The following is a 144,179-nucleotide window of genomic DNA, read 5'->3' as shown; positions in this document are numbered from 1 at the left end:
TGTAAGAGCCGTTTTAGCTGCAGAAATGTACTCAGTTGACAACTGAGTACGTTTCTGCAAAAACCACAATGGAGCCATGTCAGCTCCAAATAAAGGGTGCATATGTGTCAGGCAGCATGCCAATGGCCAAATATGTGGCCATTGGCAAGGTAACCTGATGCAAAAGTAATAAAAAAATATATATATTTTTTTGGCGATTGCCGATGTTTAAACCCAGCGCAGCCCCGCGCAAATGGGCTGCGCTGTATAAAACATAAAAATGAAGGTTTTAAACCCACAAATGTGGGTTTTATGCAATACATGGATTTACAATGCAGGGATCAGCAGACCAAAAACAACATGGCCACCGTGTAGTGGTTGCTAAGGGGGGAAGCTGAGTCTAAGAGATGTAACTAAACATTAGTAGGCAATCTGATGCAAATGAGTGTTAGGATACTGAATTCCACTGTCACATAGCAAATGAGCACATTCTGAGTAGTGTAAGAGTTACAGAAGGGGGAGGAAAAGAGTAGGAGATAGGTGACATCACGGGGGGGAATGGCAGAAAGAAATGCAGTTCATTGGAGGTCAGAGTTACATGACAGATGTCAGACACATATCATGGAAAGAGGAATGCCACAACATAAGCATGGGAAAGTCAAGAAATGGAAGGTGTACACTGTTGCCTACACCAAAGTTTCTTGCTGGGCGTGCATGCGCATGTGTGCGCGCCATGAAGCGCGAGTAGGACAGTGTGTGCGTGTCTAAGGCAGACTGAGCATGTGGGAGCGTGTTGGGAGATGTTTAACACTGTTTGCGTGGGTGTGCACGTGTTTTAACCCGAATAAGCAGATTCTGAACCGTGTAAGCATGTGTGTGTGCGTGTAGGCCACTGTGAGCGTGTTTCTGCTAGTATGCACGCTGCTCCCCCCTGAGGAAACAGAAAGGAAAAAGGAAGCAACAGAATTAGTAGGAAGCTAGCAGGGAATACTGCTGGAGCTAGCAGGTGAAAACAATTAGAAGCAGGCAATTACACAGGCAGAATAGTAGCTCAGCCCAACACTTAAAAATCTGCAAACAGCAGTGCAAGATGTTTCTCTCAAGAGACACTGCAAGACAGGAGTAAGCTATTAGAAGTGAAAACCGAAAAAGCTGAACTCAGAGCAGAAATGTTAGGGGCTGCCATAGCTGTCATAATGAGACATAGGCGACTTGCTGAGGGTGGTGACAATGCAGATGGTGCCAGACAACCCACAGTGAGGAGACGGAGAAGAGTGTACAGGCCCAGGGTCACCTACCATGGGTTACATGAGCTGGAGATAGTAGAGCACTATAGAGTGGACAGAGACCTCCTGCAGCAAATAGTGGAGCTGTGCAGGCCACGCCTCACACACAGAACCAACAGAGGGAAACCTATCCCAGTGGAAACCAAGGTATGTGTTGGCCTAAGAATACTAGCAACAGGTACCTTCCAGAGACCAACTGGTGATATGATGGGGATATCACAGGCATCAGCCTCCAGGGTACTGCACCAGTTCCTGGATGCCATGTCAGCACATGTCGGTGATCATGTATATTTCCCCAATGCCCGTGAGGTATTGGCCAGCAATATGCATCTCTTCCAGCAAATAGCGGAATACCCTGAGGTAGTGGGTGCAATAGACTGCACGCACATACGCATCAAAGCACCAGCCGGTGAGCGGGGTTGGGCCTACATTAACCGCAAGGGCTTCCCCTCCATCAACTGCCAGGTCATGTGTGATGCCCAGGGCATAATAATGAATGTGTGTGCTGGCTGCCCTGGGAGCTACCATGATTCCCACATCTGGCATTTGATGCAGCTGTACCAGACATTTGCCAATGGGGACATCCCACACGGACACCTAGTGGGGGATGCAGGTTATGCACTGGAGCTGTGGCTGATGGCACCCATCAGAAACGCACACACACCTGAACAGGAACGCCATAATGAGGCACACTCACAAACACGTAATGTAATAGAGTGTGTATTTGGGCTGCTCCAGTCACGGTTCCGGTGTCTGGACACATCTGGTGGAGCCTTGCAGTACACACCAACTACATGTACCCAAATTGTCATGGTATGTGCAATGCTACATAATATGGTCTTGCGAAAACAGCTGCAGCAGGACCAGCATAGGGCCGGGCCAAACAGCCCCCCACCATTGCCAAGGCCATCACAGGCAGAGCGTGACTCAGAGGAGGAACAACCTGAGCCTGCCCCAGTAGGCAGAAGGAGGTGTGCCCAGTATGCCCTGGCCTTGGCAAAGAGGCAACGCATAGCACATACACTGGCTCAGTAGGAACCCTGGGAATGATACCCCCTCTGACTCACTCAGATAATAACAGGGATGCCTAAAATGACATGACCTGCTCACAAACATGTACAGGGAGTGTAATATGTGCATCCGACAGAGGCAGCCCTGCAGCACCACCTGAGGCATGAATGCCATGTGTTAAGTAATGTAACACCATGTACGATATGCACACCTGAGGACCCTGACTAACATCCTACCCTCACCAAGCATCATGCCACAATATGACAATGAGATGATCAAGTGCAATAATTGACTGAAGTATCGCAGTTAGTCAAAGGGGATCCAATGTGTGCCAGCCTGGGATGACATGCTGAGCATGACATGATGCTCCACCTGCTAGGACTGGCGTGCACCTATCAGTGCAGGCCATATGGATACTGGCAAAGGTTGTTGTTACCCACAGTGTGCCCTGAATAGGTAAGGCTCAAAACACAAACCTACCTCCATAGGTATCAGAAGGGATAAGAATAAGTTAAGGGATAAGTCGAAACAGCAAGATGCATGCAGTCTAAACTCACCCAGTATGGTGAATGTTGATATCTGTGCTGTAACAGATAACTGGGTCAAGGCTCACAACAGCACCCTAACACTACTAGGTTACACCTCATACTGTGCTGTACAGCCTCAAAACATGGAACAAGCTACAAAAGGAGGATGACTAGCAATAATTGTCAAGGATAACCACACCCCCATGTTGGTACCACAACAAGAAGCAGCATGGACTAGCCATGGTCAAGTAACAGTGGCTAAAACTGCCCCTAGTTTATAGCCTGCTACAGACTACTGTCCCAGCATCAGGAACTGCACCTGGCCTATGCTGGAATACATGAATATATCAAGTCCTCCAAACCACATTATATTGGGTGACTGAAAATACCCAGACATAGACTGGGAGCATTATACTAGCTCCAACACTGTAGGACAAAAGTTCATAGAATCCATAAACCAAAATGCCCAGGAACAACATACCACTCCCACAAGAGGGGTAAGCATACTGGATGTGATAATCAGCAACATGGGTACTGGATGGCAAGATGAGAAGTGTATTGCTCACTGGTAAAACCAGACCATAGAGTAATCACACTGGATATACAAATCCTGACCACAGTCCCTGGCCAGAAAACCACAGTGGAAAACATGTGTAAAGCAATATTTGCACTCCTCCAAACTGATGTGGAATCCATTAAAAGTTTTGTGCAGGTGCAAAATATGGGCCACACCTCAGAACCTGTAATGCAGCCATTCCATGAACAATACCAGGAATGCTTGCATTATGCAATCCTAAATTAAAACAAGACACAATGCCATACACGCAGGCATCTGGCATGGTGGACACCAGCCATAATCAAACCATGCAAGAGAATGAGGAAGCTACTACATGATAGAGCAAACATAAACAATGAAGTAATCACTGATCAGTAGTATGGCAATAAAATATGTCCACACATACAATCCACTAAGGCCAGCCACAAAAAGTTGAATCTGTGAATCTTGAGGCAATGTTACACCTGCCCCAAGTACACAGACAACCCCCAACTCCCCCCAAGAAATAGAAATATATGTGAGAGATGCAACCATCTATCCAAACTGGAGGCTGAGCTCCCTCAACTCAGTACTCCCAAAACTAGTCAGGAGGAGAAGGTAACCACACACACCACAAACACAGTCCCACATAGACCTATCACAACTGCAAACCAAAGACATAAACACAGAAAAACATTCCCGGAGGCACAAATTACAAACACAGCACACCAACAGAGGCCTCTAAAGCAGACACCCAATCAAACAACTTCCAAACACAGCACATGCAACACATAGTACACAAAGCTGGTGTGCCAAACAGTCAGGAGAAACAACATGCCTGATACAGTTGTAATAGGTGACTCCATAGCGAGACACACTGCTGTCCCACACACCAAACTGAACAAGGGAAAGGGTGCAGTAAGCTGCCTGTAGGCTGCCACAATACGCCACATAACACAAGTATGCAGGTCACCCCAAAGCAAGTAGAAATATGATGCAGTCATAGTCCATGCTGGTGTGAATGACCTGAGATGTACCTCCCTAGACTACATGAAAAGAGACATAGATGAGCTCTCTGATTACATAGTCCAGGCCGGTATGACACTCACCGTTTGCAGCATCCTACCCTTACCAAGAATGATGCCACAGTACAAACATGGAATGATCAGTTATAACATGTGGCACACTTACTGGTGTCATTCCAAGGGGATCTAATGTCTGTCTGCTTGGGATGTCATACTTGACAAGCTACGCAGCTGTTCCAGGATGGCTTGCACCTGTTACCCCTGGGCGTCTGGATATCGGATAAGGCTTTTGCCACCTCCATAGAGCCTTTCATAGGCAAGGCTGAAAAGACTAAACCACCACCCTAGAAAACATAAGTGGAAAGAAACATAAGGGTAATGCTGACCAATTCCAGATGTGTAAACCCCAATATGCATGCTCCCGAGGCCATCCCCAGTATGGAGAACATCGATGTCTGTGCAATGTTAGAAACCTGCTGCAAGCCTCCTGACAGCACACCAGTACTACCAGGTTATACCACATATCATGCATCATGGCCCCAAAACCTGGAACAAAACATAAAAGGAGGGTGAGTATCCATATTCAGCACAGACACCCATACGTCCAGGTAACTGACAATGCACAAGGCATTGGAGTCCACCCATGTGTAACTAACTGTAGGCAAGACTGCTGTACAGTCTGTAGCATGCTACAGACCACACTCTCACACACAGGAACCCCACCCAGCCATCCTGAAGACACTGGACAGTATGAATGTCCCACCAAATACCAAACAAGGTACCACAAATTACCACATAGGTGGTAAACCATTATGTATGGAAGGAGTAATCAGAGACCTAGGGACACAAGTGGACAGTAACCTGTTATGTGACACTCACATTGCCAATGTGGCTAGGAAGACTGTCTACATTGGACACTGTATCATGAAAGGATTCACATCTATGTCAACAGAGGTCATTGTGCCCCTATACTGTTCTCTTATCACACCCATAATCTAGTACAATGCCTCATATGGGATGTACCTTACCTGACACCTGCAGCAGTTAGAAAGACCTCAAAGGTACCTCACCAAGAGGATAAAGGGTCTTAAATATATGTCATATGCTGCCTGGATGTAGACACCCCAGATGAATGCAGTCACATACTGCCTACACAGAGGCATTGCATGCCTGTTGTACAAGGCCATGCCCAACACAGGAGTAATGGACATGCTCCACCCCAGAAAACTCAAAGCCATCAGAGCTGTGAGAGTGAGAGATGTCAACCTCAACACATAATGAAATAGGATGTGCTGGAGGGACAGATACATAATCTAGAGGCTCCCCACACCCTGGACCAGAATCCCACTCCATGTTAGGCAGAGCCCCTCACTGACACTCTTCAACAGGAATCTTGCCAAGTGGATGGATGATCGTAGAGTTACACTGGGGGTCTTCACTGTGTCATGTCCAGACAGAGGCACAGCAAAGCAAATCATAAATGGCCATAATATTCACATAGCAAGGGGTGGCGAAAGCCACACACACTCTGGCTAGGCTAACAAATGCCCTAGGGTGGGTAGCCTAGTCTGATCCTATGAACCTATGAAGATACAAATTGTACAGGACACTAAGGATAATCCCAAGGCTTTCACAACTGATGGTAGGAACCGTGTTGGGAATTCACAGATATGCTCTGAATCACACAAATATCACAAACAACATACCAAACACACACACATATTGCCAACATACATCCTGACAGGTGCAGTGCAAATCCCCCCCCCCCAGAATGCAAAATATCTATCCCAGCAGACTGCTGGCCCCCTGACATTGCAGATGCTGAGGTAACAGCCAGCATCGACAAAGCAAAACACACAGCAGCAATGGTATGAGATGGTGTCCTGGGCTAAGTCCAACATGGACCCCAAGACGAATGGAATGCCAAATCACATTACTGCTCAATGTCAGCCTTACCACAGGATATGTACCCAAAGAGCAGTGTACAACAACAGTGGTCCTTCTCAACAAAGGTGTTGCCTGAATGGATACTGAAAACTACCACCCCAGAATCCTGAGAAGCTCGGTCTGCACAGCTATGGAAAGGATCAGCATGTACCGCAGACATAAAGATATTGGGGACCTACTGACACCGGACCCTACCCAGTGTGGCTTTCTTAAGTGCAGATCCTGCCCCTAAACATGTTTGACTCAATTGAAACAGTCATTAAGGTCATTGGTGAGGGCAATGTGGTCCACACAGCGTAGCTGGACCTTGCAAAGGCTTCTATACAATACCCTACGTGTTCATTATAGATATGCTCACCAGCTTAAATATAAACCCCTATGTCAGTAGAGGGGTTGCAAACCAGACCAAGGACAGAACAGACATGGTCAGACATGCTGCAGCCATGTCAGACTACAAACTAGATATAACTAGCATCCCACAAGGCTTGGTCCTGGGATCTCCCTCGTCTGGTATATATGTCCCATAGGTACAGGCCAACATGGAAGGACTGTGTCTGAACATGTTTGCAGAGGACTACAAACTGCTCACCATATATGATCCACCAGCTGACACAAGCAACCCACAAAAGGGCCACATAGAAACAGACAACTGGTGCCATAGCCATGTCAGCAAGCTAATTGCAGAAGAGTGTATAGTCAACCCCCGTGGATATACAGTAAGTGCCCACCAATTACCTCATAGGTGTTAACCCATTACGTACTTAACATGTAATGAGAGACCTGGGAACACAAGGTGATAGATATCCTGCATTGGACAAACATGTGCTGTAGTGTTTACAGAAACATACCATATACCCACCTAATCATGAAGGTTGTCAGATCTAGATAAGGGGAGGTCATTGTGACTCTGCAGTCATCCTTCATCAGCGTTACAATTGACTACAATAGCCCCTGTGGGATGTACCTCAGCAGACACCTCCATCAACTGTAAAGTCTCCAACAGTACCTCACCAGGAGTATCAAAGAGCTTGCACAGATGCCATGTGTTGCCTGATTAAACAAACTGCAGCTACACACACTGCCATACTGCCCACCCAGAGGCAAGCTGTGCCTGATGAATAAAGCCATGTCCAAGCTGGTATCAATAAACATGCTGCACCTTGTACAATCTGAATGGCAGTGAGCTATGCACATGAGAGACCTGAACCCCAGCACTGACTTACATAGGACAAGCTGCACTGCATGATCCATAACACAGAAGCCACCCCCACCCATGAGTAAATTCCCAGTACAGGCTACCCATAGAGTCGCTTATCGATTCTCCTCAAGAGGAATCTTGATGAGTGGATGGGAGATGGTAGCTTTATCCTGGGTATCACTGTCATGTCACATGTAGACAGAGGCACAGTATACTAACCATGACATATGTCATGGCAAACTCCACTTACAATGTATGTCGAAGGACAAACACACTCTCCGACTAGCATTAGAAATGGCCTAGGGCACATCGCTAGTGTTTGCAAATGTACACCTATGTTGTGGAATACACTACCAATGTTGGACAAGCCTGGTTTAAGTAGTTCATATCTGAACATAATGCAACATTGTCAGATGTGCACAACTGGCCCCTAACCAGGCTGTTGTGCTCACTATGGAAATGTAAAGCAGTGATAGGACTAAAGCCCAGGATACTGTCCACCACAGTCAAAGTACTGAACCAGTACACTATACAGTACTACAGTGTTAGGTCAGTGTGAAAGGATGTTGACAACTGCATGCAAAGTATCCCATGCAAACCCTGCAGGCACAGTATAATCCTGTTGTGTTCACACACAAAGCAGTTGTGCAGTAACTACACAACATGACACACAACACACAACCATAAACGGGAGATATTTGTTGAAGTTCACACTCATCCACAAATGCAGTGGGCTGCAGAGTTCGACATATGGAATGCTCACACTGGGCATGCTCACACACTTTGATAAATGAGACATATGTCAGACAACATGCCATGGGAAGGCTGAACTGGGCATGCTCACACACCTAGGCCAAATCTCAGTTTAGCAGTTGGCCACACATATCTGGTATTTTTACGTGTTATTCCAGGAACCAACCACATTACAGCAATCTGCCCAGTGCACACAGTTAAATGACTACAGAGACATATGTGATATAGTGGATCCCTCCCATATGCAAACATCTTCCACAGATACACAAGCTGTTCATACAAACAGGGAATGCTATGGCAATAAAGACGTGCAAACAGTCTATCAGCAACAAATAATGTGCATTTGACAATTAAACATATGGGTGTAGAGGTCAACACTAGGCTGTTTGCCCTAGGGAATGACAGCTTAGCCAGAGTGTGCTTGGCGTCTGCCTCCCCACAGGATGCACATTCGCCTTTCTAAACACCGATGATGTCAGCACCCTATAAGTACAGCAGGAGAAGAGAAACATCTCAGTGATGCAAATAGCGTGCTCAGCTAATGCGTTCATCTCAAGTGTCATAACATAGCAAGGTAGGTGTTTGAATCCTGCAAATGCTCAGTGTGTGTGAGTGGGGTTGGTGTGTGTGCAAGTCTGTGGGAGGGAAATGTACCTTTTGGCAACTAGGAGAACAAACTATAGGATGCACATTCCCCTTTCTAAACACTGATGATGTCAGCACCCTATAAGTACAGCAGGAGAAGGGAAACCTCCCAGTAATGCAAATAGTGTGCTCTGCTATTGCGTTTGTCTCGAGTGTCATAATATAGTTTGGTAGGGGTTTGAATCCTGCAAGTGTGTGTGTTTGGCTGAGGGGGTTAGTGTGTGTGTGAGGAAGATGTCCCTTTTGGCAACTAGGAGAACAGACTACAGGATGCACATTCCCCTTTCTAAACACTGATGATGTCAGCACCCTATAAGTACAGCAGGAGAAGGGAAACCTCCCTGTAGTGCAAATAGCGCGCTACCTGCTAATGCATCTGTCTCGTGTGTCATAACATAGTTTGGTAGGGGTTGGAATCCTCCCAATGGCAAGTGTGTGTGTTTGGCTGAGGGGGGTTAGTGTGTGTGAGGGAAATGTCCCTTTTGGCAACTAGGAGAACAGACTACAGGATGCACATTCCCCTTTCTAAACACTGATGATGTCATCACCCTATAAGTACAGCAGGAGAAGGAAAGACTCCCAGTAATGTGAATAGCACGCTCTGCTAATGCAGCCATCTCGAGTGTCATGACGTAGTAAGGTAGGGGTTTGAATCCTGCAAGTGTGTGTGTTTAGCGGAGGAGGGTTAGTGTGTCTGCAATTGTGGGTAAGGGAAATGTCTCTTTTGGCAACTAGAAGAACAGACTACAGGATACACATTCCCCTTTCTAAACACTGATGATGTCAGCACCCTACAAGTACAGCAGGAGAAGGTATGTGGCATGGACAATGACTGAGTCATATGTGTCCATGCCTCTGACTGACCTGTAAGTTTGTGTTATGTGGTGGACCATAGTGCCCCACAGGCATATCACTGTGACCTTCACCTTGTCCAGCCTGGTGAGCATGACCACACTGTACCGGACAATAAAGGTAGCTAACACAACTGTGGCAGGTGTGTTGTCTGGCCGTACAGGCTGTGACTGGCACACAGGATTTGTGTGCTATGTGTTATGTGTGATGTGTTCAGGCATAACGTATGCCTGTTTGCCAGCTGCAGAGGTGTGTGCCACTCAGGCAGGATGCTATTCTAAGGCTCCACGAATGGCCCAGTGTGTTCACGTGCTTGTATTGCTGTCAGTGTAGGTCTACATCAGACTGGTATTGTAGTCACTGTAGTATTGCATGCCACCTGACAGGTTATGCCAATACTGGGTTCAGAGTGCTTAGTCCCCAGTTTGGCTATGTGGTTCCATCTCATACATGTGTTGTACGTCCATGTGTAGGGGAGAGGGTTGACTGTGTACATGTGGCAGCTGGGACATTGCCACATGACCCACATATTCCACAACTGTAGCATACAGGTGACTGACAACTGACCTTTGAACATGCTACCATAGTATTGTGATTGCCAAGGTGATTAACAGCACATAGGGCCAATGGGGAACAAGGTACATAGGTTCATAGGTTCATAGCATCATACTAGGCAATCTGCCCTAGGGCATTTAAGAACCTAGCCAGAATGTGTTTGGCTGTCGCCATCCATTGTAAATATATCTTGCCATGCCCTTTTCCGAGGTTAGTATACTGTGCCTCTGTCTAACAGTGACACAGAAGTGATACCGGGGTAAACCTACAATGTCCTATCCACTCATCAAGATTCCTCTTGAAGAGAGTCAATGAGGGACTCTGCCTAACCTGGACTGGGATTTTATTCCAGAGTGAAGTGAGCCTCTGGGTTATGAATCTGTCCCTCCAGCATGTCCTATTTATTTCAGTGCTGAGGCTCAGGTCTCTCAAGCGTGTATCCCGATGGGATTTGGATATTCTCAGGTGCAGCATGCCCATTAATTCCGGGTTCGACATGGTGTTATACATTAGGCACAGATCGCTTCTGAACAGGCGGTATGCCACTGAGTAGAGCTGGGGTTTATTCAACCGGTCAGCATATGGCATCTGTTTGAGCCCTTTGATCCTCTTGGTGAGGTACTTGTGGGGTCTTTCCAGTTGCTGCAGCCGTCTGGTAAGGTACATCCCAACAGGAAGATTGTACTCAATTATGGGCCTGATGAGGGATGAGTAAAGAGGCACGATGTCCTCCCCTGATGTAGATGTGAATCCCTTCATGATGGGGTGGGCTATATACAATCTTTCTAACCACTTTGGCCACGTGGTTGTCAAATGAGAGATTGCTATCAACTTGGGTCCCCAGGTCCCTAATTACTTCTTCTGTACGTAATGGAGTACCACCTATGTGGTACTTTGTGGGCACTTTGTTTTTGCCAAAGGGGATGACTATACACACTTTTGCATTCAGCTGGAGGCCATGGCTCTGGCACAAGTTGTCTATGATGCCCCTTTGGAAGATGCTTGTGTCAGCTGGAGAGTCGATTATGGCGGCCAGTTTGCAGTCATCTGCATATTTGGTCAGCCACAGTCCTTCCGTGTTGGCCTGTACCTCCGATAAATATATACCAAACAAGAGAGGTCCCAGGACTGAGCCTTGTGGGACACCACTCATAACTGGTTTGGAGTCTGGAATGGCTCCAGCAATTCTAACCATGTGGGTTCTGTCCTTGAGCCAGTGTGCAATCCATCTAGTGACATAGGGGCTTATATTTAAGCTGGTGAGCTTCTCTAGAATGCACGAGTGGGGTATTGTTTTGAAGGCTTTTGCAAGGTCCAGGTAGGCTGTGTGAACCACCTTCCCCTCGTCAATGGCCTTGGTGACTCTTTCAATGAAATCAACCAGGTTTGAGAGGCAGGATCTGCCCTTAACAAAGCCAAACTGGGTATGAACCAGTGTCTGTAGGTCCGCAATATCTATATTTATGTGGTCCATGATGATCCTTTCCATAGCTCTGCAGACCAAGCTAGTGTGGCTTATGGGGTGATAGTGTCCTGGATCTGTTGAGGCACCACCTTTCTGTAGAGGGACCACTGTTGCCGTACGCCACACTTTGGACACATATCCTGTAGTAAGGCTGGGATTGAACAGTAGGTTTATGTTTGGTTGTAGCACGTCTTGGAGGTCATGTAGGACACAGCCTGGGACACTGTCTCGTCCCATTGATGCAGTGTGTATTGCTTTGGAGAGGGCGGCTCTTACCTGAGCATCTGAGATGTCAGGGGGGCAGCACTCTGCTGGGATACATATTTGCCCTTTCAGTGTGGAGGGGGGTGAGAAGTTTGCACTGAACCTGTCAGCTAGAATGTTGGCAATGTCTGTGGGTTTGGTGTTTCTATTGACATTTTGGACTACCTCTGAGCATATCTGGGAATTACCACCCAGGTTCCTAACATAACTAAAGAAAGCCTTGTGATTATCCTTAGTGTCCTGTGCAATTTCTCTCAAAGCTGGCCTTAGACAATCTTATGAGTGCCTGTAGTTATTTGCTAATACTGATCAGTGATGCCTTCCCTATTTTGGAATTTGCTGGATCATTTAGTAGCTTCCCCCTTCTATTGTGCAGTTTGTTTATGGCTGGGGTCCACCAGACAGGACGTCTGCCTTTGGAGGATTGGGTCTTGGTTTTATTCGGGATCACATGATCCATGCATTCCTGAAGGTGTCCATAGAATGCGTTTATAGAGGAATCTGCGGTCTGGTCTGTAGTTTCCACAGGCCTGGGGGCTTTGAAGGTTTCCACCTCAGTTTTGAGGAGTGTGAATTTGCTTCAGAGAAGTTGTTCACTTCGGTGTTCTGGGCAGAGGGTGGGGTCGGGATGTGAATATCCAGTGAGATTAGTTTATGGTCCGATCTTACCAGTGAGGGATACACTTCTGGTCTGGAGCATAGAGTCCCCATGTTGGTGATGATCAGGTCCAGTATGTTTCCCCTTCTTGTGGGAGTGGTAACAAGTTGTTCCATAGCATTTGAGCTCATATATTCTAGGAATCTTTGGCCTAGGGTGTTGGAGCTAGAGTCATGCTCCCAGTTCATGTTTGGGTAGTTGACGTCACCCAATATAATGGTGTTTGGAGAGACCTTCATATTTCCACTGTTCACAGGACGGCCGAGTGCAGTTCTTGGGTTTGGGAGGGTGGTCTGTAGCAAGCTATAACCTGGAAGGCAGTTTCACCCATTGTTAGTTGCACATGGATAGTCTCTGATGCTTGGTGCTTTGCCACCAACCTGGAGGTGTGGGTATCTTTGATGAATATCAATATTCCCCCTCCATTTGTGGTTCGTTCCAAGTTTTGAGGCTGAAAAGCATGGTATGAGGTTAAACCTGGTAGTGCTGGTGTGCTCTCAGTAGCCCTGAACCAGGCATCTGTTACTGCACAGATATCGATGTTCTCCATGCCAAGGAGAGTTTCAGGTGCATGCATCTTGAGGTTTAGACTTCTGGCGTTGGATAGCATTACTCTTAGTTTCTTATCCCTTGTGATACCTATGAAGGTGGGTTTGTCATTTGAGCCTTGCCTAACATAGGCACTATGGGGGTAGCAAGAGCCTTTGCCAATATCTGAAAGCCCAGGGGTGACAGGTGCAGGCCGTCCCTAGCAAAGCAGGTGGTTCAACAGAAGATGAATATGTGAGGGTGTAGTGCCTGTGATTAGTTAGCAGTAGCATATATGACTGCTCACATGGACACATGCCAGGTAAGTCATATGCAATGTGTCACAGGCAACGTACATGTGAACAGGGCAAACAGTGACATTCTGTCAAGTGAGACATGGACATACATATAGTAAGCTATGCAGATGGCACTAGGAGTCCACAGAAGCTCTATATCTATGCATTGCAGGTGGGATCAGTATTCCAGGGTAATTGCAAGCAAACATGCATGCAAACAAAGCTACAGTAAACAGGGCTGCATGTAGTCCATTGTACAACAAATAAGCTGTACCACTTCCAGTAGGTAACACTGCAAATATGCAGGCACTATGCACATGTACATGGAAATACACGGGTCAGATGGCTAGGGTCCAGTCTCAGCGTACACAAGTGTACAGACCATGTACTGTCAGGATGTACAATAACTGGATGGAAACCGATGTGCTCATACCTGCAGTAATACACATGTCAAATAACAGACACTGAGCCTTCACTCAGTGGTTCCATACTTAGTAGGATGTATGCTACCTGGCCTGCCACCACAGTATCCCTGACATATATGGGGACTCTCCCTCCTGTGACAGTTAGTTTTGTGTGTTGGAGCTGTCTAGCATGGTATGAGGTGTGAGCTTGCAGTGCTAGGGTGCTCCTGTGTGTCCTGTACCAGTCGTGCAGTACTGCACACATATCAACATCCTCAAACATCCGCATTGCAGAGTCCAGTGTGGGCAACATGCCATTTGCAGCTTACATGTCCATCATTGCGTATTACTACATTCATTACCTTATCCCCTGTGCTACCTATGTATGTAGCCTTCTGTTGACATCCTTACCACCAGTATGCCAACATGTGCAGATGATACACTATGGTACTTACCATGGGTGTAGACAACAGTACATGACAATCACACCCTTACTGCATCAGGCATGCTGTGATATACCCACAATTAATTCAGCACACTGTACTGTTAACAACATGATACTATTACTACACGTCTATGTGGTCACCCTGTGCATTAGCAACATGTTAACCTGTACCTGCACAGTTGTTACAGATTGCAGGAGGTGGCACAGTTTCATCATATGCACAGGGTGTGAACTTGGTATGCCTGAGTCAGCCACCGATATCACCGATTGACATGTATGTGTATGTGTGTTGGTGAGGGACAGCAGTAGAATGTGGGGCAATGTCGATGCAGTGTGTGCATGTATGCGGTAGCCCTAGGTGTTGTCAATTCGCATGTGTGTATGGATGCACACAGTTCCACCTCATGGCTGCCATATACTGGTGTTTGTGGACAGCCACAGACTGTACCTGCCAGGTCATACAGATCAGTGTCTCTGGCCACGGACACGGTACCTGTGCCTTGCAGGGGTGCTACGGACCGTATCCTTTACCAACCCAGACTGGGTACTGTCATCAGAAGCAGGTGTTCGTTGACTGGACACAGATCCCTGTCGGGCCTGGCCAGAGCCACATGCACGTGGTCTCCTGGGGCGGTCTGATGACAGCACAGACCCAGCATTGCTGGGGCTGCTGCTGGCACTATGGGGGCGGCTGCGGCCCTGTTGTCATCCGCGATGACTGCCAGCTGCTGCTGTTGCTGGCATACGCCCACGTTGATGCCTCAACCATCCACCATCGCCCTGGCTCATGGACATGTAGTTGTGGAACCGGTCTAATATGTCCCCACAACGTCTGTCTATGACATCGGTGAAATTACAGATGGCAGCCGCAATGTTACGCATACTGTCAGTCATGGCTGTGCGACATGCTGTCAGCTCCCTCAGACCCTGACTGGTGTACCATTCCATACGTGACTGTGCCTGCATGACAGCCCGAAACATAGCTGAAGTTGTAAGACCTCTGTGGGCACATCTGGCAGGGGCAGTACGCCCACGGATGCTCCCACGAGAACCCCTGGACATCTGTCTGTGTGGTACCATCGCTGGGCCATGCCCAGGGCTGCTGTGTGGGGAGGCATGTGCCACAGATACCACATTACCCTGGTCAATGCCCACTGTATGCTGTCCATCACCTAGGGACATTGGTGACAAAGGGTGTATTGGCAGGATAACTGTGCGCATTGATGGGGTCGACAGCTGTGTACTGTCAATCGGCTGACCAATGGTGGACCCTGGCATACCTTCCTGTGCCATTACACAGATGTCATCATTATCAGTACCCATGGCACCTGATTCAGGTTCCCTGCTACATGACACCAGAGCAGCACCAGAACCTGTGGGAGGGAAACAGGAAACACAGTTTACAATGTCTACACATTACCAGTGATGCACACATCCACACATGCACAGGTCCAGACATGCACACATGCACACATGCAGACATGCACAGGTGCACACATGCACACATGCACACATGTACAGGTGCACACATGCACAGGTGCACACATGCACACATGCACAGGTGCACACATGCACACATGCGCACATGCACAGGTGCACACACACACACATGCACACATGCACAGGTGCACAGGTGCACACATGCACACGTGCACATGCACATGTGCACACATGCACATATGCACACATGCACATATGCACACGTGCACAGGTGCACACATGCACACATGCACATATGCACACATGCACAGGTGCACACATGCACACGTACACATGCACACAGTTTCACACAATTGTACAGTACTCAGTATGCATGATATTAACACACAGACACACCTACATGCATACAAAGAGCACTACTAAGTGAGCCTAATATTACTATTACTATCAAGACTATTACAGGTATAGTTAATACACACTCACCAGCATGGATAGGCTGCATTGCTGTTACACCAGAGGGACCTGCAGACGTGAAGAAACTAATGTCAGTGGGCACAACTGTGCCATTGTTACTGAGTATGATACAGGTCAGTAGTACAACAGTCACCTTTCACAGGTCAGCTGCTAATATTGAGGATATCACACTTGCACATTAAATACTATGGTGACAGCTACAAACCAAGGACACACCTCACACATGCATTAACTACCAGTGTACACAACAGTCAACTATACATATGGCATATTACCTGCATGCTCACTGTCTTGCTGCTGCGTGGCTCCAGCCTCCATCATAATGCATGTCTGCTGCTGTTGTTGTTGCTGGCGGACTGGAGCCACTACACTCATGAGTAGTCCCTCCAGTCTGGTAAGTGGGGGATGTGTAGCCACCCCGCCACCTGTGGCGACCTGTTGCCTGTGGATATCCGACGCACGCTGACGGACATTTCTGATTAAATCACTGCAGTGATGTCGTACCTGCTCATATGTCCTATTATGCGTGCCTATGTCATTTACCTGACGGACCAGGTCTTGCCACAGTGCAGCCCTCTCCTGCTGATTCTGGCTGGTGCAGGAAAAGAGTATTGCATAATCCCGCACCAGGCTCTGGTGTATCTCCTCATCCTCAGCTGTGGAGTAAGCGGGATTCCGCGGGTGAGCCATGTACCTGAAAAAGAAAATAACCTGATATCAGTAATATATGTCAGCAGAATTTGGCACACATACTACACATGCTACTCGACTGTTATGATACAACATATGTCACATATATAGCATCTGTCTGTCTGTTGGTGGATACACATGTAAATGGCCAGGTATCAGTGCTCAGCCAGCAACTGTGCAACAGTACCTGGCACACTCCATACGACATACTACCAAACCCCAGCAGTCAGAACACTGATTCAGGTCAAGAGCACCTCCTCACTCTGGGGGTTTGTATCTAGGTACTGTATGGCCTACATCATCAACTACTGTGAGCTGACCACACACTAATTGCCCTGGATATACATATCCCACCTCCACCACCAGCACAAACGACTATAGTGAATAACATTGCAGATGCAAACTTTACACTTTGTAACAGTGACATGGTATCCTTTCAGCCCACTGGGCCAGTGGCAGATACAACCCACAATGCTGACCCCTACACAAATGCTTTCTACAGACATCTCCGAGAATGCATGGATCATGCAATCCCATATATGACCAAGACACTCTCCACAAAGGGACAGCATCCTGTCTGGTGGACCCCAGCCATAGACAGATTGTATTACAAAAGATGGAAGCTACTGCAAGACAGAGCATAATTCCATAAAGGGAAGGCATGTCTGAGCAGCACTAGTAAGGATCTATTTTCCATCATACAAACATCCATGGGCAACTTTGAGAGGGCAATCAAGAGGGACACTACGGATAACCAGAAGGCCTTCTTCAGTTATGTTAGCAACCTGGTCAGAATCCATCCTCTATGCCCATAGTTGGTACACAACAACAAATATTTCACTGAAACCACAGATATTGACAACATTGTGGCAGACAGGTTCAGTGCAGGTGTCACCCTGCCCTCTCCCCCAAAATAAGACATAGTTATCCCAGCTGATTGTAACCTCCCTGTCATCACAGATGTCCAGGTGAGAGTCGCCCTCATGAAAGCAGAATACACAACATGACTGGGACCTGATGGTATCCACAGTTGCATGCTACATAAACTCTGACAGGAGCTAAACACACATATAGAAGTGCTATGTAACACTAGCCTGACTACAGGATATGTACCTGTACACTGGCGCACAGCAGCAGTGGTTCCACTCCACGAAGGAGGCACCTCAACATACCAATACAATACAACACAATACATTACATTACAATACAATACTATACAATATGCTATTGCCCCTGGGACTACAGCAGCATACTGTTCTGCTACCCTGACCATTGTGACACATGTGCTGTGATGGTACCTACTGCTGTCACACAGTTACACAGGGTGACTCATATGGCATATTACCTATCTGACTAATATTCAGCAGGGGTATGTGTGACATGTACTCATGGGGAGTCTTGCTTCTTAACACTGTGTGGTTTATTGCAGGGTATGTCTTATCTGTGGGTAGGAACTTTTACCTACACATGTGCTCTCTATTGCAGTGGCATGGACGACACACAGCTACTATGGTTGTTGGACATCTGTCATGGGTGTGACTTACGTATGTAAATCCGGGAGTGGCAACCTCTATGTGGGTAGTATGTGTGTACTCTGTGGTGTTGTCAGTCACTGTGCATTGGTAATGTGTTTGAGTGCATTGTCACAGTGTTGTACATGTCACTGTGTCCTTCTCCATATCTGTAGCTGTCATGTGAGGTCCATACCATGGCATCCATTATGTGGTGTGGAGGGGTACACCGACCTACATGTCCATAGTTGACACACCATGTCTGCTGACACATACCATGTGCAGGTATTCCAGAAATAGTGTGCCACTGTGAATATCATTGGGGGCACTATTGTACACATTTATGACCCTGTTCACCCCTGACACATGCGTGGTGGGCAGCCAATCACATATCTGGTGGTTACTGGTGTAGGTGATTTGAAATGGGGTATGGTACTCCGGTTTTGACACTGGTGTTCACTCCATGCCTTTGTCACCAGGCACCTGTTGCAATACATCTGTACACATGTGCCTCACTCAGAATATATATACATATCTCTCTCTCTCTCTCTCTCTATATATATATATATATATATATATATATGTATGTATATAGATATATCTATATGTATATATATATATATATATATATATATATATATATATATATATATATATCTATGTCTGTATACATATACACATATATATATTGATGTACATATATTGCTATAGATGTGGAGGGGGGGACACAGAGGGGGTGAGAGTGACAGAGGGGGTGGGACAGGGGGTGTTGAGGTCATCATATACAGTCATACCTGTAGATAGTCAGATCAGTCTGTCTATGTATATGTATCTACATATATCTGTATCTGTATGTGTGCATTACATATATATGTTTGTACATATTATATCTATCTACATCTGTCTATGTATTCCTATATCTCTGTCTATGTATGTATACATATATGCATATTATATATATATATATATATATATATATATATATATATATATATATATATATATATATACATACATACATATTTTGACATACATACGTATCCATATGATAGACAGGTATATCAACATGTTTGTCTACCATACTGTATACACACACTAACATACTGCTAAACATACATAACTGTGAAACCTACTTTGTACATTGCACTACAACCTACAGTCAACCTACATTGATATGTGCACATAGATGCTCTCACATACAAATGTATGTACAGCCTTCACTGATAGTTGCTGTATGTCCCCTGCCCTTTACACATCTTCATATACATATGGATACAGACCAATGACACATATGGAGGGTTCACAGTATGTAGACCTTTATAGTATTACTTTACATTACCTGTGTTTGTCACAGCTGCTTGTGTTGCCATCTGGTTTTCTGTCCTGCTGCTCCACTTCCCAGTTGTCAGCTTTCAGGTGGCTGTTGCTGAACAGTTTTGTTTGTGTCTGCTTAATTTCAGTTTTCTCTGTCTCTGTCTGTCTGTCTGTCTGTCTGTCTGTCTCTCTCTCTCTGTCTGTCTGTCTGTCTGTCTCTCACGTCCTCCTCAGGGTGCAATGAAAGTATTGCATGTGTGGACTGGGAATACAGCATACTTTTGTAGGTATCTGCATATGCCCATGTGATGGCCTCTGCACCAATTGTTAGCCAGAATTTGCTAATTGCATGCAGCCAGTTGTGTACTGATTGCAGTTCTCACTGTGATTTCAGAACAGTGCTATAAAAAGGTATGTGAGATAGGCGTAGCCCTTTCAGATTTTAAGGGCAGGGACCATGTTGGTATGCTGTGGACAATGTTCTATGAGTGTAAAGGTTGGTATCTCTCTCATATTTCCAGCTGTGTTGTAGATTAACATTCCTCCATTCATTTCTCCAGTTTCCTGTACTAACTGTGTATGTACACTGACACCTACAACTACTACTACTGTTAATGTGTGTGTGTGTGTGCTTTCCTTTCACTTTTGCTTGCACTTTGTTGCTAAGGCTTCAATATTTGCCCTTTACAGTCACTACTTGTATGCCTGCTAGGTGTCCTGACTGTAGTGTGCTGCTGTAGCTTTCCTATTTTCCATGTACACTCACACCTTGGAATGCTTGCTATATCTGCTAGGGTGTTACAGCATGCAGTGTGGTCTGGCCATGGTGTGGGCCTTAACATCTATTAGGGTATTTGAGTATGCTGCTGAGCAGGCCCCAGAGACCCTCAGGTTCATCTGTTATCTGCCTCATGGAATGGTACATATCAGTGGGGTACACCCATTAAATTGTCTGGTATGCTGCACTTGTGACTGTCGGTTACCATGAGCATATGTATTACTACAGTTATTCTGCCATGCAAGTGGTGAATACTTTCAGGACTCCATAGTTAGCATTGCATGTGTTGTTACACCTTTCTGCCTACTGTTTGTACATTTCACATGGAGTCTGTGGGGCATCCCTGTAAGTCATTCACTGTTGCTATGTCTAGGCTCTTAACTATTCAAATATGGTGGTGTCAGACCTCTCATGTGTACAAATATTTGCAGGTTGTCCACATTTCTGCCTCATATTTTGGTCAATATCTCATGCACAGCTTTTTCTGGCAAATCACTCTGGGCTCAAGTCAGAATATAGTGACAAACATTCAAGTTTCAGACTTCATACCCTTCCAAACATCCCACAAAATGCAGACCCTGTTACTCTCTGAACTGTCTGAGTTTGTTGTAACATTATTTGTAATGTGTCCCTGGTTTTGGGCCTTTGCTCCACATATTTTATTTTTGGTCCGGATGTGTTCCTGTAAGAGGTTGTGGGGTATGGGCAGTGATTATCCTGCTGTGAGTATGTATGTGGCTTGCAAGGTGCTACAGTGACATTATTACCTACTAGCTACCAACTAGCATGGCTGTTTCTGTTCACACACTACTATTATGGAAATCCACTAGTTTTGACAGTAATTCTAAATGACATGCTTTGTGTACTACACATCCTATAGTCCCTTTACATTCATTCCTACTATTACATGATATATTTATTTTAGCACAATGTTCTTGTATAACAGTCATGGCTTAGTGGTACGTCATGCAGACTACTGTTTCCAAGGTCCTGCATTCGGGACTGCCAGTGGGATTTTATTTTGCTTCTGAACTGACTACAGGACCTGTCAATCAAAGTGACTAAGGCACTTTTAAGCAGTTGTAACTGGGTTAGCGCTGGTTTGCGCAGAGCTCACGCATGCGCACTAGCGTTTAGCTCCGCGCACACCCGCTTAAACGTGCTTACTCTTGTGCACACCCGCGCTATTTTCTTTGAAAGAAATGAAAATGGGGAGACAGGAAAGTGGTGAAAAAGGGGTCACAAAGAGGGTAAGACAGTAGGGAAACAAGCTTGGGTTTTGCAGGAGGGATGTAGGTAAGGCCCATAGCTGCCCATTCCTTCATCAGCAACAGATGTGCATATGTTTGTAATTTGGTGTGACATTTGATACCTTCCACCCCTGAGAGAGGTGTAAGGACAACAATAATACTTGTTGTACAGCCAATTGTAATTGATAGTTTCCATGTCTGGTAGACATATGTGCGGAATGGGCAGCTATGTATGGGGCGTAATTTTTTTGTGGGTACAGAGTGCCCATTTTTTTTTTTTTCAGGTGAGAGTGGTATGTCAGGTGAAGGAAGTCGGTATAGCTGGGGAGGTAGGTTGGGTAGGTCAACAGACAAGACAAACAAGATGCATACAGGGGCGGTGTATGACACCTGTGGGGGGTTACACAATTGACGGGGATGGAGGTTTGGATATCAAGAGCCCATGAGCCCACAGATGGCAACAGTGGAACTGATATCCCCACCCATGGGCAGTTGCCACTGTTCCTTCACTGCCCAGGACGGGGCTGTGCTGGGAGCTGTGTAGGCCGGGCAACAGGCATGCCTGTAAGTTGCGCCACCTGTGCCTCAAGCTGGCGTAGGGGCTCAAGAACAGAGTCCCGGATCTCCCTACGCATCACAGTCTGGATGCTATGGAGGGTGAGTGGTGGTTCTCCTCCAGCCACGCTTGCAGAGGGGGGACGGGCCCCATCCCCTGCAGCGCTTCCACCCGCAGGTGGCACAGGGCCACCGGAGGAGGGTCCAGACTGGGCACTAGTGCCAGGTGCACTCGCCAGCTGAGGTGGGAGAGGTGGATCCGCTGGAACCCGCCTTCCCTGTCGTTCTATGTTTTGCATTATGTCATGACAATTTGGGTTAGTAACATACAATACCATTCGCAATTAGTTGTAACAGCATGCATTAGTATTCCCATTAACCAAACACCCAGATATTCACACCATTGAACAGCAAGCATAACACATGCATAATTTGAACAGCAATACACAGTCCAACAACATGCAGGGTTGATTGATGGCAACAGGCCATCAGGTTTGGATGTATGAACAGGGCAGATGCATCAACGGACATGCAAATATTTAGGACCCATCAGGACAAATGTCCAGGGGTGTTAATTGTGATTGCACATACCATTTTCACGTGGAATGGATTATATGTGGTTATAGGGTGGGGTGAAGAAAATATTATTAACACCTTTGAATACCAATACATATGCTGTACATATCTAATAGCTGCAGATATATACACACTACTGTTGTAACTACAGTTTCCTATATGATAACTACTTCACTTTGGTGATAGGACTGTTACTGCTACATCAATATACATTTTATTGTTATTCATACACGTTCATATCTGGCTTTGTTCAGCTACATCATCCTGCAACATTTGCTTTATATAGCTATAGACAACTGTGGATGTTTGATATTTCAGACAATCATACTATCTGCATATTGCAGACTGAGAGCAACATATCCAGATTTTGGGATACACATTCCAGCTGCAGCAACACTTTGGACACATTTCACAGTTTGGCTCTACTTGTCACATTCATTTAATTCTGTACTGACTGCAGTATACTTTATACAGGGGTTATTACTACTTTATTGGTGGATTCATAACTCTTTCTCACACCCTCTCACTTGTTTTCATTTTACTATTCAGGATGGTACTTACTTCTAGGCTTTATTGACATGTTTTACCTGTAGTTATTACAATCCTTTCCAGCAGTCTCACTTCTGTCATGTTTCAGTATTTCAACAGGGATACATTTCACACATGTGAGTTGCTCATCTTTTGCAGCTGTACTTTTCAGCCTGCTGCAGGTTGTGCACTATGATATTATAGGTGGGGCATCTTTATTTCAGAATTTATTTCAGACATTTTCATTTTTCTGTTTGGATTTCAGACTGCAACACACTTTTGTAATCAAGCAATACTTGCAAACACTTTTACACTGTTACTTGCACATTTTGACTACACTGCACTCTTTTGCTAACTGTCATAATTTTATATTTCTTTACAGTTACTGGGAGTGGATTACTGACCTGCCTGGTGGCGCAACCACACCAGCCTATCACCATAGGCTCTGCCGTTTGCAGAACGGACACCTGCAGCTGTAATATAAATGAAATAATATTGGAATACACATCTCCATAATATCAGCTAATTAAATTTCTTACATACATAATTAAATGTAACTTACTCAGTAGTGGGGCGTTGGGCATTTGCCGGGCCTCCTGGATCCAAAGGTTCAATTGGTCCTGCTTGCGTCTCTTCAGGTCTGCATGGTGGTGAAGGACCTGCTCACCAGTCCTTGAAATCCCTGTGGCACTGGTAAGATCATGAGCCAACCGGTCCCACGCCTCAGCCCTATATGCTCCCCACAGGACCTGGCCCTGCATGAGTTGGGCCTCATGATTATGGACTAGGAGCCAGACCATATATCTGGACTCCTCAATGCCCCACCTCTGTGCTTGAAAGCAACTATCCTCACCTGCACCTGACATTCTGGCTGCAAGTCAGTTCTACAATTGTTTATGCTGTGTATTCCCGCCTATGGGGCTTATATATGCCGTTTTTCCCGCACTTATCTGTGATTAGCCATTTTGGAATCGTATACACTTCACAAAACCTGCTTTGTCATGCTCCACTTTCTATTCATTCCTATATATTTGTTATTACTGCATTTCTGAGTACAGCTGTCGTAGCTTAGTGGTTCAGTACCTTGACTATGGTACATGGTATCCTGGGTTCGAACCTGGCCACTGCTTTTTATATTTTATGACTGTCTAGACAGGCTAGGGGGTGTGCCTGTGTAAAGGCAGTTTTGTTACAGCTTGCTCAACGTTGCCCACCGGTTAGCTTGTTAGCGCGGTGCGCAGCTCCGCGCAAATGGGGTGCGCTGGCTTACGCCTCATTTGGCTGTCAGCATGCATAGTATGCTCAGCTCAGCTAGGGGCACACATTTTGAGCATGTGAAACCACTGCTCAGCTACGGGCACTCATTTTGTACCTGTTAAACCACTGCTCACCTATGGGCAGATGCTCTCACCTTGTTAAACTGTAGCTCAGCTATAGGCACGTCTGGCATTTTTTATTGTTTTGTTACCTCACATTTCTTCAAAATAAATGGACTATTTCATTACATTTTACATAAAATGTTATTTTATATGTGTACATGTTTGTCAGGGACTTGTTTCGTGCTTATTTTGCTAAAAATAAAACTTGGTGTTGTGGGAGCTCGAACCATGAATGCCTGCTCTTCAGCTGATGTCTCTACCCCTACGCTATTGCTTCTTGGCTTACTTTGCATATTTAGTTCTTATATGCTTTCCCACTGACTGCTAACTGTAGCTGCGCTACGGGCACACCCGCGCAAACGAGCGCACTCACGGGAAAACATCTTTACAATTTAAAAAAAATATATAACATGTTCATTTATATATTTTCTGTTCATAGTCTGTGGGGGCATGTGTTGTGTTGTGTTTATTCACATTTCCGTGGACTTTGTCGTGGGTGTTTACTTTGGGCACTTTTACTCTTCTGGGGGTGTGTCCGCGTGCAGGGCTCGGCCTACGGACACGCCCCCTACTGTCTTACACGGACCGTGTTAGACTTAGGTGTGATTCAGCATGCTCTCATAAATATGCAGAGCATGCTGACATCACTCCTTTTAACTGCAGCCTCCGTGTAAGAGTTATAACTCTTACACGGTGGCTTCGTGAATCCTGCCCACTCTGTTCATTGGCACATCAAATAGTATCTCATGCCATAAGGTCAAAAAATAACTTTATGCAATACAGTTGGGCGGAGTAGAATAATCTCCTTTATTTCAGGAGCACACATACATGGGAGACTAAGCAATCAAGGTCTTGTTTCGCCGAACACAAGAAACTTCATTCTTTTATATTGTAAATGCTTCTAGGCAGAATGTTTCATATCTGTTAGCCACTGACTAGTTAAAAATGAACACCTTTGCATTATTCTGCTTACTAAAAATCTGCAACCCCTTATCTGTGCCTTTCCATATTAGGCACACGTTCCAGTCTTCCACATTGGACCTTTCTGCATTGATAATATTCATGTTGGCAATATCCATGTTGGCAGTAGAAAGAAAACAAAAGATAAGCCCAGCCTGTCAGGATCCACCTTGAAGCAAGATGGATTCCAAAAAGAGAAGATATGTATGCAGTAAACATTTTTACCATCTTACACTTCTCCCTTCACAGTTACTACATTCCAAAATAGATAAAGACAAAGGGATGGTCATGTTAATCAAGTCAAGGGCTATACCAAAAACAGTATCACCATTTAGACAGCCTACTCAAGAGGAGAATCTCAAAGTGCAATGTATCACCTTTGAACAGTAGACCCACCAGGAAGGATGGGATAGAGCTGACTGGGCCAGGATCTTATCAGCTCAGTTAACTGGCATATCAGTGAGAACTTTGACATAGAGGGGACTGATTACAATGATAATGATAAAGATAAGAAAGGCTTTACTAGTCAGAGCTGTCATAGCCACCTTTAGGTACCCACAAACCCTGCTGCTGCTGGGGGCTCCATGGTCCTTGGGGGGGGGGGGGGCAACCACAGCAACTTATCTTGTTTTGATATTTTGTTACATGTTTGTCAAACCAACATAAGCTAGTACAGCAATTGTGTGGACTTAATGAAATGAATTGAATAACAATAACTCAGGATGAAGAATACTAAGAAATGGCACAATTTCTTCTCCTTGGAAATGTATTTATTTATTTACATTTGTTTGCTTGGATAGTCTGGCTGGGTTAGCAAAAGCAAACCTATTTTCATCTAAGGCCAATGGAAAACAGCTCTATATTTAAATGTAAGACAGACAAAGTACACAAAATAGAAAAAAGTTATAATAATGTTCCTAGCTGGATAATATAAAACAGAGTAAGCTTGTCAAAAATACCAACAGCAGGAGATAAATCAGTCCATATATGCCTCTGGTTATAGTGACAGTGTTTTGTCAAATAGTATGCTTCATGATTTCATTAAATGTTTTACCACTGACATAGTGTCTTTGGCTTAGTTAAAGCCTGCTGGTGGAATTCTCTCCACTAAAACTAACATCATAGCAATCTTTAGTCAACAGTGACACTCATGGCTGTGGGGAGCCCTCTTATCATCCTTGACTGTGTGGACCCAGCAAAAGTTGCTTTTTGATTGGGGAAAATGAGGAGAAAAAAGGATTATCCATTCTCCAGTTATGCACTTTATTCTAAACAGGGTTATAATATCTTCCTGTTAGGATAAAGCCGGTAATCAATAAATAAACATGAGTGAGTCAAGAGCTAGAGAGTGGCAGCCAAGAAGAAGCTGGCTCAGTGCTTACCTGGGATTTTAAGAAGAGCAAACACTCTCTATATTCCCTTTCAGAGAGTTTTGTAAATACTGTCAGGACACCAGATATTATAACTCTCAACTTCTTTACTCACAGATTTTGGCAATGCCAAAAATAAAATGGAGCAAATGCTCAAAATCAGAAACATTTTTTAAATATAACTCTGATTTACTTGAGAAGGTAATAGAATAACACATTTTACACCAACACATATTTTCTAAACAATAAAAGTATAAAACTCTAATCTGTGGCATTATTGATTATCTGTATGCTGAATAATTTACCAGCATATCAAAAGTTTTATGTGGAACAGGGCAAACATTGATACAAAATTATGTTTGAGTTTACCTGAGAGATCTGGTTTCCTTCAGCACCCTAAAGATATGCTGTAGGTGATCATGTACGTAAGTGTCTGTGAACCTTGTGACAGACTTGGCTTGTCAGAGACAGTGTTAGAATGTGTATATCTGTGTGTGTATGTGTGTCTGCACATGTGTGAGTGTGTGTGTGTGTGTGTGTGTGTGTGTGTGTGTGTGTGTGTGTGTGTGTGTGTGTGCGTGTGTGTGTGTGTGCGTGTGTGTGTGTGTGTGTGCAAAAATATATCACTGATTTTTATCAGTGGACACAGTGATGTTGAGCACATACATAACTCTTCTGGGTAGCAGTAAAAATGCAGTTAACAGGTAAATAGCTTTCAAAACTAACATTCAGACCATTAACAGTTTCTAGGCTTCTGCTAGTCTACACAGCCCATACTGTATAAACGGATTTTGACATAGACTCAGTGGTGGCCTCTGCCCTCAACCACATCCATTCCAAAACCAGTCTTGCTCAGAGATGTTTACATAAGGTTGCTGTAGCTTGTGTGGGGACTTGGGATTGTGTGGTCATTATTTCTTTAACTTTCCTCACAAACGTCAGAGGTCTGCTCAGGGGGTCATTATAGCTTGTGTTGCTGCTGGGGACAGTTTGATTGTTATTTATTTTACTTTTCTCAAAGGCATCAGAGATGTGCAAACAAGTCATTATAGCTTGACTACGGGTAGTATGCTGTCTAGGAGCAACAAGATGGAATACACTAATGCAATCTTTATATATATTTTTTTACTTTCCAGGCAATCACAAGTCAGGAATGTATGCAGGCGGCTGCTTTTTTGGGTAAGGGGCTTGGAGGCATGCTCATGCCATTTGAGCCTTTGCTTTCATCCCACTCTTAACATGAGACAGATGCACAGATAGTGACTTTCTTTTTGGGGTGAATGGAGGCAGATAATATTCCCAGATAGAATGTATGTGAACTCTCAGACATTGTCTTGTTAGTTTGTAAGCTACTATTTTATCAACTTTGAACATTAAGTGCTGGGCAAAAGAACTTCCATGAAAGAACAAAATAAGACTGAATTTCTTTTCTAACTCATGCTTTTTGTTCGTGTCATCACTAGATCAAAAGGCGTGGAAAATGCTCTTAAAATGCATCTCAGAACATCTATAACCCTATGAATTCCTACTTCTACACAGTTATTGCTCTGCTGTGCTGTGCTGTGCTGTTAAGGTCTGTTAAGTATACAAGGAAAAGGAAAGTTGAACAGAAATGCCAAATCTCTTTATTTCTTTCCTAGTCATAATTTTTGATCAGGTCATCATTGGATGAAACAATTGTTGAAAAAGGAAAAAAGTTCTACAATGTACTTCAGAGCATCCGGAAAAAGCTGGAGAGTATGGTAAAATGTGAAAAAAAAAAGAAAAAAATGTAATGTGCATTATGTGGGGACATCAGGATGTGGTAGAAAACTGGGTTAGAGGGGTGGGAGGCACTGAAGGATGTATGTGTAGGGGGGCAAGAATGAAACCGTAGGCAATGGGGAGCCATGGAGGTCTTCACCAATGCCACCATTTCACCTCAGATCCAGTCCTGTATATGAGGTTGTTGAAATGTAACATCATTGCAGCTAAGTGCCTGTTACTGTGAATGTTCCTCTGTGAGATGTGCCAACATTCTGTGGTGTACAGTCCTGTCATAATGTAAGAGCATTGTAGCTACAGTTCAGTTTATGCATACTATTCCTAAAACTTTGCAGCATGAACTATAAAAGGTTGTTTAGGAGAGGTGGCTATAACAGGGTGATGTTTAGAATGAAAGTGTCCCAGGGGCCCTAAGTTAACATTTGTTGGGCCCCCAAAATGCTAACATTGGCCCTGACAGCTGGTATTGCTTCATGGACATATGAACAAATATTTCATAACTGGACATTTTCTTATAAAAGGTAAGGTCAAAATTATCTGACATAAAGCATATAATTACTTTGTGATTACATCATGAAGGTCAACATGATAAAACTGAAATCAGAAATTATGTCAAATGACAAATTTGAAAGATGTTTAAAACTGAGCACATTAAACTGACCCTAATGACTCTGAAAGTTTTCTTGTGCTAGCAGAAAGACTGTTATGACATAAAACCATACAAATCTGAGCAGTGCAGACTTGTAGCAAAACACAACAGCTATAGCCATACGTTTAAATGCAGAAAAAAGGGGCTCACATAGCTAGCGTCTGTACTAGTAACACTGTTAAACCATAAATCTCAACTGTCTGATAGTTGATGAAAAATATTGAATTTAAACTTAAAATAACTGGGAGCCATGAAATTCTGAGTGGTTCCTTCAGATTATGAGATTAAGCACCGACAGCCACTGAGACAACTCACCGCACAACAGATGTCGTGATATAATGTGACAGTGTCACTGCAGCAGTGATTGCAATCACATAAATGACTAGGGGTCCAAGCAGGAATCTTGAGATAGTGATCATGAAGATTCAAGAAGAACTGCGACAAGTCTTGATGGATGCATGCCGTATAGTGCAGTAGCTGCATTCATCAGTCCAAATATATGCAATAAAGAGGACAATCATACTATGTAAGCATATAAGGGTACGGATGGAGATGACATGTTCTTTCTTAATACATCAAATAGTGGATACGACTTAAATGATAGATTATATCTTTTTTAAATGTATATTTTATACTATGTCATGACATATTTATGAACTTTTTTTGTTTTTTTTTTTGTTTTGTTTTTTTTGAGTATCATAATACCTACCAGGCATTTTTATTTTCTCAGTATTAGCACACTCATGTTTTAGAAAACATTGTTTCAATGCAGCTCAAATGTTTAGAAACATATCATTTTAGAAGTGTAATGGAAATCCTGCTAAAATCTCTCAAAAATTAACATGTTGTGAAGTTTCAGTAATGCCACCTGCATGTATCACATTTAAAAGTGCCTTTTTCTTCTTCTAACTTAAACTTATCAGCATATTATTTACTGTATTCTTTACATAACAGCAAACATGAGGCAATCATGTCCTCATAGCCACTCATGTCATGCCCACATATTTAACAAAATGTCTGTCATACAAAGAGTGGCACATTCTGTGATTTTCTCAAGACTTAGTAATTGAGTCCTTTGCCATCCACTCCTGTTATTGCTTTTTTTCTATTATAAACTTCCTTTTTATTAACAAAACTTCCACATACAACTTTAGCCTTTAAAGAATTTGTATGCATGAGAATAATTTTCAGAGACAGTTGCCTGATGTTCATGTGAATAATTATTTAGTTATGATATGTAGTCTAGAAGTAAAAAAAAAAAAAAAACAGTCAGACTGTTTATTAACTACTTTGCTAATACTAATATGATATAAATATATTTAAATAAGTTTCACCAAAATTTAATGTTTCAAATAATACTAACTCAGACTCAGCCAAATGAAATCTTCTGTTAGATGTTCCATGCAAGTTTACACAGTATGAATTCATATGAAACAAACGTAAGGGAAAAATAGCATGTGTGTGTGTGTGTGTGTGTGTGTGTGTGTGTGTGTGTGTGTGTGTGTGTGTGTGTGTGTGTGTGTGTGTGTGTGTATGTGTGTGTATGTATATATATATATATATATATATATATATATATATATATATATATACTATACATATATATGTGTGTGTATATATGTGTGTGTGTGTGCGTGTGCATGTGCGTGTGTGTGTGTGTGTGTATATATATATATATATATATATATATATATATATAGATATATATAGATATATATATATATATATATATATATATATAGATAGATAGATAGATATAGATATGTATGTTGATATAGATAAATAGTGAGAGATGTGGGGAAGGTGTTACATAAAACAGATCTACAACAGAATATCAACGTAAGATCCACAGGAAAAAAAGAAGTTTTGTCCGAACGATCTTTGCTGACTCATTCAATAATAAAAAGTGTGTTGGGCAATCTAATGTCCCCAAGTATTGGAAACAGTAAATCTCTTAATAACCCTCAAATAAATGTATACCTACCCCAAAGTCATGGCATCCGAGGGTTGATTATTCTGGATTTCTGGATACCACTGTTACTAGTAAAATGGATTCAGGGGATCCTGCTTCATGTCTTTGCTGTTAGTCATCCTCATACACCCTTGGACACACATGCAGGATGGCATTAGGTTTACACAGAATGTTACTTTGGCATAAGGTAGTAATGTTTCACATGTGACTGCAGAGAGGTAGAGGATGTTCATTAATTTTGCTAGAACTTTCTTTAAAGTATATTGATCACTTTCTAAGGCAAGTAATGGTAATGGAACTCGAAAATGGGTATAACCTCCTTATGATATGCAGTATGAAAATATACAGTTTTTAATGCAAGAAGCATGCTCATTTTGTATTTCATTTTCTTCATAAGGATGACCAATTAAAAATGTCTGCTGTGGCATCATAAAAGACTGATTCCACAATGCCTCACCACCTAAATTAATGTTTGGATTAATGCATTTCCATGTCTGATTGAAGACTGCTGGAACAGGGCTCAGTTTTGAGTTTTTTTCTGGTTAATTGGGTAAGTTGTTTAAATCAGTTTGTTCGTTTTCTATTGTTTTATATATATAAAAAAATGCACTTTATCCATCTGCTTTTACTGTATTTGTGTTTCTTCCTACTTTATTACTAGGGGCATTGACTACAACTCTGATCTGAGATATATAACAATAAGTATCCTTTTCTGTGCATTTAAAGTGTTTTTTTATTGTATCTGTTTTATTTTCTGAAAAAAAAAAAACAAACAAAAATATACTTGTTTCCCACCTTTCTAAGCTAGTTTAGTCCAGTTTTCAGGTTAGTGCTGAATTCAGGGCTATGTTACAAATCTGTGTGTTTGCCCATACCTTACTTGGATAGAGGGAAGTTTCTCTGTTCCCTGTGAGAGAGGGGAGCTTTGAGCAGCCTATCTGTCCCTGGAGGAGTGGTTTCAGCCCAGAAATTAGTAGTTTATTGGCCATTTTTGAGCTAATTTCTATCTCTTTCATTTCCCTGCTATAAAAACCGAATTTGCCCAGATTTGCGCACCGGGCATCGCCGGTTAGCTAGGTTATAACTATTCCCGGCTCCACAAAGTGTCCTCTTCAATTTTTCCCTTGGAACTAGACAAACGTTTAACTTAAGCACTCAAGCCATTCATTTCTCAGCTCGGCACTTGCTCAAAACTCATCGCAAGCACTTATAAACCCTAGCACTAGACCCCCCTATACTGTACAGAAGGACAAGGCTCTCAATTCAACCTTACCAGCCAATCAGTAAAACAGTTCACTGTACCTATCCAGGCATGTCCAAAGGGCAGTTTCAGGTGTACTCTCTAGTCCAACTGGTGAATCTGGGCATTTTGAGGCAATGTTACAACTGCCTCATGTACACAGACAACCCTCTCCTTCTACCACCAAACACTAATACATGTAAGAGATGCAATTATACAGCCAAACTGGAGGCTAAGCTCTCTCAACCCAAGAATGGATCAGACAGTCAAGAAAAGAAGGGGAAATACTTGCATCACACCACCAGTGTCACACAGACCCATTAAATGAGCACCGGCAAAAAACACACACAAATAAACAAAAACATACTCGGAGGCTCTAAATAAAAATCTGCAAAAGCAACAGAGACCTCCAAAGCAAATATCCAAGCAACCTCCACCCCCCCAACACAAACCATGAAACACATACTTCACAAAATCAGTGTGCCACGCAATCACAGCCATTAAGGCAAAATAACATACCCAACACACTAGTAATAGGTGACTATATAGTCAGGCACACTAATGTCCCACTAACTAAGCTGAATAAGGAGAAGGTTACTGTTAGCTGCCTGTCGGGTGCCTGGATCCGCCACATAACATAAGCACTCAGGTCACTCCAGAACAAGTACAAATATTACTCTGTCATTGTCCATGTTGGTGTGAATAACCTGAGCCGTACGTCCCTGGACTACATGAAAAGAGACATGGAAGAGCTCTCTGATCACATAGCCCAGGCTGGTATGACCCTAACCCTGAGTAGTATCCTGCCCTCACCAAGAATGATACCATGGTATAAAGAACAAAAATACCAATTTCAACAATTGACTAAGTTTCTGGTGTCATTCAAAGGGGATCCAGTGTCTGTCTGCCTGGGATGACATGCTCGACAAGCCACGCTGCTTCACTAGAGACGGCTTGCACCTGTCACTCTTAGGCTTTCGAATACTGGCCAAGGCTCTTGCCACCCCCATAGTGCCTTTTTTAGGCAAGGCTCAAAAGACAAACCCACCATAGTAAATAGTACAAGTAACAAAAAACTGAGGGTAATGCTACTCAATGCCAGAAGTCTAAACCTCAAAAAGCATGCACTCGAGGCACTCCTCAGTATGGAGAAAATCGATATTTGTGCAGTAACAGAAACCTGGTTTAAGGCTCCAGACAGCACCCCAGCACTACCAGGCTACAACTCATACCAAACATTTTGGCCACAGAAACTGGACTGAAATACAAAAGGCGGGGGCGTATCCATATTCATCAAGGATACCCACACCTCCAGGTTAGTGGCACAGCACGATGCTTCAGAGAACATCCACGTGCAACTAACAATGGGCAAAACTGCAATTCAGATTGTAGCTTACTACAGATCACCCACCATGTTCCAGGCAGGATCCCCATTCCACAATTCTGGAAACACTGGGAAACATAAAAGTCCTACCAAACACCCTAATATTGGGTGATTTCAATTACCCAAACATTAACTGGGAGAACTACTCAAGTACTAACTCCCTTGCCCAACATTTCCTAGAATTTATAAACACAAATGCCCTGGATCAACTGGTCAACACTCCCACCAGAGGTGACAACATATTGGACCTGATCATCACCAAAATGGGCAACCGGTGTTCCACACTGGAGGTCAACCCCCTGCTGGTTAGATCTGACCATAAACAAATCACTCCAGATATCCACATTCCGCCCCCACCCCCGGACAAGGTAACCACCGTGAAAAACTTTTCAAAAGCAAACCTTACGTTACTTAAGACTGAGGTGGAAAGTTTCAAATCCCCCAATCTAAAGGATAACGCTGCCCAAGCTGCACAATCCTTTACTGATGCACTCTACGGGCACCTACAAGAATGCATGGATCGTGCTATCCCAAGCAAAACAAAGACTCACTCGTCCAAGAAAAGGAAACCAGTCTGGTGGACCCCTGCCATAAACAAGCTATACAATAAAAGGAGGAAACTAGTACAGAAAAGAGCAAAATCCCAAGAAGGGAAGACATCCCTGATCAGTATCAGCAAGAAACTATGATCCCTCATAAAATCATCCAAGGCGAGCTTCGAAAGAAAAATTGCCAAGGACTCCAAAGATAACCACAAGGTATTCTTTAGCTATGTCAAGAATCTAAGTGGCAATGCTCAGATCTGCTCGGAGTTGGTGCAGAATGGCACAAAATACACTGAACTGACCAATATTGCCAACATCCTGGCAGACAGGTTCAGTGCAAACTTCATCTCCCTCTCACCCCCAAAAGGGCCTATAACCATACCAGAAGAATATAGAGCCCCAGAAATCACAGACACTCAGGTTAAAACAGTCCTCTCCAAAGCCAAAAACACAGCATCAATGGGACTGGATGGTGTCCCAGGCTGTGTCCTACATGAGCTCAAAGATGAACTAACCCCTCACATAAACACACTGTTCAAATTTAGCCTCTCCACAGGCTACGTACCCATAGAGTGGCACACAGCAATGGTTATTCCGCTCCACAAAGGTGGAACCACAACAGACCCCAGGAACTATCGCCCTATAAGCCTGACTAACTTGGTCTGCAAGGCTATGGAGTGCATCATCATGGAACTCATTAACAGAGACACTGGGAACCTCCAAACACTGGACCCTACCCAGTTTGGCTTTGTTAAGGGCATATCATGCCTCCTAAACCTGGTGAGCTTCTTTGAGACAGTTACCAAGGCTATAGATGAGGGAAAGGTGGTACACACAGCCTATTTAGACCTTGCAATAGCCTTTGACACCATTCCCTATTCTGGTATTATATACAAGCTTACCAGCCTGAACATAAACCCCTACATCATAAGATGGGTTGCCAACTGGCTCACAGACAGAACCCACATGGTGAGAGTTGCAGGAGCTAGGTCCAACTCTAAACCAGTTACAAGTGGTGTTCCCCAGGGCTCAGTCCTAGGACCCCTCCTGTTCGGCATATACTTCTCAGAGGTACAGGCAAGCACAGGAGGACTATGGCTGAACAAGTTTGCAGATGACTGCAAACTAGGGTCTATAACTGACTCTCCAGTTGACACAGGCATCCTCCAAAAGGGTCTCACTGAGATGGATACCTGGTGTCAAAATCATGTCCTCAAGCTAAATGCCAAAAAGTGCATAGTCATTCCCTTTAGAAAAAAACAAAGTACCCACAGACTACCACATAGGTGGTAGTCCCCCAAATATGGAAGATATAATAGGGGATCTGGGGACCCAAGTAGATAGTAATATCTCCTTTGATAATCACATTGCCAAAGTGGTTAGAAAATCCTTCTATGTGGCCCACCTAATCACAAAAGGGCTCGCATCCAGATCATAAATGGTCACTGTGCCCTTCTACTCATCACTCATCAGACCTGTCATAGAGTACAATGCTTTATTTGGGATGTACCTTACAAGACACATGCAACAGCTGGAAAGACCACAGAAGTACCTCACCAAGAGAATCACTGGCCTCAAACATATGCTCTATGCAGCTCGACTGAAGAAACTTCAGCTGTACTCGGCTGCATACCGCCTACTCAGAGATGATCTCTGCCTGACATACAAGGCCATGTCCAACACAGAACTGATGGACATGCTCCACCTAAAGACAACCATATCATCTCGAGCCACATGCTCTAGGGATCTAAACCTCATAACAACAAGAAATAGGACGCGCTGGAGGGAGAGATTCCTGTCCCAGAGACTTCCCATGCTTTGGAACAAGATTCCAATCTACATTAGGCAGAGCTCCTCGCTAACACTCTTCAAGAGAAACCTTGATGAGTGGATGGGAAACAGAAAGTTTACCCTGGCGATCACTTCAGTGGCTCTGCTGGACAGAGGCACAGGGAACTAATCTAAGGGGGCGGCGAAAGCCAACACATTCTGGCTAGGCTTATAAATGCCTTCAGGCAGATAGCCTAGTGCCCACCTATGGATCTATGAACCTATGCTAAATATATGGATAGGAGTTTCTTTTTTCCTTGACAAACAAGTTATCAAGTAGAAAGGCCTTTCAGGCAGAACATCTTACACAGAAAATTAACATATGATTATGTAGCAGTGAAACTATAATGTAAGTAAGAAGCTGCCCTTCTAAAGAAGTGAATAATTTTTGGTTAATCAGAATGTTTTGCAGATATATGTAAATAATTTCTCAATGTCTATCAATATCTATCAATATCTATCCTGGTTATGGAGAAAAACTGGGTACAGTGTCACTAAAACTCAAACCATATACTATGAGCTTAATGTTTTGCAAAACAACTTGCAGTTTTAACATAAGGAGCATAACTGAAAATAGGTTCATAGGTGCATACTAGGCTAATGACCATTAGGGCCCTTATAAGCCTAGCCGTGCAACCCATATGTGACCCACAAATTTGATTCATATAGGTTGTGATCTACTGACTGCCTCTGTCCATCAAATACATAGGAGTCAGACTGGGGGTGAATGTTTACCCATACATTGGTCCAAGTTGCACTTAAACAGGGATAGGGAGGAACTCTGCTTCACATGGATGGGGAGCCTGTTCCAGAGAATAGGAATTCTCTGAGAAACATATCTGTCTCTCCAACATGTCCTGTTTATGTCGCAAGCAAAATTTAGGTCTTTTAATCAAGTAGTTCTGATGCTGTCTGTTTTGTGAATGTGCAAAAGGTTTATCAAAACAGGGTCCAGGGATGCCTTGTATACCAGGAAAAGATCACCTTTCTGAAGTCTGTGTGATACCGAGCAGAGAGACAGGTCTTTGAGGCAATCAGTGTAGGGCATTGTCTTTACTCCGTGTATTCTTTTTATAAGGAACCTTTGTGGGCGTTCCATTTACTGCATGTGTCTGGTCAGGTACATACCAAAAGGAGGCATTATAATCTAAGATGGGTCAGATGAGGTCCAAGTACAGTGGCATGATGACCTCTCTGTACCCAGATGCTATGCCCTTACTTATATGTTGAGCAATATAGAAGCATTTTCTTACAACCTTGGACACATGTTGGTCGAAGGTTAGGTTACTATCTACACGACTTCCCAGATCCCTGACTAGTGAATCAACTTTTAAGGGTGTTTTATTGATGACATAGTTACCCTGATGGTAGACTTCCCTAAAGGTACTATAATGCATTTCTTGGTACTGAGTTTTAAATGGTGGCTTTGGCACCAAGCATTTGTCTGTGGTATACCCTCCTGAAGGGTGTTCTCATCTTGGGGGGATTTAATGACTGATCCCAGTTTGCAAAAATCTGCAAACTTGGTTAGCCATAGGCCTTTGACATTGGCTTTGACATCCAAGAAGTAAATGCCAAAGAGGAGTGGGCCCAGCAGACAGCCCTAGAGGTCTCTACTGGCGATTAGCCTCCTTGTGGAAGTGGCTTCACTGATTCTAACATCCTGCATCTTATTAGGGAGATAGCTTGCTATCCAGTGTGTTATAAAGGGGTTTATATCTAGTTCCATAAATTTGTTAGTAATGCCGGAGTCAGGTATTCTATTATATGTTTTAGCCAGAACTAGGGAGGCAGTATGCACCATTTTCCCCTCATCCATGGGCTTAGTGACCTTTTCAAAGAAGTCTGCCAAATTCAGTAAGCATGGCCTTGCTTTTACAAAGCCAGACTGGGATGGATCTATTGCCTGACGGTCTCCTATGTCCTTGTTGATAATCTCCATGATAATTCTTTCCATGGCTTTGCAAATAAGACTTGTCAGAGTAATGAGTCTGTAGTTTCCAGGATCTGTTGAAGGTCCTCCCTTATGAAGGGGCATGACTGTTGTATCCTTCCATTCATGTGACAGAAAACCTGTTTTAAGACTATAATTAAATAATGACTTCAGAGGTCCTAATAAGTCATATTACTCAGTAGGTATCCTGAGGTGCTATCAAGGCACATTGAGGCCATGTTCTTGGCTTTAGTGAGTGCAGCCAGTGCATGCTTCCTAGTTACAGTTGGAGGGGTTATGTTTGGGGATATTTTTGAGGGAGGTAGTTGCGAGTGAAAGGGACTAAAGCCTGAAATGAATTTGTCTGCTAACAGGTTTGCTATACTGTCAGGCTCAGTTGATAAAATTTATGTTATTTCTTTTACACCTAGAGGTTTGTATTGTTGTTATACTGAAGGTATTATTTATGCCTTAATGTGTCCCTGTAAAATGTTTTATATAGGTGAAAGCAAGAGGGCTTTCAAATTGAGATTGCAAGAACACATTAGGGACATTAAGAATATAAGATGGAAAGCCCTCTTGTTATGCATTTTAAATTGTATCATAGTAGTAATCCAATAGGACTTAAGGGCACTGTTCTAGAACAAATTGATATGCAAGGTGGATGTTTGGATATAAAGAAAACAATTGTTACATAAGGAGCTTATATTTATTCTAAAGTATACAAGCCCGACCCTTGCTGGTTTGAATGTGAGATGTAACTGGAAGACTGATTTATTTGTATAAGTGAATGACGGATAATTGTGAGCTGGATAATTGCTGGTACTAAGTGTTTGGTCTTAATGGTGTTTTTATGCCTTGAAGGCTTTTTTTAGCCGAGGTGCTAGAGTTTACATATTTATAATAAATTTGGCTCACTGGCCTTTGTTGTTTTTCATCTATTTTCCAATGTATTGTAGTTTTATAATAATACAAAGCTGGACTGAAGTCAGTCTTTCTGATTTATTATGTGGCAGAAATCTTCTGGGGTTATAACATATTGCCAGCCAAACTTGGAATAAACAGAAAACCCCATTTAGAAGTGTCTTAGGTTAATGCAAAGCAGGCTGAATGTGGTAATGCTCATAGTAGGGGAACACGTGGGACGAGCGCAAGCTACCACAGCATACGTAACAGCATTCTAAGAACAAAGGAAGTTAAAGCAAGAAACCGGGTTTTGTTTTGGTTACCTCAGTAGAAAATAAAGTGTTGATAAAACGACATGGTACATTTGAGAAAAATAAATGAGATAAACTAGTCATTCAGAGGGGTAGGAGAATATCAGAAAAGAATATCACATCACCATTCTGAAACCATGGAAGTAAGTACAAACATCTGTAGTTATCTTAGTATCTTAGCAACCAAAATCAGTGAATCCAATGAAGTAAAAAAAAAAACAATCTCTGTTAACTTGCTTACTGTTGACCAAAATTACAGCCTGGTTAAGCCACAGAACGAAACGCTAACTAAGTTGTTTCTGTTGTTGTTGTTGTTAGGGAAAAGTAGGTGCTTTCAGAACTGCTTGACAGAAAAAAATCTGATTCAAAATTTTTGGTAAAACTATTCCAGATGGAAAAAGGTAAGCTCACAATGCCACAAAATATCTGAACCCTGAAGAAAAAACACTCAAGAAGCAGTAAGGAAATGGCTAAAAGCAAACAAAATACAGGAGTCACAGGATAAATGCAACAATACCATAGTGTCATTTCCAGGGCCTGAGGGAATGAGTGGGAGCTGTGATTACAGCAGTTAATGGGAGCTGTGATTACAGCAGTTAATGGGAGCTGTGATTACAGCAGTTAATGGGAGCTGTGATTACAGCAGTTAATGGGACCTGTGATTACAGCAGTTAATGGGAGCTGTGATTACAGCAGTTAATGGGAGCTGTGATTATAGCAGTAAGTACAACAGCAAAATAAAAGGTGACAGTAGTCCAGTACATGGACTGGAAAAATTATGCACTAAATGGCTTATAAACATTCAAAGTTAATCTACTGTATTGGCCTGAACTGACCCACTACAAAGAGGATGGTCTGTTTCAGACATGCAGACTATGCATTTGTTATGATGTGGATGGTTTCAGGCTTGGAAGTTCAGCTGTAGCATAGGGTGATACTCTCACCAAATAAAAGGGTACAACTGATGCAAATATGTGTAAATAATGATGCAAGCAAGGTCTATAGGTGTAAGTACTGATGTAAATGTTTATAACAGTGATGTACAGAATTCATAGTAAATAGAGCAATATTTCTTTAATTGCAGTTAGTGATTAAGTTAGATGTGTTGTTTTAAGACCAGGTATTTACTTGGCTGTATTAGAAAGGGTCTATATTACAACATCGAACTCACAGGAGTCCGAATGTTGTAATATCGAACCCAAATGTCCGTAATACGAAAATAGCAGAGCCACGGCACACTGATTTTTTTTCCCAGGGAAAAAAAATCGGTGGGCCGTTTTCACAGCTTTGCTATTTCCTCCACTGTGGTGCAATCTCGGAGTTGGTATATTTAAGTAGGGGGGTGTGGGGGCGAAGCCCCCCACATTAGTTTAAGTTTGAAGTGTACGTGTTTTTTTTTGTACCGGAACAACAATTTTTTTTTCCCAGGGAAAAAAATCGCTGTTCTGTGTTTTTGTAATTCTTGGGTTTCGAACTTCATGGTTCAATATTATATCGTTCGAACTCCTGTGAGTCTGATGATGTGATATAGACCCTATTAGAAAGAGCAGATCTTTTTAATAATTTATTGAATACAGTATATAAAGAGGGTTGAGAAAAGCCCCGGCAGAGAGCATTTATCCTTTGTGGAAAGTGACTGGAGTCAAGAGCAGCAGTTCAGGAAGACAGAATCACTTAAAGTGTAGAAAGGTCTTGGGTACAAAACTGGATATCACCTGCCAGAGAAATCCAGAGAGAGAGAGTGAGAGAGAGAGGGAGAGAGAGATGTCAACAGTAATTAATCCCAATCCCAACAGCATAAGACTGAGCTATATGTATTTGCTGAATATTTGATTAAGCCACACAACTTTGTTTTGTTAGGAATAGCCTGCCTTATTCGCACTTGTATATAGTAAACTGCATTGTTTTATGAATATTGGTAAGTCCTAGACTTAATCAAGACATTAATAAGCAAATGGAATAATTTGTTTATAACATCTGATGATAGGTTACAACTGATAAAAAATGTTTTGTTACCTAAAATATTACATATAGCACAGGCCCTTATACTTCCACCAGAAAGAAAATCCTTAAAGAAATCACTTCAACTCTGATGAAATTCATATGGTACCCCAAAAGAAATAAAGTGGCATATTCTCATCATATCAGAAAATGGGAACAAGAGAGAGTTAAAATTCCCAGAGATTGAAACTTATATAAAGGCATCTATAATTAAAATAGTGATGAAATGGATAAATCCTAGATACTCTTCCATTTGGAAACAGTTACACTCCATTATACTAATGAATGAAAAATGATTTATCAAAGAATGCTTTGGTAACTGACAAAGATAACAAGATATGGCACTATTTAAGTTTAAATTTTCAGTATAGTACAACAAAATCAACTAAACTAACACTAATAAACAATATTTTTGATGTGTTTAGAAAATTCATTAACACAAATTTAGATATAAAATTGTGGCATAGATTTTTAATACCATTTACTATTACAACGGATTTCCCTGATAAAACACATAGAGAGATTTTTGGTTTATGTGGAAATAATAACCTATTTTGTTGGTTGCAATGTATTGAAAACCAACAAGCTTTGAACACACAAAGTATATTGTCAACCTATGGCCTATCCCCTAATTACTGGTTGGTTCTTTAGAGTGTCACAGCATACACTAAGGATCTGTGTAGAATAATACATAACTCATCTTTCAAAACCGCATCAAAAATTATAAACTGGATTTCTGGAATTCTATATAATAATATCAATGTTAAGAATGAATTATCATATATATATAAATAACACTTTAATTGTCTATAAGATAGCTCCTAAAGATTCTTATTGGCAATACCTAACTAAAAGGTTTCAAGCATCATTATCAATGGAAGATAAAACAAACATTTTATTTTCAGTTTAACTTCTTACTCCAGTTCTGGAGGATTTTTCATTGGAAATTTCTACACAGATATTTTTGACACCTGAGAAACTCTCAGAAATGAACCCTTCAAACAGCTAGTTATGTTGAAGATGTCATCTGTCCACTAATGCTGACTGGTCTCATATTTTTATGACTGTACCAACATTAAACCATATTGGAATGAGATTAACAAATTTCGTCAAGCTATCTATACTGATATATTTGTTTTGATAAAGTCTTTAATTTTATTGAATGTTGTTAATAGTAATAATATGAAGAAAGATGACCTGTATTTGTTGTGGACAATGTTAGCAATAGCCAAAAAATGTATAACTAGAAGATGGAACTCTAATGTAGCACCCACAATGGAGGAATTCCTATCATCACTGAAGAAATGCATACTAATGGAGAAAATAACTAAAGAGTTAAGAACTTTTCCTAAGCCATTGTTTAATAGTCCGTGGAGGAAAGTTTTGAATTTGATTGATACCCTACAGATGGAACTAAACTCTTCCTAACTATCATAGATTATATATTAACTTATTATTTAACTACAAATATTTTATCTGAATCATTTTTGTCAGGCTGAATGTAAATACTGTAAATAATTATTGAATGTTATGAATGTATTAAATTATTGTGTTATTTCATCAAAATAAAAACCATTTGAGTGAAAAAAAATAAATATTGGTGGTCTCAAGCTGCACTAATATTCCAAAATATTATTATTTGTTGTATAGGATTTGGTAGAAGTGCTCAGCATGACTGTCTAGATTTTGCAGTTATCATACAGTAAATGTTTTTATCAAACTCAAACCATTTAAAAGAAAATATTTTTGATGTGCTAAAACAAAGAAGTAATTACCTCCCGAATAATAAAACAGACTATGGTCCTCTCTTATTTTGTGATTAACTGCTGTTAACAGCACTAATGTGAACATCCACAGTAAATGTATAAAGACACTTACACTGCATTTATATAACTAGAAACAGAGCCTACTAGGACGTATGACATGACCTAGGATTTAAAAAAAGGCTTACAGCTCATGGTAACTGCCCATTGCTTGTTGTTCAGGTACCATAACCATGAGAAAATGAGATTTAGAGATAGCTATGGCTAGAGCGAGAAAGTCCTCATTACTTGCTTATTAGTATGTGTCTGAGTTACACACTAGCCTTCACTAGCACTGTCAGACCTGATCATACTTGTGTTCTCTCTAGTGAACCATACATCACGTTGGCCAATGCACCACACTACACGCACACACACACACACACACACACACACACACACACACACACACACACACACACACACACACACACACACACACACACACAGACTCAAGACCTTACCTAATCCTCTTTATGCAACCATTTAGGCAGATGCTCATTCACACAAGCATAATAACACACAGACACACACACACACACACACACACACACACACACACACACACACACACACACACACACACACACATACACACACACACACACAGCTTTATTTATGTCTATACAGACAGGAAGACAAATATACAGGTGCGCACACATAAACATAAACATCCCCTACTCCCACATCTTCATTGATCTTATCTGTACCTTGAGTACTCCCAAAATTGTGTTTTTACAGTGGTCACTTTTTTCCTCCAACAGTGAATTTTTACATGGCCAAGCTAATTGCTTGGATAAGCAAACTGGTAGCCATTGACACTTGTGGAGGAAAGCACATGGCTTGTTAGCTTTAGCTGCTCTCCTAGACTAATATATTATCATGCAACTCTGCTTGTGAGACCACCCTCTCCACTGAGTTTCCAGCAAGGGGAAATCCTCATCTGTGAGGTAGTCTAAGAATTAGAAAGACTTAACACAATGGAGAAAACTGCTGAGCTAAGGTATTTAAAAAAAGCTTTTCTGACCCCAGCCATTGTCCATGAAATCAATGAGCAATGCTTGCCCATTATTTAAACTGCCTTGTGCTAAATAAGTACACTTATGCTCCAATTTTCAAGCTGAAGATGTCAACAGAAATTTCTTTCAGAATTGTGACTTTATAAAATAAGTTAAGTTTTGTTTCAGTTTTTGGTGCTATGATGTCAAGATTAGGTGTAGTTATTACTTTAATATTCAAGTCTCTGTTGAATACACATTGACAGCTATCCTTCCTGTCACTGGGAGTGGCTTACATATAACATATAAGCTTCAGTAATATATTAAAGAGTGCTAAGTTCCGCTGTGGTGACCCCTAACTGGGAAAAGCCGAAAGACAAACAACAACAACAACATTAAAGAGTGCTAAGTTGTTACTATATCTAAATACTTACACATTGTGTTATAATGTTATACAGTAGAAGCTGGTGGGGGAAGAATAGAACTGAAAAGGAACATAAACTGGGAAAAGAATAAAGGTGAAATATGAATGTGTATATCAGCGTTGATGATTTAATAACTATATAGTTAGATTGCTGTGACATTCTTAAAGTGCAGTTGGCTGCTATGCGGAAATCATGGAAAGAAGGAACAACACAACAAGAGAAGTAGGAGAATGATATATAGCTTGGACTGAGGAGATGTTTGTCAAGTTTGCCAAGTTTATATATACATATATTTATCTGTATATATATATATATATATATATATATATATATATATATATATATATATATAGGGAGAGAGAGAGATCCATGTAAACTTGCTACCAAGCAAGTTATTGAAAGTTATAATGCTGAAAGTGCTGTGGTGAAATGTTAAAATGTTTAAATCAAAGTACCTACTCCCCTGTATGTGTAGGAGATAGATTTGTGTTGCCTCCCTCACCCCCACCCCGCAGGACCCAAGTTAGCACTTGTTTCCAAGTTTCACTAACAGGCGAATGATACTGTTTGTTGACTGGCTGTGTTCACGCATGGTGTGTGTATATATATATATTTATATATATATATATATATATATATATATATATATATATATATATATATATATGTTGTTAGTAGGTGTGTTTGGGCTATTTTGAATTCAGCATTGTAAAGTTTCATCATTACAACATTTCAGGATTTTGCATTCAAGATGTGTGTGTGTGTTTGTGTGTATGTGTGTGTGTGTGTGTGTGTGTGTGTGTGTGTGTGTGTGTGTGTGTGTGTGTGTGTGTGTGTGTTTGCCTGTGTATGCAGTTATTTGTAAAAGTCAACAATATATACCACCGACACCTTGTTGCTATTAAACTTGCTGAAAGGAAAAAAGAAAGTCAAAACACCAGAGTTGAATACAGGAAAAGTTGACTTAACTATAGAATAGAAAAAAAGCTTTTTTTCAAGGGGCAACCCCCCTGCAACCCAACGTACTCATATTCCCAGTAACCATTTGAAATGTCAGGACACTCTAGAGCAAGTCCTGAAATATGGAGACTGAATGGCCTAAAATCTGATTTACATATACTAAGTCCAAGATGACATTTCTTGGAATATTCCATTTTCTCCAAGGTATGGCATTCTTGAAGTTGGTATATATCTATCTATCTATCTATCTATCTATCTATCTATCTATCTATCTATCTCTATCTATCTATGTGTGTGTGTTTATATGGATCCCCTTCAGTTTACCGAAACGCCACAACGCCAAAACACAAATCACCGACACCAAAAGACCGACAACACAAAATACCGACAATACACACAACCATACATGCACTAACCGTAACCCAAACCCTAACCCTAAGGTCCGACACAACCGCACACTTACCCTACCCGCACCCTAACCCTAACTCACTTAACCCACCCCTAAACCCACAGTCCGTCACTATCGCACACACACCTTACCTGCACCCTAACCCTAACTCACTTAACCCACCCTTAAACATATATTCCGTCACTATCGCACACTTACCCTACCCGCACCCTAACCCTAACTCACTTAACCCGCCCCTAACACTACAGTCCCTCACTATCGCACACTTACCTGTCAGCTCCCTAACACTAAATCCCTCACTCTATCGCACACTTACCGAGTCCATCGGGTTCTCACCTTGTCGGTCATCTGCGTTGTCGGTCCTTTGTTGTCGGTGATTTGTGTTTCGGCGTTGTGGCATTTCGGTAAACTGAAGGGGATCCGTTTATATATATATATATATATATATATATATATATATATATATATATATATATATATATATATATATATATATATATATATACACACACACACACACACACACACACACACACACACACATATATATATATATATATATATATATATGTGTGTGTGTGTGTGTGTGTGTGTGTGTGTGTGTGTGTGTGTGTATTTTAGGGGTGGGGGTGCAGGGGGGGTCATAAAACAAAGTTTAAAGGAAAAGAGCAATTTTCAAAATTCATGGGAACTGGGTTTTTCCCAAAGTGGATGTGGACACATTTTTGGCATTGAGCTTAAGGCCATGGTTCTGACACCAGTCGTTGGTCTCAGTGAGGCCTTTCTATAGGATGTCAACATCACTTGGGGAGTTAATAGCAGCTTCCAACTTGCAATCGTCTGAAAACTTTGTCAGAGTTCCTTTGTGGTGGCCTGGACTTCACAGAAGTATTTACCAAACAGGAGAGGACCCAGGACCGAACCCTGTGGGACTCCACTCATGACTGGTCGGCAGTCTGACTTGGAGTCATCTACTTTTACATTGTTGGTTCTACCTGTGAGCCAGTTTGCAACCCACCTAGTGATATAGGGGTTGCTGCCTAGCTTAGTGAGTTTTTCTATGATTCCTGAGTGGGGAATTGTATCAAAGACCTTGGCCAGATCAGGGTAGGCTGTATTAACTACCTTGCCTTTTTTGGGGAGGTGGGGAGTGGGGTTTGTTGACACTCAACATTTTGAGTGTCAACATTTCAATAGGCCCACATTCCCTGCTACTTAAATATACCAACCTTAGACTGTGCAATAGTAGAGAAAAGGGAAAACTCATTGAATCCCACTATGCCATGATCTCATAGTAAATCCAGTCCCACAACATTAGTTATTCAGTGAATTGTGAAATAACTAGATCAGCTAGCCAGTTCATAATTTGTCCAAAAAGGATGCTTAACAACTAGCAGGAAATGATATATATACATACATATAGTGGAAAATTAAAGCAGTTGACAGCAGTTTTCGTTCACTAACTTAAAGGCTGGTTCTGCTAAAATAAAGCAATGTTGGTAGTCTAAACAGAATACAGTATACAGACCCTTGAAACAGCCTGGGTGCTGAATACAAACAAACTATACAGCATCTGGTTCTGGTTCACTTCCATGTAGCAAGGCACAAGGTATGTCTTCTGACAAATAGAGCAAAAAAAATCTCAGCTACAGGGCCAGATCTCTGGGCCTCCTATTCTTTGTCAACAAATCTGGATTCCTTTGGTCTCCATTTACTTCTATTTAGGGCTGTCCTTTCCCTGCTTCTTACCTTATATTAACACCTTCAATTATTTGCCAATGATACCCTGAATTCCTTTTAAAAGGACATCTGTCACAAAGATTAGGAATGCAGAGAATACCAATGCAACTCACACGTATAGCCCTTCATCCACTTTATGGACGAGAAGCAATACACATTATTACAATCTATTTACTTAACATAATTTTTGTTAAATATTCAAACATGACTACCTCTGTAGATGATGTTGAGGGCATTAGTGTTATTATAGCAAAGTTAGAAATGTGATAAATAAACAGGTATTCTTTATAAAAGGAAATTAATTTGACAACACATATGAATAATAAGTTGGCCCTTGTGTTAGTCCTCAAAATTATCAAATGTCTGCATTTGGGAAATGATAACAAATGAAGTTTAGAGAATGTTTATTTTGGTAAATATTTATTGCTCCGTATTTCACAGTCAAAATCTAGTAGTGTGATAAATGAAACATACTGTGAAAGACAATTGTATTCTCCAGACCTAAGTTTGTTCACACAGACATTTACAGATGTCAGATGTTGTTAAAACATGCGTAAGTTATAAAAATAAATTGCATGCTTTACTCTCTTCTCTTTCTCCCCCTCTCTCTCTCTCTTCTCTTTTTTTTTCTCTCTCTCTCTCTCTTCCTTAATGTTTGAAGTTTTGGGGGTTAAATGTCAACATTGCAGTATTTACTAAATGAAACTGATCATTTATTTTAAAAATATGATTTAATTTTAAGATGTGCAGAGAAAATTGCCCCTTTATAGTCCATTGCTCAATACTCTTTCACATTTCTTTACAGCTGTACCTGAAACCTATTTATCTTAAATGCTGTCAATTAGTCTTGAGCTGGGCTGGTTAGTGGTAGCTTGACTAGGATTTCCTAGCTGGACTTTGAACTTATATTTTCTCTGCTGGGGTTAGAGAATTGTTACCTAAATACTGTTTTTTTTTACTCATTATTTTTTGGTTCCTCTTCTACATCATCCTTCCAGAACTGCTATCCACTGCCCCACCTTCATACTGGGTCTCCCAGCAACTGCAAACTCCCCGCACTTACTTCATATCATGATAGGGCTAGATGTGGAGCCTAAGGACATCCTGTGGCTCTCAGCAATCCATATTTCATTTAGAAGGGATTTTTATCATTATGCTCTACCCACTTTTTCCTACTCCCCCCTTATTTGCTGACCTCACCCGAGGATTACTCCCCTCAAAGGTCCGTGCCTCACCTTAGAGAGTGTTATCAATGAACACCATCCCTCCTGCCCATCCTTTCCTGACAGACACAAGAAATGCTAATTGAACAAAGGTTACCTTGGCCTTGGTTAAGGCTGTATCACTTTATATTACAGTGCTGCCCTATTACCTAAATACTTTTAAACATTTTCCATATGCTGCTTTATTATCTGCCTTTTGTAAACCATACAAATGTACTGAAATTTCTTCTACCAAAAAATAATTCAAAGAAACCCATTTCATTAAATAACTATATTGTTTTTCACAGAGTATTTCAAGAAATATAATAATGTACTGTGATGGAAAGTGAAAAAAAAAAAAAAAAAATATATATATATATATATATATATATATATATATATATATATATATATATATGCATACTACTTCTGCAAAGCTAGAATAATAGCTTAGCCTGAACAAATGACAACAGTATCTACCACTTTCATCCACAGAAAATCCTGGTACAGAGGTAACCAGCCAAATGGGTAAATGAAAAACTGAAAAACAAAAAGCTGCATGGTGACTTAACAGTGCAGCTCCCTGGATTTAATACAAAGTAATAGGAAGAGAGTTTAACTCTTTCATTCCCCCTATTCGAGACTTCCTTACATCTAATCACACATAGCTTTAAGAATATTAAAAAAAAAAACATTTGTCTAAGTCACCTAATCCTTACAGCCAAAACATGTCTAAGTCACCTGATCCTTACAACCAATCAACTGACTAAGAACTAAAAACATTCATTCATCTAACCAGCAAACAAATTAAGTATGTTAAAAACCATGAAATAATATAAAATTACATACTTGTATTACCTATTAAATAAGTAAATAAAAATATATAAACCTTATTTAAGACACTCCACCCATAGATATTCATAAAATGCATCAGTGACAGATAGTTTCAAGACAGCTGCACACTGATTAACAGCTTATTTTCAGTGTTCCCAGTGTGAAAAAAACTGATAGATAAGGGTCAGTAATTCTGCCTGTGTTAGTAAGATAAGGGGCAACAATTCTGCCTGTTTTAGTAAAATTCAGTTACTGGCTAGTAAGTACAATACCTGGATGCCAACAAAGAGGAAACTTAATCAGCCTGAAAGGAAATCAACCAGAAAATCTGAAGAGGAAACACTGGAAAGAATCCTGCAACTATTCAGCAAAAAGTAGTTCAAGCTCCAGCTTTGGTATGAAAGATGACTTCCAGTAATTTAGAGGGAAAATAAGTCAAATGTGCTGATTAAAATAAATGAAACATTGAATGAGTATATCAACTCAAATAAAAAAGGCTGGAAAATTTGAATAATTTTTAAATAGTAATTCAGATGAACTGATAAAACTGCAAAAATCAGAGGTCAAAATGAAGAAAAGGCTAGCTGAGTATGAGACTGCTCAAGAACAGTTGTTTCAAAAAAGGGTAATAGAGAAAAGAGCACACAGAGAAAACCTGAGATTTTCTGGTCTACCAGAGAAAGTGGAAGGAACAGACTGCAATAATTTTATGAAATCATAAATAAATAACTTGACTGGTATTCTACAGCACCATTTGTTAATTGAAAATGCTCATCATGTATATTCTTGAAACCTGGCCACGAGAAAGCAGCCAAGACCTGTATTAGTAAAGATGACATCATACCACCAGAAAAAGTTGATCTTGAAAAAACTATGGCAGAAAGGCAAAATATTAAAAACTGGAGACATCAGAATGTTTGTGGAAAATTATTATTTACTGTTCACCAGGCAGAAGACAATAAAATTTAACCAAGCAATGAGGGGATGTCAACAGGCATATGTGAGATTCAAGTTGCTATATCCAACTGTCTTCATAATATTTTTTCTGGAGGATCAAAGTCATTTTTTTATGTAGAACATGCTAAGGAGAGAATACAAACATTTGCCCAACAAAAAGTGAGCCATTAAACAAAAGGGGACTCTGCTTTTCATTCTCCAGATAATAAGTCTCATAGAAAAACTTGCCAGTGAATCATTTTCCAATGTTCCAAAGAAAAATGCTTCAGAGACAGAAAAAAGAACAGGAGTTGACAAGAAGAATCAGAAGTACCTTGGACTTGAACCAGAGTCTGGGGATGGGAGATGGAGATGAAGGAAGATGACCAACAACACTGAAATTAATGAATGAATGTGAGACCAGAAGCTATCAGTCACATTTGTGAAATATGGTTTTAAAAGAAAAACAGGCTGAGAAAGGCTTACTTTTTGTTGACTTTGTTAAACCTGTGAGGGGACTGACATACCTATACCCCACTTTATGCCATTAATGTTTGGGAGGACACTAAAAAAGGGAAAGTGACTACGTAAAACGTTTTTGTTCTTAACAGTTTTTGCAGAAAATATTTCATGATATAAATTGCATGTTATATAGTAAAGCATTTCAGTTATCTTTGTATGTGATAAAAACACTACTGTAAACAAGTCATTTTTTTCTTTTTTTAAGAAATGTAGACATTACAATGTAAAAAATTGAAGGAAGACTGGGCAAACAAACATTTAACTTAATAGGCTATAATCTTAGGCTTTTGGGGTGGGGGATGAGATGTAAAAGTACACTGATCATTTTTATATATATATATATATATATATATATATATATATATATATATATATATAGTTTAAGCAAGGTACAGGGGCAAGCAGCTTAGTAAAAATAAAGTTTGAAATTACTGGAAGTTAATAAGAAATAGCAGTTTTTTTGGTAACTAAATACTTTAATGCATTTACTAGAGCAGCATATACTTTAGTTTTATTTAAAAATAGCCAGTGCATGTTTTCTTAAGGCTAAAAGTTAATGTTTTGTTAAAGCATGTAAGCTGTCTTTCTCATCTGGGAGGGGAATAAAAATAAGACAAGAGCAGACAGAAATTGTTATAACTAGGAGCACAGGCTGTGACATGTGCTTTAGCACGGATAACCTTAATTTTAGTTTAGCTAATGCCTGTGGGTGGAGCTGTCAATTTGAAAAAAAAAAATGTTCCTATCTGGAGAGTTAAACTTCATTATTTGAAGATGTATGTAGTTTTGTATGGTTGATTTAAATTAATAGGTTCTGTGTATTTTTTTGAATGTGTTCATTAGAACAAAAAGTCTTGCAAAATGTGACATAGATTCAAATGGAGATGACAAGAAACAACTGTATAAAAGATCAACCTGCCAAGTGTTAGTAGGTGCATGATCTACAAAAGCTGGAAATAACATTTTTTAAAAAAGTTGTGCTATATAATAGGTGGGAATGTTAACTTCTTATCATTATGACTGCATTAAACATATTATTTTGGAATATAAATGGCCTCACAGGAATAGACAAAAAGGTAAGAAAAATACTGAATTAAGGAAAGATGTGTGCAGGTGAACTTGATAAATACCAGAAACCAGGATAGATATTCAGCAGCATATCAGGGACAAAAGAAAAGGGTAATACTTATACTAATTGCTAGAGGAGATCTAATAGTGATAGAAGAAGAAAAAGAAATAGTAATTGTAGATTTGTTGTAATAAGGGGCTATTGGCAAGGGAGCAGGATTGCATTGGCATGTATTTATATTCTACCTAAAACTGCTATTACGGAGCCTAAGAAAATTTTGGGACAACTACAGTAATGCACTTCCAGCAGGGAATATTAGTTATGGGTGATGAGTGGAACTTGATTTGCAACATTGAGGATGTATCTGGGCAGCCTAGAAGGGAAAATATAAGGAAATAGAGTAAATTTCTGAAGAGATTTATGAAAATATTTGGTATGAAAGATTTCAGTAGTAGGAATGTCAGCAGAATTTACATATTATTCCCCAAGGTATGATAAGTGGGCTACACTACATAGAAATTATATTTCTTAGGAACATCTGCATTTAATTGAAATCTTTAACACACATCCAATAAGTATTTCATATCATGTGCCAGTAACAACTAAGATATAAATGCAGGGTAATGAAATACAAATTAGACACTGGCACTTCTCCACCTACCTGTTAAAAAGAGGAATTTAAGGAATGTGTAGTGGAAATTATTTAGGAGTTATTAGGGATTATAGAAATTTCTTCAGAAATATAGCAGTGAGTGGAATACAATAAATGTGGAGTTTAAAAATAGAGTAGAAATAAAAGAAAAAGAAATGTGGTTAAGAGGCACAAATGCAGAGTACTAAAGAGAAAATCAGGGAGTGTCTTGATAATATGTATGAGTTTAGAAAGATTGCTGTTAACCAACTGTTCTTGTTTGATTATTCCTGAGCACAAACACTTTTAGCACGATGACTTGTGCAACAGAAATTAGAAAGAGTTGTTGTCAAAATCAGGGAGGCAATAAAAATAATCAAAGATCCTGTAGTGGTATTAGAGATATTTCAAAAAGCACGATGACTTGTGCAACAGAAAGTAGAAAGGGTTGTTGCCAAAATCAGGGAGGCAATAAAAATAATCAGAGATCCTGTAGTGGTATCAGAGATATTTCAAAATTTTATGAAAATTTGTATAAAGCACAGTGTGACATCCTTCCCTCTGGGCCAGTAATCAAGGAGCCTGAATCCTCACCTCTGACTCTGGTGAGGGACATTATCTTGGAACAAAGATAGGTACGCACAGTATTTTCCAGATGCAGCTGTCTGCACCAAGAACAATTTCCCTTAAGAGCACACAGGGAACACACTCAATCTGGAGTCTGGGTTTTTCTCTCTCTCTCTCTCTCTCTCTCTCTTTCTCTCTTTCTCTCCAGGCTCTCCACTGGCACAGCCATAGAGTTGAGTCATCAGTTGAGTGTCCCAGGCCAAGTCCTCCACCAATCTCTCTGTGAAACCAGTGCTCTGTGTCCCTGCTTCAAGTAGCTCACACACACACATACACACACACACACACACACACACACACACACACACACACACACACACACACACACACACACACACACACACACACACACACACACACACACACACACACACGCACACACACTTTGCAATTTGATTTACACACACACACACACACACACACACACACACACACACACACACACACACACACACACACACACGCACACACACGCACACACACGCACACACAGGCACACACAGGCACACACACACACACACACACACACACACACACACACACACACACACACACATCTGGTAAAGGCTGGCAATTTACTATCTATGACCTCTTCTGCCCAGACTATAAGGTAGTTACTATCACCAGACACTCCAAAGCCAGCTACTGAAGGCTGTTACAAGGTATCAAATTACACTGAGTGAAATTAATATTAATACAAATGGCAATGTTGCCCAAACAGTCAGGCTTTCAGGAGTAGCCACACTGTCACCAAATAAATATAAGTACTCTTAAAATATTTTGTAAAGGACCAGCCACAATGAAAAGTTTAAATATATTTAATAATAAATAGCAAAAGAACATAAAAATGCTAAACATCTATTTACAATAAACACCAGAGTTTCAATTACAAGAAATATTAAAATAATACAGATGAATATTTTCACACAAATACAGGAAAAACAGTGCTTAACTAATCTCACTATATTCCCTGATTAATCTAAAGAATTACTGTTTCCTGGTTACTTACTAGACCAAGGCAAGTTGAAGTGGGTGAGTGATCCTTCGATGTCCAGTTTCAAAAATAGACTGCAATGAGACTTCAGTCTCATCTAGTAATAACACATCATTACAGTCCTGGATTACAGAATGATATCACACACATCTGGTCATCTGATGTTTGGTTCACATTCTACCCCCTTTACTAGAAATTGAACCAGAATCTTGTACATATGTGTTACCATACACACATACAGAGCTTTGCTAAGATGTGTTATAGCATCTGGAAGCCATAAAACCATTTCAACACTTCCATCCTTCCAGGGTAGCAATTAGTTCACTGCTATGGACAACATAGCAATGACTCCTAGTCCTTGTTTTCATAGAAAGTTAATCTCTGGCAGCAATCAGAACTGTAAAATGCAATCTTTATGGCCTACCAGGTAATTTAATTTCAAACTATTTTTTAAAGTTAGCTGGATTGAGATTAACCTCCTCTCTTCCAGTATCCCCTGTTATAATATTAATTTCAACAGTTACCATACAGTCTGACATACAGGTGTAATTTTATTTCTGTCCAGCAGGGCCCACTATTGATGCATCTTTAAGACAAGCAGCTTTACAAATACATCATTAACACAGCACCTGTACAAATCAGTTTGATATACAAATGACATATAATTCTTTACAAAATTCCAGCTAACTATGCTGGCATATGTTACACATCCACTGCCCTACTTCTCCTGGCATACCTGGCAATACTCCACATCATCACAGCCTCATGTATACTGACAACCCACTTATTCTTAACAAAACAGATAAGGTTTGTGAGAGGTGTAACTACAGTTTAACATTGGAGACAAAACTCTCGTACAACCACAACTAATTCTATAGTGGGTGTCAGTGACACTTGCATTTCGACTGCTGCACAAGTCAAAGACCCTACCCTTAAAACTACTTATGCTGAGTCACTTACAGGTAGCCTTTCTAAAATGCTAAGACCTCTTGCACAGCGCTATACATAGCAACACTTATCCAATGTCTCTACTGATAAGCCCTTAAGGCAAAGCAGTGCACAGCCAAATTTTTTGGCCATTGTTGATTCTATAATGAGGAACACCAATGTCCCACTCCCCAGACTGAGTAAGGAGAGAGTCATGTTTAGCTGCCTTTGTGGGGCTAGGAACCATCAACTCACATAGGCAGTCAGGTCATGGAACCACAGGTATCAGTATGACTCTGTCAAAGTCCACATGAGTGATAATTACCTGACATGTACCTCCCTTGACTATATGAAGTGAGACATGACAAAGCTTACTGATTATGTGTCTTAGGCAGGTATGAGCCTACCACTGAGCAGCATACTACCTTCTCCAAGGATGATACCACATTATCAATAGAAAATGACTGATTTTAACAATTAGCTTAGCTTCTGGTGTCATTCCAAGGAAGGTTCAATATTTGATAGTCTGGGAGGGCATAGTTGACAGACTACTCTGCTTTGCCAGGGATGGTCTGCACTAATCACCCTAGGCTTTCAGATGTTGGCAAAGACATTTTCCACCCCATATTGCTATTTTAGGCAAAGCCAAGCTGATAAACTTTCTGTTTTAACTGAACTTACTAAGGAATATCTAAAAGTGGTACTGCTCAATGCTAAGAGTCTTAACAAGAAAATCCACTCCCTGCAAACCTTTCTGTCCTGAAAAATGTAGACATCTGTGTAGTTTTGGAGACATGGTGTAAAGTTGTGGAGAGTACTCTGGCAATGTAAGGTTACAATGCCTTTCACACTGTTAGACCAGCTACTTCATAGGAGGGAACTAAAGGTGGAGGCGTCTCAGTCTATATTAAAAATAACCTCACATCCAGACTAGTTAAAGTGTATGACCCACTGGAACTCATACATGTGCAAGTCACCATAAACAGAGTCTTGTACCTTATACTTGCAACTTATAGGACCCTTTATATAAGTCCTAGGAAACCCATGCTACCTATCTCAATTGTACTAGAGTCACTCGCTGTTCAACCCAATATGATATTAATGGGGTATCTCAACTACCTCACTATAGATTTAGAATCCTACACCACTTATAATGCACAAGCCTAGCAATTCCAAAACTTTGTTAATACCAATATCTAGGAACAGTTGGTCTATTCTCCTACCAGGGTCCAAACATCCTTGACCTTGTACTCATGAACAATCGCCCAGTGTAATTTCTTTGCACATCAGATCTTCACCATAAGGCCATGTTGCTTGAAATAAAAATTAAATCCAGGGCTCCATTGAAATCAAAACTTTACAAACTATTGCAAGGCTAACCTCACTCTACTAACCAACACCTTGACTAAATTCCAACCACCCCTAACCCAGTAAACACCATAGCATATGCCGATTCATTTACAAAATCTCTGTACAGCCATATTGATAGCTGTATAGAGTGAGCTAAGACCACTCATACTAAGAATGACAAACTCAAAAGACAAGCCTTCCTGCTGGAATCACAATATCAGTCAGTTATTTAAGAAAAGAAAAAAATCCTGATCAAGCATAAGAGGGATAAAGCCCTACATACTAAGAGCCTCCCTGACCAATTTAAACTGGCAGCTAAGAGGGTTAATTAATATTTCAAAGGCTAAATTTGATATAAAAAATAGCTTCTCAAGCAAAGGACAACCACAAAGCTTTCTACAGCTATGGCCGTAACTCTGTAACCTCAGGGAAAATATGCAACCATGTGCAGAATGTACTGTAAATGGCATCACCCAAACTGAATTGGAGACTATTGACAACCTTTTGGCTGACAAGTTTAGCTCAAATTTATCCGTCGGCAGTCTAAAAGAAATACTGTATACCACTATCTCCTCAACCATTACTAAGGAACAGGTCATCAATGCACATCCCAAGGTCAAAAACACTGCATCAATGGGACCTGATAACATCCCAGGATGTTTGCTAAATGGCATGAAACATGACCTCTTTGGTCCACTTGAATCAATTTTCAACTGCAGCCCACAATCAGGTTTTGTGCCAAAGGAAAAGAAGATGGCTATAGTCATTCCCCTGCACAAATGAGGTCCATCCAGTGATCCACGAAACTACAGGCCCATAAGTCTGACCAGCCTTATATGCAAGACTATGGAAAGAGCTGATTGCTGCATTATTTTAAAATCTGCACTTAAAGTTACTTTTTAGTCGAATTTGATCTAAAGTTTGTTTGTTTGTTTGTTTGTTTAATTTAACTGTTGAGGCTGCCCACTAAAGTGTGCTAGCCTGTGTAACTGATTTATCACTGTTTCTGCATTTTCTGTATGTTTCTATCAAAAAAACAAAAAAAAAAAAAATAATCCTTGTTTTCCTGCCTCTCCTCAACTAGTTTAGACCAGTTTACAGGCATTGCTGTATTCTGGGCTGTGGTGTAGTTCCTGTGTTGAACTTGTCCATTACCTTACTTGGATAGAGGGAAGTTTCTTTGCTCACCAGTGGGAGTGGGGAGCCTTGAGCAGCCTACCTGTCCCTGTAGGAAGTAACCTCAGCACAAGAGCTGTAGTAATTGGTTGTTTTGGACCATTTCTAGCTCTTGTGTAGTTCCCTGTTTAAAATCCGCCTCTGGGTGTTTTTTTCTGGCTATACTACTCAGACAAGCTCCTCGTTGTCCTGCAGACTGCAGAGTGGTCCTAGCTACAGAGAACTCAGAAAAGCGACTACTTTCTGGATTTAAGTATCTTTGCTGTTTTTTTGCTTGGAATAGCTTCTCTAGCTTACCCTTAACAAGCTTAAACTTTTTTTTAGCTTATTGCTGCATTATTTTAAAATCTGCACTTAAAGTTACTTTTTAGTTGAATTTGATCGAAAGTTTGTATGTTTGTTTGTTTAATTTAACTGTTGAGGCTGCCCACTAAAGTGTGCTAGCCGGTGTAACTGATTTATCACTGTTTCTGCATTTTCTGTGTGTTTCTATCAAAAAAACAAAAAAAAACAAAAAAATAATCCTTGTTTTCCCGCCTCTCATCGACTAGTTTAGACCATTTTACAGGCATTGCTGTATTCTGGGCTGTGGTGTAGTTCCTGTGTTGTCCATTACCTTACTTGGATAGAGGGAAGTTTTTTTGCTCACCAGTGGGAGTGGGAAGCTTTGAGCAGCCTACCTGTCCCTGTAGGAAGTGACCTCAGCACAAGAGCTGTAGTAATTGGTTGTTTTGGACCATTTCTTGCTCTTTTGTAGTTCCCTGTTTAAAATCCGCATTTGCATGGCTTTGCGCGATTGTGTGCATAGCGCAGCGCCGGTTAAACTTCTTCTGGCTCCGTCAAGTCTGCTCTTCAAATTTTCCCTTAAGGAAGCTCTACTCTTAGTATAATCAGACTACTCGCTATATTATAAGCCTAGCACTTGTTCTCAAAACTTCTCTACTAAGTAAGCACTCTCGTACTAAGTAAGCACTACATCCACCTACCACCCCTGTGAATATCCACTTCCCTTAAAGGCACAACACTCCCTTATACTGTTCTAGCATGCCGAGTGGTAGATTGCTGGTGTCCTCTCCAGTTCAACTGGTTAATCTGGGTATCTTGAGACAATGCTACAATTGTCTCATGTACACAGACAACCCTCTCCTCCTCCCAACAAACACAAATACATGTGAGAGATGCAATTATATAGCCAAACTGGAGGCTGAACTCTCTCAACTCAGGGCTGGCATGACCAGACAGGAGGAGATGGTAACCACACACACAACAAACCCAGTCTCACATAGACATACCACAACTGCAAACTAAACACACAAAAACACAAAGACATACTCGGAGGCTCTAATAAAAAACTTACCAAAACAACAGAGGCTCCCAAAGCAAACATCCAAAAATCCACCACCTCAAAACAAAACACATGCAACACATACTTCAATAAATCAGTGTGTCAACCAATCACAGCCCTTAAGGCCAAACACCATGCCTGATACACTAGTAATAGGTGACTCTATAGCCAGACACACTGATGTCCCGCTTACCAGGTTGAACAAGGAGAGGGTGACTGTGAGCTGCCTATCAGGAGCTAGGATCTGCCACATAACACACGCACTCAGGTCACCCCAAAGCAAGTACAAATATGACTCCATAATTGTCCATGCTGGCATGAATGACCTGAGACGTACCTCCCTGGACTACATGAAAAGAGACATAGAGGAGCTCTCTGATTATGTAGCCCAGGCTGATATGACCCTGACCCTGAGCAGCATCTTGCCCTCACCAAGAATGATGCCACAATACAAAGACAAGATGTTCAGCTTTAATAATTGGCTCAAGTACTGGTGTCATTCTAAGGGGATCCAATGTCTGTCTGCCTGGGATGACATGTTGGACAAGCCACGCTGCTTCGCAAGGGACGGCTTGCACCTGTCACCACTGGGCTTCCGGATGTTGGCCAAGGCTCTTGCCACCCCCATAGTGCCTTTTTTAGGCAAGGCTCAAAAGACAAACCCACCTCCTTAGAAAACAAAAATGGAAAAAAACTAAGGGTAATGATGCTGCTCAATGCCAGAAGTCTAAATCTCAAGATGCAGGCACTCGATGCACTCCTCAGTATGGAGAATATCGATGTCTGTGTAGTAACTGAAACCTGGTTCAAGGCTCCTGAGAGCACCCCAGCGCTACCAGGCTATACCTCGTATCATGCTTTTCGGCCCCAAAACCCGGGCCGAACCACAAAGGGAGGGGGAGTGTCCATATTTATCAAGGACACCCACACCTCCAGGTTAGTAGCAACACATGAAGCATCAGAGACCATACAGGTGCAACTAACCATAGGCAAAACTGCTATGCAACTGGTAGCATGTTACAGACCACCCTCCCAATCTCAGGAACCCCACTCAGCCTTCCTGAAGACATTGGAGGATATGAATGTATCAAAAGATACCATCATACTGGGAGACTTCAACTACCCAAACATAGATTGGGTACATTATTCTAGCCCTAACACCCTAGCCCAAAGGTTCTTGGAATTCATAAATTCAAATGCACTGGAACAACTAGTCACCTCTCCCACTAGGGGAGATAATATACTAGACCTGATCATCACAAACATGGGGACAAAATGCTCCACACCGGAGGTATACCCCTCATTAGTGAGATCTGACCACAAACTAATCACCCTGGATATACATATCCCACCTCCACCCCCAGCACAAAAGACCACAGTGAAAAACTTCTCAAAAACAGACTTCACTCTTCTTAAGACTGAGATGGTATCCTTTAAGCCCACTGGGCCAGTGGATACCACATCCCACAATGCCGAATCCTTCACAAATGCTTTCTATGGACATCTCCAAGAATGCATGGATCATGCAATCCCAAATAAATCCAAGTCCCTCTCCACCAAAGGCAAGCTTCCTGTCTGGTGGACCTCAGCCATTAACAAATTGTATAACAAAAGAAGGAAGCTACTGCACGACAGAGCAAAATCCCATAAAGGGAAGACATCTCTGATCAACATTAGCAGAAAACTACGTTCTCTCATAAAACATCCAAGGCCAACTTTGAGAGAAAAATCGCTAAGGACACTAAAGATAACCACAAAGCCTTCTTCAGCTATGTTAGAAACCTGAGTGGAAACCCTCAGATATGCTCAGAGTTAGTTCACAACAACAAAAAATACACTGAACCCACAGATATTGCCAACATTCTGGCTGACAGGTTCAGTGCAAATTTCTCCCCTCCCTCACCCCCAAAAGAAGAAATACTTATCCCAGCTGAATGTAATCTCCCTGTCATCTCAGATGTCCAAGTGAGAACCGCCCTCAACAAAGCTAAAAACACAGCATCAATGGGACCTGATGGTATCCCGGGTTGTGTGCTACGTGAACTCCAAGAGGAGCTAAACCTGCACATAAAAATGCTATTTAACCTTAGCCTTACTACAGGATATGTACCTGAACACTGGCGTACAGCAACAGTGGTCCCACTCCACAAAGGGGGTACCTCTACAGACCCTGGGAACTATCGCCCCATAAGCTTAACCAGCCTGGTCTGCAAAGCTATGGAAAGAATCATTATGGAACTCATAAACAGAGACATAGGGGACCTACAGACACTTGACCCCACCCAGTTCGGCTTTGTAAAGGGCAGATCCTGCCTTTTGAACCTGGTTGACTTTTTCAAAACAGTCACTAGAGCCATTGATGAGGGCAAAGCAGTCCATACAGCCTACCTGGACTTGGCTAAGGCCTTCGACACAATACCCCACTCAGGCATCATAGATAAGCTCACCAGTTTAAACGTAAACCCTTATGTCACTAGATGGGTTGCAAACTGGCTAAAGGACAGAACCCATAAAGTTAAAATCACTGGAGCAATGTCAGACTCAAAGCCAGTCACAAGTGGTGTCCCACAAGGATCTGTCCTGGGACACCTCTTGTTCAGCATTTATTTCTCAGATGTTAAAGCAAACATGGGAGGGTTGTGGCTGACAAAGTTCGCAGATGACTGCAAACTAGGCGCCATAGTCAATACACCAGTGGACACATACATCCTACAAAAAGGCCTCACAGAAAAGGACAACTGGTGCCGGAGTCACGGCCTTAAACTAAATGCCAAAAAATGTATAGTCATCCCCTTTGGGAAAAACAAAGCACTCACAAATTATCACATAGACAGCAACCCACTGAGTACGGAAAAAGTAATCAGAGACCTAGGGACCCAAGTTGACAGTGACCTCTCATTTGACACCCACATTGCCAAAGTGGTTAGAAAAACATTCTACCTTGCACACCTCATCATGAAGGGATTCACATCCAGATCCAAGGATGTCATTGTACCCCTATACTCCTCCCTCATCAGACCCATGATTGAGTACAATGCCCCATTTGGTATGTACCTCACCCGGCATTTGCAACAGCTGGAGAGACCACAAAAGTACCTCACCAAGAGGATCAAGGGTCTCCAACATATGTCTTATTCTGCCAGACTAAAGAAACTCCAGCTCTATTCAGTAGCATCCCGCCTGCTCAGAGGTGATATCTGCCTGACATACAAGGCCATGTCCAATCAGGATCTGATGGACATGCTCCACCTCAAAAAATCCAAATCCATCAGGACCACGAGAGCTAAAGACTTAAACCTCGGAACAAGTATGAATAGGACATGCTGGAGGGATAGATTCATAACCCAGAGGCTTCCCATGCTTTGGAACAGGATCCCAGTTCGCATTAGGCAGAGCCCCTCACTGACTCTCTTCAAGAGAAATCTTGATGAGTGGATGGGAGATCGTAAGTTTACCCCAGGGGTCACATCTGTGTCACTGCTAGACAGGGGCACAGTAACTAATTCTATTATATAAAGGGGCCTTCATTGTGTCACTACTAGACAGAGGCACAGTATTCTAAATCTATTCTGTGCATTTTTGTGCATTTTTGTACCATTTCATGGGGTGGCAAAAGCCACATCACTATGGCTAGGCTTACAAATGCCCCAGGGCAGATAGCCTAGTACTAAACTATGAAACTATGAAACTATGAATTGAGGACATAGGTAACTTGCAAATGTTGGACCCATCACAGTTTGGCTATGTTAAAGAACGGTAATGGCTATTAAATCTGGTGGACTTCTTTGAGACTCACCACACAGCTTACCTCAACCAGCCAAATCTTTTGGTATAGCTCCACTCAGGCATTATAGACAAGCTCACTGATTTAGATGCAAACCCTTTTATCATGAACTAGACAGTCAACTGGCTCACTGATAGAACCCAGGAGGTAAAAATAGTTAAGGCCACCTCCACCAAGAGGCCAGTCACTAGCAGAGTTCCCCAGGGATCAGTATTGGGCCTGCTCCTTTTTCGCTTTTATTTCTCTGAAATGGAAGCAAATGAAGGTTTATAGCTGACAAAGTCTGTAGATGATTGCAAGCTGGGGATTATCATTGACTTCCCTGCAGGCACTAGCACTCTTCAAGAAGGCCTATCTCTGACTAACAAATGGTTCCAAACCCATAGTCTTAAACTCAATGATAAGAAATGAATAATTGTATCCTTTGGGAAGCCAACTATGCCAGCTAATTACCATGTTTATAATATGCCTCTAATAGTCAACCCAGCGGTCAGGAATATGGGTATTCATGTAAACAGTAGCCTTACCTTCAATCACCACATGGCCACAGTGGTGAGAAAAATCTTTTATGTTGTGCAACTTATAAGTAAGGGCATGGTATCTCCATCCAAAGAGGTCATTATCCCATAATACTCTGCCCTTATCAGGCCAATCATAGAGTGCAAGATTCCCTTCAGTATGTACATGACCAGGCATACGCAGCAACTAAAGTGACCTCAGAGGTCCCTTACAAAAAAAATAGAAAGTATAACAAACCTGCCTTTTGCAGAGCACCTTAATGCCCTTTCCCTCTACATAGTCTCTTATGGATTGCTGAGGGATAAGCTATGCTGGCTTACAAGGTGTGTGCAAACCCCACACTTATGAAACTCCTATATATTTGTAAGTCAAACAATACCAGAAATACAAGGTCTAGGGATCTGAATTTTGTCTGTGACTTAAACAGAACTTGCTGGAGAGACAGATGTGTCTCAGAGACTGCCCCTCCTATGGAACAGCATTCCCATTTATGTGAAATTGAGTTCATCTATTACCCAATTTGACAGCAACATAGACCAGTGGATGGGGAATAAGAAATTTACACCAAGTCTGGCATCCATGTCCCTTATGGACAGAGGTGGCTTATAAATGCCTGTTCCTCAATGTCCTCTCTAAATACGGGACATCATTATTCTTTCAGGAAAACTTGGTTAGACTTAGAAAGGGCCCCTGGGTTGTCAGTCTTGTAACAGTCTATGAATCTATGAATCTATGAAACTGCACAAATGTCAGATCCATAACATTGCTCAGAATGTTCATTAACCTATAGGAGTAGGTGGACACCCTCTGACATCTGCCCATGCACACCAGCTACATGCCTAAATCTACAGCTCCGGGCAGTATCGCTGTGTTGTGAGGAAGTGTCAACATCAGCAACAGACTCAACATCCTCAGAATTTATCCTGTCCACCATCTGATGTCCACTCATTACAAGAATGGCTGGACAAGTTGTACTCCACATCCGAGGCTACAGCCTCATCAACATGATTGTCACCATCTGGGTTGGACTGTAATGTCAAGTCTGTGTTCTGTGTGCCAGGGGCTTTGCTGCCATACTAAGACACATCAGATCCCACATTGGGATCAGAGGATGGGCTAATGGAGAATGAAGACAGTGAAAGTGCTAAAAGAAGAGACAGATAAATGGCTTACATTCTGGATATCATTACTAACATATGCTACTTATATGTTACTACAATGTTACATATAATAAGGAAGGTCTTGTCTGGGTATGGCCAATGGAGCCGATATAACAGGGAATTGACAATAATGTTACATATGCAACATACATGACACATGTAAGGAATATAAACATGGCATATAGCTGACGTGTCCTCGTGGAATCCAGCGCCGGAGACAAGGGCTGAAATACAACTGTTGTAGGGAAACAAAGGCATAAATACAGCATTATTAATCACATACTTGCCAGTATGCACCATTCCAACTGATGTGAAACAAACAGGAGGTAATACATACACATACCAGTTGGACATTGCTGAAATGCTGATGGTGGCTGTCCTATTCAGAGATAGAAGAATCCAGTATTAATGGAGAACAACAGGCATAGTAGCAATTAAATGTATGAAACAAAGATAACAGCATACCGGTTACATTGTCCAGATGTGGTGAATTTGTTTGTTATAATTCAAATCCTGCAGTGGGAAAATACAAAGCAAACATGGTCATGTATTCAGGCTTTGGCATAGGTGCATGATGACATATACAGCACAGTTACAGGATATGGTGATACTCACGTACATACTGTGCACTAGTTCAGATGTTTCTGTGCTGAAAAACAGTGACATTAAATTCATATAACACAGTTAGGCTACACAGTGCTGCAACCTATGCACATGGTGGGGAACCATATCTGATCAGTCTATAGGTGCACCTGCGTGGCTCATATCCCCAGAAGATGTACCTGTTGGTTACAATGTCAGGGAAATATCAGTATGAGAGTGTACACCACTTGCATGACAGGAGGCAGAGCCAATAACAAGTAATGGCCACATTAGCAGTATAAGGAGACACTCACCTGTCATGTCCTGCTGTTGTGCAGAAGTGGAAGGACCTGTGCAAATGAATGCAGATATTACACACATTGGTTGTACTGTAATTTATGTACTGAATTTGTATGGCAATATGTCATTACACTTACATTGGTTGTCACCACCCTGTGTGGATACACGTGCATGATGCAATTCGGCTGCTGCAACACAAAAATAACAATACATGAATATGCATGCAACAACAATCTATACTGAGTGTACTCTATATGCATCAATAAAAGTAACATATACATGTGCAGCCTGGAACACCTGCTTCTATCCCATCCCTGGTTATGCTGCCTTTCCCACTCACCATAAACAGTGATGTGAGAAACAGTGTGATCTCATCTGGCATCCCTTGACCTTTCATACCAGTGTATCCTGTTGGCTGCATGAAGGATCATGTCACAGCACCACTGGCGAAATGCTTCTTGGGATCTCCTGGTACTTCCTTATTATATGTAGCATTAATCATGTTGGTGTGTTCAGTCCATGCTTGTTTCTTCCACCCTGTATTTCCTGCCCTAGCATAGAGCATCTATTATAGTTTTGTTTTCCTATGGTAAAAATTATCACTTCTAGGTCTCTTTGCCATCTGGAAGACAGTTATATGCACATGGTTAGATTAATGTGGGGGTCAACATCTGGATATATTATGTTGATAACTTCTGCCAAATTACCCCCTCTGCATTCCTGTGCACTGCCAAATTCTAAGAAATATTCCCAGTCCTGTATAGTACTGTGATTTATAAAACAACATATGTGATAGGAAGACAATGTCTGAATGCATAAGAGTTGGAATAACAACATAACTTGTAATATCAGTAGATGTTGTCTGTGGGATTTGAACCCATTACAAAGGGGATGGGGTCACAGCAGTGGAGATCCAACCATAACAGCATCATACCACACCTTGTGCATATGCTGCAAGCAGTTCACATTAACATACTACTCATAACACATGCATAAAACAAAAATGTTTGATGGCTGTAAAACACATCCTGTATTGTCAACAGCTGTAATGCTACAAGAGCCTAAACAAACATGTAAAAAAAGCAGTCATTTTAATTTGAGCTGTCATACATAATTAGCTTATATCAACACAATCAATATTGAGCATTGAATGCTATACCCATTAACAGAGAGCAGGGGTGTAGCTAGGAATTTCAAATTTGTACTCACAGCTCTCAAACTGCTACCCCCTCCCCAGCCAAGCTATGGCCATTCTCGTAATTCACAGTTTGCTCTTTTAGTATCGATGAAGAGGAATTTGCTGTAATGCCTCTTCAGTAATATAATATAGATTCACTCAAACTCTGTTCTTTGAATTGAAAATGAACCTGAAAGTCAGTTCTTTGAAAAATGCAGCATGGTAGTTGGGGTAGAGGATTCATGCTTTTGTTTTCTGTAACTAAGGTACAGGTTTTGAGCTTGAGTAAATTACTAACCACCTGCTACTCCTAACTAGGGTGTTTCATTCACACACACCCCACCTACCTCTTAGTGCAAGAAATATGGACAAAGCCTAAAATAAACAGGGACAGATATTAAATAATGCTCTCGTGAACTTAGAAAGTTGCTAAAATAACAGGATTTGTGCTAGTATGAATTTTTCTAAAGGACATGAAGTCTGAAACTCAAATGTGTCATTATTTGCAACTTCAGTCTTCAATGATTTTCTAGAAAATCACAAAATTTATGAGGAACAGACAAAAAATATGGGGCAAAAATCTGGACATTCTGCAAAATTCAGACAGCCGAGAGGTATGCTACCTACCACACACACACACACACACATACCTCTCAACCTCTTAGAGCAACAAACCCATAAATAAAACTGAGGCAAAGGCCCAAAAATAAAGACTTTTTTTTTAAATATCGCCCTTATAAATTTAGAAAAATAATAGAATAATAGTAGGTCTTGCATTAGTATGAATTTTCTGAAGGGTATGAAATCTGAAACTCAAATGTCTGCCATTATTTTCCAACTTCAGTCTTTAATGATTTGCCACTAATTTGCCAGAAGACTGCAATTTTATGAAAAACGGACCAAAAATGTGATTCCAAAATATAAAATTGCCAGACAATACAGCTGGGAACCTGTCAAAGAAGGGACAACATTTTAATATGAGCACTGTTAATTTGAGCAGCTGACAAAATTAGAGAATCTACATGCATTTCTGAAATAAAAGTAATGTATAACTCTGATCATTAGTTATTTATAATTGTAAAGCCTCCACGTTTTCTTCCAAAATTGCTATTTTGCGGAGGGATTATTAGGGGGGAGCAACATTTTGTGCCAAAATTGGGAACAGTTGAGAGGTTTGGATATTCCTAATTCTATAAAGCGATTTGCACGTACCTCTCAACCTCTTAATGCAGGAAATCTGGACAAGGCCAAATATATTGGGGGAACATACAAACAGTACTAAAAATTGATCTTGTATAAACTTAAAACAGTTGATAGAATAACAGGTCTTGCTTTAGCATGCATTTTTCTGAAGGTTATGACGTCTGAAACTTAATGTCTGTCATTATTTAGTGACTTCATTCCTAAATGATTTGCCAGAAAAGTTTTATTTTGTATTTTACAGCACGAACACCAATAAATATCTGCTACACAAAGCAATGCAGTCTCACAATGAAATTAGACTTAGCATTAAAACTTTTTTGCCCTTGAAACTCACATTCATTGAAACAGCATTGAAACCCACATTCAAAGAAAATACATTTTGCCAGTGGCAGATAAAGATTAACTTTGTGCTGTTTTCAAATCATAGGCCCCTTGCACATGGAACATACACGTGCTCTTTGATACACCTTCCTGATTGTATTAAATTATATTCCTTGTACAATACAGTATAGTTGTTAGACAGCATTTTAAATTTGTTTTGAACATTTTTCCAGTAAACAATGAAACAAAATGCATGCACCAATAATGACAAAACAGCCCAATTCAGAACATTTCCATCATAAAAGTTTACTCAAACTTCTACAGTCCAAATGTATCATTAAATATGCACAATCTCTGAACTAGTAAAAGCCATCTACACAATTCCACATTAAAGAAATCTGTGACTAATGAAGAGGTTGCTGGAAGCAAACAGCTTTATATTTCATTGTTTAATCTACAGATAAAGTGCCTATTGCCCTTGAGGAATAAATTGCCTAAGTTGCATTTAAAAAGTGATACGCTAGTAATATTGCAATAGGGAATGGATGGCAAACTGATAACAGGTTCATAGTTACTACTAGATATCTTCGCCAAAAAGGACTACAGCATTCACCCCCCCCCTTTACAACACAGTACAGTATCAGCAATGCAACTCCCTACTGTGGGAGAAGAACCCACAGCCTTCTGCATCAAAAGCAAGTACACCACCTGTTGTGCTATTAACAATATAAACAAGCTCAGCATAAGCAGTACTAAACTTTAGTTCCCCACAGCTCTCAGCTCCTTGTAAAATGTACTCGACACTCAGCTGTATCTTTGAACTTTGCAGCACAAGAAATCTGGAAAAAGCCAACATTTATTGGGGGGGGGGGCAAACGCCCAAAAACCAGGGACACATTTTAAACATTGCTTGTATAATTTTGGAAAGTTGCTAGAATAAAATGCTTTGTTACCACCATACATGTCTTGAACCCAGAACCATATGCACCACAGTCAGTGCAACATACCACTATACTAAATCAACACTTTGAAAAGACTGAAACTTAATGGCTATTAGATAGCTTTCAACCTCTTAGCACAAAAAACCTGGACAAACAACAAAAACAATAATGGGGGAAACACAACTTCAGTTCTCACTTCTCACCACAACTGGGGAATACAACTCCAGTTCCCACTATAGCTCACAACTGTTAGAAATAAAAATCTGAACAAAGTTCAGAAATTGTGGTGGTGAGGGACTTTAGGCTCTTCTTACCCTCAAGCAAAGGTACAGGGTTTGAGCCTGAACACCTATAGCCAGCAGGTGTATTATGTGGGGGGCATTTACACACACACACACTTCATAAATTCTAGAACTACCATCACACAGCTTAAAGCAATACAACTTATGATACCACAGCTGTACACCTTAATTTGCATAGACAGCTAAATGATGTCTTGCACAAATCAAATGTAAAATAACCAACTATAAAACATCTGTTTATGCCCCAACTCTCTTAAGCTGTACAGACAGCACCATAACTTCTTACACAAATGATATGCCACATACAGTTACAAACAACTATTAAACAATATATGTTTATGTCCCTGACTCTCTTAAGCTTTACAGACAGCAGCATAAATAAATATAAATAAATAAACTAGCAAAGCAATGAGGTTCCATCTGTCTGAGATGTTTGTTTACTAAGTAAAGTGGATGTAAGATGCATAATACTTTCTGAAAGGAGCATTATCCTTGGTGCCCTGACCCAATTTTCCCTTTGTCAGTGTGAGTACCATGACAGGTCTTCACTCTGAAAGTAGGCCGCTGGCCTAGTGGGATTAACCCAATCAATAATCAGTCAAACAAACAAATAAAATAACGATTTATGTCCTAGACTGACTTTTAAGCAAGTCTTATATGACTTGGTATTTTGGAGATTAGAGCACAAGGCTTCATAAACCAGAGGTCATGAGCTCAAATTTCATGAAGGCTTCTTTTTCTTACTTAAACTGTCTAAGGATGGCAGTTAGCATAGATGATAAACAGTTAATGACCTGCTCCCCATAGTCCAGAGTTTTATTCCCTCAGCTTCTACTAGTCTATTCCAAGTAAGACACTCAACTAGACAATGCTCTGGGAAATTGGGCTAATCTCTTTAACGGTGTCATGGACCGTCTATTTAATCAAATGAACATATCACATTTTTTTCTAATTCAGTTTAAGATTTTGTGACCTTAGAGTTAGTTATATTAGTTTAAACAGTGCACACCATCACCTGCATGAAGAATGAAGGTATTTTTCCCAAAGTAAATCATTAAAGAAAAAATGAAAAATGTGATGCCTGCCTATTCCAGGACTCACTCAAAAGTGATCCAAGGACACAAGTCAGATCTTTATAAACAATGTATTTCAATTATTTTATACTATACTTTATGTTAGCGGCTAAGTTTCTCAAACGCTAAAAATCCTGTTCATTTGCTGTAATTTTAAATTAAACCAACAGATAAATGGTGTATGTGTTATGATCCATCCATCCATCCTCAACCCCTTTATCCCATTTTGTACATAGGGTCAGGGTGTCACTTCAGCAGTGACAATCATCTCAAGCCAAGGTTTACACCGCTGGGTGGCTAGTCCTGCCACTGTAGTTCATTCATACCCCTCACTCACACAGACACTCTCACCTACAGCCAATTTAGAGTGTCCAACCCACCTACTGCATGTCTTTGGAATGTGGGAGGAAACCGCAGCAGCCGGAGGAAACCCATGTGAGTATGTGTTATGATAGTTAATGTAATTTACTTTGATCAGTTAAGCTACACTAATAGGTAAACCAAACTTTTCTCAGCTGCTTCACAATACAGGGTATATCAACTGCAACTATTGTGTAAAACAAAACATTTCTTTTCAAATCAGTTAAATTGATGTTTTGTAAGGGCTATATTTGAACAAAGATTACTGAAAACTGTTGGAAGAGAAAATCAGACCACTTTCAGTATTACATCGTTATCCATGGAGGAAGGGAAAGAGGAAGGTATGCCCAGCGACTGTATTAATACACAATGTCTAAGACAGGTAGCAGGAAAGGGTTAGTTTGGGCCAGTGCTAAGGGGAACAGTGCAGGTGCTACATGTTTTATAAGGGTGGCAAGGGTGCCCATTTGCATCTTCTTAACTTGTACCACAAACTGCAGGCAAGGGCTAGGCATGCAAAAACTTAAAATGTGCTAAATATGGAAGAAAAACTACAAGAATGTACCTACATGATACTGCGCTGCCTAAGCACTGTGATCAGAACTTATGGGTAGCTAACAGCAGACGTTTCACTATTCCATCAATTTCACAAAGAAAAAAAGGACACTAAATGACGTCTGGCCATCCGCCTAGAATTTTATGTATATTCTTCACCAGAATGCAGGAACTGTAAGACAAATCCTACAGATATAGATCTGTTCAGCAGAATTCTAACACTGTATCCAGAACTACAAGGTTCCAGTGCTCAGCTATCTCAGAGTTATGAACTGTAAAAATCAAAATCAAGGAGCTTGTGAGCATTTAGGCATTGTGAAATACACTTACATTGCTCCAGTTGTATCTAAAGAATGCAGATAGCTCAATGGATAATTCAGATGGAACTCTTGTATTATTTTGAAAGACAGAGGAATGATGTATTTTCTTGTAATTAATGAAACTCAGGAATAGTACATCTCTATGCTCCATGGTAAGATTTCAGTACTAAATCAGAAGAACATGTCACAAAGCCCTACCCCACGTTTTTTCCAGAATAAACCAGAAGACTCATTAGATTAAGTAATTTATACTCCCAAATAGCAGAAAATCAAGAATAAAAAGTGATTGCCACTGACATGAATCCACAACATTCTGAAGAAATTACAAGTACTCCGCACTCAAAAGAAGTAATATAACTCCGCTTCTATGTGGGGACAAAACTACTCCCTGTTCCCATGCTGGTTCATTGCCTGCACACCTCCTGTCTTTATATATGTTTGTGTGTGTGTGTGTGTGTGTATATATATATATATATATATATATATATATATATATATATATATATATCTATGGGTTTACTTGATATGGCCGAAATTTCAAAATGTCAAATTTCATATGGCCGAGACCATATGATTGACATTTGAAATCTCGATCATACAAGTAAAACACAAACTTACCTTAATGCTGCTAGCAGGGGGGCTTTGCCCCCTGCCCCCCATAACTTAAATATACCAACTCTGAGATCGCACTATAGTACAGAAGTGGAAATCTTTCCATTCTGCACTGTGGCATGATGCTGGTTCCCCATGGTTGACATTTCAAATGTCAATCATATGGTCTCGGCCATATGAATGTCAACATTTTGAAATGTCGACCATTAGAAGGGGACCCATATATATATATATATATATATATATATATATATATATATATATATATATATATACACACACACACACACACACACACACATACACGAGTGCACACACTCACACACACACACACACACACACACACACACACACACACAGGCACGTATATTCTAACTCTGATGTTTCTATTGCCATTAGGCAAACTGTAAGGCAACTGAAGCGGTTATATACAGTTTCATTCAACAAGAAAGCCATAAGTACCGTTGGAATATATTACAACAATAACAAGAAAAGTGAGACTATTGTGGAACATGTTCACTAACCTTTTACACACATCATATAAACACTTCTGGGTTTTGCATTTTTATGGTTTCACATTCGCTTTTTAGCACATCTATGTTCACAATAGTGAACGGAGCAAAATAGTATGTGCAGCAAACCCAGCACAGATAACCCAGCTGGGTATCAATGTTTCAATGAGAGGTATTGCACTGAAACAAATCTTCGGCAACCTCCTCAAAACAAAGCAGTAGTTACTGGTAAAAGGAAGCAGTGGACTTCCATTATGCAAAACAACATACAAGGATGTTGTACCTGCGACATGTGAAATTCTAAAAGCAACATCAGAAGCAATCATACTGTTCTCTAAAATTATTTCACTTTGGTACTCAAATGAAAGCATACAGGGATATACATACACACAAACACACACACACACACACACACACACACACACACACACACACACACACACACACACACACACACACACACACACACACACACACACACACACACACTCCATAATTTCTCGATCTGTTTCACACATAGTCTCCTTACCTGATTGCTCCATACTTTCCTGATCCGTTTCCCACTCGCACTCCTATCTGTTAACGATTGCTCCATTTAAGCTAATTTCCTGCTCGCAGCCAGCCAGACATAATGTCAGCTCCCGTTTGCCTTCACCACAACATGCAGCAAGCATTCTTAAAGAGCCAACACTTTTTTTTTTTTAGTTAAAAAGCTACCGCACCCAGCAAGCATCCTTAAAGAGCCAACGCTTTATTTTTTTAGTTAAAAAGCTACCCCCCCTTCTAAATAAGTTGTACTGAAATCAGTACAGTGCATATGCCTCCCGACGTCCCTGACAGAGAGTATCTGTACATTATCAATTGAATGAGTTACTTAAACCATTGGAAAGCCTCCCTGTCAGGAAGCATACCGCAGACAATACGTAGTAAATAGACATAAACATGTATATAGTTTTACTGAGGCAATATTTCTAATACATGTTTTAATAAGCATCAATGAATAAATATCTATAATATAACTACAAATACATACTATGTAGCAGCATATGGATAATATAATACGTAGGTTTCTGTACATATACCAAAGACTGTATCAAGTCACCAGCAATATATATGGAGAATTTGCTAGTGTGCCCTTATGTACTGCTCACTGGTGCTGTTTACATTTTTTATACAAGTCCATATGGAAAGCAGTGCTTTTTAGTGATGTAGATATACTCAACTGTATGCAAACAGGTCAGTCCTACACCCTTCTAATAAGTCACATACATTTTTTATCTTGCACAACACAATTTTCCATAAATGCATCAATCTAAGCTTATACATATACATTTCTAAGTAGTAATGAAAACATAGGTCTATAAGGAGAGAAACGTATCCCACCACAACAATGCTAACAGGTGCAAAATTACCTTTGCAGCTAGCTGTGAGTCAGGAATACCTGAAAGTAAGACTAGCTATGTGCACACAGGTTTTAAGTTCCATTTATTCCATACATAACTGATGAAGTTCATTAAAATTCAAGGCTTTGGAATCCCATTTTCACACATCTGAGTAAGTTCTCAAAATTCAGTACATTAACCAATAGTTCAGCATCAAGTTAAGGTGCTCTGCACAAATACTCAATAGGTAGCATTAAACGGGACCATTTGTAGCACATGCCCATTATCTTCCAATGATCTCATACCATCCCATAGGCGCTATTTTTAAATTGTGATTTTTGATCCATTTGTAAATCAGAGCATTGCAACCTGTGGACTGAGTGAGACCTCAGTGAGTAATTTGTTGAACTGTGATTCATCAACCTTTTCAACATTATCATTGAGACAGCTACTTCCAGGAGAGTGTCCAAATGGACTGCAGGGGAGACCACCAAGATGCTTAATGTCTACACTGGAGTGGAGCATTGCTTGAGAGCATGACCATGGAACTTTGCAATGATGGATATCTGGAACCAGACTGTGAGGGGGAATCAACATCGTATGGCACTCTACAGAACTGGAGTGCAAGTTCTCCACTGCTTTGATAACTTGCATTGGAGGGATGATGAGGATCTTCATCAGAGGGTTGCCAAGGTGCGGAGACAGCTGGTGGATGCTTACAGTAAGTTTCACAATCAGAGATATAGCTGTATCCCATATATCAGATGCTTACCTTTTAAACACATTAATTAGCTGTTTTAACAATTTGTTTATCTGGATAATCAAGAAGGCCAGGTGACTGTTCTTCCCGTAATTATCTGTTTGATTCCCTTGGGAATTATTTCTTTAATATCGCTTATCATGTACATGCTCTTAAACATTTTAGATGTTTCTATGTCGGTTTTCTATCATATAAGTACATCATTTCACACAAGCAGTGTGGTGATATATCACTGATGACTATAGCACCTAGGGCGCTGATGATTATGCTTTTTCTCCATTATCTGCATTAATCCAAAAGCATTGCACAGTCTACTTGTGTATGTATGAATAGTAACTCATACAGACATCCCTTAGTCCATTCTGTGCCACAAAATACACAGCATTATTAAAGTTCAGTTTGTTTAACACAATGCAGGTCTGAGTGTCTGTCTGTATATTCTATATTGTAAAACTTGATGCTATCTGGTGGGTGGGTGGAGCAAGACGGCCTATAGCTTTTAGGTGTCGGATGTTTGTGTAGTCCTCCGTTATTTGCAGGAATACATATACACACACACACACACACACACACACACACACACACAAACACACACACACACACACACACACACACACACACACACACACACACACACACACACACACACACACACACACACACACACACACACACACACACACACACACACATGCACATATACAATAGAAATTTTTTTTAAGAAGGAAAGCATTGTGCTGTATGTTAGTTCAATCTGTAAATCAAGGAGCCAACATGCAAATATCATGGCTAACTGCGGGTTCAAATCCTTCTAGGGGATAGTACTCATTACATTTTGATTGGTGTGTCTGTGCATATTTTTTGAAATGCTTTTTTAGATAACTTCTTGTTGACATTTCCTGTTATTTTGTACATGTTTACAACTACAGTTTATTGGTCATATTTCTACGACTATCTCCATTATCCATAATATTCTGCCAACAGCAACTCTTTTAATGCAGTTTTATGTGTAAAGCTTTGAACATAGATGGGTAGTTCTGTAAAATGAATGTGGAATTCTATAACACTGGCAAAGTGAATTTAATATACAAGTCTGTCATTGTTTATTAACTGCAATTCACCACCCTTCTCATACTTATATATGGAGGGAGTGAGATGGCCAGATATGCATTTTGACTGTAGAACAGAGACATATCCTGATATCACAGATATTTTTGATGTATGAGTTGTGATTTGGCAACAAAGTATATGTATATATTTTCTGCCTTCCCACCTAAACTACATCTGTGTGTATGTGATGAACAGGAATTTGTAGGTATATGTTAAAAGCAGCTATGTGTTATATGACAGAAATTTTCAGTTGTGTTTTTCTGTTGAGACTGCTGTGCTGACAAGCATTCATTCTTGCAAGTTTTTTCATAAATGCACAACACCTTCTCCTTTACTTTAACTACCTTGTAAAGTGTAAGCCATGATTCATATTACTACCCCATCTCTGCACATTCATACCTCTGTTTTGTTTAACAACATTTCCTCCATGAACTTTCATGCAAAATACATTAGCTAGGCAGGTAGGTGTCTGGATTAGAATGTGAACATAACTGATAGGCAGGTAGGTGTCAGGATTAGAATGTGAACAGACCTGAGAGTTGCAGGTTTGAATTTCGTCTTCCAATTTGTATTAATTAATGTATAAAGCACCCAAAACTGTGTATGCAGGTTCTATGATGTTATTCATTTTAAAAGTTAGAGAATATGAGCTGATCAATATATTTCACTGTTATTGTATACCTACATAGTGTCATTCAAACATGCATTTTACTTTTTGGAGGTGATAAGGAGTGAGCTAGGAAACCTGCCTTGTACAGTGAGGGGATGCACAGGCTGGTGGAGCAGTGCAGGGAGAGAGGTATGTTGATAACGTTTTCACATTTTTTACCTACATCTGACCATTGCTAGAATTTTTTTTTTTTTTCATTGCCACGCATACTACTTCTAATGCAGGAATACCCTTCATGCATTTCTAAGGTGATTGCAATACAGTCCCTATGACTACCAGTAAGAATTTCAGAAAAAAAATTTTTTTTACATCTGAGTTAGCAAAATCAACTTAAAAACCGCAGCCAAAGTAAAGCCATTAATTGTAAAACAAGAACCAATGAAAAAAATAGTGTAGTAGTTTTTATGTGGGGAAGTCTGCATAAAGGTTAAAAGACAGAATTATTGAACATAATTCTGAGATTAGGAGGGATGTACCAATGAAATCCCTAGCCAAACATATTCAAGAGCCTGGTATAACACATGCCTTCATGTTTAGGGTTATAGACACTATTGAAAAAGCTATTAGCAGAGGTGATATGAATAATAAACTTGAAGTTAAGGAATACAAGTGGATTTTACAGTTTCAGGTTGACCATCCACCTGGTATTAACCAAACTGTTACATTAAAACTTGTGCTTAGGCTTAAACAAGCAAATTTGAAATAAATTGTGCTATATCTTTAAATGCTAGTTACATTGTTTTAATTGATTGGTGTATATGTGTTTTTATTGGCTGTGTATCTTATTTTTACTATTTAAATATGATGTTATTGTATTGCTTTTAGCACTGAGGAAGAGTTTGTGTTACCCAAAAGCTTTATCGGTACGTTGCTGTGATTGTTTTTTTTTTTTCATTACATCTGAGTTAGCAGCAAGCCATGATTGCAAAAGGTAATGTTTTGAATGTTTGCCACAACCTAGATGACAGTCAGTTATGAATAAATGTTACACTGCTTTGTGTTGTGATGTTTTGTATACAAGTTAATAGTTGTTATTTGCATTGTAGTTGCTGTACATCTGAATGTGGAGTTCATTGAATGCATGTCTGCTGTCTCAGAGTTTACATTGTTCAGTGGATTATGTCTGGCATACCCTTCATTTCAACATGGCTATTGTTCCTGCCTACAACACCATTGATGCTTAGTTTATAATGTACTTGTTTCCTGTGTTTAAGGATAGTCATGCATAAAGACATTCCTGTGTTTCATTTCTGTCTGTTACAAAATCAACATTATGCTGTTTGAAGTTTGCAGGGTCATGCATAATGATTGCTGATACATGTATGTAGGGCATTAATGCATTAATAAACAGACAGTACTGTTTGTAGGACATAAACTATATTTTCATGCATCACAGGCTGTCACTGTGGTTATGACTGACTATTATTTCTGAATGTTGTGTTGCATTGCAAAGGTTTGATGTTGGGTTAGCCAATGACCACGTTGGATTGTCATATCCCTTTGTCTTCTTTATACCAGTATGTTAATTGCTGTCTCTTCATGTGATTCATTACATGCACAGACACCTGGATTACAGCCCACATTCACACACCAACGTAAATGTGCAAAGCACACATAAAAGATAGGAAACATGGAAAAGTGATACTTCAGGTAAGGAGTTCCAGGCCTTAGCAACCTTTTACAAGTACAGACAATGCCCAGCTGATTTACTCGGTTTGTAGGCTGACAGGAGTTTTGGGTAGCTGGATCGCAATAGGAACATAGTTGTGTAGGATATTTTTTAGTGCTGGACAAGCAGATGGATTCTTAATAATTTTATACATACTAAGAAGTTGTGAATATATTAGTTGATGTGGCAGTTCTAACCAATTAACGCTTTTCAGTGCTATACAGTGGTGGGTTCTGAAAAGGGTATGTGCTGCAAATTTAACAACTTTGTTATAACATTCTTCAAGTTTTAATTTTTGTGAAGCCTGAACATTAGTAAGGATGGGAGCACCATAAAGAAGAGTGTGGAGGAGATACATAGTAACAAGTGTAGTTTTAGTTGCATTGGTGAGAAAGTTTTTGGCTCCGTAAAGCATCATTAGTTTTTGATTAGTTTTTCTTATGCAATTCTGTATCTGCAGGTCAAATGTAAGACTATTATCCATTATCATCCCTAATAGTTTGCTATGAGAAGTTACTTGAATAGCTGTATAATCAAGAGAGAGGACTTTAAATTTTGTTTTTTAAATACACATGTAATGATTACCCTGCCTGCCCACACAGAGCAATACATGTATCAATTGTCAAAACAAATAATTATCAATTGTCAAAACAAATAATTAATGCATTTTAAGGCATAAAACTGATATGCAGGATACAGCTATATTTCTGATTTCCTTAGGAATGTGCAAGAATACTTAGGATTCTGACACTTACTGTAGGCAATCACCAACAGTCTCTGCACTTCATCAACTCTCTGATTAATGTCATTTTAGCAGTGGCTAACATGCACTCCAGTCCAGTAGATGTCTATATGACATTGATTATATCACCCCCAAATGGTACTTAAACCCACAATCCCTGGGTTTGAAAGTCAGTGCCTTATCCATTAGGCCAGTAGGGCCTAACAAATGCTCCCATGCAATCTGGTTCCAGATGTTGATCATTGCAAAGTTCCATGGTCTGGTTCTCATGCAATGCTCCATTTCAGTGTAGACAGTCAGTATCTTGGTGGTGTCTTCCTCTATTCATTTGGGTGGCCAGACACTTAAAGCCTAATAGAAGAAGCCATCTCAATGATAATGTTGAAAATGTCGCCAGATGACAATTTAATAAATTGCTCACTGAGGTCCCACTCAGTTCTCAGATTGCAATGGCCTGATCTGTAAATGTATCAAAATCACAATTTAAAAGTGATGCATATGGGATAGTATCAGATCACTGGAAGATAACGGACATGTGCTGCATCTGGCCCTGTTTAATGATACCTATTTGAGTATTTGTATGGAGTACCTTCTCTTTATGCCAAACTATTTGTTAATGCATCATATTTAGAGAACTTACTCAGATGTGTACAAATGAGATTCAAAAATACTGAATTTTAATAAGCCTTGTGTATAATGTATGGCACAAATGGCACTTAAAAGCTGTGAGCTGGTCTTACTTTCAGGTATACATGACCCACAGGTAGCTGCAAAGGTAATTTTGCACCTGCTAGCATTGTAGTAGTGGGATAGGTTTCTCTTTTATAGAGCTATGTTATCATTACCCCTTAAAAATATATGTGAATATGCTTAAATTGGTGCATTTATAGAAAATTTTGTGCAATATAAAAAATGTATGTGACTTACTGGAGGGATGTAGGATTGACCTTCGGGCATACAGGTGGGTACATCTGCATCACTAAGAAGCACTTGTACATAAAAAATGTAAATAGCACCAGGGAACAGTACATAAGGACGCACTAACGATTTTTCCATATATATTGCTGGTGACTTGCTACAGTCTCTGGCATAGGTAAAGAAACTTATGGATTCTAACATTATCCACATACTGCTATGTAGTATGTATTTGTAGTTACGTTATGGATATTTATTCACTGGTGCTTATTAAAACGTACTAGAAATGTTGCCTTAATAAAACTACACCCATGTCTGTTTACTATGTACTGTCTGATATGCTTCCATAGGTTGTTCAATTGATAATGTATACATACTCTCTGCTAATGGGGATCAGATGCTGCCATGTTGCCTGGGCCTAGATCTTTGATTACATCCTCCATCTCCCACACCTGTTTCTTCTGCCCCTGTGTTCTCCTGCTCCTCCTCTGAAAACTGACAAATTTCGTCTTCAGACATCTGAGGTTCTTGGGTAGTTCACCCACACTTGCAGCAGGAAGACAGCCATGTGTTGTTGTTAGCATATTGTGTAGCATGGTGCACACAGTAATCAGCTGTGCTGCCTTTTCAGGTGTGTAATGCAGTGCACCCCTGGATGTGTCCAGACATCTGAACCTCGCTTTTAGTACAGCAAAGACATTATCTATGGTATTTTATGTTGTGGCATGCAGTCTATTGTAGACCTCCTCTGCAGGGTTGGAAGATTCTCTGTACAGGGTCATTAGCCACGGCTTGAATGGATATCAACAAGTCACATGTTGTGGGGAGGGGGAAATACATATACTGCCATCATGAATAGTGTTGACAGGGATTTACTTAGCTAACATTCTAGTTGTATTCCTGTATTTATCCAGTAGTATTCCCTCAAGTATTTTACCTTGCTAGAATGGAGCCTTAGACCACTTTCCCGCCATATGGCAGCATTGTGGACACTACCGAGGTGCATTGCCATGATGTTGGCTATGCTGCAATCTACTGTACACACCACCTGGCAATTCAGGGATGACCACCCATTTTTATTCATGTATCTTTCTGCTTCTGAATGCACAGGGGTCATAATAGGGATGTGGGTGCAGTCTATTGCACCAAGAACATGGGGTACATGTGCGATGTTATATAAATGGTATATGACATTTTGACACTCCATGTGTGTAGATTGTGTGTAGATGGAAAGTGTATGTATCCATCTACCTTGATGAACATTGCTGCCAATAATTGTATGAGGATACGACTGGCAGCTGTTTGTAGCACTCCTACAGCATCTCCTATATGTCAATGAACTGTCCCAGATGCTAGTACATCTAGGCTTAGGCAAACTTTTTTTTTGAGAGGAATGGGCTTTCCTTGTAATGTCTGCACAGATGTGTGGGGCACACATGTTACACATGGCCTACATCAGCTGCCTAAGTCGTACCTGTCAACGATTTCTTGATCTGAGAGTTGACTTGGTTGTAGTTTGGCACTCTGTCTAGCTGGCTGGCTTCTGGGATGTGCAGCAAGATTCTTCTCCATAGCTTGCAGGACCACAGCCTGTTGCAGTTCATTCACTGTAGGTAGCATTTTTTTCAAGTATTGTTACAGATTACATAGGATTCCATGGGAAGAGCTTCTTTTCCTTGTGTTGCAGTGTGGCATTAGCCAAGGATTTCAGAAACAAAACACTTTGTCGCATTTAAGCTGCTTTGGGCAAGCACACTGTGTTTTGGAATCTGACAGGTATGTGCAGAATCCATCATTATCCTGCACTGAACAAGTACTCAGACTGCTTGCAGCGTGTCTTCTGGAATCCTTCAGCAGGATGCGCTGTCCACAACTAGCTTTTGGAATCCAGACCAATTTCTTTTTGTTTAAAAATATAGCCAAGTAGTGTTCTCAATTCAGGTAAGCCAAACTGTCAAGCTACAAATTCATGGAGCAGTGGCATAAAGAATTAATTGCAAAGACTTGGATGGCAATCCAGTCTGTAAAACAGAGCTGTACAAACCAGACGAAACCAGGCACATGAACTTGTAAAGTATATCCAAACAGCCACCAAGGCTGCTAATAACTGCTGAGGCCTGTTTAGCTAGCTTTAACAAAACTATTTTTACTAAAGAAAATAGTTTACTTACAGAATGTTCAAAACAGCTGTTATAAGAAGCCAGAGGAAACAGACATTAAAACTTCTAGCCCACAGTGTTTCAGGTCTAGGTTTGTTAACAGTATAAGAGAAGTGGTACAGAACCCTTTTCAGCCTCCACCTGGGCGGGTCTATATCAGATAATCGAACTTTTAAAAGCTCGAACACCATATGGTCGAGACCATATGTTCAAAGTCTTAAAAGTTTGAAAATCAAATTAAAAAAAAAAAACAGAAAAAAAACTTCCTGAAAGCTTAAGCTGCACCCCCTACACCCCCCGCTCTTTAAATATACCAACTCCGAGATCGCACTACAGTGCAGACAATGGAAAACTTCCATTGCCACACTGTACGGGGATCTCTGTTGAAATGTTTGAACTTTTAAAAGCTCAATCATATGATGTTGACCATATGACGTTCAAACTTTTAAAAGTTCGGCAACGTGATAGGAACCCCACCTGGGCTATAAGGCATTTCAGTACATGTAAGAAACAATTTGCAAGTAAAACATAAATCTAACAGAGATACAACAATCATTCTAACATTCCAAGCAAGATACAGCTGAGCATTAAACAAAATTTCCATCAAAATAGTCTAGTATTTAAAGTTTAAGTTAAAGTTCTGAAGCACTAAATTGTAAGAAAGCATTTATATTCATTCTTCAGGTGCTCTTCTCCTTGTTTCTTATATTTCAGGGCGGTAATCTGAGTAGAAAGGTTGTTCCAAGAGGCTGGTGCAAGCTAGAAGAAAGATTTTTTTTTTTACAGCTCTTAAGGGCTGAATGAGGCTGTTTAGTCTGATATGCGCGTGTTACAAGCATAAGATTTGTGCACTATTAGCCTGATGGCCAAAGGAGGGCAGTGTCTATCACTGTAAAGAGTTAAGGTAAGTCTATTTAATAAATAGGATGATGTAGCTGAGATTGGTAGACAAATAATTTTAAAAATAGTGGTGAAATGACATTCAGTAGCACTGGCCAGCATCACTATCAACTGTCCAGATTTTCACAGAATGTCTAGATTTTTACCTCATATTTTTGGTCTGTTCCTCATAAAATGTGTGATTTTTCTGACAAATCAACAAAGACTGAAATCACTAAATAATGACATACATTTGACTTTCGGGTTTCATATCTTTCAGAAAAAGCATGCTGACACAAATCCTGTTATTCTAGCCACTTTTGTTTACAAGAGCAATATTTAAAATCTGCTTCTATTTTGGGCCTTTGTCCCCCAGTATTTTAGTCTTTGTCCAGATTTCTTGTGTTAAGAACAAATGAATCCAAGTAAGCCAGCAAAATCACTCTTGAAAAATTAATCCAAGTGTAAGAAAACAGAAGATGATACCATGGCAAAACTTATTTATTAAAATTCCAACATGCTAAAAACAAGAGATGAGCGCTTTCGGCTTTTCACCTTCTTCAGATCTGCATTTACAAATCTAATGTTCAGTTAAATTCAAAAATCATCCAATAAAATTCAAAATGCAAAAAGCCGAAAGCGCTCATCTCTTGTTTTTAGCACATTGGAATTTGTTGGTATCATCTTCTGTTTTCTTACACTTGGATTCTTGTGTTAAGAGGTTGAGAGGTATGCTGGCCAGATGAATACATTTAAGGACACTGAACTAACATAGCTGCTAATGATGTTAACTTCAGGCTCAGTTTGCATGAACCCTTTGTTAACTAGATCAGAGTATAGAGCCATTAGCCTCTCTATGCCAGTTAATGTTGTTAATCCAATAGCCAGTATCACCTCGCAAGTTTTAGATATGTACTTAGTCCATGATACCTCAAGAGTACCTCATTGATGAACGTTCATATTCAGGTTCCTCGAAGTTCCACCCTGAAACAGTGTGTCACACTTCTGGCAATTCTTTAACTAAAATCCTAGGCAAGTAGAACTGAGCCATTTCAATTATTAAAAAGAATAGATAGGTAGATAGATAGATAGATAGATAGATAGATAGATAGATAGATAGATAGATAGATAGATAGATAGATACATGTCAAACAGGGTACCTCGCTGACCCCCTTCAAGCGCAACCTTGATGAGTGGATAGGAAACCACAAATTTATCCCAGGGATTCCACCTATGTCCCTCATTGACAGGGGCGGCAGGTGCTGACTGAGGTTTCTTTTTTGGGGATAATCTCTTGGTTAGGTTTATAAGGGCCCCAGGGTCATTAGCCTAGCAACCTCCTATGATCCTATATTCTATAAGTAAGGATATCACATTTTAACCAGTCTACATAAGCTTTCTGGTTAAAACTGATAGTGAGCTAAGTGTTCCACATTTTGCACATTTGTTCCACTTTATGAGAGGTGGTGTTCTACATTTAGAAGGAAGGTTAAGAGCTATGAGTCAGCCAGAAAGAAGTATTTATAACTAAGAATCAATTTTATACAATCTCGTACCACCTGTTAGCAACTTCACATACAGAATGCTAAGAAAGAGGCTACACCCTCGACGGCCAGAATTCGTAGTAACAAACTTGTGTTTTTATTTATTTATTTATTTATTTATTTATTTATTTATTTATTTATTGATTGATTTGCTTTTAATGTAATTCAGTTTAATTTACCATATAACAGGAAGCAGCCCTTAACCTCGTTCATATATTGGCAAATATTTAAACTGAATATTGAAAAAGGTAGGGGTTAAAGGGGCAGGAGCACCTTCTGTAAATTAAATGAAATTGCATTGCATTTAAATGACAAGACATAAGCATTTTTTCATGATATTTACGAATAAAGTATTACAGCCAGAGCTACCCAAGCCACTGCCAATCATTTTGTCCTGCTCACCTCTGTACGTCACGCAAAAGAGACAAAGTCCCCAAATTAACTACAGTTTTAAATAGTATTTTATTTCTAATTCATTTAAACCTTTTAATAGAGCAAGAGGTTTTACATCATTGTCCACTTTTTGAACAAAAATAAGTACGAAACTCTGAAGACTTTTATGAGAGACGACAAAAAAGTACAAACTCAGATATGTACTAAGATACACTTTGTTCAGAGATGAAAGGGGAGGGGGAATAACTGGTATTTGCATGATTGCATCTCCACAATGCTGTGGATTTAAAATTTAGATGTAGTTCTATTTAGATATGTCACATGCATGCTAACAGAATCGAACGAATAAAAGCAATACCTGACTTCAGTTTCTTTTAGATTATATAACAGAAACGATCATTTGTTTTTTTCCCCTGTGACCTTAATTATTGTAATTCTACATGAAAGTTTGCTAATTACAAATATGCTGTTAAAAATCTTGTGTTTGGAAATCAGTTTTGTATATTTATTTGATTTGTATAATAGAAAGGCGGGTTTTTGACTCAAAAGATTAGAGAATTATTAGTGATCCCTTTTGAAGGTAGATTGTTTTATGTAGATCAAGTGATTACTTTTTGTGCATGGTTTTGCAGAATATTTCTATTTAATTTGCCACATAGGGTTTGGTAAATGTTTTCTATTTTATGTATAATTTTACAGAATGTTCATATTTAATTTGACTAATATGTTTTGGCCTGTCCTTCATGAAAGTTTTGGTTTTCTGATGAATTATTGAGGATTGCAAAATAATGACAGACATTTGATACAGACAGTCATTTAAAATATGTCGCTGATTTTTGTACCTTTATCCCCCCCAAAAAAATGAACTCACAAAGAATTTTACCCCCCCAAAAAAAACGCACTCACATAGAATTTTATCTTCCCCAAAAAAACGCACTCACATAGAATTATCGTGCAAAGAAGTATATGATAAAGAACCACCATACTGGCCTTCGATGTGGATGGGGTGGGGTGGGGTGGGGTGGGGGTAGTTCCCTTATCTTGGTTGTGCCTGAAAGAAGTAACTTTTTTCTCCAGATAGCACTCATTCAACCAGAAACAAATCTCTGCAGAATCAGGGCTAAATCTAAAAATAATCAGGAGCAATCAGGGCCACTTTTATATTACTACTACTAACGAAACATTGGCACAATAAGAGAATGCGAATTAAAATACATTTTCTGAAGTAAAAGAATCTATAACTAATTGCCATTATTTATTAAAGACAGTTATTAAGATGGACAAAGTTAAAAATTGAGTCAAAATCATGGATAGTTGATACGTACGCCTCCTGCTGCGGAAGCATAAAACGGTTTTCTTTTCTTGGTCATAATTTTTAGTATTTAAAACCCAAGTCTGCTGCTCTAGGAAATGCAACTACAACATAGTTGATCACTATTAAAGACAGCGGAGTGTTAATTCACATTTAACGTAATTCGGCTGTGACTGCAGTAGAACCCTACAGTACCAAGTCCCCAACAGTTCAGCAATTCCACAACCGCATGTCTGATGGCCAATTACAGAGGAAAGAAGGAAGATAGGCAGATGACACCAGAACAGCATAAACAACTCTTACCCACTTCCACAAAGACCTGTAATAAACCCACAAAATAAGCAATTTATCCATTTACAGCATTAACATTATAACAGCAATGACATTGTAAAAAAGTCAAATAAAAGACCACCGCTTAAATCACTGCCCACTTATGCAAAGAAGAACGATAATATAAATTACATTATTTTTAAACGGCCAGTAATACATAGCCGTTGAAAAAAAAAATAATATGAACACAATAATTGCCTTAGAAAAGTTTATTTTACATCTGGGCAGGTGCGGCTCGTGCTATTGGACTGCAGAATTGCAGCCCTCCCAGGAAAAAGATGGAAGTGTAGTTGACATTTCATTTGCCAATGCCATAAAAAAAATATTTCCATTCGTGTTTTAAGTTGCCTGATAATTAAGTCCGCAAAGTCCCGGAACTCGAACTGCGCATGCTCATCAAGTTCTGTTTTTTTTTTAACAACGAACGAATGTAGTATCTACTGTACTATCTGACTGCTGTAAAAGGCAGTCCAGATTAAAGAAAAAGCATCAGTGTGAAGCCCAGAAGTCTATGCGGTTTGACCACATCGTAAATTAGAAGAGGGTTCGGACTGCCACGTCCCCAGACACATACATGACGTGGATGGCTGGATTGCTATTGATTGGTTCTCACTCTCTTCTTAAAAAAGAGAGCGAGAAACAATCAGTAGCACTAGCACAGTAGTACTGTACTTGTCTGTCTGTTTGGGACCGTTAGATCTAGTGGATTACGTTGTTGTCGTTGGTGGTACTTAAAGCAAGTTTATTTTTTTTTTGTCTTGGTTGGTCTTGGCTAAGGGCTTGCCTTGCACTGCAGTCAGAGGGAGCAGAGAGGAAAAGAAGAAGATGAGCCGAGCTTGAGATACATAAAACTGAGGTAGGTGATGCTTTCCAGCAGCTTAAAGAACTGTTGAGAAAATAACTTGCACAGATATACCTGTTTCGACTTTTTCCATTAATACAGTTTTATTGCACTACCCCATTTTTTACTAAATCATACAAATTCTTCAAAACACACACACTCGTTAATAATAATCACACTTCACTTACAAAACAACGACTATAAAAAAGTATGAGGAAGCCGTTTGTTTGTTTTAGTAGCACAGTATTTCAGCTTTTGCACCCGCACTCCCGCAGGTCTAATTTTCATTTGTACAAAGATGCTAGAGGGTCCAGCATGTGCAGAACAATGGCTACGTAAGCAGCAAAACAAATATTTATTTCCAATCAAACCTGACAAGAGAATATCTGCCAAACTCTGACTGCCACAAGGAACAGTACAGGAGCAGCTGATTTGGGGTATTGTAGTAGTAAATGCCATCATGTAATTGACATTTTTTAAGACATTAAATATTATGCAGCCCAGATCTGAAACATGTTGTACAGGTCTAGTCGCAGAAGATTTTAGTCTAAAGATCAGAAAAAAGTTGAGGATTTGTTTAAATGCATTTTTTTTTAATTTTGGCTAGTAGTAGATATTACAGGCTGTTTAACCTAGTCAAAGCCAGGCTCAACTGAGCATCATTCTAGGTAGCTGCAGTGGGTGCACCTCTTTTATGGGAAGGTAACGGTGGTATTTATTGTTTAACAAGATGCAAGAATAGGCACTGAAACCTGTCAAACTATTACTAGAATTTCTGGTTTTGTGACGTTTCTAGTGCCATTAAAGTAATACTGTAAAGTTAAATGGTACTGGAAACCTAAGTATTAATTTAAAAGCAAATGGTACTAGAAACTTCACAGAACCAGAAATTCTAGTGACAGCTTGGCAAGCTCCAGTGTTTGAGCCTGCACATGGGAAGTATGAATGTTTTTAGACATGAATTTGTGAACATACCACACTTTATTCTTGTATACCAAACTACTAGTAGCATCCTGTTATGTTGGTAAAACAAGCACATGTTTGAGTCGTACTATTTCAAGATGAAAAAATGGCCATAATAAAATCTGTAAACCCATCATATATATTTTAACCAGTTTGCTGTATGGCATGCATTAACTGTTTGCTAATTTTGGTGTTAATTGTTTAACTGGAAACTGATAATGATGACTTTCTATTACTGCTACTAGACATAAATTCCTCCATTTTGTTTTACTGAATATTCTCAATACAGAGGTGAACAACAGTAACTGTATGTTTATAGATAATTTCTAACAAGGTAATCACAAGTGCACTAGCTCAGTGCAAGAAGGCTTCACAGAATGGTGTCTAGACATGTTGGCAGCCCTTCTGTATTCTGTTTTATACACACACACACACACACACACACACACACACACACACACACACACACACACACACACACACACACACACAAACAATTATACCTTTCAACCTCTTACAAGAAGAAATCTGGATAAAGCCTAACATAATGGGGGGACAAAGACACAGAAAGTAGGGGCATACTTTAAATATTGCTCTTATAAACTTTGAAAGTTGCCAAAATAACATATTTTGTGATAGCATGCATTTCTGAAGGATATAAAGTCTGAAACACAAATGTGTGTCATTAGTTAGTGACTCAATCCTCAGTGATTTGTCTGAAAATCACAAATTTTATGAGGAACAGGCCAAAAACATGAGGCAAAAATCTGGACATTTGAGGGGTGTGTGTGTGTGTGTGTGTGTGTGTGTGTGTGTGTGTGTGTGTGTCTGTGTGTGAGTGTGGGTGTTCAAATATTTATTGTTATTGAGAGATACACCATGGGGGTATCACAGAGATTGCTACTTTCAGCATGTTACTTGGTATTTTTATAAAGCTGAATACATATTATAATTAGAACTGCAGTGCAAGGAGAAGTGGTTTGAGTTGAGTGCTGCTTGTTTTTTTATACTTGATTTTGACTAGCATTCCAGTAATGTATTTAAAAAGTAATTTATTTTTTTCATGCCTCACAACCTTTTTGATTCCATCCAGATATTAAGTAAACTATCATGTAGCCAATACATTGAAATATTTTTTCCTTCTACACTTCATTTTGTCTTGATTGGACTCTCATAATGATGCTTTGGTACCCAGGGCAGTGTATTTAATTAAAGACACAGTTTTTGTGGTTTTATGCATAGCTCCACCCCTTTCTAGTTGGCCACACCCTGTCCAATTGGCACCACCCATTTAGCTGTCTCCTGCAGCCCCTCTTTGATTTGAAGTCACCAGCCACCAATGCGTCTGGGATTATAAAGAGAGCAGTAAATCTAAGTAAACAAAAAGTCCATAAATCGAGCGGCGCTAACTTAATTGTGGGCATTGGGGTATAGGGTTGCCATTTTTCAAATGCCCAAAGTGGGACATTTTTTTAAGAAACGTGAGATTTTTCTTGGCAAAACATACCAATGGCAGTGCAAAGGACAGAGCTTCACCTTTTGCCAAACAAAAGCTTATTCTTATAGCATTTGAATTACTTATGCTATTTCATATAACATTTTGGAGTTTCAGATACAAAATACCTGTTTATGCAACTATTAAAGAAAACATTACTTTTTTTGGCCTAACATCTCCTGCCTTTTTTTTTCCACAGGACATAATTGCTTAAAGATGGACTGTCCCTTGCAAAGAGGGGATGGTGGTAGGGTTGTTTATGTTAAAGTATGTACCATGTAGTTTTTGTGTCAGTTGCAGGTAATGGCAAAGTAGCAGCTGAATTCAGAGGAGCAACTGGAAAGTCTAAAATTACAATTTCATTCAACGTTGCCTTCTAGCAGATACCTGCACTACAATTAAAACCTGAATGATGTGTCTGAGAGGGGGGTTCCTTGAGTGCTTGGCGAGGTGAGGAACAACTTACTAAAGCTAAAATATAAAATAAAATAAAATAATATTTTAAATATAACATAAAATAATATGTTACACCACACTAAAATAAAGGCCTTACCGCCTCTTTCCAGGAGAATTTGGGGCTTGATTTCGACGTTTTACATTATCGATGCTCAAAGCTGAATCAGCGGTGAAGATTTTTTGAAATAGGCTTCTCGGCATGGTGGGTGCTCCCACCTGTTTGTGGAAATAGGTATTACAGTCAGTAACGAGCAGAAAGCTGAACTGTCCATGGTACCTATTTCCACATACAGATGGCGATGTGCTACAGTACCTAGTTCCACATACAGCAAGCGATGCACTGCAGTACCTAGTTACACATACAGCTGGAGGTGTACTACAATACCTAGTTCATCATGCGGATGGCGATGTACTACAGTACCAAGTTCCACATGTAGATGGAGATGTACTTCAGACAGTGTCTGACAGACACCTAGATTATGGATGGCGGGCTGCCTCTGAATTCGCGCGTGCATGGTAACGGAGAGTGTGAGCTATGCCCCAAAATCCTCAAGGGTGGCTTAAAAAACATATAATTCCTAACCCAGAGGTATCGCTCAAACGTCTCTCATTTAGTGAAATGCCACATATTATTTTATATGCTGCCCTGTCAATCATAAAGTTTGGATTTAGTGGTAAAATACTGAGGATTACGACCAGTAAATAGTGACAGCCATTATTGTTTCATCATGCTTTTTATGGTGGAGATAACTGTGTTTTTTAAACAATATGTTCAAATTTATTGAAGTTCAACAATAACATCAAATATTATTTATTTGCATAAATCATGACATTTCAAAGATTGTCTTGACTATAAAAATTCACTCTTAATCTTAATCACAGATACTAAACAGAATAATAAAGTCTTTCGGCTTTTCCCGGTTACGGGTCGCCACAGCGGAATTCCTATCCGCTCATGATTGGCTGTGAATTTCTATGGTGCTGAGTTGCCAGACTGATGCCCAACCATGCCCGTATCTACCTGCATGTCTTTAACATCAATCGACCGGAGGACATGCAGACCTCACACAGAAGGTGCTCCAGCCGAGCATCGAACGGGAGAATCTCTTGCTGTGAGGCGACAATGCTAACCGCTGCACTAACACGGCTCTATACTAAACCGAATAATAAAAAACAAAAATAAAAACAAACAGCTTTATGGTCCGACCTGACTACTGAGGACATATTAATAGGTATGGTACAATGTTCTCCCATCATACCTCTCAACCTAGAAACATCAAAAATCTGGACAAGGGGCATGAAAAATAGGTACAAATCTGTACGCTGATTAACATATAATTTGCATACATAATTACGCAACCCCACCCACTCCAATGGAATTGTGGGATACCAACGTTCGAACACAAACCAAAGAACAGACAACCAAAATATGGCACCAGAGTCCCCTTGCAGCCATTCCAATGTCCCAATACCTGGCTATTTCGCCCCATTTACCATAAACACTAATGTGTGCATACTGCTTTACTTCTACAATGATTATTTGGATTTTATTTTTACATTTTGCAGCACATCAATGCACAAACACTAACAGACATCTGATAAACAAAGCAATACTGTCTCACAATGAAAATAGACTTGGCATTAAAATTTCTCTGCTCTTGAAACACACATTCAGTGAAACAGCATTGAAACCTACACCACATCCAAAGAAAATGCATCTGGCCAGTGGTGGATAAAGATTACCTTTGGGCTGTTTTCAAATCATTGGCCCCTTGCACACAAAACAAGAAACATACACGTGTTCTTTTCTTTGATACATCTTCCTGACTTTATTAAGTTATATTCCTTGTATAATATAGCATACTTGTTAGAGCACATTTTCTTTATTAAGTTATATTCCTTGTATAATATAGCATACTTGTTAGACAGAGCACATTTTAAATTTATTGTTTGAACATTTTTCCAGTAGGCTGTACTGTAGGCAATGAAAGAAAATGCACGACCCAATAATTACAAAACTCCCCAATTCAGAACATTTCCATCATAAAAGTCTACCTCGACACCCAAACTATAAACAGAATGACAGTAGTGTAAGCCATAGGTATCTTGCACAGCTTCTCACACTTATTTTCAATTTCAGATTTTTTTGGGGGGGGGGCAAAATGTCAAAAACCAGGGACACATTTTAAACATTGCTTGTATAATTTTGGAGAGATGTTAGAATAAAACGTTGTTTTACCACCATGCAAGTTACTGATAAGTCTTGAACCCAGAACACTATACACTACAGTCAGTGCAACATACCACTATGCTATGTTTTACCACCATGCAAGTTACTGGCAAGTCTTGAACCCAGAACACTATACACTACGGTCAGTGCAACATACCACTATGCTAACTCAGCAGTTTAAAGCAACAGGAACTGGCCAGCTATTCCACTATAACAGAGCACAGTGCCTAGAAGAGGTATATTTGTTGTTCCCAAGCCACTGAGGGAAGCTGTAGGGCAGTGTTTGTGTGTAGGAGCATGTATGTCCAGTGGAGGGGGTAGATTGTCCCCAAAATGATGCAGTTGCTGACTTCAACCACTAGGAGGTGATGTTAAGGCCATAATAATTACAATTCATCCACCGCTGCCACTCAGAATGAAGTGAGCTGTTGACTGGAGAGGCAGGGATTACTTAGTTCTGTTGAGGGACAGAGACTGGTCACAATTAGCCATCTTCTGGGTTGGTGAGCCACACTTTCCTACATGGGTCAAGAATTCTTCTCTCTAGATAGAGTAATAGAAGAGTTATGAGCAGGTCTCATAACTATCTGAATGATGACCCATACATCTGGCTCTCACCCCAGTGGACATGCCAGACCCCTAGCATAAGGGAATATGTGTGGGATCAGACAGAACAGAACATAAAAAATAACCAAAAGTAGCACAGACATGATAACAGAAGCAGCTATGTTGATTTACTTTGTTTTCTGTAATACAAGCACTTAATACACATCAATGCAATGTCCATGGCAAAGAAAAACACTCAGTGTTCTATCAACTTAACAACCAAGGTCCCAAATTACAGCTGCAACCAAACTTTATCATGTGCCTTAGTGCAAAGGAGCAATGGTTCTCAGTGTCACATTTCTGTTAACACACAACTGGTTACACTATATTATCACAATTATATAATTACTGTATTCACAGTTCTTATTAATAAAAAATGTGAAGTATAAACCTCTGGACACACCACGAGAAGTTCAAGTTCTTTTATTAGATAAAACAAGATAAGCGCTTTCACGTGCTGAATGCGCACGCTTCTTCAGATCTCAATTAACCCACAAAAATGTTGGTCCTTTTAACATAATCATCAGCCTATAAAAAAGCTTCCTCAATCAAAGGTTTAATTGATAACCTTAAAATAAAAGAAACATAACATTTCATTCTTAGCTTAACAGCATCGTACTATATAATTCATCCTTTCTCAGGTTCAGATTCTTATTAGCCTGTAAAGGTTACATTTATATCTGAAACGCTACTTTCTATAAAATATATACAGCAGCGCGTTTTAAGCATGCTGCAAGCAATAAAACAAGTAAAACATTTTACAGTCTGTCATGTATAGAAAACCTTAATTAATTTTTAATGTTGTATCATATAAAAACTACTAATAAACCTTAAAAGAGGCATGAATTTAATCTTGACTTTTTGTTTAGGAACATATTTTATATACTGTGCAAAACAAAGCATATGATGATAATTTAACTTGTGTTAGCATCGATTCCTATAGATATAACACTAGCCATTATTAAAACGTTAAAAAACATGAAATCAGATACATTCAACAGTAAATGTAAATGAATTAATAATACTTTAAGTAAATTTCATTTTCGTCATTTGACTATATAGACATAGAAGTCTGAGACTTCATGTTCGTAGTGAGGAAACTGACTTCTGAGATTTCTGAGACTTTTCAGAGAACACATAAACTAATCTTAAATAAATCAAAATCACCGAGTGAGGTCTCTGTTGTTATAACTTAGAGGCTATACCCACTGAAGTTATTCTCAGATTATATTGTGAAGCATTAAGCCTATTCCCATTACTATGGTTCACTCGCTGTTTCATCATAACAGTGATGTAAGGGAACCTAAGTGTATCTCCGTTATGAGAGAGCTACCCATATTTATTGGCCTATTCCATAGTCAGTTGTGGTTGCTCAAAGTTCATCGCTCATAATTTATTAAATTAATTTAATTCAATGCCTTTTCCTTAGAAAAAATTTTTTGTGTATAATTAATTATTATTAATAAAGGCAGATTAATCACATCAGAAATAAAGAACAAATTGTCAAGAAAAGTCAGAAATGGATGTTGTAAGAACATTATTATCTCACACTCTGCCTGACATCTTTATACCTCTACTGAGAGTGGGCATTTCAGAACACTGGTTTTAACCAGCCAGTCTTTTCAGTCAAGAATATAGCACCTTGCTACACTTTGGAAAGCATATTATGCAAATGAAATGTCTGTTTCACAGGCACTTTTCTCCATGATGGCACATGTGTGCACTACATAAATGTGCTGCTTAATCCTTAATCCTTAAGCACAATATTCTAACGCTCGTTTCTTCATTTTATTCATTTCCGTTTCATGACTAAATGTGGCCATTTTGGAATCATAATCCTAGCCTGACAAAGGACACTGTAGTGTGATTAAGCTTACGAGGACCTAGACCCGTTAAATGTCTGGAAACGTGTTTCTCCATCAGCATAAATGACTTTTTATGGGACTTAGCTTCTCTGTAATCAAGCCAATGTTTCGAAGTGCACTTTTCTTACAACAGGCAGACTTCCACATTTTATTAAAATGTTAAACTGAAACAAAGTGTTCATTTTAGTACTTAATTTAATTTCACAAAAAGTAATGAAGCAGTATTTTTATAATAACTACACCAAAAGGTATTACATTTATAGAGCTATTAAGTTCCTAGAAATATCATTGAAATCAAACGTAATATAAAAACAGTACTCCTGTCAATGAATAAAAAATAAGTATTTAAAGACCCTTTAAAACAAGCGGGTTCTGTTATCTTATTCAGAACATTATGTCAGCTGTACTTACTAGATCTAGCTTATTTTAAGCAAACAATTGACATCTATTTAGTTTAGTCTGAAGATGCCCGATAGATTTATCTGCATCAACCAAAAAATCTGCATCAACCAAAAGTGAAACATGCTATGTACAGCCTCACTTTCAATGAAAAACAGTCTTAAAAACATGTACCTCAAGCAAAATTTTTTCTTCCCCCAATTAGAGCAACAACTAATTCATTTTATGATGCATAATTTATGCATTTCAGGCTCACAGGAAAACTGGAGCCTATTCCAGCAATCAGTTGGTGTAAAGCAGAGAACTAATCTTAAGATGACACTGTCTTGCATGATAGAGTACACACACAAATACACACACATGTATGCAAACACACACATCATTCAGATATATGCACATGCACCTGCACTCGCACATATACACACACATGCTCAATGTACGTATACGTACACACACACACACACACACACACACACACACACACACACACACACACACACACCTTACCTAAGGCAAAGTCCCGACCCGAACTTGGATTTAAACTTGACTTCCAAACGGCAAAGCAGCATTCGTCCATACTTCCGAAACGGCAGCAAAGTGCAAAGCTGTCCGCAAAGCAGTTTATGTCTGAGCCAGTGAGCCAGCATTCTTAATCCCAAGTCCCTTGTAAATGCCCGTGAAATGGCAACAAAAAGTGTAATTAAAGCTAAACGGCAAAGCAGTTCCCTTGTAAAACGTCCAAATTTGGAAACAGCATTCTTCCTTCAAATTCACTTCCCGCCTGCTCCCTGCCAGCCAGAAATGATGACGTGAGCTCCTTGAGGCTTGAGCTCAATTACAACTGGCTGGTAGTGCTGACAGAGCTGACATCATCATGCACGTGATGACATCAGCTCCGACAGTGCGAAAATTAAAAAATAAAAAAAAAACAAAAGCAAAGAAATCAGAAATGAAGGGGTGCCACTCGGGAATCGTGGCACCCCTTCATTTTTACCCCAAAACTCGGTAAAAACTAAGTAAATCGGGATGGTTGGGAGGTCTGTCTCCCATATTTATGAGGATCATGTCAAGGAGGCTTGCACCCCTACTGGGTGTGCAGACAAGCTGGTCCAGGGTGTTAGTGTTTACAAGGTCAATGAATCTCTGGAACTGCATGTTAGGGATCATTGCTGTGAGGCGACAATGCTAACCGCTGCACCACTGTGCCTCCATACTAACTAGAATAATAAAAAAACAAAAATAAAAACAAACGGCTTTATGGTCCGACCTGACTACTGAAGACATAATAGCAGGTATGGTACAATGTTCTCCCATATTTATGAGAACCATGTCAAGGAGGCTGTTTTGGGTTTCATGAGTCATTGATGGGGACCTACAGCTTGCAAAGATGTATGGGACTTTCACTATGGTAATTTGGGTTTGGAGAAGTTCAAGCACATCAAACTTATTAACCAGCCTTAAGATGTGTGTCTATTTGATTTAAAGAGAGACACCTCCAACTTTTGTCCCTTGTTGTTTATTTTTCTTCTTCTTTCAGCTTTTCCTGGTTAGGGGTCACCACAGTGGATCACCTGTTTCCATTTCTTCCTGTCCTCTGCATCTTGCTCTGTCACACCAGCCACCTGCATGTCCTTTCTAACGTCAACCATAAACCTTATCTTAGACCCTCCTCTTTTCCTCTTACCTGGCAGCTTCATCCTTAGCATCCTTTTCCCAATATACCCAGCATCCCTCCTCAGCACATGTCCAAACCAATGCAATCTCACCTCTCTGGCTTTGTCTCCAAACTGTCAAACCTGGGCTGACCCTCTAATATACTTATTCCTAATCCTGTCTACCCTCATCACATCCAGTGCAAATCTTAACATCTTTAATTCTGCCACATCCAGCCCTGACTCCTGCCTTTTTGTCAGTGCCACTGTCTCCAACCCATATAACATAACTGGTCTCACTACCCTTTTGTAGACCTTCCCTTTCACTCTTACTGGTACTCGTCTGTCACAAATCACTCCTGATACTCTTCTCCATCCACTCCACCCTGCCTGTACTCTCTTTTTCACCTCTCTTCCACACTCGCCATTACTCTGAACTGTTGATCCCAAGTATTTAAACTCATCCACCTTTGCCAGCTCTACTCCCTGCATCCTCACCATTCCTCTATCCTCCCTTTCATTTACACACATATATTCCATCTTAGTCCGGCTGACCTTCATTCCTCTCCTCTCTAGAGCATATTTCCACCTCTCCAGGGTCTCCTCAACTTGTTCCCTACTCTCACTATATATATCATAATGTCATCTGCAAACATCATAGTCCACAGGGACTCCATTCTGATCTAGTCTGTCAACCTGTCCATCACCAGTGCAAATAAGAACAGGCTCAGAGCTGATCCTTGATGTAATCCCACCTCCACCTTAAACGCATCTGTCACTCCCACTGCAGATCTCACCACTGTTACACTACCGTTGTACATATCCTGTACCACTCTTATATACTTCTTTGCCACTCCCGACTCCCTCATACAATACCACAACTCCTCTTTAGGCACCCTGTCATATGCTTTCTCTAAGTCCATAAAGACACAATGCAACTCCTTCTGACCTTCTCTGTACTTCTCCATCAACACTCTCAGAGCAAACATTGCATCTGTAGTGCTCTTTCCTGGCATGAAACCATACTACTGATCACTAATCATCACCTCCCTTCTTAACCTAGCTTCCACTACTCTTTCCCATAATTTCATGCTGTGACTGATCAGTTTTATCCCTCTGTAGTTACTACAGCTCTGTACATCACCCTTATTCTTAAAAATCAGTACCAGAACACTTTTCCTCCACTTCTCAGGCATCCTCTCACTTTCCAAGATTTCATTAAACAATCTGGTTAAAAATTCCACTGCCATTTCTCCTAAACACCTCCAACCTTCCACAGGAATGTCATCTGGACCAACAGCCTTTCCATTCTTCATCCTCTTCATAGCTATCCTTACTTCCTCCTTGCTAATCCATTGTACTTCCTGATTCACTATCCCCACATCATCCAACCTTCTATCTCTCTCATTCTCTTCATTCATCAGCCCCTCAAAGTACTCCTTTCATCTGTTCAACACATTCTACTCGCTAGTGAGTACGTTTCCCTCATTATCCTTTATCACCCTTACCTGCTGCACATCTTTCCTAGCTTGGTCCCTCTGTCTAACCAATTGGTACAGGTCCTTTTCTCCCTCCTTAGTGTCCAACCTTTCATACAACTCTCTATACACCTTATCCTTAGCCTTTGCCACCTCTCTCTTTACCATGCACCTCATCTCCTTATACTCCTGTCTACTTTCTTCATCTCTCTGACAATCCCACTTCTTTGCCAACCTCTTTCTCCATATACTCTCCTGTACTTCCTCATTCCACCACCAGGCCTCCTTGTCCTCCTTCCTCTGTCCAGATGTCACACCAAGCACCTTTCTAGCAGTCTTCCTTACTAGCTCTACTGTAGTTACCCAGCTATTCAGTAACACTTCACTGCCACCCAGTGTCTGTCTTAACTCTTCCCTAAGTGGTCTAAATGTGTGAAAGGCATTATAGACGTGGACTGCCAGGATGCTCTCAATGGCTTTGGACCAAGTCTCAGTAATTACACAAATGTTTGCATTCGCCATGGTAAAAAGAGGTTGCAGGTGGTGGAGTTTCTAGCTTAGACTCCTGGCATTGAGCAGTAATATCTTTAGATTTTCATTTGCTGAATTTGCTATGTCAAAAGATTTTTATCAGGTTGGCAATACCTAAAAAGGCATTATGGAGAGGACAAGGTTTTAGCCAACATTTGAAAACCTAGAGGGGGCAGGTGCAGACCAACTAGCAAAGCAGCATAGTGTTTTATTAGTGTTTAGGCATATATTCCAAGGCAAACAAATATTGTACCCCATTCAAATGATATCAAAAACTAAGTAAATTATTAAAGTCAATTATCTTCTGTTTATATTGTGGCATCATCCTTAGAGAAGGCAGAATGCTGCTCATTGCTAGGCTCACGCAGGCCTGGGATACATAGGTTGACAACTCCATCATGTCTCTTTTCATATAGTCCAGGGAGGCATGCTTCAGGTCACTTACACCCACACAGACTACAAATTAGTCATATTGGTACTTCTAGTTCAACAATTTAAGTGTGTGTGTGTGTGTGTGTGTGTGTGTGTGTGTGTGTGTGTGTGTGTGTGTGTGTGTGTGTGTGTGTGTGTGTGTGAGATTTAAAGGATCTTGGTCCCTGATAGGCAACTGACTGTGACGCTGTCCTTATTCAGCCAGATGAGTGGGACATCTGTGTGTCTCACAATGGAGTTTCCTATGTCCAAAATATTAGGCTGTATTGTACTTTGCCTTATGGGTTTAGAAACTGAGTTGCTGTGAGATGTGGCGGCATGTGTTGCATTAGTTGTTTTAGCAGAGTGCTTTCGAGGCTGCTGAAGATACTTGTTGTTGAGGAAATGTCTCTGAGGCCTTTGGAGTTTAGGAAGGTTACATTTAATAGCCCCAGCCAATGAGGGTCTATGTGTTAGGTTTGCATTGCGTGTGGTGGATATAGTATATGTGTGTGTTACTGACAACAATTTTGGTATTAAAAGTGATTGTACTGCCTTGTCTCCAGTGACATTGTGTAACTACATTTCACATACTGTATTAGTTTGTGTAAGAACTAAGTGGTTGTCAGTAAACATGAGACAACTGCTACATTGGCTCAGGATACCTGTATTTACCAAAATGGCAACAGAAATAGAAAGTACATGTCTATGACAACAGATCTCTGCAAGAGGAAGGTACACAGGGGTTTGCAGCTGGCTAGTTTGGCTGCTGTAACAGGAAAGGTTATAATCAAGACTATCTAAGACTAGACTCATGGGGCAGTGCTCCTCACTGTACAAAGTAGTTGTTCATTGCACAATCTAAGTACTGAGGAAACTTCAACGGTAGTTTTAAAGAGAAACTTTCATTTCTAAGTGCCACTGTCTATATGTCAGGCACTCCTAAGAGCCACTTTTTACACAGCAACTAAGAATTTTCAAAAGAAAACAAAGGGCCCTCTGCCTAATCAGAAATAACACACCTTTCCTTCCTTTTTGGATTCCTGCATCAGAACAATGATGCAGGTTGTCTCTATTCACACCAGAGTGCAACAAAAGCTGCTCTAGCATGAGATTAGAAAAAAGTAAAAAAGTGCACATTTTAACAATAAGGCATAGTCTGTAACACAGATAAAGTAACAAACAGTGAACATGGCAAGTGCACAGCAGTAAAATGATACTTAGTCTTATTTGGTGCAGAAATCCAGCAAAATCACTCTTTTTCTGCTGGCATGGTACCCAAATGCTGCTGAGCTCTGTGGAAATGAGCCAAGCATCGTGCAAATATAACGACTATACAACAGCTGAGAAAATTTAAAAACAAAGCTAAGAGCCCTCTGGCCAGACAGAAGCCACAGACCTTTTTTCCTTTCAGTAATCTTGGGTTAGAAAATGACTCATGCCCTCTCAGCAGACTGCAAGCAAAGCTGGTCGAACTTGAAATTACAAAAAGGTCAAAAAAGTGCACATCTTAACAATAAGGCACAATTAGTACTGCAGATAAAGTGTCAAACAATGAAAAGCAGCACATGCAAGACAGTAAAAAGGTACTTAACAGCTTTAAAGAAAAAAATGTAAAATATAAGTACTTACCTGTGCTAAGATGGCACTGGATTAAAACAAAACACTCCGTAGTCAGTGGCATGGAAAGGCATCCAAACGTTTTCAAGGTCAATGTATTTCAGCCAATAGAGAAACTGACTAAGCAGACAAAATAACCCGATGGCCAATCACAAAAGTATGATCAAAGCTTTCTTCTGTGATTCTCAAGCAGAAACATTCCAGGCTATCCTGTACTGCCATGAGAATGCAGACATAACTTATCTTAATGTGACACAAGAGTTAGCCCAAAGTGCAGAAACTACAGGGAAAAAAATAACCAGCAAACACTTCTTTAAAGAATATGGCTACAGTGCAGAAAAATAATTTGTGGGAAGGGTCTATGTCCTAAAACACTAGGATGAACAGATTTTGAAAGAAATATGGAAAAAGGTAAACCTAGGTTGTGCAAGAAATATGGAAAAGGGTAATCCTAGGTTGTGAACTGTGCACTAGATAAACAGGAAGATAAAAAGAAAGTAGCTTGAACTTTTACAGTCTAAAAAGAGGAACATTCCAGTTTGTTCTAGTAGTCCCCAGAAGCAATATAATCATATCAGATGAGAGTAGGAGGGAAGATTTTCCATAGACAATTTGCAGTAAAAGGGATTAATTTAACAGCAATACTAGTTTGCTGTGTGGATTCAGTATACTGGATGTATGTAAAACAATTTGTTTGTTTGTGTCTTTCGGCTTTTCCCGGTTAGGGGTCACCACAGCGGAACTCCGGTCCGCTAATGATTGGCAGTAGAGTTTTACGCACTGGCTTGCCAGGCCTAACGCACAACCTTCAACGAAGGAACGCCTGTTCATGCATGTCACCACACAGAAGACGCTCTAACTGAGAATCGAACAGGCAACTTCTAACTGTGATGCGACAACGCTACCGCACCACCACCACCGCAGCTGTGATCTATGGAAAACAATGTGTGGGGAAAAGTACTTAAACAGTTTACATGACTGACAATAACAATGAAAGAGAGGAGGTAGGGACTTTGCTAATCAGATTACCAGAAGAGGTAGAAGCCAGAAACACAGACTTTTAAAAAACAAAACAGCTGAAGGGTGAGAAGGATGGGAAAAATCAACAGGGCTGTTTTAAGAAGCCAGAGGAATCAGGCACAAAAGTATTTTTTTCATGTCTGCAAGTTGTTTAATAAATAAATAAACAAATAAAAACTATTGCACTTATAGCAAAATCTTCTTCTTCTTCTTTTGCCTTTTCCCAGTTAGGGTTCGCCACAGAGTAACTCCAGTCCGCGAATGATTGGCAGTAGATTTTTTACTGGTGCAGAGGTGCCAGCTCAATGTCCAACCTTCAGTGAAGGCATGCCCATTCTACGCATGTCTTTTGAATGCCACTCGACCATGGGGGGGATATGCAGACTCCACACAGAAGGCACTCCAGTCGAGAATCGAACGGGAGAACCTCTTGCTGTGAGGCAACAATGCTACTGCTGCACCACCGCGGCTTGCACTTATAACAAAATGCTTTTGAAAAAAAATTAAATGCAAATGTCAGTTACTTTTCTGGTGTAGAGACAATGGGTTGGATTCTGTAATGTTTGCGGTATCTGGCACATTTTCCTATATCAGCATAAAAGTTGCAGATAAGCCTGTAGTATGTAAATAAGTCTCAGAGAACTTAAATATTTTGGTGCATAACAGAGGTTAGCAGCAACTTTGACACACTGCCGAGCAGTCACATCTGCTCTGTAATTCATGAAAACTGTCTCAGAAAGCTTTATGTATCTTAATAAAGTTACAGAAATTATACTATCCCAATCTAAGCTGCATGACATTCATAAGTAATACATATCCTCATCAGTCTCTCCAATAAACTCAGAGACACCTACTGATGTCTCCATACATCATGTACTAATAAAATACATTTGCTTTCACTTACAGATTCTGACAGAAGCCATACAATTTCTAATAAAAAATCATTACAGGTGAAGGACAACTATGGCCACATGACCACAGCTAAGAGTAACAAACAATGGGTGTGGAACATATGAGGAGAATACAAGTAACACACACCCTCCCAAGAAACTAGGGAGATAGAAAAGCAGACGTAGAGTATGGGTGAAGAACAGTGACATACAAGAGGTATGTTGGAATAGGAAAATCTGAGGGACAGTCAGAGTAGCATGGGCAATTTTCTTCTGGTGGGAATAGGCCCCCTTTTTTCTTTTTTTTTTTTTTGGGATAACAGAAAGAAAGGAAAACACAGGAAAAAAAGGAGAAGAAGAGCAACACAGCAGGTATAAACGTATAACAAATATCACAAGACATGCCAGACAATGGTTGTAAATACACAGAAAGGAAAGGTAAGGTACACAAATAGTGCACTCTACAACGGGGCCAATGGAAATTTGACAAACAGGGTAGAGATGCATACCAGCTATGGTGAAATGCAGAATTACATATGTATCTCTATGTACTATTCCATTATTATGACATGTTGCAAACTATGTGGCAGTCATACCTCCATGTATATATCTGATGGCAGCTGTGTGTTGTAGGGTAATAAGTAGGGGCCACAATGCACATTGGATAAATAATATAATGCCAAGTAGTTTGTCAGCAGTGAAAGTCAAACAACAACAGAGACAAGCAAATGCAGCCCTTGGACTACTGTAGAATACCATCAGAAGACAGAATAGAACCTCCAACCATGCATATGAAAGGCAAACAACTAAGCACAGTGCCAAACAGCAGCATTGTAGCAATACAGCAAACTGGCTGCTACTTACATAAGCAGGTGTACACAGCCCAACAGATGTGTAATAGAATGCATATGTCACAGTCATATACCATGTGAAAGGCAACACACAGATGTAGACGAATATGTATGACCTTCATTGGGCTACAGGAAACTATTGGAAAGCAATGCCAGTACAGATACACATGCCAATAACATGTAATAACACACTTTCTGAAATCTCGGATTAATCCTATATAACAACTGTCAGGTTGTGCACATGAAGTTCAACAATTTGCACTGGTTAAAACACACAAGTACAAGAACAAGGGTGTACTGCAAGTAGTAGCCAGCAACTTGTGTGGCTATGTCCTGCATCTGTATAATGCCCATAGAGTGAGTACAGGATGACCTTCTAACAAAACAACTACATGAAAATGGATAAGAATTCCAAGGAAGGTAAACACATACCATGCACGTGTGTAAGATATATGCCATAACTACAAAGGTGCAAGGGAAGTGGACAACATGGGCCTAAATCAGGGAGGACATGGCAGGAAAATTACATAGGCAAACAGTAAAGCAGGACAGCACTTTGTAAGGGGCACACTACAAATTCATTTGTATACTACATAGGGTGGTGTCGAAGTCAACCCAAATTACATTGAAGCAAATGGCCAATGTATGTTACATAGGCAGACTGCATTGCTGATGTCAACAAAAATGTCCATAGATATAAATCACACAGACAGTATTGTGAAATCATTTTGAACTACCCAAAGGGTGTTCATAAAGTGTTTTTTAGCACAAGTGATAACCTGTTACAGATTGCAGTGTATTTTCATTTACCTTAGTTAGATGACTTGTGCATCTTTACAGAGTCTTTTTTTTTTTAAGTGTCAGAAATCCTTCACCTGGGTAAGGGATCTTCTACATAGACTGGGGTGCCAGGAGAACTTAAAAAAAGCATTGTCTGATGCCTTCACACAGGATTGTTTCCTCTGGGTTGTCTACTGGACACCTGAGTCCAGAGAGCTTTTCTTCCACAGAAGAAAGTTTATCTATTTCTAGACATACTCCAAGATTTTCCTCTCAGTCCAGGACTTCTGAAAGAGAATTTCTCAGGATAACACCTAATGTGGAAAACAGATACTGGTAAAAGATTTGCTACAATCGTATTATACTTAAATTTATGTGCACATACTATAAACTAATCAACAACAGTACATCACCACAAGATAACATATTAAGTATCACAGAACCAATCAGAAAAGAAAAGCACAAAATATTCCAGAATACTAATATTCTGACATTTAGCCAAGATTTTTATTTTTTTAATTCCATGTTTTTAGTGAGTAATAACATCAAAAGTAAGACTACAGAAGATTTATTGTATTTGGCAAAGCACATGTTCTAGTTTCATATTCAGTAAGACTAAAGATTATTGAGGACACAGATTCAGAAGTGATGTTCTTCATAGTGATCTCTGCTGCAGTAGCCTTAGCTCCATGGGTTACATCCTGCCAAGGATATAACAGCCGACCAGAATCCAAAGCTTCAGGGCACCTTATATGCACCCAAACTGTCAAGCACCTCAAAATGAGTTGACTAAAAGACAAATCTAGGAGCAAAGTCCTTCATAGCTTTAATGATACCTCTAAGGTGATCCTCTAAGGCTTTGGAAGATTAATGGTCAGCTTGTGCTTTTCTTTGCTTGACAGACAAGTTCCCTTTGGGGAAATAACTTCCATTTTCTTAAATTTTGTTAAAGTTTTATTACTTTCCTTTTCAGGAAAGTTATTTTAAAGCTAGAAGTGTTGCTATATAATAGACCACCTTGAGTCAGTAAAGTTCTTTCAAATGGAGCACTTGTTTCTTTCTGTCAGTTTAAATATGGTGTAAACTAAATGAAAACATATTTTCTGTGGAGAAATTGTGTTTATTTTCCATTGTGGGGGTTGCCATAATGTTTTAAACTTCCATGTTCATTTTACTGTGTTGTTTTCTATTAATTTTTGTGGGACTGGTAGTTTTGCCAAAATTTCCTGCTTGTCTTCCTTGGGAAAAAGGCACTATTTTTAACTTGACCATGGTCAGTCTTTCTTCCAGGCACTAAAAGTTAAACAAACAGCCTTTGCCAACACAGCAGGATAGCAATTTGCCTCAGCCACAGGTGGGTGACTCTGCTGTGGCCATTTGTTGTACCTCAGACAACTCACATCTCGGATCCCTATAGTGTAACACCTACAGCCACTATGGACTGAGGTATAGCCATGTTCAATGCGGCTGTTGGAGACCCCTCAGTGGGCAAGGGAGAGCCACTCTTGTTGCTCCTAGGAAAAGGAACAGGGAAGGTTTCCCTGTTGCATCAGAATGCTGTGCCCATCTCTGAGAAAGCAGCTGCTACCATTAGTAAAATGGCTGGCCCAATTTTTCCTGTCAAAAAGAAACAGAAAACCAAACATGAATCTAATCCTCAAATTGCTTTGGATAGGAGTAGTTTACTGGGACTGGCTCAGGGTTTTATGCAGGCTGTTGATCCTTCTTGTAAAGTAGCTTCAGGTAAAATAAAGATAGATTCCTCTTTTTCCTGAAGAGGTTCAAGATTCTGAATTGGAACAGGAATATGCAGGGACAGATTCAGGGTTTTGTACTAAAATTTCTGATTCAGACTCAGAGAACTCAGTTTCTGATTCTCCCGTGAGAGCTTCTCTTTCTTTGCGACTACTGCTAGAATGTCCCAGTGTTTTCAATGGGAAAACACTGAGGTTTTTCAGTCCCTCTGACAATGCTATGAGTTGTTACAGAAGGATTTTTCAGAAACTACACCCATTCCTCCTGTCCTGCCTGCTTTAGAGAATGTGTGCCTTACTGTCTGCAATTTTCCTGTTGGTGAACCAGTTGTCCCTAAAAAGGAAGATAGGATGTATAAAGTTCCTCAATCTTTTGAATTTTTGTACACTATTCCCAAACCTGACCCAGCAGCTTTAGGCTTGGTTGATTTCATTGCTGCCAAGCGCTTAGTTAATTCGAAACCTACTTCTTCTAATAATGAGAAAATTATTGATAGGTATGGGAAAAAAGTATATTCCACAACTTTGATTTTCAGAATTTTGAATTGCCAGGCACATATGTTAAAGTTTGTTCTGACAAATTGTGAAAGTATGAGAAATGTTTTATCTACAGTTTCTTCTTGTGAAAAAAACTGCTTTAAAAAAAGCTTGGCTTCTTCTCTTGCCCAGCTCACTGCTCATTATTTACAGTATGTATATGACTATGCTGATACTTCCTCCAGGGCTATGATCACTGATACTGTTTTAAAGAGGTTTGTTTGGCTGTATTCCCAGAACCTCCCAGATAATGTAAAAAAAATGAGATTTTAAATTATACTGCTGCAGAGGTTATCAAAAAGCGCAATGAAAAGGACAAGCTGATCCAGGGAATCTGTAAGATTTTTCAGCCTTCCTTTTCCAAATTGTCCATTGAATTTTCTTTCTCCACAACAAAATTCAGGTAAACAGATGTTGAAGAAGAAATGGCAAGGGGTTCCAAAAAGAAGTCATAAACCTCTCAAAACCAAGGACAGTCCAACAAATCTGAATGATTATTCAAGAGACCTTGTGACCCCTCTCCTACCTTGGCCCATTTTCTCTTTCAGAAATTCCAAATCTAAGTTTTTCTCTTTGGCAACAGATTGTTTCAGTCAAATGGGTTCTGAAAATCATGCATCAAGGTTCCATATGGCAGTTGGAGGAAATCTGTCCTTTCTACGATGTAATTTCTCATCCCTCAGATCACACTCTTTTGCTTCCACCAGTTCTTCATCACATGCTGTTCCAAGGAGTGATAGAACCAGATCCTTCTTCCCAGGTGGGGAAGGGATTTTATTCAAGGATATTCCTAGTGTCAAAGAAAGAAAATGCTTGAAGACCAGTTCTGGATCTTTCTTTCCTAGCCCTTCTTGTGATAGTGCCCAAATTCAAAATGTTGTCAATTCACAACCTGTTACCTCCTCTTCCTTGTTCAAGTTTCCTGGTAACACTAGACTCAAAACATGCTTATCATCACATCCCTATTCATCCAAGCTTCAGATATTTCTTAAGGTTTTATGTGTCTGAGTCACATTATCAGTTCTCTGCTTTACACTTTAGACTATTCACTACACCAAGAGTGTTCAAAAAATGTCTATCGCTGATTATAGACCATTGCAGGCTATAGGGTATCCACATTTTCCATATTTGGATTACTTGTTTATCTTTGCAGATCATTTTTCAAGGGGTCAGGAATACCTCCCTTGGGTGAGAGATCTCTTCCACAAACTGGGATTCCAAAAGAACATTCAAAAGTCTTTCTTGACTACATCACACAGAATTATGTTGCTGGAATGCCAACTAGACACATCAGTTCAAAGGGCTTTTTCTTCCACATGCCACATGAAAAAAGTAAATCTCTATCTAGATCTGTTTCTGAGGTTTTCCATTCAGATTTTAGTCACTGTTAGAGAATGCTTCAGGACTTTGGGTCTCTTGTCATTTATGAGTCTGATGACACCCCTGGCAAGACTCCTCATGAGAAAGATACAGTGGTGTCTGAAATCTCTTTGGTCCCAGCATCAACATATCTCAATGCTGGGGTTTGCTACAATATAAATCTTATGGTGGAGGGAACATGTATCATTAAATTCAGGTCTCCTCTTCTCCCTCCCTGCTCCAAATCAGTCAGCCACAACACACACTTTGGACTTTGTTTGGGGAGCAGTTTCAGGAGGGATACATGTGTGGGGGGGGGGGACACCAAGAGTAGATGCAAGCACATGAATATCAAGGAGATGTTTGCCCAATTAAGGCATTCATTCTCTTAACAATATTAGGTCCCGGTGAGGTCTTCGAGTGCTTACAGACAATACCACTGTCATGTGGTACATCACCAAGCAAGGGGGTATCAGGGCCATACACCCTTTGGAGACTAGCCATGCTAGCTTGGCAGATTGCTTCACAGCACAATCTCACTGTTCAGGCATCCTACATTTCATCAGAGTAAAATTGTGTGGCAGACCCTCATGAATGGTAACTATATCAGTGGTCTTCCAAGATTTGATCCATCTGTGGGGAATTCCTTTACCTCCTCTTTGAACAATAAACTGGCGAAATTCTGTTCCTCAACTTCATGCAAGAATGCTTCCTTAGAGACTGGATCTACTCACACAAGAACAGGGGTGTTTGATACACCCTGATATCAGTTACATTCAATTAACTGTCTGGATGATAGGGTCTTTATTCCTTTTAGGCACCTGTTTTCTGAGGATGCACAGCAGGTACCAATGGAAGCAAGTTGAAATTATTTTCTTCTCTAACTTTTTTTTAACAGTTAATTGAAACTACCGCATGACCAACATGCCCCCCACCCTCCTACTACCTGCAGACACCTTTCTGTAGTGCCTGTAGCACAGCAGGAAACAATACTACAGCAAAAGAAAACAAATTGTGAAAAACAAAGTGTATATGCCTTCTCTAACTAAAGTGTTGCAGAAAAAAAGCTGTGCACACGCGATCGGGCCAGTGCTAGGATTTTTATTTGTTATTTCTTTTCACCCACTCTCTCACTGCTAAACTCCCTCCTGCCCATTACCAAAACTGTAGTGTGACCTCAGTCAAACTCAAAAACAACACACCTATTAGACAGATAAGCTATTCTGAATTTAAACAAGAAAAAACTAGCAGTACTATAACCTAAGCAGTACTATACAGCTCTATAACGTACCTTAGTATCCATTTGCTTGGGGATTAGGCCCCACTCCACTCACCCGTGCTTTGCATGGGCTTGCTATGTGCCCCACCCTGCCCCCAAATGCCCCCCCCACTATGTCTACATTTATCCTAACCATAGCCACTCCCACTACTTTTCTCACCAACCAGAGCTACTCTGACTCTGACTGCCCCCGCCCAGTTAGCACCCTCCTTTACTCCACCACACATCTAGCACAGCACAACCATGCTTCTGCTTAACATACTTATTCTTCTTACCTGTATTCTACTCACTCACTTAACATCATATTACACCTCCATGATTACCTCTAGCCAGCCTTAAGCATAGGCCAACTAGGTGGCCACCTAGGGCGCAGCACAAGCAGGGGCACTTTTCCAGTAATTTGGATGGTGTAGGTAGACCAGGATGGGGACACCGGGTGGTGCTGGGGGGTGCTGTGGAGGCCTTTTGCCTAGGGCACCAGTTGACCAAAGGCCGGCTCTCTCCCAACCAATTTCACTGCACCCTCACAACTTCTTCCTTCAAACGCCCACTCCATAACTTCACTTCCCCAACCATCAGAAGCCATATCCCAATAGTCCCACTCAAATACCAAATACCATCCATCTTTAAGCAAAAATATCCCTAAAATATGACAAACTTCTAACTATCTACACTAAACTTATACTGGCTTCCCACTCTAAAATAACTCGTAGCAGGGACATCTCCCCTGATCCTGGCCCCACCTCCCCTAACCCCACCACTAACCTCCTTCAAAATACCCCCATCTCTCTTTAATCACAGCCAACAAAAAAAAATCTGTTCTCCTAATCCTGTCCCTAAACATAAGAAGTGTAAGTAATAAAACCCAAGATATGCATGTCATCATAAAAACATACTCCTCTGAAATCCTCCTCCTAACAGAAACCTGGCTCAAACCCCACATCAAAAGTAAGGAAATTCTTCCCCTTGGCTATAACATCCTTCTCACAGATAGACTATCAAAGAAAGGTGGCGGCATAGCACTCATGTTTAAACACCACCTTGATATTCAAGCTATTAACAATTCTGCCCCCCTGATTGGAAAAGAAGAAATCTTATACACCAACCACACTATCCTTGATTGGATACTGGTCAACAAAGACCCCACTCCTACACAACAGACTGTCTACCTGACAGCCTCAGTGACCATACCCCCATGTTCCTCCTAAAACACCATGCAAAAAATGCTAGTCATATCATCCATAGACAAATCCGCAATACTACAAACTTCAATCCCCATTCCTTCAACTCGTCCTTCAAAAATTGTAACTGGACACCACTAAAATACCTCAACCTAGATGAAGCCATCCACTTCTTCAATTCCACCTTCCTCAACATCCTAAACATTCACGATCTCCTAAGATATGCCGGAGTCAAAACCATAAGCTCCCCCTGGTTACAAAAAAACACCCAGCAACTTATAAAAATCTGGGACAAAGCATGGGAACAATGGCGCCAAACCAAAACACCCCCTGCTAGGTAATCCTTCCTTGAATTGCATAACAAGGTAAAAAAGCAAAGAAAAACAGATAAAGCCCTTTACTATCAGTCCACAATAAATTCTTCCCATCACAATCCTAAACACATCTGGTCCACAATAAACTCCTACTCCACCCAGGTAAGCTAGGCACCCCCCACCTACCATCCCCTCCTCCTCCAGCAGTATAACTGACTCTTTCAACATACACTTCACTGAAACCATTCTATCACTAGCCAAACAACAACTCTCCTCATCCACTGGCCCCTCACACAACCCCAGCCCCCTACCCCCTCCTTCACTTTTTCCGCAGTACCCACCTCCTATATAAAAAAATTTCTGACAAAACTAAAGCCCACTAAACTTGCTGTTAACAACCTTCCCGCAGAATGCCTAAAAATAGTAGCGGACACCCTAGCGTATCCAATTTCCATATTAATTATAGGCTCCATATCAGAAAGCTACCTGCCCACTCTGTGGAAGATCTCACACATCATTCCCCTACACAAAAGTGGCTCCTCCACTAACCTTTCCAAATACTGCCCATTTGCCATCCTCTCCCCACTCTCCAAGATTCTTGAGAAATGTATAAACTCTCAGGTACTAAACTATCTATTAACTAACAATCTCCTCTCCAAAACCCAGCATGACTTCAGGCCATTTCACAGCACCACCACTGGCCTGCTTTCCTTCACTGACACAACCCTGCACCATAAAAACAATGGCCTATACTCCTTTGCTATATTTCTGGACCTATCAAAGCTTTTGATATAGTATCTCACAGTATCCTTCTGTCTGTCCTCACTAATCTCTCCTTTTCCCAATCTGTCACCAACTGGCTCCACAACTGTCTCTCAGGCCAACAGCAATCAGTGGTTTGGCATGATCAGCTCTCCCATCATCTTCTAGTCTCTCTCAGGGTCCCCCAAGGCTCTATCCTTGGCCCCCTATTATTCTCCCTCTTCATGGACAACCTTCATACCTCCACCAAACATGCCACACTCATACAATATGCAGATGACTTCACTCTCATCTGCTCTGCCCCTACTTTATCAGAACTCCAAAATATCACACAAGAGTCTTTCACACCTGTGGAAAACTGGCTTTCCATTGCCCAGCTGCTAATCAATTCAAACAAAACCAAACTCCTTATCTTTCAACCCTCCTAATCTATACAGTCCTCCACCATCTTCAACATTCATGCCAAGAACAACTCCATCATCTCCCCATCTGACCACACAAACTTCTAGGTGTGGCAAGTGACAAAAAACTCATATTCTACCTCCACATATCTCTTATCATAATAAAGTTCATAAAAAACTCGGAGCACTTTACAGAAACAAACAATACCTAACCAGCACAGCCAGGACCACTATTGCCAACTCCCCACTAATCTTCCCCTTAGTCTATGCCTCAGCCATACTTACCAACCTCAGACAGACTAAATAAACAGACTAGAAACCTGCTACAATAAAATTGCAAAGTTTGCAACAGGTGCATCCTACCGCAGCCACCACTGCATCTCACTTAGGGAATGTGATTGGCTTGAACTCCCACAGTTTCTTCACCTGAATCTACTCTCATTTGCCCACAAACTAATAAACCAACCCTATAAGATCCCATCACCTCAAAACCTACTGCAACCCCATACTTCTTCTAGAGCCCTAAGATCCAACTGCAGAAATCTACTTCTTACCAGTGATGGGAGTAACTCATTACAAAAGTAACATGTTACTGTAATATATTACAGTTTTGAGTAACTAGTAATATAACACATTACTTTTTCAAAACAGTAATGAAGTAATAGTAATATATTACTTTTTTTTTTTAGTAACTAGTTACTTTTGCATTATTTTGCAAAATCACAGGTCGGGAGACCTGCCGGGGCAGATAAAGCGACCAAAAAAAAGGGGGTCTTTGCTGCTGAGTGATTCTGCCCCCTTCCAGGTTTATTGTATGATACACTGCCTACACAACCCTGCATTAGCTAGAACTATGCATCCTTAAGGACACCTCCTTGCAGTACACCATTGCTTTTACCATACAAAATACTGCACTTTCACAGATAGCATGTCAATCTCTAGCTCCCCAACATTACTGGGGACCTCTTATCACTATGAATATGCCTAGAAATGAAAGTCCCATTGCATTTTCAAAAGAATTGACCTCCAAGGAGACACAATCCACAAGTAATAAAATACAGTTAATACCAATTGTCTATTTTCATATTTACCTCCATTAGGTGAAAACGGCCCTACATGTCAACAATGATACATTCCTCCTAACTTCCTGAATGTCAGACTAAAACTCCCAGTCTCTATCTAATATCCCCACCACCACATTCAAAGAAACAACCCAAACTTATCTCTCAGTATATTGATCACAAGTACTATCAATCGAACATAATAGCTACTAGTTGCTGGCTGAGACAGCACTGCCAAGGCATGTTACAAGACTGGGAATAATTTGTCTCTTGTAAGTTTTAGAGGTAGTGTTTATAATATAGGACTTTGTATGAATGGTTGCCAATTTTATTATCAGTGTACTACTTTAGGGCTTCTGATTTTGCCTTAGAATTGTACACTGTCTTAAAATTGTTGATTGTAAAAGGTGGACAGCTGTAAACAATGACGCATAATGACCAACAGCTATTCGTCTAATTCATCTCTTCTTAGTTTGTAATATTTTAAAATCAGTAAAACTGTTATTTAAAATGTCTCCCTGTTAAGACTTTTATCCCTTCTTTTTTTTTTTGCTTTGAACCTGCCTCTAGCAGTAAAAGGTTGTTACATAACTATTTACACTACTTGATGCTGCTAGCTTTTCAAATGCCCAAATTGAGACTTTTTTGTATGTGAGACTTTGCAGGACAAAAAATACCCACGGCATCTCTACTCCATGGTGGCAGCATCTTCTCTTTTAAGAACACTATGTGTATTACACGTGTGCCATCTCAAATGTTAACATGTTCCTCTCATTCACACGGAATTTAAAATAGCCATTCCATTGAAAGAGAAGATAAGTAAGTAAGAAAGTGAGCGTGTGTATATGTATATGTGTGTATGTATGTATTTGTGTGTGTGTGTGTGTGTGTGTGTGTGTGTGTGTGTGTGTGTGTGTGTGTGTGTGTGTGTGTGTGTGTGTGTGAACTGTCCAGATTTAGCCTCATAGCTTTGGTCGGATTGTCATACAATTTGTGGTTTTCTGGCAAATCTTGGAGGACTGAAGTCACTAAATAATGACATATATGAGATTCAGACTTCATATCCTTCAGAAAATACATACTAAGACAAATCATGTTATTCTAGCAATTTTCTAAGTTAAAAAAGCAATATTTAAAAGGTATCCCTAGTTTGGGCCATTGCATCCCCATTATTTCAGACTTTGTCCAGATTTCTTGCACTAAGAGGTTGTGGGGTATACATACCTCTCAATTGTCTAGATGTTTGCCTTATATTTTGGATTATTACTTAACATTTGTGGTTTTCCAGCAAATCACTGAGGACTGAAGTAATTAAATAATGTCAAACATTTGAGTTTCAATTTCTTTTAGAAAATGCATGGCAAGACAAATGTCATTTTAGCAAATTTCTAAGTCTATAATAGCAATATTTAAAATCTGTCCCTATTTTGGGGCCTTTGTCCCATTACTTTACACTTTGTTCAGATTTCTTATGCTAAGAGGTTGAGAAGTATGGAGCTATGCTATGTAATGCCCTAGTTGAAGAGGGGGGCAGATTAGTCAATTAACTTGATCAGGCTTGACCCTATTGGTTACAGGAGACAAGAGCCTGAATCCTGTACACGGACTACCAGACTGCTGAAGGAATTGAGCTTCAGTGGAGACTGGAGACAAGAACCCGAATCCTCTACATCAACTTCCAAACTGCTGACATGACTGTAAGTTTGAGTTTTAGTACATTTTCCCAGAATTATGAGTTTCAGTGCATTTTTACGAGATTATGAGTTTCATTTCATTTCATGAAATTGTGCGTTTCAATGGAAGATAAGTTTACTGCTGCTCATACTAAGTCTGTTTTCAATGTGCAGGTAACTTGTTTTGTTTAGCAAATGGCAGTCACTGTTTGTGCTGTAGAATTTGAAAGCAGTGTTAATAGCATAATTGCCTTTGCTGCAGAAAGCTGTGGATTCTACTCCCCACAACATGTAGATGGAGTGCTGATATTGCAGTGCCCTTTCAATTGTTGATTATTTGGTGCATTTTAAGGGGGATAGGGATTCTACACTCCTGAGTGTGTCCCCCTTTGTGTGAGATGCCTAGTAACTATGAACTTGTTGTCAGTTTGTCATTCACTTCCTACTGCAGTATTACATTAAAATAAATTGGTAAGCTGATAACAGGCAATTAATTCTTCAAGTGCAGGAGGTACTGAATTTGTAGATGAAACATTGAAATGTAAAGTTATTTTGCCAGTAGCAACCTCTTCATTAGATACAGATGTGTAATTTAATGTGGAATTATTTGGATGGCTTTTACTTCTACAGAGATTGTGTTTACTGAGTGATATTGGTGGATTGTAATGTGACATGTAATATAACAATTGATAAACTATACTTATGTAAAAGTAACTCGAGTAACTTGTTACTTTAGTTAGTAACTAGTAATAGTAGTATATTACTTTTTTAGAAAAGTAATAAGTAATTGTAATATATTACCTTCACTAAAAAGTAACTAGTAATAGTAACTTATTACTTTTATAAGTAACTAGTACAACACTGCTTCTTACCGCTAAACCCAAAAACTCAGCAGAAGAAGCCATATTCTCCTGTGCCACTTTTAAACTATGGAACATCCTCCTCCCCCAATAACAAAATTAGCATCCAGCAGTCTATTCAAAACCGCTCTCAAGTCTCACCTAAAAATGCATTGGCTCTGCCCTTGCCCAAACCCTGACTAACATAACTCCAAGCCACTTAGCACAGCATTATTTTCTTTTATACTATAATCAGCTTAATCCTTAGGTATCATTTAATTGTCTACTTTTTTTGTTCTGACTACTGTACTGTGTACTGTTCATGCCATGTTGTTTACTGTAAAATCATATACTATTGTAACATTTTTATTGTAAAATTTCCTCTATTGCATATTTCTTATTTGTGCTTGTTGAAACCTTTCTCCCTAGGCCTCCGCTGAAAAAGGACATGTGTCCAGTCAGAATTTTCTAGTAAACAAATGTAATAAATAAATAAATCAATCAATAGACGGTGCCAACAACATAACCAGCACCCACTTAGGGCTAGTTGTTCTCTGGTTTTACAATAGTTGTGTGAATTACTATCCTATGGCCTTTCTTATTCCTCTGTCAAGGTTCATTTATCAACCATTTCACCATGTCTGCACATGGATCCATCTCTTTCAGTGCAGTCTCATGTCAAAACATTCTTGAAAGGGGTTTTGAATAAGAGAGCATGTAAAAAAACTGGTGGGCCCTCCTTAGTGTCTTAATTTTGTGTTAATGAAGCTCCATTTGATCCAACTAGTCTGGCTGACTTGAGGTTCTTAGCATGGAAAACAGTTTTACTGATTGTTCTGATCTCTGCAAGAAGGGTATCTGAGTTGTAAGCTCTTATGGGTAAGTCAAACTGATCTTATTTTCCACAGGGATAGGGCTTCTTTGAAAACTAATGCTTAGTGGCATCCACGTTTACTTTAAGTCAAACTATCCATGTCCCCATTTTCTTTCCTAAACCTAGAAATGAGGGAGAAAGGCTAGTTTATACCTTGGATGTCCACAGACAACTCAGGTATTATCTTGATAGAACTAAATCTTTAAGATCTTCAGATCAATTTTAATTTCTTGGGAAGGTAAGAAGAAGGGACAACCTGTGTCAACACAGACTATTTTCAAATTGTTGTCTAAGGCAATTACCTTTTGTTATACTCACCATAACAAATCTATTCTAGGCAGGGTCAAGGCCCATGCTACCAGGACCTTGGCTTCATCTATGGCTTTTTGGAAAGGACTGGGTCCTAGAAATATTCTTGAATCTGCTACTTGGTTCTCTGTACATACTTTTACAAAGCACTCTAAGCCTGATCCCTTCTTAAGTCTACATCAAGCTTTACTATGATGATTCTCCAAGATCTCCTGGACCCTTTTCATTTCACCAGCTAAATATAGTTAGCTATGTTAATCTACCAATATAACTAAGACTACTGAAGCAGTGACCAATATGAAGTTTCTGCTTAACCTAATTTAATTGTAAGTTGAACAATTGGATGGGTAACAGAAAATTCATCCCTGGTTTGGCACCTATGTTTCTAATGACTACAGGCAGCCTGTAAGTGGTTCACCTCCCAGGCCTTAGCTTGTAAATGTTTTATCTCTCAAGCCCCTGATTACACTTGTCAAGGGTACAAGAACTCGTCATAGAATTGGGATGCATGGCTAGGCTTAAAAAGGTCTTTATGGTCATTAGCCTAGTACACCTATAATCCTTTCAATCTATGAAGAATATAATACAGTTGTGTAAATTGAACTTACCATAATGGTAGATGTTTGAATGATCACTGATGCAGTAGTCACTTCTTCCCTCCATCTCCCTAGCTTTTTGGTATGTTTTTAATGCCAGGGTGTGGACATATATTTTTGTTGTTCTTAGCTTTGTCCTTTCAGGGCTCTGCCTCTCTCTTTCTGCTGGCAGGAAACCTCTGAAGAGCTTCCACAAACTTGTCTTTTAGTCAGCTCAGTTCAAGCTGCTTGACAGTTTGGGTGCATGGAAGGTGTCCTGAAGCTTTGAAAGCTGTCTGGCTGTTATATCCTTGACAGGATACAACCCACATAGCTAAGGCTACTGCAGCAGTGGTCATCTGGACATCTACTGTTACTGTAAGTTCACCTTACACAACTGTATTTTCTTTTTGTTCCAAAGTACTATCTGATGTCATCTTGTTTCTAATTAGGGGATGCATTCTCTGAGGCATAGAACTCAAAATTCTGAAATTATGTCTATTTTATTCTTTCATTAACTGGGTATCTCACTTTGTATGCATCTTTTTTCAGGAGTCATCTGACAGAATTGGTATAAAGTGTGATGCTGCACTCTCTGTAGCAAATAAATCCTTAGAGATGGGTTCACCTTCCATACAATTTAAATTATATAGTTTGGATGCAAAAAAGGTTAGATTTGCATATAATTTTGTTGATAAGTTCCACCCTTGAATTTTGTTTTGAAGCTGATAACTCCTGTCATGACATTTATAAGCTACTAGATTTCCAATGTTTACTACAGTAACAGCAGAACTTTATGCAAGCAATAATGCCCAACAGGGTGTGTGTTATTGTGTAAATAATGCCCGCCAATAGATGTTATGAGCATCAAGCCTCTACATCCCTGGAAGGGCGTTATTTACACAGTAACACATACCCTGGAGGGCATTATTGTGCTTAGAGAATGGGTTGTCTGTAAAATCGTTGTGTTTTACTTACTCATTTTTTATTACTATATTTTTTGTATATGTATTTGATGTAAATAGTTCCTTCACCTAATGTTTCATACTTAATGGTGTTGCAGGAAGCATTTTAAATCCAAAATATAACATGTTAAAAAATATCCATAAATTTACTTCAAGTTTTGGTCCCTTACTTCTAAAATGGTTTGCTGCCTGTCATTGGGGAATGCCACTAAATAATGACACACATTTCAGTTTCAGACCTTATTTTCTTCAGAAAATTCATGCTAATAAAAATCCTGTTATTCAAGCAACTTTGTAATTTTATAAGTGCAGCATTTAAAATCTGTTCCATTTTTGAGCACTTGTTTCTCCTTTATTTTAGGCTTTATTCAGATTTCTTGATGCTGTTGCCAGTGGTCACTTGATCTCACTCGCACTCTCTCACACACACACACACACACACACACGCACACACACACACACACACACACACAAACACACACACACACAAACACACACGCACACACACACACACACACACACACACACACACACACACACACACACACACACACACACACACACACACACACACACACACACACTTGCACTTCAGAAAATGTATGCCCACACAAAGCCTATCATTACAGAAACTTTGTGATTTTATAAGAGCAACATTTAAAATCTGTCCCTATTTTGAGCCTTTGCTCCATCTTTACTTTAGGCATTGTGATATCTTGAGCTAAGAGGTTGAGAGGTATGCAAACCTCAACTGTTGCTGCCTGTGGTCGATTATTCTCACCCTTCACACTCTCTCTTACACACACACACACACACACACACACACACACACACACACACACACACACACACACACACACTTCTGCTTTCATGCACACAAGCATGCATACACTCACACAGGCACACAGAAACATAAACACACATAGACACATGCACTTTATGTTTCATTTACTTTTATACTTGCTAAACAGCAAAAGTGCCGATAGCAAGTGTAAAATAAGGGCTTGATCGATCTCGCACTCATACACGTATATACTCATGCACACATAGACATAAACATCCACTAACTTTTTTACATTTTTTTTTTTTTTTATTTTAAATGCCTAAACAGCAAAAGCACTGCTTAGCAAGCTCAAAAGTAATGGTGGAAGTTATGTTACTTTCAATCTGAGCTTCACTGCAGCGTGACATGCTGCTGTGAAGTGTTAGATTCATTTTTCATTGTGGATTACCTATAGATTAACACCCTGCTGGAGAATGTTTGTTCTCCAGGCAGGGTGCCGATCTACAGGTTGCCCATTCTCTGAATCCCAATAAGACACGTCAGCTGTGTCTCACTGGTGGAACAACCCACAGTGAAAATTATCATATGGAGCTACTTTTCTGAAGTATGTTGGTTTTGATTACTCAGAATGTTCTGCCAGTGTATGTAAATCTTTGCCAGTACCTATACTGACATCATTTTGTGGGTGTAATCATAAAAAAAGTAAGAATACTGTAAATATGTCATAATCTTAACTTTTGCAACCACTTGTAGTGTTGACATTAGGGATACAGCTAGAAATCACAACAAAAATGTTTGAGAAGTGCAGCAATACACTTTTTAACTATTAACTAACTAATTTGTTCAGATTTACACCGTATGCAACCACAGAATGAAGCAAACACACCCATGTCTATAGAATAAAACTTTTAAGCAACTCTTTAACCCTGCCAGAACTAGCACTAAGTGACCTAGGCATCTACGGCAAGGTGCTGGCTGGATTCAGCCATATTAATTAAAAATGTTTTTTTTTTTTAGTATCTGTGTACTGCTGCTTTAAGAATAAACATTTTCCTGCTCTCAGCATCCATGTGCATCTGCATCCTGTTGTTCAGCATCTACTGCTTTAAGATTTCCAGCTAGCACAGTTGCAGCCAATGTGAAAGCAAACTGGAACCAGATATAATGAGCAAGATTTAATTTCACATATGTAACGGAACAGGCAAACACAACAGCAATTTATTTATGAAGTGGATTTGCAGGTATGAGCTACTGCTACTATGTGTAACAACAGTATTGGGCACACAAAAGATTATTTTACACACAGAATGGATGCATTAACTATTTATTTATTTATTTATTTTACATTTGTTGACCGGGCTAGTCCAGCTGGATTCATGTCCATTTTCAGTGGAGGCCCGAGGAGAAAAGCTCCAAGGATTCAAGCAAGATAATAAACATAAACAATGAACAATACACACTTTTTACAAAGGCAATAAGCAAGAATGCAATGATTTTAGTACAGGTAATACAAATCTAAAAAGGAGACAAGTAAAACACCTAAGTAAAAGGAAGGCATTAGCTGCTTTCAGTACAAAATTAGGTGTTACGAAGTTCAATATGTAATACATACTTGTTAAACCAAAAAAATATATAAATGGTATTTTTTTTTTTTTTTTTATCAGAACACTAGTAACTATAGAGGTATTAAGTTATTTGTAGTCAGATAGAATATTGTAGTGTTGAATAAAGAATTATGATAGGGGATAGATGGAAGTAGTTAGTCAGGATTGGTACAAGAGCAAAGCCAGAATTTGTTCAGATGTATTAGGAGTTGTTTCTTGAAGAGTGGAAGAGTGGCTAGAGAGGATATGTGTGAGGGAAGATTATTCCATATTTTGCCAACTGAGTTAAAGAAAAGGTGGTTTCCTGCAGAGTTAGTAGTTCTAGTAGTGTTAACTTGTAACTTCTCTGAAGAACGTAGTTGTTTCAGGTTATTATAGGGAGTCAGGAGGCTGCTAAGAGCAGGTGTTTTTGATGGTTGATATAGGATTTTGTGTGCTATTAGGAGTTGTTGATAGATAAGCTTATTAGGAAGTTCTAACCAGTGTAAATGTTTTAGATTTATACAGTGGTGAGTTCTAGACTGAGATGCTGTAGCAAATCGAGCAATATTATGGTAAGATGTAGTCAGTTTCCTGAGGTTGCTTTTAGAGAGATTAGTGTAAATAGAGGAAGCATACAAAAGGGTGGAGATAAGATGTGATTGGGCTAAGTGCTTCAGGTGTGAGGAAGGGCTTGATTCTGTACAGTGAACCAATCTTTTTATTTACTGCTTTTATTGTGTTATTGATGTGATAATCATAGTTAAGATTATTATCAATAGTAACACCAAGCAGTTTTGTTGTAGGGTCGGGTGAAATGTGGGAATTATCACTTGTAGTAATAGTGAAGTTTAGTTGAGTAGATTTGCGGGTAGGTGAAAAGAGTAGTAGTTTAGTTTTTTTGGGGTTCAGGAGAAGACATCTATTTGAGAACCACTGTTCAATGGTAGAGAAGGTTGTTTGTGTGAGTGCCTGGAGTTCTGTTTGAGAGGAAGCTGTACAAATAATGGTAGAATCATCAGCATATTGTATACAGGTAGTTTTTTGAATAGATGATTGGAAATCATTAATAAAGATAGAAAATAAAAGTGGACCTAGTATAGATCCTTGAGGTACTCCTAAGGAGATAGGACGTAGAGCAGATAGTGAGTTTTTCCAGAGTACTGCTTGTTGGCGGTTTTCAAGATAGGATGAAAACCAGGTTAAGGAAGAGGAATCCAAGGCAAGGGATTTAAGTATGTGTAAGAGAAGTGTATGGTTTACCATATCAAAGGCTTTTGATAGGTCTAGGAAAAGAGAAGAGGTTAGTTTATTGTTGTTACTGTTACAGTTGATAGTGTTGGTAAAAGAAAGTAAAGCAGTGGTGGTACTATGTGAAGGTCTAAATTCATGTTGAGTGTTAGCTAGTAGATTGTTATGGAGGAGATGGTGAAGTAGTTGTTTGTGTATGCATTTTTCCATGATTTTAGCTAGAGGAGATAATAGTGCTAACTAACACAAGAAATAGTTGTGGAATGGATGTATTAATGAGAGGGGGTTACTTATGAGATGGATTTGCAGGTATGAGTGTGTGTTGGGTGTGTAAAATGTCCTATTTAGGGTGGCAGTGTATTTAAGTGACTTGCTCAGGCTCAAACCCTATACTTTAGCTACATGTATCAAAAGCCTTAATCTTCTACACCAACTAACAGGCATCAATTAGCTTTTTTCCTTTGGTAAATCACTGAGGATTACAGTCAATCAGTCAGTCAATGTCAGTCATTAGAATTTTATAGCTTTGTGTTTCAAAACATGCATGTTGATGCAAAACCCATTCTAATAATAACTTTTTAAGTGAACAAAAGAAGAACAAAAAAAAAACCCCTGAGATGTGAATCCAGACTAACCAAATCCAAAGGACAAAAGTAAAATGAACACATAGTCCAGAACCACGTGCCAAAGTTTAATGTCTGGATTTTATATTTTAGAACACATTACCCACCTGGTTTAAATTAGTTTTTTAGTACCAAACCCTATTTAAAGGACTTGCATAATAGGGTAAAATAACTTTGTGTAAAAAAGATGTTTTTTGATTTGGTGTCATATGATTTGTATATCATGTGATTCCTTGGTGTCCTATGATCTGCATACCATGTGATTATTTTGGTGTCATATGATTTGTATACCATGTGATTCTTAAGTAGGTATTTAAGGAGTGTGTTTTTAATGTTGGTTTGTATTGCCTGAAGACATGTTTGTGAATGTGAAAGTTTTACTTGCAACATTATACTTTGGCTCTTGGTTCTGGACTACTTGTTCATTTAATTTTTTAAGTGATCTAATGTCTACTTGTATTTGTCTCCACTTTTACAGAACATCTCTGATTTCACATCATGTTTATGCCCTGTCCTTAACTAAGTCACCTCCCGACCAGTATTGCAGACACTAACCCAAAATATCTTTAATATAGTTGAAAACTGGCTTTCTGAACATCGACTAATTTTAAATCCAAACAAAACTAAGCTTCAACTTTTCTCTCCCACCCAAAGATCCTCTGTTTTACTCTTCTCCATAAAATCAAATAATGGTACCACAAAATCTCCTAATGTGTGCACAAAATATCTAAGAGTTTTGGTTAATAACAGCCTCAAATTCGATAAGTATGTCAACCAAACTATTAAAACCATTAACAAAAAACTTGGTACATTATATAGGGTTAAATCTTTTCTTACCCCACCTGCTAGAATAGCCATAGCCCATTCTCATCTACTTTCTACCCTTTTCTATGCCTCCCCTTTACTTACCAACTTAAACAAAAGTGATTTTAATAAACTGTCCACCTGTTATAACCACATAGCTAGATTTGTCACTGATATACCTTACAGAACACATCACTGTAAGCACCTAAGCTATCTTGGCTTGCTAGAGTTGCCCAGCCTATTAAAATACAACCAACTAATAATGGCTCACAAAGTACTTAACAAACCAGATAATATTCCTGCGCTTAAAAAATATTATCTACCCCCACTGTAACTTTAGACCACTTTGCTCATCTAATAGACTGGTAGTCCAAACTGTTAAATCCAAAAACTTTGCAGGTGACTCTCTGCCAATTCTGTTGGTAAAAGTTGGAACTCATTGCCTGATGACATCACTCAAGAGACCTCCCTAACACAATTTAAGAAAAGTCTCAAGCAGTATCTTAATAAACATTGGCTATGCTCTTGCTCTAAACCTGACTACATTTTTGGTAATACCTGTGTATTTATACTATGTAATGTGTTTTTATTATGTGTGCTACATCTCAATTCTTTGACTGTATAATTCATATGTCTCTTCTGAACTCGTAAACTTTAAATGTATATTTTTGTTATGCTTATTTTTGTAACTCCCTTTGGAGCTTTTCTCCACAACCTTTGTCGAAAATTGACATGTATCCAGTCAGACTTTCCCGGTCAACAAATGTAAAATAAAAATAAATAAATAAAATAAAAGTCTCTAAACCAGACTGTGCTCTGGAAATTTGGGCTGGGCACCTCAGTGGTCCCCTGCACTGAAAGCCTAGTGACTAGTACCTGTGAGTCAGAGTAACTATGGTGCAAAGGAAGCAACCTGATTGTAGTAAACAGGAACATCTTTACATGAGCCATGCTCTTTGGATGTGATCCTTGGTGTCTTGAATGTTGATAATTTGTTTATTATTTGGCTGCAAATAAACTGAACAGCATGAAGTCTGAGGTTAATGTTAACATTTTAATTATGAATACATTTTAATTTAGCTTGTTTTTTTTTTCAGTCACACAGGTGTGAAATATTCTGTTTGGGTTACAACAATTTGACTAGCACTTAATACAGATTAGTAAGGTTATGCACTGTTAAAGCATTGCTTCCTGTGGTAAATGTTTGATTCCCTCTGCCTTTGTCTTCTGTGACTCTGCCAAGGTACTTAACCTGACAGTACTCCTGGGATACTCCTGAAAAGAGACACATGTCCAGTGGGCTGCCCCAGGTTGTTAGCAAATGCTTTGTACATTTTGTCTTTTGAGTTACTGGATCCTTCACATAGACTGTCCCTAGGATTCATTAAACTCTGTGCAGGAATAGTGCTATTCCTGCACGGAGCGGATCATGCCAGTGCAGCATGGCAGTGTGCCTTGTATATTCATGAAGGCATGCTGCTATATAACCTGCACATGCACAATCCATGAACGAGTGCAGGGGGTGTGTCCGGGCATTGCTCACACAGTAAACATGCCCCCTGCACTTAGGAAGTGCCATACAGCACTTTGAAAAGAAAAACAGTGTCCGCGGACACAGTCAACATACCCCCAACTGAGGAGATATCTGCAGAATGGCCAGATTTGTGTCCTGGCAAAGAACTGAGGCTCAAAGTCATTAAATAATGTTAAACATATGAGTGTAAGACCCCACATCATACAAGTAAGTCATGCTAATGCAAAACCTATTAGTCATCAACATCCCAAGTTTGTAAGAGCAATATTTAAAATATGTTCTCCTTGTCATCCCATCATGTTAGGCTTCGTCCACATTGTATGCTGTCAGAGGTGGAAAGGTATGACTGTTAGCTATGTGCACATCACTAAACTAATAAAAATTAAACAAATAATTATTTTTTTCTATCCCCACTAAAGTTTAAGCGTAGCTCAGCAGGTCTGCATGTTGGGCAGCTGTGTATACCATAGCTTAAACATCTGAAGGAGCTAAATAGAAATATACAGCTAAAATAATCAAACTGAAATAGTATAGTGGTTAGAGCTTTTGCTTAGCATACAGCCATTCATGGTTTGAGTCCCAATGCAGTCTATTCCTTTCTATATGTGAAAACAGCCCTAAAAGTATCTTTTTTCATAAATAGGCAGTTTATAATATACATTTGTTAATCAGGGTAGTGTAGCAGGTCCAAATGTGAGGTGTCAGTGTAGTACAGATGTGAAAAGTACAGTTTTGTACCTACCATAAATGTAGATGTTCGAAGATCCACATTGCTGCAGTCATAACCTGTGGGTAGTCCGCTGTCCTCGGTCGGCCCAAATACCAAAGTATTAGGCTGGCGTTGGTCATGGGCGCTCAGATCTGACGTCAGTGCGTCCCGGTATTAAAGCGCATGACCGACGTCATATCCTCAGTCTTTTCTTGCCCCAGATGTCAGAAGGCCCAAAAAGAAAGGCCACAGCCTAAAATAGAAAAAACCTCCAAAACCCATGTACAAATAATATCTACACCCTAAACAAACAAACACTCCAAACTACAGTGGGGAAGGAGGGAGGGTAAATTGGACTGCAGCAATGTGGATCTTCGAACATCTACATTTATGGTAGGTACAAAACTGTACTATGTTCTTCATCTCACATTGCTGCAGTCATAACCTGTGGGTAGAATCCCAAAGCAAAAGTAAAGGGAGGTTGGCCAAATCATAAGGCATTGGGGGCTGCTAATAAGCCCTGCAAGACTGCAGTGGCAAACCCAGCCCTAGACTTGGAATAAAGAGGGAGATGGTAATGTTTAGAAAAAGTGTGCACAGAACTCCAAGTAGCTGCTTCCAAAATATCTTTGGTAGCTACTCCCCTCAAAAAAGCAGTAGAAGTGGCAGTAGCCCTAGTGGAATGAGGTCTGATTCCAGCCGGAATCTCCTTACCATGATGAGAATAACAAAAGGCAATACAATGACCAATCCACTTAGAAATAGTTTGTTTTGTAACAGGTTTCCCCTGAGAGGCCAAAGCAAAAGAAACAAATAACTGTTGAGACTGTCTGAAACTCTTAGTCCTGCTCAAATAATAACGCAACTGCCTGTGAATATCCAAAGTGTGCAAAATTTTCTCCCCTTTATTCTGGGGATCAGCATAAAAAGTAGGCAAATGAATAGATTGGTTCAGGGCCACATTTGAAACCACTTTAGGCATAAAAGTAGGATTAGTACGCAGAGACATCCTATCCTTATGAAAAATCAGGAAGGGTTCAACTGCCATTAGAGCCTGTAATTCAGAAACCCTTCTAGCAGACGTAATGGCCAACAAAAAAGCAGTCTTCCAAGACAAAAACTTTAACTCAGACGTAGCTGCAGGTTCAAAAGGAGGTAAAGTAAGTTTTTCCAACACAAAATTGAGATCCCAGGAAGGAGTAGGAGCTCTACGTGGGGGTCTTATGTTCTTTGCCCCTCTAAGGAATTGTTTAAACAAAGGATGAGAGAATAATGGTGGGTCACAGTCATAGTGAGCAGAAATGGCTGCAACATGAACTTTTACAGAGGAGAAAGACAAACCTTTGTCTAATAATTCTGTAAGATATTGAAGAGAAACACTCAAATTAGGCCTGGAAACATCAAAACTCCTTGCTGTGCTCCAAATAAAAAATCTCCTCCATTTATCAGCATAAACTTTCCTTGTACTAGGCCTTCTGGCCTCCAAAATAACATTCAAAACTTGTTGAGGAAGCTTCGACCCTTCAGGTTCTAGAACAGAATACGCCAGGCTGTTAGATGCAGGGACTGAATCCTGACATTGAGGAAATGATTGCCCGCCTGGGACAAAAGGTGCGGAATTGAAGGCAAAGGCCAAGGAGGCTCCCGTACTAAACTCCTCAGCAGAGGATACCAGTGCTGTCGAGGCCAATTTGGAGCTATCAGAATCATGGAGGGCTTGTCTTGTCTGACCTTCAAGAGTACCTTGGGAAGGAGAGGCAGAGGAGGAAAGGCATATACGTGAAGATTGCTCCAACTGAATGATAGAGCATCCATTTTCCAAGCTGTGGGATGAAACATCTTTGTGCAAAACTTTGGCAACTGGAAATTCAGTGGAGAAGCGAACAGATCTATGTCTGGAGTCCCCCATATCCCTGTCAACTGTCGAAATACATGAGGATCCAACTTCCACTCGTGGGGATCCACCATCTGCCTGCTCAAAACATCTGCTAAGGAGTTCTGTGCTCCTGGCAGAAACCTTGCCTGTAGAGTGAGGTGCATACTGAGAGCAGTCTCCCACAGAATCATAGCTTGTCTGCAAAGAGGGTACGAATGGGTTCCCCCTTGCTTGTTGATGTACCACATGACAGTTGTGTTGTCTGTTTGAATCAACACTTGTCCCGGGTGAAGTAAATCCTTGAAAGCCATCAATGCAAATTGGACTGCTAACATCTCCTTCAAGTTGATATGTAAATGTTGAAGTCTGGCAGGCCACGTGTCTTGAACCCACTTTCCATTGAGGTGTGCTCCCCAAGCCATGTCCGAGGCATCTGTCGTTAAGATCTGACTCGCCTCTGGTCGGGTCACAGAGAGTCCCTTGTTTAGGTGACATTCCTGAGCCCACCACAAAAATTCCTTTTGAATGCAAGGTATTATTTGAATGACAGTGTCCAGATCGTGGCAGTGTTGTGTCCATACATTTTGAGATACCATTGTAGCTTCCTCATATGCAGTTTGGCATTGGGAAGCACCAGAATACAAGATGCCATGAACCCCAAGGCTTGAAGGACTGTCCTTGCAGTCAGCCTGGACCGTAGAGACAATTGCTGGAAGTAAAGTGTAAGGTTTCTTTGCTTGTCCGGGGTCAAAAAAGCCATCTGGGAAGCTGTATTCAGTCTCACACCCAGAAAGCACATTTCCTGAGAGGGTACTAGACTGGACTTTGTTTCGTTCACAGAATACCCTAGGCACCTTAACACTGCCATAACATACTGTAGATGGTGAAGAAGCTTGTTTTCGTCTTGAGCAAGAATCAGGCAATCGTCCAAATAAGGATAAATTTGTATTCCTCTTAACCTTAAGAAGGCTATCACCGGGGCCAGAACCTTTGTGAACACCCTGGGTGCAGTAGATAAGCCAAAGGGCAATGCAGAGAACTGATAATGTAAAGTCCCAGCCCGAAAATGCAGGAATCTCCTGCAACTGGGCCTGATAGGAACATGAAGATAAGCCTCTTTGAGATCCAGAGTTACCATCCAGTGGTCTTCGCCCAGTAGAGGCAGAAGTTGTTGCAACATCAACATTTTGAATTTTGGAATGTCCAGGTATGTGTTGAGGATAGATAAATCCAAAATTGGTCTCCAAGTGTTTCCTTTCTTTGGTACAAGAAACAGGCGAGAATAAAATCCTAGGCCCACTTCTGACAAAGGGACCTGCTGTATAGCCCCCATTTGAAGAAGTAAAGAAATCTGTTTGTGAGCCTCTACTCTTTGCTGAGGAGAAACGTCTGGCATGCCTTTGAAAGGAGGCAATGTGTGGAAATAAAACTTGTAGCCTCGGTTTATAATGTCCAGTACCCATTTGTCCTGGGTGACTAAAAGCCAGTTTTGCTTGAAAAGTGCTAACTTTCCTCCCAAAGGAGCTGCCAGACAGGAGGGATCTGGCAGCTGAAGATGCAGGTCATTGGGCCTGTTTACGAAAGGACTGGCCCCTGCCCTCACTTGTAGATGGTGCAGGGGAACTCCACGTTCTAGGCCTGAAAGAACCCTGAGCTCTGCCCCGACCACGTCTAGATCTGCCCCTAGACTGTAAATCAGAAGAAGGGTAAGCCCATCCCTTAGTAGGCCAATTTCTGCTAAACTTAGGGGGCTGCACCTGCAAAAAATCTTTAACAGTCTGCATAGACTTAGCCTTGTCTTCCATTTTCTTTAAAACAGACTCCACAGGAGGACCAAACAAAACTTCAGACTGTAAAGGAGCATCCAAAATTCTAGCTTTAACATGCTCTGACAAACTCTGATCCTTAAGCCAGGCGTGCCTGCGAATAACTGATCCAGTGGCAGCCACCCTGGAAGAAGCCTGTAAAGCATCAAAACCACACTGCAAGGAATGTTTACCCACCTGATCAGAGGCATGAACCAACTCCTGTAATTCCTTACATTCTATGCCCTCTGCTAAAGCATCTACCTTAGATTTTAATTGAGTAAGAAGAAAATTCTGGTACTTTAACATATGAAACTGGCAATTCAAAGCCCTCATTGCTAGAGTGGAGGAGGTGTACACTTTTTTACCCCACCTATCCAAAGCTCTAGAGTCTTTATCCATAGGAACTGGATTCTTTACAACAGAAGCCCTGACACCCTTAGGTCCCTGACTAATAATTTCTGGGTCAGCCCTTGGGCTCTTATACAGATATTTATGAGCCTCAGGCACCCTGTAATACCTATCAGGTTTAACTGGTGCAGGAGGCAAAGAGTCTGGATTAAGGGAAGCCTCAGAAAAAACATCCTGAACAACATCCAAAACAGGAGGTATAGCTAAGGGCCGATGTTGAGGCAAAAACAAAAATTCCCTAAGCCTCTTTCGGGAATCCGAGAAATCCTGACCTTCCCATTTAAAATGCTCCCTCATAGAATGCAAGGTTTCTGAGAAGGAAAAATCCTCTGGAGGAGAAGCAGAAGGACTGGAATCCTCTGCGTCCGAATCTGAATAAGGAGGAAAATCCTGAGTGTCTCCAGTCAAGACTCTGAGTAATCTGAAACCTGTTCCAAACTTTCCACTTCTGGCTCCACCCTAGGCCTCTTATCTGGAGGGGGCATAGAACTCCTGATTAAGGAAATTAAATCTTCTGCCATTTTAAGCATGTGTTTTTTAGGCACAGAGCCTGCAGAACTAGGACTGACACCTGAGGAGGGAAAACCAGGCCTGCCCTTAGAAGGTACCTTAGAGACTGAAGGAGAAAGCCTAACCACCTTAGGCAAAGAAGGGAGTACAGCAACCTGAGAGGCCCCTTCAGCCTGACCTGACTTCTGTGAGGCCACATCTTGCAAAATTAAGGTCTCCCCCTGAGACTCAGCTGAAACCTCGGCTGGATCTACAACTTCCAGCGTAGTTTCTAAAGAACCGGCGTCCGGAACGGATGACTCATCCTGCTTGGACCTTAACGATTTATCCTTGCGCTTCTTAGCAGAAGCGGGCGTCGGAGGATCCGACGGCATATTGTAATTACACCGCTTCCCAAAGACAAGCCTAGCGCAATCTAACCTACGTTTAATGGTGCGCTTTTTATATCTAGCACAAAAGCGACACCCGACTACGTCGTGCTCAGGCCCCAAACAAGGAATACAAAGAGAGTGGTAATCCCTATGCGGTATTTGTTTCCCACAAGAAATACAATTATTCACTTTTTCTGACATCCGGAATTAACTGAGGCAAGAAAAAACAAAAATATTCCCCATCGGGGTACTTAGCCCAACTTGGTTTCGGTCTGAAACTCGAAATACGAAAATTTCAGAATGCCGAACGGCACTTGCAAACGCTGCTTCTGCTTCGGACCATGTGGCAAAAAAGACTGAGGATATGACGTCGGTCATGCGCTTTAATACCGGGACGCACTGACGTCAGATCTGAGCGCCCATGACCGACGCCAGCCTAATACTTTGGTATTCGGGCCGACCAAGGACAGCGGACTACCCACAGGTTATGACTGCAGCAATGTGAGATGAAGAACATCCCCCATATAAACACAAGTGTCACATACAGTATAGCCACAAAATAATATAATGTAATGAAAGCACATAGGGGGATGTTATGGAAGGGAAACATACATATTATAAGATGTCATTAAGAAGGAATCAACCCCACAGTCCTGATAGTCCATAAAATGAAATCTGAACAATGCTAAATTGTGCTCAGCTATGCTTAGCTGGAGTAAGCATTGCTTAAATTTGCATGTTTAGCAATAATTAGTGTAGCTAAGCGGATTTGCACACTGGTAAGCAGTGCTTAGCATCTACCCCTTTAAGCAATACTTACCTGTGCTAAGCAGGTTTGCCCATCACTTAGCTTGGCTCAGCATATTCAAAACTGGCCAATCAGGGCAAAGGGTGGGAATCCAGCCTTATTTAAACCTGCAGGCAGGAATACAACCATAACCAGTCATAGCTGATCACTGCAGGCACTATGGCTGATGTTGGTGAAGGTGTATGCTTTTGGACACAGCGTTGGGAAATTCAGGAGTCCAGAGTCATGGTTATACTCCTTGTAAAACACCATGAAGGGAGACTGCTGCAGGACCAGTACCAGGGCTCCCAATACAAAGTGGAGGCCTGGGACCATCTCACACGTGACCTCACCTCCCTCAGACTGGTGAGCAGGTCCGGCACCATTATCCTGACCTGAAGCATAGGAAGAGGGACCTCTTGGACCAGTGGATACAAGATGCTCGGGCACAGAATGTCCCAGCAGTGTGTAAGTATCAGTATCAATTATTGTGTAACAAAGTCCAGCCTAAGTATGAGATAGATAGGTATGCATAAATGCTTTTCTATCTCCTGTACAGCTGCAGATGAGAGGGCTGTGAATGTGGATGCCCATGCCGGCAGGCTGCTAAGGCTGTGTCACGAGGATAGTGAGTACAAATCTAGCTTGCAGTAGTCAGGGAAAATAAATAGAAAGGCTGGCAGTAGTTAGCTATGTGTATTGTTTGCACTGAATAAATGAGACATTAGCAGAGTAATACTGATGTACAGGATATATATCAATAAAAGTGTCAGTACCTGTCAATCAAAATCAAAGCCCCAGACTGTTGTGTTTACTTTGCTATGTGGTAGCATGAATCTGTATGTGTACTGGTGCTGCACAGAAACTATGGCTCTGACAGCATTAATTGAGGCTCATTTGACAAAGATTGCAGAGTTGTAAAACAGATTAACTATAAGAAATGTTCCATGCACCAATATCTGATCCCTGAGTTGTGTTAACCATTGTTTTCCATACTGTAATATGTGAAGGTATGAATACACAGCATAAAAACTATCTGCCATGCATGAATGTCAGAATTACAAAGCAGATTGTCCAAAGAAGAGTGTTTAATACAGAAAACAGTCAAGAAAGAAACAACAGTTCCCCAATAGCTCATTGTAATGAAACACAACCTTGTTATTCCTTTTTGCACAAACAGGCATAGCTCAAATCCTGGGACTGGTATTAAGCTGTATGCATAATCTCACCCAAGAATATGTGTAGAAACAGTCACGTATTGTTAACAGAAATTTCTCCCACAAGTTTGCCAGGTAAGAAAAGGTATAAATGAGCTGCAAGAAGGCTGTGATTATATACTGTGTACAACATCCACTGTCCAACCCCAAGGCTGCAAATGACAGCAAGATAAGTACATACACCAAGTAGTCTCCTCCAAGAAATGTCCCTCAAGTGTCACACTATCAGAGCTAGTGGTCACTGCTGCCAACACCCAGGGTGACTGATAGAAATCAAGGTGGAGTATGGCAGTAGCACACACACACACACACACACACACACACACACACACACACACACACACACACACACACACACACACACACACACACACACACATATACCCACACTATGAGTGCACATATGTTACCATGACTATGTTAATATGGGTAGATACAGTCAGGTAATGTTAACAGTAGTTTTCTCCACGTGTCTGCTAGGTAAGAAAAGGTATAAATGAGCTGTAAGAAGGCTGTAATTATACACTGTGTACAAACATGCCACTGCCCAACCCAAGGCCATAGGTCGATGTAAAGTGAGGTAATACTTGGAGGGTAATGATTAGAGCAATGATCATTAAAGCTGCGAGCAATTGAAGCCTACACAGTTGTTAATTGACATCTCTCTCTCTCCCACCTTATCTGCACCAATATCTAAACACATAAATTAACGGGTATGTTTTTCACCAACCCTACTGTTGAATCATGTATCCTATTGTTCTACAAATATTTAAACATTTGATTATTAATGTTCCCTGTGCAAATACTATCATTGGTGGCCTATTGCTATCAATGTAACCTGTATGATGCTGTTATAATGTCCACTGTGGTTTCATAAATGCATGTGTTCTGTTTGCTATGCAACTGTTTCAAATCTGTTGTTTTGGGTCAATGGGAACACCCATGCATGCTGTTATACCTAACCCTGAAATGTGTTGTTCATGACTAACCAACATATTTTGTAAAACCTCAACACCATAGCACATCTAGGAAGGACAATCCCAGTGGATCTGCCTGTCCTGCCTCAACTGGCAGTGGCAACGGGCCCCAGCACACCTGAGACCCAACTCGGGACCTCTTCTTCTGCTGGTCCTGCACCACTTTCAGCTGGAACCGCCTCAGGGGATGGGACCCATTCTCCAGCCCCCCCCCCTCTGGGAGCAAGCATGGACAGGACACCGTCACCTGTCATCAGGTCTGGGGATTGGTATGTAACGAGCTTCAAAAAGAGTTCAGAGATCAGCTATGCCAGCTTGAGGGCCACGTGGTGCATCTTGAGGGTCAGCATGCCCCTCCTTCTCAGCTCGCATCACAGCCACCCTTGGGGCCATGAAGGTGCAGTGGTGACTGCCCATGGGTGGGGACCTCAGTCCCACTGTATCCATTTGGGGGCTCATGGGCATCCAATTCCCAACCACCCTCCCTGTCCAAGGTGTTTAGCCCCCACATGTGTCATATACCACTCCGTTTGCTGTCTTGTCTGTCATCCTACACAACCTACCTCCCCAAATATACCTACTATCCTTCCCCAACATCCCACTCTCACCTTATTAAAAAAAAGGGTAATCTGTTCCTACAAAAAAAGTCACTCCATACATAGCTGTCCATTTTGCACATGTGTCCACTGGACACATGTAATCTAGACTAATTGGCTTAACAACACTGTTGTCCTGTCCCCTCTCTCAGGGGGTTTGAGTGCCCAAATTCACCTCCAAAGTCTGTACAAATGCACAGTTGTTGCTGTATCAGAAATGGACAGCTATGGACCTTCCCTACACCCATCCTGCACATCCCTAGCTATCTTTCATGTTGTTTTCCCTCTGCGTGCCCCCTTTTTCACCACTTTCCTATCACCCATTTTTTCTTTTCTTTTAAAGAAATTACCATGGAGGTAAGGCGGAGTAAGCTGCAATAAGCAGCAGTAAGTGGCAGTAAAGGAGTTTGAGTGATGCTAAGTGATGCCTACACAGATTAAGCAGTTTGCCATTTAACCATGCATTGGCATCTCTTACCATTGCATAAACCCATGTAAATCAGCTTACAACTGCTTAAAACTGCCTTACTCACCCTGTCTCCATCAGCCACTGTTCTACCCAGCAACAAAAAAATCAGCCCTGTCAAGTTTTGAACCCAGACCACTATACACCATAGTCAGAGCAATTTACCACCACATCATCTGAGCTTTAATAATAAATACTGTTTTTTCAAATATATCATTCAGTACAAGTATAGAATAGTAGGGAACAAATACTGTGGAATCAGTCATGTTTAGTATATATATGAATATACACATATAGATGTGTATGATGATAGATATTAAAAATATATACATCAGATATATGGAGCTATACATATAAAACAAATACGTATAGAATATATACATACATATTGTTATATAAATATATGTATAGATATCAGAAAAGGAATATATGAATATATATATATATATATATATATATATATATATATATATATTCACTACTAAATCCCGAAACCGCACAATACCAACACTGAAAATAACGATGCCTAGAAGAATGAAACTACAGAATACCAAAAACACCAAAACAACAAAATAAAACCCCAAAACCAGAAATAATAACATGTATGCAGGGGGGGGGCAAGCCCCCCTGCACCCTCCACACCCCCCTGTAACTTAAATATACCTACTCCAAGATCGCACTACAGTTGGGAGAATGGCAAACTTACCTTTATGCACTATACGGCAATCTCTATTATTCGTCGTCAGAATTCTGAAGTTTTTTCTTCTGGGCGTCAGCATTGTGGGCATTGGTATTGTGCGGTTTCTGGCTTTCATAGTGTTCCTATATATATATATATATATATATATATATATATATATATATATATATATATATATATATATATATATATCAATATAGATATATCTAAAAGAAATATATATATATATATATATATATATATATATATATATATATATATACATATACATATACACACACACACACACACACACACACACACACACACACACACACACACACACATATATATATATATATATATATATATATATATATATATATATATATATATACCCATAACATGTAGTGGATTCATACTCAGCACCATACCTCTGGAAAAAGGCTGTCCAAATGGGGGGACAATAGTCCAAGAACAGGGACATAATATACGCACTGCAGTTATATATGTAGAATGTTGCTACAGTAACAGGGTTCATGTCAGCATGCATGTTCAGAAGGGTGTGAGTTCTGAAACTGAAATGTATGTCATCATTTACAGACAGAAATCCTCACATCATCATTGTGATTTACCACAGAAATGAAAATAATATTTTGTGGATCAGAACATGCATATGAGCAATAATCCTGGACAGTCTGAAACAAACTGACCCGTCAAGAAGTATGCTCAGAACCCCTTAGTGCAACAAATCTGAACCTAGCCTGACCAAGGGGGGTATAAAGCCATGAAACTGGGAACATATTCCAAATACTGCAGTAGATAAGGTGACACAGTTTATGCAGTAACACTTTCCTGTCTGTTGTACCATATATTGACTGGAATAGCTCAAGTCCAAAACCAAATTACTCCCCACTACTCACTGACATAAATCTTCACATCTTCCCACTGATGTGTCAGACATACGCAGCACACATGGGGGCCAGGCAACAGTACATCTAATAAACATCGGGACATAACATCATAGCAGGGAAACTACACTATGCTGCTAGGCATGTCACCAAAGTACTTTCTAAACTACAGGTAGACTGACACAACACAAACCCAATTTTGCTATGGGGAAATACACATGTAATTGCAAATATATCAGGCACTACAGGGATGTAACAGCACTGACCAACAGACACCAGTGTGAAAGTGCATACCCAGAACCAATCTCACCACATTCTAAGTGACATACTGGTAAGCCACAGGAACAGTAGTGTATCTGAACCGTGTGAACAAAATCATCAGCATGTTTGCCACTCACACACTATCTCTATATATATACTGGCCCAATTCACAGTGTAGTCTGACGTCTGACTGTGGTATGGGATATGTCACAGTCTGCCCCTACAAATATATACAGGTGATAGAGCACCAGAAGCTGGAGCAGCATGCAAAGTCAGATAGAAAAGGAACCTCAACACTTACATCTACCCCCTTCCCTACACAGGCCAAATAACACATTCACAATACAATGCTTCACAGTCCTGAGAGTCTGTCAACAATTGCCAGAAATACACAGTCCTATCAACTGTATAGAGTCCCACAGAACATCCAGGCTTCATCCTCATATATAAGGCCTTCTACATGTAACATGTCTCGCAGTTTGATACATCACTGGGATGATATCTGGAATGAAGTCACTATATAATGATATACTATACCAATAGACCTCTTATAGCATGACATCTGGACAAAGCCTGACATATTTGGGGGCAGAGGCCCAAACACAGGGGCATTATTGACAAATTGCTGCCATAAACTGAGAAAGTTGCTGGTGTAACAGGGTTGCTGTAACATATCTGTTTTGAGGGATATGAAGTCAGAAACACACATGGATGTTACCATTTACTGACTTCAATCCTCAGAATATGCTACTGAATTTACAAAGCCAAAAAATATGTGAGTAACACACCAAATATAAGGGTCCAAACTATGTCCACTCTGCGGATAGCCTTATAATTGAGAGTTATGTCAACCACATAACACTATCAGACATAAATTCATGCAGAACAGCCATATCCAGACAAACACTGTCAAACTGGCATTACTTCAACCATATAACAGCAATACTTACATTCTGTCCTTATGTCTGGAACATTCTCCCCCAGTTTGTTGGGCTGTCTTCACAGTGTTTGTTGCAAGAGGTATTCCCAACTACACTCTGTGATGCTGTTCGTCACACAACTACATGAAGTACTCCTCCCAGGCAAGGAAAAGGGGCAATTCCCACATGATGCACTCAGTTATAGGAGTGTGTTTCCATGCTATTGGGTATGGGAATGATACCACAGCTGTTCCACATGCAATTAGCAAGTGGGGCACTCCAATTAGTGCACAGGCCATAAGCTACTCATGAGCATTACCTACTAAAGGCAAGATGCTGCCTATACAAAACAGATGTATATCCTACATCTGTCTCAGACAGAGAGAGAGAATGAGACACACACACACACACACACACACACACACACACACACACACACACACACACACACACACACACACACACACACACACACACACACACCACACTGTGACTGATGAAATATACCAACTGAACTGAAAAATAAATGCAGCTATGTCAAACAATTAACCCTGTAATGGAATGTAGCAGGGGGCATGTAAACATGGAAAATAGGAAGTTCATACATTATTATGTCTCAACAACACATGCTGTACAGATATATTGCTGAGCAGAACCAATGGCCATAGAAACTGTGTCTATCTGCTGTGACATAGAACACAGCTCAGGGTCCTGAGTCACCCCAGGAAAGGACAGCTTACATATGACCACTACTGGAGTGTGTGTTGCACAATACTGACTGTGACACTGCTAGGCCACACCCAGTGCAAATCATACCATCAGTAACTCTGCTATGTCCATATCTGATTTGTGCCTCTTTTTTCAATGCCAATGTCTCCAACCCATACAACATAGCTGGTCTCATTACCCTCTTGTAGACCTTCCCTATCAGTCTTAATGGTACTTCTCTGTCACAAATCAGACATGGCACTCTTCCCCACCACCCACATCCTGCCCGTACTCACATCTTCACCTCTAACCCGCACACTCACCATTACTTTGAACTGTTGTTCCCAAGTATTTATGCCTATACACCTTTGAAAACTGTACTCACTGCATCCTCACCATTCCTCCATCATCCCTCCCATTCACACACATACATTCCATCTTAGTCCTGCTGACCATCATTCTGCCCATCTCTAGACTATACCTCCAGCTCTCCAGGGTGCCCCCAACCTGTTTCCTACTCTCACTACAGACCACAATGTCATCTGCAAACAGCACAGTCTAGGGGGACTCTTGTCTGATCATCTCTGTCAACCTCTCCATCGCCACTGCAAATAAGAAAAGGCTCATAGCTGATCCCTGATGTACTCCCACCTCCACCTTAAACACACCTGTCACTCCCAATGCAAAACTCACTGCTGTCACACTAGCCTTGTACATATCCTGTAGCATTCTCATGGATTTCTCCGTCACTCCTGACCACCTCATACAAAACCACAACTCTTCTCTGGGCATCCTATCATATGCTGTCTCTAAGTCCACAAAGACACAACGCAGCTACGTCCAACCTTCTCTGTATGTCCCCATCAACACTCTCAAAGCAAACCACATCTGTATTGCTCTTTCCTGGCATGAAACCATGCTGCTGATCAGTAATCCTCACCTCCCTTCTTAGCCTAGCTTCCACCACCCTTTACCATTACCTCATGCTTTGACTGATCAATGTTATCCCTCTGTAGTTACTACAGCTCTGCACACCACCCTTATTCTCATAGTCAGTATCCAAATGCATTTTATCCACTCCTCATGCATCCTCTCACTTTCCTAGATTACAGTAAATAATCCAGTTATAAAGACCACTGCCATTTGTCCTAAACACATCCATGCTTCCACAAGTATGTCATCTGGACCAATAGCCTTTCCAAATGTGAGTAACACACCAAATATAAGGGTCCAAACTATGTCCAGTCTGCGGATAGCCTTATAATTGAGAGTTATGTCAACCACATAACACTAACAGACTTAATTTAAAACCTCTTTATAGCTATCCTTACTTCCCCCTTGATAATCTGCTGCACATCCTGATTCACCATACCCCCATCATCCAACCTTCTCACTCTCTCATTCTCTTCATTCAACAGCCCATCATAGTCTTTCCATTCTTAAACCTCTTCATAGCTATCCTTACTTCACTCTTGATAATCTGCTGCACATCCTGATTCACCATAGCCACATCATCCAACCTTCTCACTCTTTTATTCTCTTCATTCAACAGCCCATCAAAGTAGTGTTCACCTGCTTGACACACTCTCCTCGCTAGTGAGTTCACTTCCACCATTATCCTTTCTCAGCTTTATGTGTGTTACAGCAATATATCCACATCCTTCCTAGCTACACGCCTCTGTCAAGCCAAGTGGTACAGGTTCTATTCTCCATCCTTGGTGTCCAACCTTACATAGAACCCTCCAGATGCCCCATCCTCAGCCTTTGTCACCACTCTCTTTGTCATGCACCTCATCTCCCTATACACCTGTCTACTTTCTGCATCTGTCTGACAATCCCACTTCTCCTTGGCCAAACGCTTTCTCTGTATACTCCCCTGTACTTCCTCATGCCACCACCAGGTCTCCTTGTCCTCCTTCCTCTGTGCAGATGTCACACTAAGCCTCGTTCTGGTCATCTCCCTTACTAGCTTGGATGTAGTTACCCAGATATTTGTGAACTCTTCACTGCCACCCACTGCCTGTCTTAACCCTTCCTTGAACTCAACCTCACAATCACCCTTTCTCAGTATCCACCATTTAATCCATGGTGCTGCCCTCACACTCCTCTACCTCTTCTTGATCACCAAAGTCATCCTACAGACCAACCTTCCATACTGCCGAACTACACCTTCCCCTGTCACCACTTTACAGTTACCAATCCCCTTCAAACAGGCCCACCTGCATAGTAGATAATCCAACTGTGTGCATCTTCCTCCACTCTTGTATGTCACCCTATGCCCCTGGGTCTTGTAAAACTATGTATTCACCACACCTATGTCAAACCTCTGTTGCAAACTCTACCACCATCTCACCTTCTACATTCCTTTGCCTAACACCATACCTACACATCACTTCTGCATCCCCTTTGTCCCCTTCACCAACATGCCCATTGAAATCTGCTCCAATCACCACTCACTCAACCTTGGGTACACGCATCCCCACTTCATCCAACCACACCAAAATACGTCTGTCTCATCCATCACACACGCAATTAGCAGAGCATATGTACTAACAGCTGTCAACATTACACCATCAATTCCCAACCTCCTGAACATCACTCCACCCAACACTCTTATCACCTCCACAAACACTCTTGGCAATAATGCTCCTTCAGGTTAACTGCTACACCATTTTGTCTCCCATACACACCATGATAGAACTATTTGTACCAGACTCTGATGCACACAGCTGTACATCCCTTCCATCTGGTCTCTGACACACTATATACAATATATCCACCTTTCCTCTGTCCAGCATATCAGCTAGCTCTGTCCCCATACCAGTCATACTCACAACATTAACAGTTCCTACCCTCACTACCACACACCTAGCCTATCACCTCTCTGCCTGCCATATGAGCATCAGACATCCTCCAGGGTATGTCTGTGAATGCAAAGGCTACTGCACTATCAAATGACATATGTGTGTTACAGCAATATGAAGTGTCACAAATTGTGGCCCATAGCCCACCATGTATGTGCGTTGTCCTCCAGATGTCCTGCCCTAACAGGTTTACATGACTGACTGAGCAACAAGACTGTCATTACAGCATGCCATGCTGACATAAAATAGAAATGTATAGCAAGTATTACCTGTGCATATGTATGTATTGGTAGGTGTACCTGGCTGCCTCATAACAACTGACATGGGATGCAAAACGTCAGGTGAATAAACTGCACATGTTGTACACGTGTGTAACCTTAGTTTCTGTGCATTCAACAGAGTTACACCTCTATAGCTACTGGTTGTGTCATTGTCCTGACACAAACATGGGCAATATAATAAGCATGAGTATCACACTGAAATTGTAGAGGTGGCCAACTGTGTTCTGACACTGTGTCCATGCATACTACAAACAGATATATAGCTGTATGGCCTCAGCAATACCTTACTTGTAAAACCAGTCTTCACCAAAGTAGAGAAAACTTCTTTGCTGGACAGCAGCAATGTACAAAGTACATAATGTGATGCTATATTGGTTGTACAGGGTAAAGTAGGAGCAGGCACCAACTGGGCGGCATGTCAACCTTTGTCTGAATGAGCATATTAAGTCACAGGTGGATTACTGTAAGGCTAACTATGAGTACAAATTGGACACATCCAGTAAGGGCAATGACAAGGCCATCATCACATATGTCTGCAGTTTCAGAGGCACCAACCCAACCCACACTGGAATGGTGGTCAATTACAGCACATACACACACACTATAGCTACAGCCAACCTGCTGCAGACAGGTTTAGGGCAAACATCACCACCCTGGATCACCATCAGTATAGGTGGATATGGACAGCACACACACTCCTCTCCTCATCATCATCATGGATCAGGTGCAAACTACCTAATCAAAATTAACAAAAGCAAGTCCCCTTGGGGCCTGATAACATTCCTGTCTGCATCCTACATGAACACACAAATATGCTTCCAGCTCCATTACACACTGTATGCAAGTAAAGCCTAAGCACCATTGACATCCCATCTACAAAGAACACGGCCACTGTCATCCCTCTACACAAACGTGAATGATGAATGGTGGTTTATGCAATGTACTGGCCCTCATTAGAGGGAACATGACACATCAGGATGAAGAGTACAATGCATGTTCATACAGTGCTGCCAGGTACAGGGGTATGATGTGTTTGTAAGTGGTGGCTAATGATAGTCCATATGCATGTGCTGACTCTGTAAAGAACTCTGGGCAATGTCTGAGGTCCTGTGATGTGTTTCCTTGTGTATGTCTTCCAGTTGCCATGCAGCGGCAACTGCCTTACACCGATGTGGAGACAGCAGTCATTAAAGAAGCTGTAATCTTAAACTATACCATCCTTTCTGGCCATAGACAGCAAACTCTACAGGAGCGGACTGCCCTGTTGGATGAGATTGTCCACAGAGTTAACATGTTGGGCCACCATGGATGCACATATGATCAGGTCAGGCATAGAGCAATTGACCTGATACATAGTGCTCAGCAAAGGGCTGCTGCTGTAGCGAGGGACTGTACTGCAACTAGTGGGGGGCCAGCTGCACAAGTCCCACTTACGGTGACAGAGAAGCTCCTTGCCAACCTTGGGGTAGCCCCCACATAAACTCAAACACGGGAAACAGCAGTTGTGTAGGTGGGTGGCACCCAGGCAACAGGCAAGGAGCATCCATATAAGGCCAAAGTGCACATCAATGTAATGAGGTAGCATTTAAACTGTCTTCTCTAGAGGCATATATCAGTGCAAAATTGATTAATAGGTGGGGTGCAGTAATGCACACAAGTGCACATCTATGGTGAAGGACAGCAAATTGTGTAATATCATAGTGTGTACTGTACCTGTGCAGAAATGTAGCCTTCATCTTGTACCAATGCCTAATGTGAATCTGCTGACAATACCTCTCCCTTACAACTAGATAGGTCCCTCTGGTCTGCACAGGGGACAGCAGCCTGAACCTAGTAATTATGGGGTTTCCCCTGTTGTGGCTCACCAGTACCTCAGGTATGCTAAAGTTAATGCATTTAACCATGCACACAGCTGTTACACTCAGTCATTTGCCAATATCTGCATGTTCACCTGTGGTGGTGTTTACTGCACTGAATCACAGTGTTCATGACAGGAGTCTATTTGCAGGAGATG

The sequence above is a fragment of the Protopterus annectens genome, chromosome 10.part0, assembly GCF_019279795.1.
Source record: "Protopterus annectens isolate FY-2018-M chromosome 10.part0, PAN1.0, whole genome shotgun sequence".
Classification (NCBI taxonomy): Eukaryota; Metazoa; Chordata; order Ceratodontiformes; family Protopteridae; genus Protopterus; species Protopterus annectens.
Note: the sequence above shows the minus strand (reverse complement) of the source record.